The sequence below is a fragment of the Mustela lutreola genome, chromosome 9 (assembly GCF_030435805.1).
Source record: "Mustela lutreola isolate mMusLut2 chromosome 9, mMusLut2.pri, whole genome shotgun sequence".
NCBI classification, from domain to species: Eukaryota; Metazoa; Chordata; class Mammalia; order Carnivora; family Mustelidae; genus Mustela; species Mustela lutreola.
This window is the reverse complement of record NC_081298.1, coordinates 133,404,053-133,548,231: the sequence shown is the minus strand read 5'-3', so window position 1 is coordinate 133,548,231 and position 144,179 is coordinate 133,404,053. Positions and strand designations below refer to the sequence as shown.

Here is a 144,179-nt window from a genome sequence, read left to right as displayed (position 1 = left end):
TATATATAACAATGTGAATGTACTTAATGCCACTGAACTACATACGTAAAAATCATTAAAATGGTAAATTTGTATTGAGTATGTTTTACTGCATTAAAAAACCACTATAACCTCCTTTTTAGTAATTTGTTTATATTAAATGGACTTCCATGGGACCTGGCAGAGTATATTACACAAGTGAAAATAAATTGACCCAAACATGTATAGTGTTTAACTTGTTCCTTATAAAGAAGGTAACTTGAAAAGTAAATATTCAAAACATATGATAGACTTCAGTGCATAAAGATAAGTATTCCTCATCCCATACCTCGTAGGTGAGATCTCTTAAGGCTTGAGACCCTATCAGTAATCTTTTTACTTACAGCTATAAGGGATGAGAAACCCCTTCTGAAATATTAATAATAGTTACTAGTAATTATTTGCTTGTTATGTAATGGGAGCTATGGTAGACATTTCATATATAGTATCTCTAACATTAGTCCCATGCAAAGCAATGAAATAACCCCTACTCCACTCTCCAAGTCCTCATAATCATAAGCAAACACTGGAGTTATTGAAACTCTTTTTCAAATTTAGTTATGGAAAATATGTCACATCCATAGGACTGTCTTCATGGCAGTCTTCAGAAAATCCAAGCAACCATTTTTAAAAAGGTCCATCCTTTATTATTGATATAGAATAATAATTAATTTAAGGGAGAGTTCCTTATAAATTAGGCCCAAGACATTCTGTGGGTAGATTCTCTTTTTTAAAAAATGCCTGCTCCATAGGATGATGAGTAACATGCTCTGAGCTTTATAACCGAGAGAATTCACAGAAATAAGATCATTTGTTCGGTTGCAGACTCACAATATGCTCTCAATAAGTATAAATTGAGGGCATAAATAAATGAATAAATGAATGCATTCGGAAACAGATAATATTCTTCATATTTGAGATGTATGAAAGATAATGGGGCACGTGGGTGGCTCAGTCAGTTAAGCATCTGACTTGGGCTAAGGTTGTGATCCCAGGGTCCTGGGATGGAGTCCACCCTTGGGCGCTGTGCTCAGCAGGGAGTCTGTTTCTCCCTCTTCCTCTGCCCTCCTCCCACTTGTGCTCTCTCTCTCAAATAAATAAATAAATTATTTTAAAAATGATAACAACTACTCTAATCTTTATTCTTTTTATATCATCCTTTAATAGCAAATAAAAATGCTAAAATATCTAAAAATATTTCACATTCTTTGTTTTTTACACTTAATGCCTTTCTTTCTTTATAGTTCTCCTTTTATTTCTAATGAACAACCCACAGTGTATTTCATTTGCAAAACAACAGAATATCAGAAGTTATTTTGGTGATTACAATAAAAGCCAAATGAGGAAACATCTGAAAGCCAAATGCAGCTATATGACATATTCAAGATCATGCTGAGAGAGTCAGAACAAAATCTCAAGTCTCCTAACTATTCTTTTAGTTCTTTAGTGGGTTTTGCCTCTTAGATTTTGCCAACTAAATTTATATACTCTCTAAATCAGAAACCATGATTTATATATGCATATTCCATATAGCACTTGATAAAGTGCTAGAAAATTACTGAGTCTAAATACATACTTGATGATTATTAACAGTCAAGTAGCCACAGAATGGGAACTACTAATAGTATTCTGATGTCCATGCAGCACATCACAGGGCCTTCATTATACAAGATATCACAAAGAGTAACACATTAAAATATTCCCTTATATTGGCTAGTGCTTTTGATTTCCACTTCTAGAAATTTTCCAAGCCTAGCATAGACTTTTACAGCACCATCTTAATGTTGACCATTTAGTCTCTGGTGCATTTTGGCTCCTAAGTGCAGCTTTTGCTAACAAAATAAAAGATAAAACCTTCTTTGGAACCATTTTATCATGGCTTAAAATGCTTTGAAATGTCTCTGTTCAAAGAGAAGCTTTTGTTAATGTTGACAGTGTAGCTCCTTTGAAGACTCCCCATAAGGAAAATCTATGAGAAAAACTTTCAGAAGTTGATAGGTGGACCGAGCCACAGTTTTACCTGATTTATAATTTCTGCCTTTTTCCCTGAAAGAAAATGGAATGATAGAAGGGAAGGCCTAAAGCATTTGGGACTTTAAGTCTTTTCCTAGAAAAATACCTTTTGCTAGAAAAGTTAAGATCATAGGAATCTTAAATGCATATCGCCATGTGAAAGAAACCAGTCTACATAATAAATAATTCCAGCTATATGGTATTTTGGAAAAGGCAAAACTAAATATAGTAAAAATATGAGTGGTTCCCTGAATTTCAGGAAGAGGGAGGGGTAAAGAGAGATGAATGGGTAGAGCAGAGAGAATTTTAGGACAGTGAAACGATTCTGTATGTTACTGTAAAAGTGGATATGTGGCATCACGCATCTGAAAAAACTCAAAACTGTACAACACAAAGAGTGAACTTTCATGTAAACTGAACTTTAGGAAATAATAATGTATCAAGGGTTGCCTGGGTGGCTCAGTTGGTTAAGTGCCCATCTTCAGGTCAGGTCATGACCTCAGGGTCCTGGGATTAAGTCCTTGGGCTCACTGCTCAGCGGGGAGTCTGCTTCTCCCTTTGCCCCTTTCACTGCTCCTGCTCTCTCTCTCTCTCTCTCTCTCTCAAATAAGTAAAAAAATTCATCTAAAAATAAATAAAAATGATAATGTATCAATATTGGTTCAACAATTGTAACATATGTACAACACCAATGCAAAACGTTAACAATAGAAGAAATTGAGGAGATGGAGGGAGCAGTATAGGGGAACTCTCTACGTTCTATTCCATTTTTCTGTAAATGTAAAACTTCTCTAAGTTCTTCAAGTCAGTACTATAAAAATCTTAATGATTTATGAAACTCTGCTTTCTCATTTCTTTTTTTTTTTTTAAGATTTTATTTGTTTATTTGACAGAGATTACAAGTAGGCAGAGAGGCAGGTGGTGGGGGCGGAGGAGGGAAGCAGACTCCCTGCTGAGCAGAGAGCGGATGTGGGGCTCGATCCCAGGACCCCAGGACCCCAGAACCCCAGGACCATGACCCGAGCCAAAGGCAGAGGCTTTAACCCACTGAGCCACCCAGGCGCCCCTGATTTCTCATTTCTTCATTAATTAATTTTTTTATAAACATATATTTTTATCCCCAGGGGTACAGATGTGTGAATCACCAGGTTTACACACTTCTTAACAGGGGTTTTAATCTAGCATGAGAGCATTAATATCTCTTTAGATAAATGTATTTTCAGCATTGATGTATCATTGGAGCTGTTGAAGCGTTTGTGCTGTTACATCTTATTTCTTTGTAACCACTTCCAAACTGCTCTTTGTAAAGAGCACCTGTGAAAATGTTCCTAGATCCAACTCCAACTCTGCAACATTCTAATCAAAATACATATACTCTAAGAAATTTCTTCAGTATGTACCTCAAAATTACACATTGAGTTAATTTATATATTACTCTGTCACATTCAAATTAAAACTTTCTGTCAATAAGTTTGTGGTTTGTCATATCCAAAAAAGGAGACTTGAGATGTGCAGAGAAATTTCATGAACGTACATAAAATATTTAAACAACATGCTACTAAAGTAATTAGAAAATGAAGCACCAGCTCTAAGACTCTGACCCACCCAGCAGGCTATAAAAGAACTATTTGTTTGCTCCACTGCAAATAAACCACCTCCAAATTTTGATTATTGACACTAAGTCCATATGTCCCAAGTTGTCCTACTCATAAAGACCCTTGATGGCTAACAATTATGATGATAATAATGATGAGGATAATCATTCCAAGTATAGTATTTAGAATAGCAGTAGATTTGTGAGGTACTATTTTGTGAAGCAAACTTTCAAAGACAAGGAAAAAAGAAATTTGTACAACATTCATTTTTGCTTAGAGCTGAAAGCACACATAAACAATTTTGTAAAGTTTTATTGAAAATCAGTATTATCAAGAAAAAAATGAGTGTGTAAATCAATTTAAGTAGGTGTTAGTCATATTAAAAGGTATTTATAAAAGCATTGTGAGGAAGGGTTGGGTTCTACTTTGAAGCTGGTCTCAATATTGAGGGGAAGTATAAATAAGAAAGATCCAAAGATGAAAATATATCAAAAAGCCCCACTGGATTTATTATATTTTCTTCTGCAAACAAACAAAGAAAAAAAGCTATAAACTTAGTAGATGTGCCAATAAAAACATAAAACCAAACATAAGAAATCATGAAATAAATGTTGTATTAATATTTTACATATAAGTAATAAACCACATTTAATACAAAACACTGATCAAATGCTTTAGAGACTGACTATAAAGAATTTTCTAAGATGATGCTTATGCAGAAGCTTAGAAAAGTAAGGGGATAAATAATATGGATAGTTGTATAATAAGTGTTTTTTAAGTGAACTTTAAAAGAATGCCCTATTGTTATTCATAAGACATAAGATGTTCCAGTTGTTGGTGGAAACATTATAGAGGCTGTAGTTTAAGGATAGGTAAGACTTAAATAGGTATAAAAGGAGAGCACCTTAGAAGAGGAAAGACTATGAACAGAATAGAAAATATTAATTGGTAGAAAGTGAAGCATTAATAGAATAGTTAAGTTATAGGGAAATCGTGGGGTGGTCATCTGAAAAGATCACATTACGAAGGCTCAAATGAATGGAAAAGTATGAATAGGTCGGAAAACTCCTAAGGAGAAGGAAGCAACAGGTTTGATAATGGGAAGGTGGGGTTGAGTGGCTCAGTCAGTTAAGTGTCTTGATTCTTGATTTCAGCTCAAGTCATGATCTCAGGGTCATGAAATCCAGGCATCTGTTGGGTTCTGCACCAACAGGGAGTCTGCTTAAGATTCTCTCTCCCCCTCTCCCTCTCCCTCTACCCTTCTTCTTTCTCTCCCATGCCCCCCCCCCACACACACACTTTGCTCAAATGTGCATTCACATGCACTCTCTCTCTCTCCCTCAAAAAAAGAAAAAAAGGATTTGATAACAGGGAATAAATGTCAGGTAAGAGAGTGAATGAATGAGGACTCATAAGACTTTAGATATACTGAGTTAAAGTTATTGACCCATAGAAATATGGAAATTAGAGCAGTATACTGTAACAGTTAAGGGCTTTGGCCTTGAGGCAGACTGCCTGGGTTTGAATTCTGATTCTGTGAGTTAATACTTTATGACCATAGACAAGTTGTTTAAATTCACAGTGTAAAAGAATGATGAAATAGTATTTTACTATGAGGTTATTTAAGGATTGAATGATTTAAAATAGATAAAGAGCATAGACTATCTTCTGACTTGAGGCACGTGACTAGTGCAATAGGTTAAGGACAGACTCTTAGTTTTGGCCCAGGTCATGATCTCAGGGCCATGAGGTCATGCACTGAGTAGTGCTCCACACTCAGAGTGGAGTCTGCTTGAGATTTCTCCCTGTACCCTTACTGCTCTACATGTGTCATCTCTCTCTCTCTCTCAAATAAATAAATAAATCTTTTAAAAAAATAGAAAAAAGACTATGTCCTGACTTATACCATGCACTTAGTGAATATTAAGGTTTTTTTTAAATTATTGTTATACAATTGAAATTTGAATTTAAGAAAGACATTATTTGGTACCAAAACCATAGATTTGATATGCTAGATGATGCCATGAAAATTGAAGAGGTTTCTAAGGAATATAAAGCAGAAGAAAGGAGCAAAGGGCCATAGACTAAACTGTGCTGTTTGTTTCTATCTCAGAATCAGAAAAGAAAAGAACTAGTATGGTCAGAGAAGTTAGGAGTGGTGTATCATCACAGAGTGAAGGTTTCAAGGATGGAAGGCTGCCAACAATTAAAAAAAATGCAAACTGAAAAATTGTCAAAATCCTCAGTGACTCTTAAGAGTGTCCTTTCTGGGGGTGTCTGGGTGGCTCAGTCGGTTAAGCATCTGACTTCAACTCCTGTCATTATTTTGGGGTCCTGAGATTGACCCCCACCCACCATCAGGCTCCCCACTCAACAGGGAGTCTACTTGTCCCTCTGCCTGTCCCCCTGTTAATGCTCTCTTGCTCTCTCTCTCAAATAAATAGATAAAATCTTTAAAAAAGAAAAGAGAATAGCATTCTTTCTGGTGAAAGGAAGCAGGGCAGGGTAAAGAAAGATAAAGACTCTGAGGAGAGAAGAAAGGGATTGTGTATAAACATACAATTAGAAGCATACAAAAGAAATGAGTAGAAATTAAGCTACTGGATGTAAAGCAGTGAAATAAAGGAGAATTTGGAATGGCAAATAGATGGGCAGCAGAATCAATCACAAAGATTTTTTTAAACTATTTTATTTTACTTTATTTTAAGATTTTATTTATTTATTTGACAGAGAGAGACAGAGTGAGAAAGAGAACAAAAGAAGGGGGAGTGGGATAGGGAGAAGCAGGCCTCCTGCTGAACAGGGAGCCCAATATGGGGTTGATCACAGGACCCTGGGATCATGACCTGAGCCAAAGGCAGACACTTAATGACCTAGCCACCCAGGTGTCCCAATCACAAAGATTATCAATTATATGATTAAGCATGCTATAAAACTATATTTACTAAAATATAAACCTAAGTGTTATGTTAGAGTAGTATTAAGAACTTTTTAAAAAGTCAGAATTTCTAAAAATACTTTAAAATTACCATAAATTTCATCAAAATGTCTAATTCATTAAATGCATTTGACTTCTTTTCAAGTTTCAGTTTCTTTAGCATTAAAATGTTTTTCTCCTTTTAATCTTAATTTTTTTTTTAAAAAAGTTGTATTTATTTGAGACAGAGAGGGGAAAACAAAACAAAACAAAACACAAGCAGGAGTGAGAGGAAAGGGGGGAGGGGAAAAGCAGACTCCCCACTGAGCAGGGAGCCCAACATGGGGCTCCATCCCAGGACCCTGAGATGGCCTGAGCCAAAGGCAGTGGCCTAACCAACTTGAGCCACCCAGGTGCCCATAAATCTTACATTTTTAACATGCTGAAATTTATAAATTACTGAATTTATTAAGTATGCTGTAAAAAAATGGGTATAAAAAAACAACTAAAAATACTTTATATGCTTATTAATAATAACATATTATTCTTTCATGGAAATATATAGGGGAAATGAATTGTTAACCATTATTTCCTCTGTGGAGGAAGACTAGATAGCTAAGTGGCAAAAGGGGTGGGAGTACTTATATTCATTGTTTCTTTTTTTATTTTTCATCCTTTGCATTTAGTACCATGTCTAGATATTAACTTTTTAAAAATAAATATTGTTTCAAAAAAATAAAGCTTAAGAGATTGTTTAAAGGGCAAATATAAAAGTAAAAGGACAAAAATAAATAAAAATAATACTTCTTTTCTACTAACACAAAAGAATAAGTAAATAGGAAATTTTTATTTATTATACTGACTTTATTTATAAAGATCTTAAATGGGATCAGAGATAAAATTGAATTTTGAGAAGTATTTTTATAATCTAGTTTTCTAGATTATACATCCATGTTTTAGCTTTAACTGATTTTTCTCTTCATTTAAATTTAAAGAGAAAAACGTTTAAAATTCTGACAAGTTAATGTCTAATTTCTGAAGAAAGATACATAGTTACTGTTCTAGATCCAAGCTTTGTATTCACATACTTGGATCTAGTAGACATTGCAACAAAGAATACCAAAGAGACCTTTGGTATTCTAGGAGGACAAACAGTTATATGCCTCAAGAAGAAAAGTTTGCAGAGCAATGTGTTTAAGACAAACTTACTCTTGTTGGCATTGTTCACTCTTGTTTTCAACTAACATTTATTATGTCAAGCACCTAGGCACTGGGGATACAGTAATAAAATAGGAAACGCTTTTGCCCTCAAAGAGTTTAAAATCCAGTGGGAAAGACAGCAGTAAATAAAATAAATATGTAACAGACAGAGAATGTTGATAGCAAAGTATTAAGGAGGAAAATATACAAGCAGGGAAGGGGCATATGAATGTTAGCAGGAAGAAAAAGCACACTAACAAGGTGACATTTAAGTGAAGTTCAAGGAAGGGAGTACAGAACAAGCTATACAGATAACTTATGAACATTTCAGAAAAGGCAAGTAAAAAGTCCCTGAGGCAGGAATATTCCTAATGTATCCAAGAAGCAGCAAAGTCAGTGTGGTTTCAGCAGAATGAACAAAGGGAAAATAGCAGAGAGGGCTTTAGGGAAGTAAGAGAGATCACTGTCAGATGATGACATATAAAAGTAAGTAAGATTTTTTTTTTTTCCTCTGAGTAAGATGGAAAGCCCGTAGAAGGTTTTGAACAGAGCTGTGATATGTTATGACATATTTTAAAGAATCATTCTGGCTAATGTGTTCAGAATAGACTGAAGGGCAGCAGGTACTAAAGCAGAGAGACCTATTAGGACTCTACTGTAATCATTCTGGCAAGAGAAGCTAATGCCAATAGAGTTTGTTCATGGGTCAGCAACAGGTTATGAGAAAATAAGAAGTGGCAAGGATTACTCCAAGATTTCTAAGCTGAGAAACTGAATGAATGGAGTGACCATTCACTGAAATGAAAGACCTGGAGGAAGAGTTAGGGGGAAATAGCAGAAGCTCAGTTTGGGGCATCTTAAGTTTGAGAAACTTGTTAGACATCACAATAGAGAGGCTGAATAGACAGTTATGAGTCAAGTTCAGGGAAGAAGTCCCAATATGTCCCTTTAAAAAAAAAAAAAAACTGATTTTGTTTGTTTGTTTATGTAAGAGAGACAGAGAGCATGAGCAGTGGGAGGGGTGTAGGGAGAGACTCTCAAGTAGACTCTGGGCTGAGCACAGAGCCCAACTCGGGGCTCAACCCCATGACCCTGAGATGGTGACCTGAGACAAACCCCAGGAGTCACTCACTCTGAGTCATCCTGGCATCCCATCTGGATATTTCCATTAAAAAAAAAATACACATAGCCCAAAACTGTAAACATTTATAAAATTACAGAAATATTATAATCATAGAGACTTTAGATCATGAGTTTATTCTTCTGCCCATAGCCTGGATAGGTGCAGTAATTGAGTTACCATTTCTTCTGAATTTGCTGTTATAGCACATGCCTGTGCTTTAAAAAACAAACAAACAAAAAAAAACCCACCACCATCACCAACAACAAAACACATGAAATAGGAACATCCTGGCAAGGATAGTCTGAAACAATGACATATTTTACAACAAAGTGAAGTAACTATGATTTGGAACCCTTCTGACATCTTTATATCTTAGTCCTCTCAGCCCAAAAGATACCTTTTTTAGTAGTATACACTAACTGGTAGTAGTATACATTAAGTCATGAACTATTACATGCCTGTGAAAGTGTGTGATGTCTGTGTTATTAAAAAAAAATTCCAAAATGATGGCTGGCTCTATAAATATTCTTTTATGTGGCAATGTAGATGGAACTAAAAATCAACTTCTCTACATATTTTGTTTCACATTTTGCTTAAGTAAACAAGGTTAAATAGATATTAACTCGGGGTTTATGTTTATACTTCAGGTACTATCAACATAACTTCTGCAAGTTGTATTAATAGAATGCTCCTCTTCTTTTCTCACGCTCACAGTTATGCCTCCATAAGCTTGTTAATTTAAACTGAAGTAGCACAGAGATTTATTCTAAGGTTAAATAAAAGCAAGTATTTTTAAGTGGTTTTTTCATCCTTTGACTATTTTTCTTCTGGTCTGTAAGCATTCAACTTTTACATTTTAGGAATAAAGATGAAGGGAACAGGTGGAAGGAGAATGGATTTCAATTTAAAATATCTTCTACCATAGCCATTGGTGCAGCCTCTTCAAACCTGGCTATCAAGACACAAAAACGTAAGAGCTAAAATGTTACCTCCCTCCTATCCTCCAGATTTCTAATTCCAAAGGCAAAAACTCACAGAAGTAGGGAGAGAGGGTAAGGTGATACCTGTTTGTGTGTGCCTGTATGTGTGTTTGGATAGGAAGTACTGGGAGAAAGGGTCTTTAATAAAACTAGCAAGAGAGAGTTTTGCATTTTGCACTTTGTTTTTTACATAGGGGTGAGGAGTTTAAACTTACACGTAGTTTGGCATATGAGAGAACCAGCAGTGGTTGTACACTTTGTAAAACTGAATAAAGGAAACTTCATTTAAAATAGAGTCAGTGGAGTGCCTTGTAGCTCAGTCAGTTAAGTGTATGACTTCCTGGGTTATGGGATCCAGTCCTGCAGCAGGCTCCACACTCAGCAGAGAGTCTGCTTGAGATCTCTCCACCTGCACCCCCATAAAATAAATAAAGAAATCTTTAAAAAAAAATTGAGAGTCAGGATGCCAGAAGGGAAAGATCTTTTATGCCCTATCCTTGGTTGTCAATTGCAGACCTCAAGAGAAAGAGCATTATCTTGCATTCTCAATCAAAGAACCCTGTACTTTACTAGCCCTGTAGGAGGAAGAAAGGTTTTCTCCTTGCCTGGCAACAGCCCAGCCAAGAGACATCCACAGCTTGCCCATGAAAAGCCACTCCACTTTGAACTCCCAGTAATTTCAATTTTTTTTTAATAACAGCCCCTTCCAACTCCTCTCTTTCCTCTATAAGTGTTTCTTATCTTTGTTCTCCAGACTGGACTATAATTTTGTCATAACATGCATATCTTGGAATGCAATTCTCTGCTAGTCCCCAAAAAAACCATTTTGTTGTTATCAGTTTCTATATCATTTATTTTTGTTTTTTTAATATTTTATTTATTTATTTGACACAGAGAGATCACAAGTAGGAAGAGAGGCAGGCAGAGAGAGAGAGGAGGAAGCAGGCTCCCTGTCGAACAGAGAGAGCCTGATGCGGGACTCAATCCCAGGACCCTGAGCCCAAGGCAGAGGCTTAACCCACTGAGCCACCCAGGGGCCTTGAGACAAATCTTGATTGTGATGAGGTTTGCCTTGTATAAAGATAAAAGGAAAAAATCCAAATGAGCCTTATAATAATAAGAAGAAGAAAAAAAAGAGATATATGAGGACTCTTTTAGAAAAAAAAGTAAAAGGAATAGGCATATTCCTGGAAACACTCTAAATCATGATCCCCCCCAAAAAAAATTTTTTCAAGAAAAAGTCAACCATTCTAATGATTATTAATTATTGAGTAGTTACTATGTATCAGCATGTTGGTGTTCATTATTGAGAAGTTATTATATATCAGAGCTATTATCAATACATAACATATACTAGCTCATTTAAACTTTGTAATGATCCCATGAGCTATTGTTATACTGCTTTTAGAAATAAGGACTTGCCCAAAGTCATAAGCTATTAAGAATTCAAAAAGGGGCACCTGGATGGCTCAGGTCGTGATCTCAGGGTTCTGGGATTGAGCCCTGCATTGGGCTCCTTCCCACTCAGCAGCGAGTCTGTTTCTCCCTCTGTCCATGCTTGTGCTTTCTCTCAGATAAATACAAAAGAAGAAGAATTTTAAAAGACATAGGAATTATGAGCAGGTGTAGAAATTCTTTCATTCATTCACTATTTTATGGGTACTTACAAAGGTCAGATACTATTCTAGGCACTTGGGCTATACTAGTTTGTGGAGAAGAAAGAATCTTGCCTTCAAGGAACTTGCATTCATTCTAACAAGATGTTTATAGTGTTTAAGAATGTGGTGAGTTCTGCCCGGGAAAAAGAAATCAGAACAAGATATTGAAGTTGGAAAGTACATGGCTGGGGGATGGTAGTTAAAGACTATAGCTGAATTTGAGATGTTTTTAGTGTGTTTCAGAATCCTAGCTTGTAATAGGATAATTTAATCCATCCAGTCACATATGTTTTGTGAATTGGTACCTTTAGTCTTCCTTCTGTATTGTATGCATCCTGTTTTTTAATGTTTTCTTGATGCCTCCTTCCCTTACTTTTTGTTACTTAGCCTATTTTATCCTTACTTCTTTGTATAGTGTTTTGAAAAGAATTATTCTACTGATGGCTACCTTTAAATTATGTATAATCTACATTTCTTTACCTCTACATTTCTTTTCTCAAGCAGAGAAAATTAGTTCCATAAAGCAGGCTCTTTACATATCTTCTTCGGTATTCTATCTCTGAATTTAACACAATGGTAGTATTAAAATGTATCTGTTTTATGAATGAATAAATTATTAGGTATTAACTACATGATCATAATTCTGCTCTGGGGTCAAAGATAGACTCTGGGGAATGAAATAAAAATTATAAAATGAATGCAAAGAAAAGTAGGAAAGAATTCTTCAGAGAGTGCCTCTATCCCAATCCAGACACTAATTCTGTGTTCTTAAAAACGTACCCATCCTCTTTGCACCTCTGTTTTTCACTTGATAAATTAAGGAAAGTGGATTGAAACGGTGTTTTGTTTTTTCTTTTCTTTTTTTTTACCTTTTTTATGAATTACAGATCCTTTTGAGAAACCTATAAAGGCTATATCACTCTTCTCCATAAAAGCTTTATACACATACATATCATGAAATATAAGTTGACATGTTTTATGAGATCATGAAAAGATTTTAATGTACATATTATAATAATATGAAAACAGGAATGAAATTTTTTTAAACATTTAAAGGCAATTATCTAATTCACACAAAAAAACACACACACACTAAATCCTCTGCATACTTCATAATAAATAAAGCTCAAAACTCTCAACCAGGAGAAAGCATTTAACCAAAGTAAGAGACAAAAGATTTATAAATGTGAAATGTTTTGAAATATTAAAGTCCAGTGCCTTCTTTTAAGTTCTCATAACATTTACTTCAAATAAGGATGAAGTTGTTTAAGCTTAGCTTTTCTTGACAAACCAATTCTTATTGGTCGACTGCAGGTCTTAAGAGGTAGTACTCTTGAAATTCCATGTGAAAAATTACTACCTAAAATATAAGACAATAAAAGTGCATGAGGGAATAAAAATTACTTGTAGTTTCTAAGCTTAAAAAATTCTACTTCTCATCAACATCTAGCAATATTTTCTGAGTCACTGAGCTAAGTGCTTTAAATGCATCAGTTTGCTTATCCTATCTCCATTTTTAAAATGTGAAAACCTCAGCACAACAGAAGTTAAGTAACTTGCCCACATAAGATAGCAACTAAATAAAATCAACATTCCAGTCTGGCAGTTTGACTTAACAACAGCAAAACTATACAGTTAACTTGATGTTGTGGCTTTAGAAACCAAGTCATTTCTCTACTAGAAGCTTAACTGTAGGTTATACTATGAATGATTTCATTTGGCTTCTAATGGAGATTATTATCAACGATACTGCACCAAATACATTTCACTATTATATATAAATGGAGGGCTCTAATTTTGAAATTTTTATATAACATCATACAGTCATATTCAAAGTTCAAAGCATTTCATGGACAACGAACGGTTGACCAGACAGGTAGGATCAACATTCTTGATAATGAAACACAAAAATATCTTTAATTTTCCAAATGCTTCTTTAAAAAAAATAAACAGTGGGGTACATATGTAAAGCTAAAAATGTATCAAACTTTAAGCCAGCTTCAATCAAGTAGTATGATCTTAATATAATAGCATATTTTACTAAAAATGGTGTAATCAACTTAATAATACTTTTAACAAAAGATAAACGGCATGATTTCTACTAAGCTGAACCAAGTAGAAACTGTGTGTTTATCTATGTAAACATTAATGAAATAAAATACAAAGTTTAACTATATATAAACAGGGAGAAAGAACTTAACCACAAAAATAGTTATAAATCAGTTTATGATACTTTGTTCAACATTAAAAGTATAAAGTTAATTATAAAAGTAAGAGAAAAAGCATATTACTAGTTTTTTTTCAGTTTTTACAGAAAAAGGGATTGTCCAAATAAAACAAAATTGTTGGATCATTTCTGATACACTGGATTTGTTTATAAATTAGATAATTTCAGAAATTTATGCTAAGTGAACTTCTTCATTATGAGATTATGATTTCAGAACAAAGCAAGAATTAGTCTACTTGATTACTTTTTCAAAGAATAGCTTTCCTCTTTCGTAGTCTAATATAAAAGATACTTCTGGTAATTTTGCAATGGGTAGGAAATCACCAAACCACTTTGTATCAACAGCAGGCTCTTTGCAAAGCATATGCCCTTAAAGAGTCATCAAGCTGTGGCTATGAGGATATGCTTCTTTGTTTCCTTGGATTTCCTCCTTTTATATTATAAGTAATTTTATTATTTTATTATTACTTTTATTATTATTGTCCACCAGATTAATTTATTGCTTTGTACTATTTAACAATTCTAAACATTCAAGCATTAAATTATTTATGTTAAAATTCAGTGTTAACTGAACTTAAATAAGTTAAAAAAGCAGTGTTTAAAAAAATCCATAAAATGGATTAGTAATCTTTTAGAGATAATATTAACTCAAATGTTTTCTAAATTGTTGCAAGTCAAAATACAGTCCACAGGCTAGCAGTATCTACATATGCTAGGAGCTTGTTGGGCATACAGAATCTTGGGGCCTACCGCACAAAAGAATCAGAATCATTGAACAGGACACCCAGGTGATTTGTATATACCTTCAGGTTAGGGAAGTTTGGGTGCTAAATGATATATAAAGCACCATGTGCACTGACTGGCTGTCATATTTCACATGTTCAAAATAATTTCAAACTACTTTCATTTTCTAAACCACAGAGAAAGGAGAGAGAAACAGAGTGAATCCGGATGCACTGGAAATATCAGAGGTAGATTTAACTGGAGGCATCATGATGACAACTGAATAAATATAAAAAACATTTCAGCATCACTGTGAAGCCAACCATTTCCCAATGCCTTTAAGACCACACTGCATAAGCAGTCACCCACTCTACCGAGGCAGAATTAGTCCTTGTTTGCTAGCTCTGCTTCACACCATTTCCCAACTTTTTCCTTACACTATGGATTTTAACAAGTCTCAGGAAAATCACTCCTTTTTTATGCACTTCGAATGTAAATCCAAGAGGACAGTCTTAACATAGTACTAAATAACTCTGACTGTCCATATGATTTTTCATGTTTCATGACAAGGCTCTTTTTCTTGTAAAAGCGCACTAGAGTATTATGGGTTCAGATATTCCCAACAAATGTAACATTTCTTTTCCAATTTGTGTACATACTTCAATTTTCCTCATATATCCATTCCATTGTTACAATTATGACCATGATGACAATAGGAGTATGAGCTACCTACTCTTCTTCCTTTCTATCTCAAAATACTTGCCTAAACCCAATCTCTTCCTGTTTGTCCTAGAAGAAACAACCTATTTCCTTTCCAGGCTAATGCTACCACTTTGTTTTGAATCTCAGTGTATCGTTCTCTCAATTATTCCCTTTATTCAAAGGAGAAGAGACTACCTAGGGGCTCTTGACCTTCCAAGGAATGGGATTAATTTTTAAGATTATCTCATTGTAAACTAAGAAGAGAGAAACAGGTACAGTTTTCAAGTGACTGAATAAAGTTATCAAGGATACATCCTACAGATGACGAAAGTTCAGGAAAAATATTTTGAGGAATAATGCATGACTAAAGATGTTTTGGTTAATATGTTCACCTATATCATTACTTTTTCTAGATCTAGTCTTGTGGTGTAATGCCAGCAATTTCTGACCATATGAAAAAGTCATTTAGAAAACAATTTCCTAATTTCAACCCTACCTCTACCTCACTCCCATTGGTATCACAAGTTAAAGTGGATATTAGGTTGGGTGAGCCTGGTGGTGGGTATTAAGGAGGGCACGTATTGCATGGAACACTGGGTGTGGTACATAAACAATGAATTATGGTACACTGAAAAGAAATTTTTAAAATAAATTTAAAAATTTTAAAAATTGAATATTAAACTTAGCGTGTTTTATTCAGGTGTTGTAGACCTTTTAGGCAATGGATAAAGTTAGTTGTTTAACTTCTCTTTAGTTTTATTCTTTAGTACTAATCAAATTTTAAATGTCATAGTCCTAGATCATGTTAACATATCTAAGCGATAATAACTTTTTAATTATTAAATAAAGTATCCATATATAAATCCCCATAATAAGGAACATAGACAAAAAAATATGTAATTGGGAATAACATCTCATCAATGAAAATCCAACTTAGATAAATGCCTCTTTTGGTTTTGCCAATTAATGTTACATACATTAGATGTGTATATTAGCCAAAAAACAAACAAACAAAACAAACATACAAACAACAACAAAAAAAAACCCCACACACTTCATCACCTAGTTATTGCAATGCATCACTGCAAATACAGAACTATGGTTTTGTAGAGCACATTTCCCAGCAATATTCTAAGTGGCATTTTAATTTTTAACTGATTTATAACTACTGGAATGTGCATCAGTAAAATTTAATGGTTACAAAAGTGATAAATCTTTGTATTTATCTTCTCACAACCTGAGGATATTCTCCTCATGCTAAAAAATACAAAATGCAAAAATCATCTCTGAAGGTATTCTAGAAAATAACCAAAAATCTTACCTCCCTTCAGTAAATAAGTAGATTTTCCCTCAAGTTCATCAGAGAAATAAGCAGGCCTTTTAGGTGAAGGTTTTTCACAGTCTGCAAATAAAAATCAATATGTTACAGCAAAAAGTAACTTTTACACAAAATGTTAATACTATAAATAAATTAATTTCTCAAAAATGTTTCCTCCTAGGGGCGCCTGGGTGGCTCAGTGGGTTAAGCCGCTGCCTTCGGCTCAGGTCATGATCTCAGGGTCCTGGGATCGAGTCCCGCATCGGGCTCTCTGCTCAGCAGGGAGCCTGCTTCCTCCTCTCTCTCTCTCTGCCAGCCTCTCTGCCTACTTGTGATCTCTCTCTGTCAAATAAATAAATAAAATCTTTAAAAAAAAAAATGTTTCCTCCTATTGGCTTCTAATATTAAATAAATGAAGCAGAAGCAGGTCTCACCAAGGCTCCTTTTAAAAAAATTCATCACTTGTGTCCTTCAACTTCAGGGTATTATTTAGTGTTTGACCAGCCAGGCTTTCATAGGAAAATAATGTGCATCTGTAAATATTGTCTTACTCTTTACCTCGCTCTCCTTTTTTCAAAAAATTATGTATTTGGCCTACACAGATAAAAGGCAACAATTGTTTTCAATCATGAGAAAAAACGTTTTAACACTAATTTCATACCTTCCTTGGACGTAGAATAAAATTCCTCTTCCAGGGTTCTTGGACAGCTATATTCATTTGGAACTTCCTGTTCTCCACGATCGGGTATTGTTTTCCATTTAAATAAACTTCGGTGTCTTTTAGGCATGTTAGGACATGTTCTAGCATCACAGAGCAAGGAAGACTCACATACTTTGTTGACTGTAACCATTTTCAAATCTTTTTTTATCTCCATTTTTACCTCTTCAATATCATTCTTTTCTCTAAAGTAATTTTCTTGCCCATTGTTTGTTTCCACAGCACTTGGAATTTTGTTTTCCTTACTAATTTCGTGAAACATATGAAGTTCTTCAAGTACTAAATCAAATTTACTCTTCATCTCACAATCATTCACTATTGTCAGAGCTTCTGTTGATAAACACTCAGCAGTTAAGTCCTGAAAACATTCATTGTTCCCTAGACTCAAATCAGTTTCAAATTGATGATTAACACATTCTGTAGAATCATTCTTTGGATGAAAATGCTTTGAAGTAGCCAACTCACTGTCTTGCAAAACACTCTCATATTCATTTCTGTCAGCCACATTATTTTGATTAACATATTTCGTTTCTTCCAGATTTACTTTTTTACTCATTAAGGAAACTGGTTGCATAGAAAACATGCCATCCACTGAATAGAAATTACTTTTCTCTTCCTTTTCTATCTTAATATCTTTGTTAACTTGACAACTGTTGGGTAAACTTTGTGCCATGACTTTTACTTCTGCCTTCAAAATTAAGTCATGTTTTTTTCCTTTGATTTCACTTAGCAAGTTCATAACATTTTGCACTTCGATTAGAGTCCTAGGATTGGTTTGTTCACTATGTTTTAAGTCGGGGTTTGTTGGTATGGCCAGTTGCCTAATAGTGAAGAAATCTTCAAATATGCACTTTAAATTAAAGCTACTAATCTTAGCACACTCCTGTTTTCTTTCAGTGTCTAAATCTGGGTTGTACGTATTTATTTCATAAAATTTTTCACTAACGTGTCTACGGCCTTTCTGTATAAATGGAGAGCCAGACTTAACATGTGTTGTAACAGTATTAGGACTACAGTGAACCCAATTTTCCTCATTTATGAATTGTTCAGGAAAACTCTTATTCTTGTAAATTTCTTTTGTCAAAGAAATTTCCTCCTCATCATCAAAATCCATTAAAAGAGGAATTTTTTCGTATGTTTCAAAAATTGGAATATGTTTGTTTTTAGTTGTCAGACAAAAGGAATTGATGGTTTTTTTCTTAGACTCCTCAAAATCTTGATCAGTTTTAAATAACTTTTTTTCTAACATAGGTTTCATATCTTCTAATAGTCTTGAAAAAGTTGAAATCCTTGCTAGCTTTACAATATGATTTTCCTCTATGTTTTTTGAAAAATGCAAATGCACTAACCATTTGACAATGCATCGCTCCTCTAACTTAGAATCATTTTCAATTCTCATTAAAGATTCACAGTTACTGAGCAAAGACGTTATGTTGTTTTTCAATATGCTATTTAAAGGTTCTGAAGCACTAGTTTGTAAATACATGCATAACATATTCTTTCTAATGACATTCATATTCTTAGTTATTAGATTTTGAAGATCAGTTTCCTTTTTATCCTTGAAATTTTCACACCAGATTAAAATATTATCATCTTTTTGATTTCCTGAAATATTTTCATGAAAATAAAAAATTGCCATAATGAAACTTCTAAAAATATTGTTTAAATGAAAGTCTTTTTGTGTAGTATATTTTAACTCTAGCATATTACCATTTTCTCCCTTACCATTTAACCAAAATAAAATTACTAAAGCCTTTTGGCTACCAAGTGTTCCTACCATGAGCGGTTTGGGTTGTTTTTCATGTGTTTTCATGGCTTTTGGATAGTGATAATCTTCTTTGCTTAAATTATCTATTTCTAATAATTGTAGAAAATTCATTTTTTCTCCAGTTGTCTTAGTATTTTCACTTTGAGTCTTGTAATTATCCATAATCCAACAACTTGCCCCCTTTTTTCCCAAAACATGTCTAATGTTACAGTCCTGGCTTTGAGAGTTTTCTGATCCGGTAAAAATGTAAATGTCCAGGCATGTTTCTACTTCTCCCAAGTTTGCATTCCTTAGTATTATAGTGAAATCCTTTTCAGAGTCTGTTACATCAGATATGATACTACTGTGGTTATAGTAGTTTAAACTGATCAAGTCTTTTTTTCTCACACAAATATTTTGGTTGCTGAGTGACTGGTGGTTACTTTCATAGCATGCAGAAAAAATATTTTCTGCATCGGCTTCCACAATGTTTTTATCATCCTGTAACTTTTGCTTCTTAACATCAGGTCTATTTTTGGACCAGTAAATGTTTGTGAAATCCCTAACATATGCCTCGTTTTTGTCATTCTTTTTCTTTGCTATTTCCTTTAAATAGACGGAGGACATTTTGCTATTTAAATCAGTTGGAAACTCAGGGATACTTATTGTGCTGCTATCTCTAAAATAGCTGGCTTTGGCGATTTCTATGCTGGGCTGGTTTTGAGATTTTGAGATATTTAGTGTTGATGCTGAAATGTTATTTTCTTTTTTATTTGATGGCCTAACACTGTCAACTTTACACCTGTTCTTAATATCATGAAATGTTGATTTGGTTTCCTTGGGAAAGGTGACATCCCTAAATAGGTTTTCTGTCTGTTTTACACAACAGTGGTCTTCCTGAATATTGTCTCTCCCTTGGACTAAATACTGGTTTCCGTCCGCGTCCTCAACTCCAGGTAAATCGTGTAGAGAGGCGTTGGGCAGAAGCGAACCGGCCTGGGCTTCAGCGCCATCGCCGCAGTGCGCCCTGAAAACCTCGTTGTCACACAGCCCTGCTTCAGGGGACCTTCCAGAAGCCCTCAAGCCAGAATCAAAACTTTGTGAGGGGAGAGACTGCAAACAACCACTCATCTCCGATTTGCCATTTTGGCATCGCAGATTAGCTATCTGCTCCCCACTGACGGGTTTCCCCGCAGACGAGTCTGTGGAGTGACCAAAAATCACGTTAGTTGAAACAAAGGGCGCCCTGACGGGTCTGGGCGGCAACTGCCAGACTTTTTCCACCTCAGACAAGCGAGGCACCAAAGGGAGCCTCCACTGCGCCTCAGAGGCACTGCCCGGTTCCGTTAGACGTGGCCGCTTACTACTAGGGGGTTGGGAATCAGGGTCCTCGACAGGCGGTAAAAAGCAGAGAGGTTCCCTGAACTCCGCACCCCGCGCGCTGCAGTGCGTGAGCGACATGACTGCGAACCGAGACGTTCTGAGGTGCCTGCGGGCTGGTCTTCGAAGTAGGCTCCAGGCGACTCCGCCTCGCCCCAGCCCTCGACGCCCTGGTCACGCCCCTGACACGCCCCTTGAGGCTGTTTTGACCCCAGACTCCGAAAAAGTCCCGCCCGTGACACGCCCCTGACACGCCCCACGAATAGGCCCCGCCCCCACTCTGCCTTGAGCCGGGGAGCTCCTGGTCTTTCCCTCAAAGTACAGCTCACCTAGGGCGGTTACGTTGTCTATTTTTAGCGCCTCTTCTGGTGCCTGGACCGTAGCGGCTCTAAATATTTTCTTCCCTTTGGTAGAATTAAGGGGAAAGTCAGGATCTCTCTCTCTCTCTTTCTTTTTCCCTCTTCTCAAGTTTGAAAACAGAAACTTTATTTTAAAAATTCTAAAATTCTGTTTACCTCAGAAGCGGCTTCTCCACAGTTGCTCTAGAGCGTCTTCTCCAGTTAAAAAAAAAAAAAGTGTAGTTTTGTGAGCGCCGGTCCCAACCGCTCCGTGTCAGGAGTAATTTTTTAAAAAGACTCTTAATCACCCCAGTAGCATTTAAAATCAGATTTCCACCTCACTAATAAAGTGTTGTTTAGGGGAAAGAAGGCACTGATATTTAACAATCAGAATATTTTAGGGGAAAAATGTGTGGAAATAATTACGCAGATAATTATTAATCTTCACATTACAACAGTAGAAAAATCGTTTTCATATGTGCTGTGGGATTTCCTTCCCCAACATTGTGGATAAAAGAACTTAAAGATAAAAACTGTGGTTCAACTACTCCAGTTACTGTAAGCATAAATAATGATACAGTCTCGACTCCTTACCTAATAAATTGTGCGGACATTATTTTTCTTTTTCCTCTGTTTTGAGAATAATTTATTTATTATTTCAAGTCAGCTCTGATTTTTTTGTCAATTTCGAAGAAGAAAGTGATTTTCAAAAATGTTTATTATTATTATTATTATTGTTATGTACATATTTATTAAGAAATACATGATTACTGTTCATTCATCAAAAACCTCAGTCCCCTTAATGGTCTTTTCAAAGTTGGTCAGTTTTATGTACCCTGGTAAAATTTATAAGAACCACAAAAATGTGCCTGAGGGATCCTAATTTTGGAACCCATGGGAGCATATATGGCAAAATATGACTAGCATACTATTTTACGTAATAAGATGTTCATCAGTCTTGTGAATACTCTTAGATATTGTGATTTCAATTCTGGGTATCTGCTATTACTTTGGCTTGTTAATTCCTCAAGAGAAATGTTTGCTTGGATTTGTAGAAAGCCTTGCAGTATAAGCACTTCATCAACATTAAGAACGTGGCAATTGCTTAAATTATACATCAGTGAGTTCTCAAAGTGCTGCTTCTATGTATCTTGAATTCCATTCCTTTTTTTACCACAGACTTGCCACAATTCTACATTCCATACAAATGCAGTCTGTTCTATGCTTGTGATCAGCCCATAAGGACTGACTTGCTTGGCTAACAGTGCACTAACATAATATTAGGAACAAGCTTTCTTTTCTTTCTTTCTTCCTTCCTTCCTTTCTTTTTTTCTTTCTTTCTTTTTAACCTCTATCCTCAATGTGGGGCTCCAACTCATGACCCTGAGACCAAGAGTTACATGTTCTACTTACTGAGCCAGGGAGGTATCCCAAGAACAAGCTTTCTATTAAATGCCATAGTTTTGTGATTCTAGATTGATTTGTAACTTGGTATCTGTTTCTTCATCTTACTAGTTTTCCAAGAACATACTCTTTTTTTAGATTGCCATGATACTATTATTTAAAAACTATGGATTGTTGGGGTGGGGGGTGGGAGGTTGGGGGAACCAGGTGGTGGGTATTAGAGAGGGCACAGATTGCATGGAGCACGGGTGTGGTGCAAAAACAATGAATACTGTTATGCTGAAAAGAAATAAAAATAAAAAACAAACAAACAAACAAAACCCCTATGGATTGTTTAAGGACTAGAATTCAAATAAAACCCAAAAGAATTATTTGAATTCAACAATTGTTTGAGAATTGGGTCTAAGACCCTGTTAGGTGTACAAAAATGTACAGGGTTTGTAGGTTTGTTTGTTTTTTCCTACCCCAAAGAAACTTCTAGCAATGAAGACAGAAACAAGAAGTCTTTTTTTGCACATACTTATTTAAACATTACATTAATGACCACTGTCATTTCAGTCAATGCCCGTTCAAACTATTATGTGTTTTTTTGCTTTATTTTTTAAATGTTATCTTGAAAATACACTAGTTATAAGTGAGAAAGGCAAAAAGTTGCATCTTCAACTCATCAGAATCAAAAATACAAATGAGACTTGTTCAAATCTTATCGACCCTTCCAACCCCATTCCAAATGTCACATAATGACCTTACATGCCTTTTCTTTGAAAGCTCCTACCTCCTTAACAGCAGTAACCTGAGCTTTGAGGGCAGCACCTGCCCTTCCTTTCGGTTTGCTGTCTTATTATAGTCCAGATCTGAATGAACGAGAGCATGAAGTAAACCCATACAGAAAATACAACACAGGCTCCCCTTAGAGTTAAGTCATCAGTTCACTCAGTACCTTAGAATGTTTAGTCTTAATGTCCTTAGCATGGCATGCCAGATCTTCACAACTAGGTCCTACCTTGTGTTTTTTGGCTTCATTTTTCTTTCTTTCTTTTTCTCTTCTTTTTTTTTTTTTTTTTTTTTTTTTTTTACAATTTGCACTGTGTTGCCAATACCAGGCCTTAAATGGTTGGACTCAAAAGTGACTTAAACTGTGAAAGCTTTACCTCCTCCCTGCTCTGTTGGATCCCTGGGCAGAATGACTTGCACCCTTACCTGTATAAATAAAGTTCCTATCGAACTTTATTTTTAACTGAATTATAACCCTTAAAGCATCTTACTCTATGGAGTTGTTTACATCCTCTCCAGCAGATTTTATGTTAACAGGCCAAAGATTTATTCACTTTTAAATTCCCAATGCCTCACACTGAATACTTCAGTTAAGGAGGGAAAAAAAAAGAAACAACAGAATATTATTGTTACTCTACCTTTACCAATCCAAATGAGGGTTAGTGGTGTCTTGAGAGTATCTTAAGTTTCCTGTTTCGGTTTTGGTTTTATATGTTAAAAATGGAGACTTGCTTGAGACTAAACCACCATCAGGGCCAAAAACTGACTTTTTTTTTTTTTTTTTTTTGTCAGAGAGACTGAGCACAGGCAGACAGAGAGGCAGGCAGAGGCAGAGGGAGAAGCAGGCTTCCTGCTGAGCAAGGAGCCCAATGTGGGACTCGATCCCAGAATGCTGGGATCATGACCTGAGCCAAAGGCAGCCACTTAACCAACTGAGCCACCCAGGCGACTTTGAATAGTACTGATTTTAATATCATTTAAGGTTTTGTTTTGTTTTTAAGATTTTATTTATTTATTTGAGAGAGAGAGAGAGAGAATGAGTGGTAGGGAGGTGCAGAGGGAGAAGCAGACTCCCTGCTGAACAGGAAGCCCAAAATAGGGCTTGATCTGAGGGCCCAGAGATCATGACCTGAGCCAAAGGCTGGTGCTTAACTAAGTGAATCACCCAGGTGCCCAGCACTATTTAAATTTAATGGTAGGACGAGATACTTGATATGGCAGTTTTTCTCTTTTATGTCTCCAGTAAATTTTATACATGGTGAATAAATATACTAGACCTAAAACTTTTAGACTGACAAGATAACAAATAACTTTTCAAGACTTAATAAGAACCACTAACAAAAAAAAATGTAAACCAAATACAGGGGCTAAAGAGGAAAATATCATCACTGCTAAAAATATTTAAAACAAATATGGCTGGATGTAATATAAATAGCACATTTTCAAGTCACTAATAAGCACTAGGTGGGAAAATATTTCGGAAAACCATGATGGCGTGTATATCTTCATGAGCAATTAAGCGTTCAGAAGAGCTCTAATGGTAATTTATAACATAAATATAATCTTAAATGAGACAATGTGTGTGCAAATACTTTACACTATAAATCATCACACTATTCTCAATTTTCACTAATGACATCATTATCTCCCCCAGTTTCCTACCCTAGAAACTTTCAGTGTTCTTAACTTTTTCTCTCTTTCACTCTTTACCCCAAATCCAACTCCTATGTAGACATTCATTAAATCATGTTAATTTTACATCAAACATGACCCTGAAACTAATTCTTATTCTTTATCCATATTATCTCAGCTTTATTCTAGGCTGTCATCATCTCTGGGAATATTGTAGTAAACTAAATTTTTTATTAGTCCCCCTCAACTTCTACTCAACACTACTTACTATAAGACTTTTTTTTCTTAAAATATTCATCACGTTATTACTTCGTTAAGAATATCTTTTGATTTTTTGATACTTAAAGAATAAAATACACACTCTTCAGTTGGGCATACAACATTCTTCATAGTTTATCTCCGAACTGTTTTTTCAGCTCTTCTGTCTACTTCCAAAACAACTCTCTTTCCTGCAGTTCTAAACCTCTCACCTTTCCTTAAATATATAAGGCAATTTCACAATTTCAGTCTTGGGCATATACTGGTTCATTTACCTTAGGTGGAGTGGCAGGCCTTACTCGAAGTCTTCTGAAGTGAGTCCAAAGTTTACAGCTACAGTTTTATCTGCAATCCCTTCTTTTTCATTTTAAAATCTTACCTTATTAATGTACTATTATATTTACTGCATGTTTAGCTAGTCAAAAATAACTTTTCTCTTGAAACCTCAGTGTTAGAAAACCAGGTGGGAATGTTCAGCTATTTACAACCTCCATTTGATGTTCTAATAAATTTCAGCATCAATTAAAAGATTCTTTGCTGCTGAAATAAAAGTAAGAGTCTGTATTATTTCTGGAATTCATGCAATTGTAAATAACAGCTTTTTAAAAAATTAATTGTGAATTCTTTTTAATTAACTTTCCCCAAGAAATCTTTTTAAGATTTTGAGATGGTAAAATGTCTATCATTTTTTTTCATTATACAAACTTATAATTACATAGATTGCTTTCTCTCTTTGTACAGTTTTTCCACTGAGACAAATCACTTTGTTTTGGTTGGTTGCACAATAAATAATTAGCTGGACATGGCAAATTCATAGAACTACCATTTACCTCCACTTTTTAAGGAATTATACATTTGCATTAAATGTAAAATATATTTAATATGAAAACTATGTTAACCATAATTTAATTTTTTTATCCTGAAAGAAATACAGAATAGTGTTTAGGTGATTAGGCTTTGGCATCAAATTATCTGTGTGTGAATCTATGCTCCACCTCCTCTTATCTGTGTAACGTGAACAAATTGCTTAACCTTTTGGAAATACAGATTCAAATAAGTGGAAATTATAAAATAGAACATACTTCATAGGTTATTGTGTAAATTAAATGCAATACACCAGTTAGATGAGTGATCGACATGTAAGTAGGTGTGCACTAAATTTTTAAAAAATTACGGTAGTTATTATTAACATCAAATTTGCTATGTGCTGGGCTAGCTCCTACAGGTTCAGATGAACTGACAGTCATCATCTCTTCCTAACCATACACTTCAGAAATTTTATGTGAGTACCTTGGATTTGGACCATGACAGAAGTACTTACATCACCGAAACCAGCAAATACCACAAATCAGGGTTTGCTTGTTTCTTCCTTTCTAGAAAGCCCATTGTTAAATCATTACCAGTGTAATTCTGAATCAGATTCTATCTTCCAGTAGTTCAGATACATTACTATGCCATCAATTCTCACAACAGGATTGGAGCTGTAGCCAGCCAGGTAGTTTTTTGTATCTTGTCTGGTTGAGGTCAAAAACAACTTGACAACTTTATATTGATGCCAGCACATACTGTAAAAACCTTATGTAAAAAAAATTTTAAAAATGAAAAACAAAACAAAACTGTATTAGTTTGTTTTAATCTCATTTGATACTTATTAGGAGTGGAGAATCCAGAATTTGCCACAAAAAAAGAAAGTATCTACTTCAATATTTTAAGTTGGTTCAGAGTTCTACGATTTCAAGATGGAAATAGGTTTGGTTCACGGAAGAATAATGGATAAAAAGAATGTTTCTTCCATCATTCTCTAGAGTAGAGTGTAATCACTCTTTACTATCAATAAATAATCATAGACAATGGAATAATAGCATAGTTTTTAAAGTACTTTTAGTGGATGCTTTCACTTTTAGTGATTTAACTCCCCTTTGGTTTGCTGAACATTTATTACGTGCAAGGAAGTATGCCTGATACTGAAGTAAATATTATGGCATATAAAATACAATCCTTGTCTCTAAAGAATGTATTCTAGCAAGAAATATGCATATAAAAAGGATAATAAAACATACATGGCCCACTATATAGGCTAATCAGCCATTCACAACTTTGTCCTAAACTACCTTCCAGCCTGATCTCCAGCCTCGCCATTTCCCTCTCCAGTATCTATCACCTCTACCACAAAAAAGTGCTTGCAAATCCCAACTCATTTTGTTGTTATTGATTTCAGAAGACATAAAAGTATTTTTGTTAAGTATTAGGTATTGAAAAATTTAGTATTGTTGAAGAACAAGCACAATCTTTTTTTCAAGGAATTTGTAGCATAGCAGAAGAGACAGACATACAGGGTTTATTATAGTATAATACATATGTGCCACGGTAGAGCTATACCCAGGCATTGAAGAGAAGGAATCAAATCTAGTCTGGGAGCTTAGAGAAGGGGCCCAGAAAGAAACAGTGCCCTCAAACTGATTCTTGAAGAATACATTCTTTTATTCTATCTCTCTGAGCTTATAATTTTCTATAAAACTCCCTTTCCTGGGGCACCTGGGTGGCTCAGTCATTTAAGCAGCTGCCTTCATCTTGGGTCATGATCCCCAGGGTCCTGGGATTGAGCTTCCCATCATGTTCCCTCTGAGTGGGGAGGGGAGTCTGCTTTTCCCTCTGCCACTTCCCACTGCTCGTGCTCTCTCTCTCAAACAAAAACAAAAAAAAAAAGAAAAAATAAACCAAAACTTTTACAAACAAAATAAAAATTCTCCCTAACCATAATAGTTATTTTTTCATACACATATCTATAGCATTTCAGACATCTATTGTAATACTTACAAAATCACACAATGGTCAGTTGTATATATATTATCTTCTCCAACAAATTATTATTTCCCTGACAGTTGGAGCAATTACATTATTTACTTTTGTATTCCTGAAGTATAACATGGGTTCTACCATATGATAGATAATTTTTTTTTAGTTGTTGGGTTGAATATATATCAAGTGAGTAATATATAAAATAAGTATATTAAGAAATAAATAATATAAGGAATTTCAAGAATCATGAAATCAGTTCTAGATAGGGTAGGCAAGAAAGTATCACCAGAGGACAGAATTGAACTTGGTCTTAAAAAATGGGATTTGGTGGACTCAGAGCAATAGTTTCAAGTAGGAGACAAAAATTGACCTAAGGTCCAGAAAAACAGAGCTCTGTTTTCTCAGAGCAAAGAAGTAGAGAAATAGCCTTAGCACTAGACTGAGCAGTAGGAATAAAGAATAAAGATGAATTAATCAGGAAAGTCATTGACCCAAGGGATCTGGCTACAGGAAGAACTAGCCAGTCAGGATGTAAAAAAAAACTACACAGGATAAGGGTTACTTGGTTACAATGTCATCTTTAAGAAATTATTGAAAGAAGGCTAGCTGGGAATATAATATGTAGCTAACAGGGACAGAACCACAGTAATCATGGTTGAGATGAAGGTCCTCTTTCTGGTATGTGAAAAACTGAAAGATAAGAAGGAGAAGCAGAAGCGCCGTGACCATGCATTTCCAAGTTGTACTAACTGAAATTTAAAGGAAAAATAAGTAGGTACATTCTCCAGTATAAAAATGATAAAATAATCAAAGGATTATAAATAAAATCTTAGTTTAATATGCTGTATGACCATCCAATTTCTATATCAAAAAATAAAGTCTAAAAAGGCAGAGAGGTTTTCTCCTTGGCTTTTGCTTATGAACCTCTGGAGGGTGGAAACAAAAATATTTCAGTTCAAAGAATATTTTGTACAGAATATGTGCTCAATATCAGACTGGGTGCCATGCTCTTCCAAAAAAGTATAGGCTTATAGTCATGAACACTTAAATATGAATGTGTCTTCCTACTAAATAGCCCTCTTCTTGCATGGTAATATAATAGCAATATCTTTTCCACTTTTGCTCTTCAAACTCCTCTCTGGTTGAATAACTTCTTTTAAAAAGGCCAAGTATTTCAATATCTACATGCCACCGAAGAAAAGACTGCTTCCATTAGGTTTGATTTATAAACTAATTGTCTCAAACTGTAATTACCCATCCTTGAAGTACTGATATAAGGTCAAACTTTGTCGGGAACTTTAATATGGAAACAAAATAGCCAGTTTAAACTCCAAATAGTAGTCGGTGTGTCTGCAGGACAGCTTGGTGGTGGAGGCTGGCAAACAGAGGGCTAGAAATTAAACTATGGCATCCTTCACCATGAGCCCTTCCTGTAACATTTCTTCCCCAGTACTGATCTACAAGACCGTAAGGATTTGCATGTGGCCAAAACTGCTTAACTACTCTGTCAAGAAATGTACTTTTACTGACTTTGCCAAAGGAATTGTAGAATTACAAAACTACTTTTGTCTTTTTAAATAATTAAAAGAAGGAAAGAAAAGTACTTCAACTGTCAAAAAAAACAACAAAATTTAGGCTTTTTTTTTTCTTTCCTTCTTGTTTTATTCCCTGATATGGATTTTTGGGAATGAATGCTATATATTTGAATCAGTTTAAACTGAAATCATAGTAAGAACTTGAAGGTGGTGAGAAATGTGCAGAAATCCACCAAGAGACCATGCAGAAAGAGGTTAAGAACTAAGACTATGAATTCTGTACTTCAGAAGTCCGATTCACGCTTCAGTCCTCTTTACTTGGGTGGTGTATTCATCTCGTGATATATTTCATTGTGTTGTAAGTTCAAGAATGCTATCTGTTTCTGTATCTATCTTTTATACCCATGGAAGGAAGGAAGGAAAGAAGGAAGGGGAAGAAAGGAAGGCATTGATTCTGAAACTAAACTAGTTTAAGATTTGAATCCTGATTCCATAGCTTCCTATCTATATGACTTTGGATAAATTCCTTAACCCTCTGTTAGAGGGTTACTCTTCTATTAAGTCTGTTTTTTAAAGTATTATACATATTTATTCATTAATCCTCATTTGATAATAGTTAACCTATTTTTGTGACTATATATCCTAATTCTTTTCTGCATCAGTTGTCTTCACTAAGTTTTTTCTTTTTTTTTTTAATATTTTTATTAAAAGATTTTATTTATTTATTTGACAGACAAAAATCACAAGTAGGCAGGGAGACAGGCACAGAGAGAGGGGGAGGTAGGCTCCCTGTCCAGCAGAGAGCCTGATGTGGGGCTCGATCCCAGGACTCTAGGATCATGACCTGTGCCATGAGGCAGAGGCTTTAACCCACTGAGCCACCCGGACACCCCTATCACTAAGTTTTTTAATGGTGCTGCTAAGTATAGCCAAATAAGGCCCTCATTACTGAGGACTCAAAGATGTTTACTCTGGGAGCCAGTTCTTTTTTTTTTTTTTCCCCTCAAGATTTTATTTATTTACTTGACAGACATAGATCATAAGTAAGCAGAGAGGCAGGCAGAGGAGGAGAGGGAAGCAGGCTCCCCACCAAGCAGAGAGCCCAGTGCAGGGCTCTTTCCTTGGACCCTGGGATCATGACCTGAGCCGCAGGCAGAGGCTTTAACCCACTAAGTCACCCAGGCACCCCTGGGAGCCAGTTTTAATCAATGAAACAATCATTAAGTACTAATATTTATTATTTATTCAATATTGTGTCAGACATCATACCAAGAGTTATGACACAGAGCCAAGGTATTAACAATAAGAACCTTAATAACAATATAAAAGTTTTTTAAAACCTCGTATGTCATTTTCAATAGATTATGTAAATGATACCTATACATGTGGTTCAGAAGACTTGAGTCCTTAAGGATTGGAGTATATCTAAAGGGATCACAAAGAATATTTATGATTTGGATATAAGAAGAATAGTTGATATATTCCAGATAAGAACGAAAAAGAGCATGACTAAAGGTATAGACAAAAGTGTAAGGTATGTTTGGGGAATAGTGAGTAAGCAAGTGCATTTGAGAGAGAATATTTTTATTTTTATAAGGAGGTAAAAGAAGATAGACAGAAAAAAAGAACTGATTTTAGGGTATTCAGAACCTTGAATTCCAACCTTAAAAAAAAAGTGTGGACTTTATGCTATAGGAAAGATTATATCTGTGGGTGTGCTTCAGGAGAAAGACGCATTTAAATAGAATTTGGGGGCCACCTGGGTGGCTCAATGGATTAAGCCTCTGCCTTCAGCTCAGGTCATGATCCCAGGTCCTGGGATGGAGGCCTGCATCAGGCTCTCTGCTCAGCAGGGTGCCTGCTTCCCCCTCTCTCTCTGCCTGCCTCTCTGCCTACTTGTGATCTCTGTCTCTCTCTCTCTCTCTCTGTCAAATAAATAAATAAAATCTTAAAAAAATAAAATAACATTTTAGAAAAATTCACCTAGCAGCCACTTTTGGGATGAATTGGAAACAAGTGGAAGAGCATGATCTCTAGCAAAATTAGGATCCATTGCCATAGAATCAGAAATATTAAGGACCTGTATTTGAGCATAAACCATAGAAATGGAAAGGAAAATACAAATGGGAGTGATATTTTTAGAAATTTTTAAGAAGTTTTTAGAATTTGATACTGCTGTGCTGTCATGTGGGTAAGGAATCACCAATGATTTTTAGGATTAAAGCCTAAATGATTAGGAAAGTCAATAGAGATACCATTGATAGAAAAGGCAAATGGAGAGGTTATATTCATTTAAGAGTATACCATAGAAGAAAGGTGAGAAGTTTGGGTTTAGCTATATTGCACTGAAGAAATTGCTAGACTTTTTCTAGTTGGAAAAGCAGAAACAGAGCTCAACAGCAGGCAAGACTATAAGTGCAAAAGATTTTGTGTCAGTATGTGTATTAAAATGCATCAGCATGTTTGTAAAGGGCAAAAATATCAGAACTGATGCTCCCTGCAACTTTTTATTGCTGTTATTATGTTCTAACTATACATGGCAATGAGCAAAAGGATATAATTTATATTCTGTGCTACTTATATATACAATCACATCACATCCATAAACTGTGTGGGCATAAAAACCTCTTAACTCTTGATGGAAATTAAACCTCATTGCTTTTTACTGGCATGGTTAGCTTGGTTTTAAAACATGATTGCAAAGTGTGATCCTTGCTTTAATGTAGTCAGATTTTGACTGTTTTGTAAGCTGGCAGAATTTTTACTGGGGGATGATATCATCATCAAAAGGCTTTTAAGCAATAGCTCGTTGAAGATATTTCACTTATTGTTTAATATGGTAAGTTTTAATGTTTGAATTTTGGAATTTATTTCACAAAAATTAGCTTGAGTGAGTGGCAAAGAATCTTCACATCTGTAGCATGTGGATTTCAGTGTTCCCTAACATATTGACAATTTCTCTCAAAATATAAAAATAAATAACATTTCCCTTAGAAAATATAAAAGAAAAAACTACTCAAAGTTTATGAAGGCCTTGAAAAGCTATCTCCATGTCCAAGAGAGCTACCAAACAGCGGGGGGAAAAAAATTAAATCTAGAACAGCCTTCATTTCTCAATGGGAAAAAAAGAGAGAGAAAAGGAAAAAAAAAAAAGGAAAAGACAAGAACAGGACAAATACATAGGGTAGAACAGTAGAAAAAAAAACACATTCTTTGTGTTGGAAATTATTGCAACACTTGCCAAAAGGTAGTTCAGTTGCAGTGTCTAATGCCAATTGTAAACACTGTTGCCCAAATAAGCCTAGAAACTCCTTCTGTCAAGTCTAACTTCCTCTTCCTTTCATAAATCATATGGTGTTCATGGAAATTAACTCAAGCACTAAGTTATCTCTAAATGCTTTTTTAAGATATTCCGCTCTATCTGGCACAAACCTGCCAGATAATGAGAATAATAAAGATAATGAGAATAAAAATAGGGTTAGTATATTTTTTCCTCTCCACCGAAGTGGCAAGTCATTCACACAGCTTTTTGGATAGAAAGAGCATAAACATAAATAATACCATTCTCTTAGATTAATATGTTTATTAGCTCCTAAGAAAGAGTTTCTCTCTATTTAGAAGTATTTAGAAAGAACTACTTGTAAACATGCATGTGGAATTCCTAAAGACGAGTAAATTTTAGCTTTTTCAAAACTGAGCCTGGAGCTGAGGGAAACTGGAAGGGGAGATGAACCATGAGAGACTATGGACTCTGAAAAACAATCTGAGGGTTTTGAAGGGGCGGGGGGTGGGGGTGGGAGGTTGGGGGAGTCAGGTGTGGGTGTTATGGAGGGCACGTATGGCATGGAGCACTGGGTTTGGTGCATAAACAGTGAATTCTGTTATGCTGAAAAGAAATTTAAAAAACAAAAAACAAAAAAAAACCCAAAAACCTGAGCCTGGATGGCTCAGTTGGTCATGCAACTGCCTACAGCTCAGATCATGATCCTAGAGTCCTGGAATCCAGCCCAACATTGGTCTTCCTGCTCAGCAGGAGTCTGCTTCTTCCTCTGACCTCTCCCCTCTCCTGCGCTCGCTCTTTCTCTCTCTCTCTCTCTCTCTCTCTCAAATAAATAAATAAAACCTTAAAAAAAACCAAAAAACCCAAAACTGACCTTCATTCATTGGATTCAAATTGCTTTCAAAAGAACCATAATTCCAAGTTTCAGTTACTTATTTTTCAAGGAATAGATCTATGTATGAAAATTATAATGATTACAGGTAGCAGAATTTCAATAGCATGTGGCCTTTATAGATTAAATACTTGGGTTGTATCTATTTGTGAATGATCTTAAAGATTATGATGACAGTAATATACCATTTTGCTAAAGCACAATGTGAATCTTATGCAACCATAAAGATGGCACTTGTAACTGATAACCAAATTGGTAAATCTAGGCCACGGGTTATCCTGTGTCTGCAGTTCAATGTAGCCTTGTTGTTCTTATTTAATTTATTGTCTCACTTCATACTCTATAAGGAGGCAATATTATATGGCCACTTTACCAGGAAAGCAATTTTATAGTGGATATTCATATATTGGAGAGTCAAGAGTGTCTTAAGACATAGCCCTCATAAATACCAGGGCCTACAATATATTAAAGAAGGAATACAGTTAACCTTTCATTTAGTCTTATTTTTCATCCAATCCACAATCAAAATGCTTGAATTTCTAATACTATGCTACAATCTCCATAATTGAAATTGCTAAGATCTATGATCACTGAATGTTTCTGAAAACATTGTCTGTGCTGCAAACCTAAAATTTGTCTAACTAGTACAGCCAAATTTAAAAAATCATTACATTGACAAAGTGTTAAATAAGTCTAATTTTAAAATATTGTTTAACATTTCAATGTTACTAATACTCAATTTTATTGGGCCATCTATAAACCAGTCTGGGAAATCTTAAAAGGAATTTAGATTACTTCTAGCAATGGTACTGTGATCAATGTACCTAATCTGATTTTTTATGAAAAAACAATATGAAAGGTCTCTAAGGAAATTATTCATAAAATAAACTCAAAACCCAAACCCATTTATTTAATTTACAGGCATGCATACTGGAGACATTGTGGGTTCAGTTCCAGACCACTACAATAAAGGGAATATTGAAATAAAGTCAAATGAAATCCTTTGGTATCCTAGTGTTATAAAAATTTTATTTAATTTTACTGTAGTCTATTAAGTATGCAATAGCATGATGTAAAAAATTTCACATACCTTAACTTTAAAAATCCTTTATTGCTAAAAAATGCTAACCATCTTCCAAGCTTTCAGTGAGTGATAATCTTTTTGCTGGTGGAGGGTCCTCCCTTGATAATGTTTACTGATCAGGTTGCTGAAGGTTGAGGTAGCAATGGCAATTCCTTAATATACCGCAACAGTGAAGTTTACCAAATCCATTGACTTTTTCCTGTCATGAATGATTTCTCTATAGCCTGGGATGCTGCTTGATACCATTTTACCCACAGTAGAACTTTTTTCAAAATCAGAGTCAGTCCTCTCAAACCCTGCTACTGCTTTGTCAACTAAGCTTATGTAATACTCAAAATCCTTTGCTGTCATTTCAACAATCTTCACAGCATCTTTAGCAGGAGTAGACTCCATCTCAAGAAACCATATTCTTTGTTCATCCATAAGAAATAATTCTCCATTCATCAAAGTTTTATCATGAGATATAGCAATTCAAATATAATAATATTCAAAAGTTTAAAATATTACAAGAATTACCAAATATGACACAAAGACACAAAATGGCATGTGCTTTTGGAAAAAATGACAAATAGACTTGCTCAATGCAGGGTTCCTACAAACCTTCAATTTGTGAAGAATGCAATATTTGCAAATCACAATAAAGCAAGGCACAATAAAATGAGGTGTGCCTGTAGTTTTCAGTTAGAAGAAAATTACTCAATATGATCTTGGATGTAAATTAGCACTATTCCTTTACTATTCAAAATTTTGTGGATGCCCAATATCTTGAGTTTTAGAACTGTGGAGACCCACTTTTTTTTTTTTTTAAGATTTTATTTATTTATTTGACAGAGAAAGATCACAAGTAGACGGAGAGGCAGGCAGAGAGAGAGAGGGAAGCAGGCTCCCTGCTGAACAGAGAGCCCAGTGAGGGACTCAATCCCAGGACCCTGAGATCATGACCTGAACCGAATGCAGTGGTTTAACCCACTGAGCCACCTAGGCACCCCATGGAGACCCACTTTTTTTTTTTTTTTTAAGATTTTATTTATTTGACAGACAGAGACCACAAGTAGGCAGAGAGGCAGGCAGAGAGAGAGAGAGAGAGAGAGAAGCAGACTTCCTGCGGAGCAGGGAGCCCGATGCGGGGCTCGATCCCAGGACCCTGAGATCATGACCCGAGCCAAAGGCAGCAGCCCAAACCACTGAGCCACCCAGGCGCCCCTGAAGACCCACTTTTAAGTAGAGTTTTAAATCTTTCCAAATTTATAAGTAAGGAAATCAAGTCATGGAGGGAATTTAGGTGATTTGCCCAAGACTGCATCTAATATATAGTAGAGCTGGTTCTTGAATCCAACTCTTAACTCAAAGTCCACTGGTTCTCATGGAGGGGGTAGGAGGGGGTATATCTATTTGTAGAAAACTTTATCTTTCTATTATTTCACTGGCAGAATATTCTTGATTGTAAACCTAAGTGTCAAATGCAGAATTTAAATGCACTTCTCTCCTCTATAATTCACAGGGCTTCTGTAACAAGATACGATAGAATGGGTATCTTAGAACAATGAAAATTAATGCTATGACTGTTCTGGAAGCCAGAAATCTGGAATCAAGGTGTCACTATGGTCTGGGGGCTCTGAAGAAGAATCTGTTCCGTGCCTCTCTTCCAGCTTCTAGTGGTTGTTGAAAATCCCTGACATTCTTTGGCCTCTGCATAACTCCAATCTCTGTCTCCAAAATACACCAAATCAGTCTAAAATAATAAACTGTATTTCAATCACCAAATTTCAGTGGATCACCAAATTTTCAGTGGAAAACTATGGACAATTAACCAATGAAATATTTCCATTTCCATTATATTACAAGTAATTTGAATAAAAGCGAATCCTTTGATAGCACTGAGATTGGGGCAAAATGTAAAAATAAGAAATGTTTTAATAAATAAATAATTTGCAGTTTTAGTGTAAAAAGTTCCCTGTGGACTGTGGACTGCTAACAGATGCCCAGCCCCTTTGTCTTTGGGTTTGTAATGAACTGTGATTTCTTAAATCAAGGAAAACAAAGTGAGGCAAAAATGTGTTTTTTAACTTTAGTAGTGCAAGCAATAGTAATTCACCTTCTTCCTAGATTATAGTCTACTACTTCATGTTCTTGTCATACCAAGCAAGAACCTGAAACTGAAAAGATGGTAACTAGTGGAACATTTGCCAGTATCAGAGAGTAGTTACTTTAATAGAAATGAATTACTGAATTGCACCTATTTCTACCACACTATAACCACATAACTTCTAGAAAGCATTACAATTTGGACTTTTTAAAGAGTTGATCATCTCATATATAAAATGAGGATGGGGCACCTGGGGTCTCAGTCATCTGAGCGTCGGACTCTGGGTTTTGGTTTAGGTCATGATCTCAGGGTTATGAGACTGAGCTCTGTGTTGGGCTCTGCACTCAGCATGGAGTCTGCTTGGAATGCTCTCTCCCTCTCCCTCTCCCTCTCCCTCTGCCTCTCCCTCTCTCTTTCTCAACCTCTCTCTCTCTCAAATAAATAAATGAATCTTTTAAAATAAATAAATTAATTAAATAAAATGAGGATAATGATTTCTAGGGATTGTATAATGTAAGGATGGTACAATCATTTAAAACCTGAAAAGTATAGGGTATTTTATTATAGTTCCATGCTTACAATTTATGCCTAATGTCCAGAAAAGCAAACAAAAAAGAACAATAGAATAAAAAACTGTGAAAATCAGTTGGTTTATAAGTGTTTCTAATTATGGCAAATGTGGATTATCTGTGTGATAGTAGTTCAACCAAGGTGTAAGACATACATACATAAATGTTACACATCTCCTTATAGCAGCCACTAACTCTAAATTCAATCAAGGACCATACATTAGTTAAAACAATTCAAGAGTTTTGTTTTTACACCAATATCATATATCCATTTTACCTTTTGAAATGAAAAGGAGAGCTGCCTGGGTGGCCCAGTCCATTAAATGGTCCATTCTTGGTTTTAGCGCAGGTCATGATCTCAGTGTCATGAAATCAACCCCAACTGGTGGGATTCCACTTGAAGCCTGGAGTCAACTTGAAATTCTCTCTCTCCTTCTGCCCCTCCCCATCCCACACTTGCACTCACTTTCTCTCTCTAAAATAAATAAATAAATAACTCGTACAAAAAAAAGACAACATACCTAATGGTAAATTGGACAATTTACCATTACATCCTATCTTATGTTTAAATACAGTCTCATAGTTTGAAATATTCTCCTATATACAATTTTAGTTAATCTGGACAGCAACTTTGCAAACTGTCTTCTAAGAGTTAGTAGGAAAACAATTCCTCTATTAAGAAATAATATTTTAGCTGAACTTGAAGTATTAATAGATATGTTCCAGGCAAGGCAAAGTTTCCCAGGAAGAGAAAAAGACTAGACTAAAGAGAAGGAAAAAAAAAAGACAAGACTAGAGAGAAGTAGAAGTACAGTTCTGCAGTGTGCTGGAGCATAGAACACTAAGGAGATGTAGCAGGAGATGGCGGGGGGGATACGCAAGAGCCAGAATATAAGGAGTCTTGTATGGTGTGCTAAGAAATTTTTATTTTTCTCATTTAAAGTGAGAAACTACTCAATATCTTTGTTCAAAGAAGCGATGTGATTTTATGTGAAATTTTGCACTCGACATGAGAATAAAAAAGAACAAGTCCAGCAGGGAGATGATGAAAGTCTGAGTGAACAATCATGGTGGCAAGGAGGAGTAGATTTGACAGACATCCTGAAAATGGAGTTCACAGGATTTCAGAGACAATTTGACAGGGAAGGAGAGATAGAAGAGCTAAAGGTGATGCCCCAGGTTCTGATTTAGAGCAGTGGGTTGATAATGGACACCTTCAAAATGCTAGGGAGCACAGGCAGATTGGTGGAAATGGGGGGCAGAGGAGATCATTATTTTGTAGATACTGAGTTTAAGGTATCTCTGGTAAATTCCCATGTAGATATCATGTAGGTGTTCTGTAGGCAATCATAAATAAGAAACTGGAGAGCAAGGGAAGCCTGGGTGGCTCAGCCAGTTAAGCATCAGACTCTTGATCTCAGTTCAGTTCTTGATCTCAGGGTCATGAGTTCAAGCCCCATGCTGGGCTCCCTCTGGTCATGGAGCCTGCTTAGTGAGAAAGAAAAGAAGAAAGAAAAAAAAAAAAGAAAAAGAAAGAAAAGAAACTAAAGAGCAAGAGAACAGTTTGAATTTAAGATCACCAATAGTCATTCTTTCTCTTCTGGAATATTCCTTTAGGAAGGCATATTGAACTTAAAGGAGAAATATAGTAAGAACAACAACAACTAAAAAAAACAACAATAACAAAAAGAGGGAGCCTTCAGTTTCTCTTCTCTTTCATGCAATAGATAAAAATGCAGGAACTCTGGGAAAGATGGACTCTTTTTTCTGGGCCTGTTTCCTCCCTCTCCCCCTTCCCAAATTTGATGCTCTACAATTAAGGCAGGCAAGTAGTCGTCTGCCACATGGTGGAAGATTCTGAATATATGACTTAGGGTTTGAAGTTTTCTCAGGAGGCAATGGGAGACTACTGAAGAAAAATAAGATGATCACAGTATTCACAATATTCAGCTTGCATAGGTATATAGATGGATAAAAAAAGGTAGTAATATGTAGAGGGAGTATCATAACTTTAATTGGAATGGGATGGAGAAAGAGAAACCGACCTAACCGAAGAAGGCATGTGGAGATATTACTAATACATACGTTACCTCAGCTCCCTCTTCATCTGTAAAATGGGTTATAATAGTGCCTATGGATAAACAAAGTCATTGTGGAATGGAATATGGCATATAAAGTGCCTGACACAAAGAAGGTACTCACTCGGTGTCTGATAAATGAATGAGGGAGATCAAAAAGAACTCAACCTGTAGCCACTACCAAACACCACCATTAGTTACTCAAACATTTTTTTTTTTCCTTTTTAAAAAATCAATACAGTCCACTCTCTTGGAGACTGTAGTACGGGTACTAAACCTACATTCTGGAAGAAAAACAAGAATCATTGACAATCACTCTCTCTTCCTAAACCTCCTTAGGTGGGTCAAATGAACTTTAAAGGAGAAATATGATAAGAACACTAAAAAATGAGAGAGTCCTTTCCTCCATCAAGCAGTAGGTAAAAATATAAACTCCACTGTGAAAATCATTTGGTAAAAGAGTTTGTTTTTGTCGGTAGTCTCAAAAGGAGTGAAGGATTCATTATTTTTATTTTCCTTTATATGTTATGCTAACATTCTCTGTTGAGTTTAAGAGTATCATTAAAAGGAACTATATTAAGGAATATAAAGACTGAAAGTAGAAACAAATTAGTAAAATCTGTTTTAAGCAAGAAGGGCTTTTGAAGAGCCTTTGTCATTAGGTGGTTTTCAAAGTATGGAAGCTCCAGAATATGCATCCATGATTATATTTGCAGTGGGTGGCTATTCACACAACTAAAAAAGAGCAAAGCCTAGTGTATAAGACCACCTAAAGACTCACTGAAGAAAAAAAATAGAAATCAGATTTAGCACACTTCTGCTATCACCCTTTCTTTGGTGTGGTGAAAACACAACAATAATGGTGAAAATTTCCAACTTAAAAACTCTGCTGGGAATCTATAGATTAGGCCCAAATGTGGAAGGTAAAATGGAATAAAGCCTTTCTATTCTTAAGGCTGCAGAGCACCTGCATTTACCATTCCTAAGATTCCTTAAGAAAATTCCAGGAAACTCAAAGGTTTGACAATATTCATTCAGCAGGGTTTTAAGGAACTTTTATTGTGGATTGTTCAATTTTTAAGGGAAATTGGTTGCACAGCTAAGAATAATCTTTCAGAATTAATTTAGATTTAGTAATGGTTTAGAGAACCACGGGTCACTGGGATAAATGATCAATGGAGTTCATTAATACCAAAACTATCAATCTCTCATCCTCATAGAGACCTGGAACTCACCTTCTAACCTCATGGAAATCACTCCTCCTGGTCATGCATTTTCCCACGTATTCTAGAAAAACATGTAGAAGGAATACAAACATATAGAATTAAACCCTTTCTGTTAAAAATGTTACTGTATAGTTTTATTCTAGATAATAATTTGCTGTTGACCTCAGGAAGTTATTTTATTTCGTTCATCTATCCGTGTATTGTTTAAAATAAGATAAATAAAACAGAATAAACATAATTTTCTTAGGTAATGCATCTTTGTAAGGATTAATACCCATAGCTTTCTGAAACAAAGACAATTTACCTACACAAGAAAATTACTATCATTATTCTGCATGAATTTAAATGAGTTTAAATCCATTTTTCCAATTCTTGTCTCTTTTCATTTCCTAATGTTGACTTTCAAACACTTCATTTTCCTTCCAATTTCGTAAATGCCCCATGCCTTAAAGTCCGCCCTTCTTGGCTCATATATTTTACACACAGCATTTCTAACAAATAATATTACCATGAGCTCAGAGCACCACAAGCTCAGACCTGTTAGCCCCCTGGCGTTTTGTAGTATCATTTTCCGTGTTCTAATTGTCTGTCTCCATTAAAGCGGATGCCAGTATTACATGAGGTTGTGTACACCTAAAAAGTCGCTCTTAGTTTCATTTTGTTTGTTTGAATCTGGGAAAGAGTGAGGTGGGGAAGGAAAGGCTACCTCGGAAAACAAATAGTGAGGAAAGGAAAATGGCTCCCCAGGAATTTCTGAGCCAGTGAGGATTCTACTAAGTAGCCCCCCCCCCCAAAATCCCAAACTAAGAATCCCAAACTTCTCTACAGCACCTTCCTCTCCCCCCCCCCCAAAAAAACCTCCAGAGTATGAAAGCTGACAGTGTTATATCCCTCCACCGTGCTGGGGACGCGGTTTTAAGTTCAGAAACTACTGCTACAGCTCGATGGCATTCTGCACTCAGCAGGGTGCGGTGTTACTGTCCCTGGACTCCAGGGCTCAGAGCGCTGGACTGAGCGCCTCTGCTCTTGTGGGATTACCAGTGACATCTGCAAATGCGTAAAGAAGGAAAGAAACAGAGGGTTTCCCTCATCGTTTAGTGTCTACCACATTCCTCCTTTCCAGTTCATTCTGTCATCCCAAAGAGGGGAACTGCTTTCTGTAATTTAAACGATAATATTCCTTTGGTGTCTTTTAGAATTAGCTTCCCTCCCTAATTAGCTGATTTCAGGCAGCACAGGAAAACTCGACCAAAAGGCATCTGGGCTGGGGGCGGGGGGTGCGGAATTGACAGCAAAACATTAGGGCTTAAGAAGATAAAGTTGCATAATGGCTGGAAGTTAAAAATTAAAATACCGCAGTAAGGACGCCGAACAATGCTTCAGTGCAAACGAAACTTTTTAAACATCGTCTGCCCGCTGAGACAAAGCTGCTTCACAAAAGCGCACGCATCTAAATCAAATCTCCCCCACCAGAGAACACGGTTTAAAGTATCAGTGTTCGTTTTTTTCCTCAACACAAGTTGAAAGTAAGTTATGTAAACCCGAACATCCGCACGAAAGAGACCGCCAGGGCGCAATCAGTAGGCACGTCTCTCCCACGCGGAGAAATGGCACTGTGACCCTTTCCTTCAGCTGATGCAGCTTGCCATGCGGAGGCTGTTCTCTAGAGAGAAACCAGACAGTCCAGCGTAAAATGCTTTAGGAGGGGAAATGGACAAAAGACGAGAAATTACTTTGAAAGCTTTGGAAGCCGTTTCCACGGCCATCCAGAACTGACTTCTGACCCCACCCCATCCCAAGAAACAGAACGAATCCGCCGACCAGCCCCGCTGCGCACTGCGCACTGCGGCCCGGGAGCGCGGAGCTGGCGCCCGCCAGACTCTCACTGTGCTCGGCTTGCCGCAGCGCGCCCGGGCGCGCGCCCTGTTCCGCGCGAGTCCGCGCTCCGGGTTTCCGAGGTCGCCAGCACCCCGCGAAAGAGCCCCGCCGGGAGGGGACTTCTGCGAGCTCGGTCCCGGGAGTCCCGAGAGCGCTTCCCCGCTCTGCGCCACCTTCCCGAGGCGTCTGTTCGGGAAAGCACGTTCCTGGGCTCCGGGCCGACCAGGTTAGCTTTGAGCGTCAGGCTGCGGCTTCGGTGTCACTCCGGGGGTCTTCACCGAACATAAGCATTTTCCAGTGCCAGAGACTGGTGGGGTGGAGGTTCTCCTGGTGTTGGTTAAAGTATCCTCAAGTTCTTCCAACCTGGACTCCCCGACTTGGTAGGTAGGAGTAGCTCCCTCCTGGCAACGGAGATTTGTCCGTCTGGAGACCTTCTGCCATGGGAGATGCTCTTGGTGTCCTCAGAACCAGAAAGGTTTATTAACACTGCAGTTCTCCTGAACGTGCTAGGGTGTGCGGAATTGTAAAGGTGTCTACTTAAAGAGAACCTAGACCTTCACTGTGCCCCCCACCCCAGAACTCCTCTCCCTAGAAAATAGAACTCCCATCTGAATGAAATCTGAGGGTGGGCTTTTGTTCACTGAATTTATACCCCAAATAGTGGCTAATAGTAAGTAGTTGGTTAATGCATAATTGTTGAATGAATGAATGTGCAAACATACACACTTGAAGAAGCTGATTGGGTTGGGAACATCTGGGAATTCTTGTTTTCCTGGTAGGGAAGCGACCAAACATTTACTGGGCACTACTCCTTGCCAAGTCTTCTAGGCTTTGGCAGGACAGTGGGGAGAGGGGGAGGGCTAGCAAACACAGGCGTCCTTAACCGACACAAAAGGGGGCTTTATAATATCACGTAGTCCAAGCTCTCAACCCTGTATTCCAAGGATGGGTTGTTTCCTCTCATCCATCTCCTACCCCCTCACCCTGCGGAGAGTATTAAAATATGTATGTGTGTGTGTATGTGTATATATATATATATATATATATATATATATATGGAGTTCCCGCGGGAACTGCGAGCCCCTCCAACAGAGCATATATACACACACACACATATATATATAAATAATATATTATATATTGATTGATTGATTTTATATATTTATTTATTGATATTATTATAAATATAAAAAATTAAATATTTATTATATATATTTATTTACTAACTGCACACTGCAGGCGCTGGTTAAATGTTCCTTGATGGTTAGCATGATTTGCCCAAGGTCACACAGGGCAAGAAACTTCGGACCCAGCTTCCTTCCAACATACATTTCTCCAGCCTCTCTGGACAGGACGGTCCTGGGCACTGGGGTACGAGAAGGCCCGTCTCCCCCTACTCCCAGGTTAAGACCCTTGGATGAAATGGCCCAAGAGAAGTGGCCTCCATAACCACTCCTTCACAGGGAGCCGGGTACATATGCTCAGAGCTAGCTGGGGATACAATTTCATCTAGAGAATAGGATTTCTGCAGTTTTCTCCGTCACCTTCCAACCTGACAAGAGGTGGGCCGAGGGCCCTCTAGGGCTGGGAGCCCTGGGAATAGAAGGCTCCAAGTGTCCCATCTCTGGCCTTCGCCTTCCTCATCAGACTTCACAAGGGCGGGGTGTGGTGAGCCCAACGGGCTCTCCCTACCGCCTGCCCAGGTGCGGGCTGCTCCGGTAGTCTGGCTCTCTTTTCCTATGTACTTTCCTTTTGAGTTTCTGCTAAAATCTGGAGACATGGAATCCACCCGCGGGAACTCCGAGCCCCTCCAACTGAGCATGCGCCAATGCCAGGCTGCTTTTGGTCACCGACTCCAGAGCTCTCCAAGCTGGGGCTGCGGAGCTGGAGGAGGAGGGAGGAGGGAGGAGGGGAAGGGGAGGGGGTGCCTCGAGACTCGGCGGCTCGCGCGCCTGCGCATCCAGCTCCAGGGACCCTAGGTTTTCTATGGGATTCCCAATCTGCAGCAGAGACTTACCCGAGCTTGTTGCGGCGGCGGCTGGGCTTGCGAGGCGCGATCCAAGAGGGATTTAAGCAGCCTAGAGCTCCAGAGCCAAAAAGAAAAAAGAAAAAAAGCGCGAGAGAACCGCGCAGAGAGACGGCTTAACCGTTTACCTGAATTATACATATATATAAAGAACTGTTGAGTTTTATCATTTTCGTTAAGTGACCGTGCGCAGCGCTATAACTGTAAGTGGAAAATGCAATCTTCGTTGCTTTTCTGCATGTGTAGTACAGCCAATTGTCTGAGAGATGCTTTGGCTATTGTCACATACTTTGCATAGATGCCTCTGAATGCATGGTGGCGATTGCTTTGGTTAATGCTGGCCATCTGAATGTGTTGCCTGTCTACGGGGGGATCTTTTGGGATAATGGGGGTGGGGGAAGGGGGAGTGTTTATATGCGGCGTGTCTGGGGGACTATCTTAGACTGGATTTAAGATAGGTGAAACAGAGGTGGTTTTTTAGTGTAAGCCTAAACAGATTTCCTTACACGGATTTAAGTAGCTAATTGAGCGATTGTGAAGTTTTCCGGTTGCTGATAAAACTATTGAGCGGTTGCAGTCAAGTACCAACCTGTCATCCGTGGGGCTGGGGCACCATTTTTCTCACCGTGGAAGAGCAGTGAAGGTGTTTGCTAAGTGAAACTGAGTAGACGAGATGCGGTGTGGAAATCAGCGTTGGTTTCCGAGCGGGATGTTCGTGTTCAGAACCACGGAGCGAGGCGCAAAAGAAGCACATTTCCTAGTATTTATTTAGAAACGAGAAGATAATTTTTCGGTTTTGATTTTTCGTCATGACGGTGAATGGGCAAAAAGGGAAGGATGTACAATCACATAGTCAGCCGTTTTCGACAGAGCCTGAGTCTCAGAGCCTCTGAATGGGAACTGTCAGAGCCAAACTAGTTACCTGCCTTTTCATCCCGTGTTCACATTCTGGTATACAGGGTTGAGAAATGTAAGTCCAGATGTGTTAAATTTGGTAGTGTTTCTTTAAAGGAGAAAAGGTCGTTTTGTGTTTTGAGTTAGAATGGGTTGTTCCTTGCCCAGAAGCTGAAGCGGGGTCTTTGCAAGGTCAAACCCCCTTTGGAAACCAGGGGCACTGGTGAATGTGGCTGAGGGTTGGAGGAAATGGTGAGGCTGGGTACTAGTGCTGAGCACTGCACAGATCAGTGCTCTGTGAGATGGGGGAGTGGGAATCCATTTTTCTAGAGTTGTGCTCCTGCCCATATTTTGGAGACTAAAATGAAATGGAAATGCTAGTGGGTGTAGAAAACACAAGTGGATACTATCTGTGTGTCACCTCTCACTTGAAGACAAGAGGAGGGAAGGAATTATATCTCTACATATTAATTTTTTTAAAAAATTAAAGGGATTTCAGGTTGAGGCAAATTAAAAAGGAAACTCTTGTGAAAACATATTTTATCCCCACTATCATCTGAACTGCTTACATGTGTGTGGTAGTGGGGGGGGGGGTGTCCTGTATCACTGTATACTTGACGCGTAAGTGCACTCTCATGAAGCTGGGGTGTTTAATAACTCCAGAAAATGCTGCACTGAAGCAGTTGGCAGAATGGCATGAGGTAGGCAGACAAGAGAAGAGCATGGCCAGTGTGAGTTGGATATCCATGGAAAAAGCAGATTCAATTTCTGTAATGACATACATTTTCCTTTAAATAAGGCAGTTCATTTTTTAGCCCTTTGGCCCTTTCGGCACTCCAAATATTTCCAACACCTCAAAGGGATTTGTAATTTACAATGGATAAAATTTGAAATAAAAAATTCGAGAATGTTCTCTCCTTGGAAACCCAAAATGTAAATACTGGTTCTTCCTTTCCTTACTTAGGGCAGAAGGATCAATCTCTTGTCATAATTGAGCCATTCTCCTGGTCATCACTGAGAGTTGGGATCTGCTTCATGAATGGTGCAGGTGTTGTTACACTGCATTGATAAATGGGTAGTGCAGGAGGAATGGGGAATCTGGCACTAAAACTGAGAGATGTTTAGTATCAGATACCCTGGCTTGTAGGCTGACAGAGTCACATCAGGCAGAGACCTTCAAAAGCATCTAGTCCAGACCCCTTATTTTACAGATGGGGAAACTGAGACCCCGCACCACGGAGCTTAGAAGAATCAATTAACTTCTAGTCTATGAAATAAACAATTACAGAGTAATGGGGATAGAAATGTTCCCTTCTCCCTACACTTTGAGCATCCTCAGTGACATTGCTGAAGTCTTTAAATAAACAATTGTCTGGTCCCCAGCACATCTTTCAAGAGAATCCCAGGGATTCCTTTTCACACTATATCATTTCTCCTTTCTTGTAAGGTTGCTTTCTATCTCTTTCCTATTGTCCCTCCCCTCCAACATACCCACCTTATTCAATGTTTAATGTGGCCTTCCTGGCCTCCTCTGCAAGTCAGTAAATTTGTTTGGAATCCTTGGATTTTTTTTTTTTTTTTTTTTTTTTTTTGAGAGAACTGAGCTGTTTGAGCATTGGCCGGCCCCTCTCCATCTCCTCCATGCTCTCATCCTTAATGGACTCCAGCCCTCTAAGACACTGCAGGCACCATCCTCACTCCTCGGTCCATCCTGCATCTTCCAAAACTGCTGCAGCTGCAGGGCCTGCGACCTACCAGAGTGAGGCAGCTGCAGTGTGAACACACAATGGGTTCTGCCAGCTCTCCTCTGGCTCCTAGAAGGCAGAAGCCAAATCCAAGATGCCTAACGCTCCCCAGCCTTCATGGAAATCCTCCAGATGCAGCCACCTGCAGAGAAGGGGAGGGGTGGGGGGCAGGAAGACGGAAGGAAGAAGGCCGCAGCAGCTCAGCCTGAAGTGGGCGCTAGAGAGGACAGCAGTGTCGCTTGCAAAGGCTTTAGGGCTCGGAAAGTACTTGCACAGCTTCCTTCTCTGTTTTGCGGCACTGAGACTGCAAAGCAAGCAATCCTACCTGCCTACCTCGGCCTTCTTCTCGTTCCTTCTTTTTATTTTTATTTTTTTTTCCCTCTCAATCTTTCGGCTTCTCCCTCATTTTCTCTCCCGAATGCCAAGACAGTAAAGCTCTAGGCCTTTTAAAGATAATCCAAGCCCTCCTGTTCCTTTTGAAACATGTAATCTCCCACACTCTCAGAAAGATAGCACAACCACCACAGATGGCCCCTTCAGGGGAATGCCAGGAATTTCTACCTGTGAAAAGCTGAAGCATTAGGGAAGGCTTGAGGAAGACAGTCTGAGTCTTTTTTCATTTGAAAGAGGAGTTAAATACTCTTGGAAGTTTTTGAGGTAGCATGGAGGTGATTTCCTCAACATTCAAAAATTTACAAGTGTTTAAAAATTTTATTTATTTTAAGTAATTTCTACCTCCAGCATGGGGCTTGAACCTAGGACCCTGAGATCTAGAGTCACATGCTCTACTGACTGAGCCAGCCAGGGACCCCACCAATTAATAATTTAATTTAGCCCTTCCCTTCATGGTAAACCTTTGCCAAATTGGGTTGAGCTTTGTCTTGGGTAGAGTCTGTCTCTAACAAATGTCACCTGGTCTTACTATCCCATTCTGAAAATAGTCATGGCCAGACTGTTCTGAACACCAGGTAGCCTAGGCAGAGACTCGCAGTTGCTAAGTGCCCAGCTTTCATTTGCTATGCGGTGAATTTCATCTGTAATGGGATAACACGATGAGAAATGTTGTCCTGTGCAAGCTATAGATTTTCTGTCGGGGTTGCATATAGGTTTGGATTCCAAACATTGCTGAGGAGCTCCTTGGGGAGTTTCATAAAATGACAGTATAATGTCAATATCAAACAAGTAACCTAATTCAGGAGAGTAATACCTTTTAATGTCATTCTGGAGGTCTTTTTCGTTGTATTGAGTGTTACCTGTGCTCCTTAGATTAGTAAATATTTAGGAACATTGGACGGTTTTCTTAAAAAATGGGTCACATTCAGTTTAGTCTAAGGTTGAAATTAACAGTGTCCATCTCAATTACATTTAGTAGGTATAGATGTATCAATTTTCCAAAAGTATCAAATGGTACACAAATAAGTTAACAAATGGTATTTCTACTGTCCCAGTGGTTAATTCACGTAACTAATGGAGTAAAGGAATTGGATGGGATCCATATAAATTACTTAATCCATCCCTCCAACACATAAAAAGTGCAGTATATCAAGGAGCATTTTCATCTCAAAGACATATCTACAATATGATAGCACAGCCCACAAGGGCAGAGATTTCAATAACCCTTTTCATATTTCCATAAAATTTGTACAATGTCTTTTTTTTTAATTTATTGGACAGAGAGAGATCACAAGTAGGCAGAGAGAGAGGAGGAAGCAGGTTCCCCACTGAGCAGAAAGCCCGATGCGGGGCTCCATCCCAGCACCCCAGGATCATGACCGGAGCCGAAGACAGAGGCTTAACCCACTCAGCCACCCAGGCACCCCTATACAATGTCTTTTATAGTAGATATTCTATAGTAGATATTAACATATGTCAAAGATATTTAATATTTATTCCAAGAATCAATTGAATGCACCTTGTTAATTACATCAAGAAATTAAATTTTTTTGACTAAAAATAGGCACAATTTACATTACTTTCAATATTATTATGTTACTAAAAGGAAAAGTAGATTAAAGGTTATTATATAATTTATTCTCACTAAAAATATAAAAGCTCTATAATAACATCTTTAAGAGTTCATTTTAATCCATGAATATTTTTCTGTTTATCTCTCTCTTTTTTAAAAAGATTTATTTATTTATTTATTTGAGAGAGAGAGAGAGAGAGAGAGCACTCAAGTGGGTGGAGGGGCAGAGGGTGAGAGAGAATCCCAACCAGACTCCCCTTTGAGTGTGGAGTCCAACTATGTGTGTGTCTCTATCTTGTGGCTAGATCTCAGGACTCATAAAACCACTACCTGAACTAAAACCCCAAGTCAGATACCCAACTGACTGAGCCACACAGGCACTCCTCCTTCTATATCTTAATAAGTCAAAATATAAGTTATTTTTACCTAGTTACAAGAACTGATATTAACAGGTCAAGAAGGAAATCTAAACCTAGACTATGGTAGCTATGTGTACCATAGTATCTTGCACTATGGAATTATGGGTCTCCTGTGCTATGGAATTAGGTTAACATGTTCACACTATGAAGGGACCACAACGGTAGTCCTCATTTACAGTTTGTTTCTAAAGATAATTTATGCTCCCTTAAGTGAGTCAAAATAGTTTGAGTTTCTCCCAGCCTGGTTCATTGAGAACTTCTCAAATGGGGCTCCTGGGGGTGCTTCAGAAACTACTTAATGAATGAAACAGAAATGGAATAGCAAATTAGTCAGGAATCCTCACAGAGGTTTGACACTTTAATAATAAGGTGCCTGTGAATACATTAAGGAGATGTTCTATACCCTTACCAGCTAACTTAAAGCAAACAAGTTGGGTAATTTGTCATGATTCTTATGCTTTCTCTGGATTTCTCCACTGCCTTACTTCACTGTGCTTCTGGCACAGATGACCTGCTAGGTAACCACCAACTGTTTATTTTTTTTAAGACAATGCACTGCATTTATAACCATTTGTTGGATTATCTTCAGGTCAACAATCTATTTCCTTTTGTTCTAAATTACCCTTAAGACTTGGAGCACTCTCATTCACCAACTGGCCTTCAAGCTCAATATGTGTGATACAATAATTGCCGAACTTTTTATAGAAAGTAGGGCTCTCTTAATTAAAATGATTTCATTTTTATGAAGTATTACTCATAAAAGGCAAAGTGTTAACATATTGGTTAAATGTACTTGCAGTTATTACAGATCTATAGAGTGAATTTGGTTTTTCTTTATTCTTGCTCATATAAGGACTTTTCTGAAAATGGAAATCTTTCAGTTTAAATTTTTTTTTCTCTCCTTTGTTTGGATTTTATTTATTATCTCTGAGACTCTGAAAGACAATGAGCTTTTGAGGAGCTGAATGTAAATAGATTTTTGCAAATGATTAACATGTTAAATGTGCTTTGGAGCCAGGGTGGATTTTTTTTCTAACCCAAATAAATAGACCCTAATATTTTTGTTGTTTCATATTTTATTGCAATAGGAGATTCTTAAAATAGTAGACTGTGGTGTTACAGGAGTCCTTGGTATTTTATATTTTGTGTTGGTTTTATTAATTTGTGATTAATGTGTTTATTTCTGATTTTTTGAAACCCAATCCTAAATTATGAGTGAAATGTCTTATTGAAGGCTTATTAAGCATTACCAATAAAGTTAACATGCTTATTAATATATTTTATTTTAATGTACCAAATAGTGCCATGCAAGTGTGACTTTCAGTTAACAATTTCCATTTGTTGGAATCCTTTGGCAATTGGTGTTATGAGTTAATGGAAGACCATCAGTTTTGTTTATTCCAGAAATTCAAGAGTTTTGAAATTTATACTGAAGGCATTTGATGTTTATTTTCTTGCTAATATAGGAAATTCTATACAAAATAAAAATGAACTTGTGAAATCAGTTTAAATTCTATACAAAATTTTAGCTTTTCTTTTAAATGTTTATAAAGGTAATCTTTCCTCAAAGAGATGAAAATCATCCATTTAATCTTTACTCATTCTTAGTTTGTGAATGGGAGAATTCCTCAGCCCTCTCCAAGGTTTTAACTGGCTCAAAAGAAAGTAGGGTAGGAAATGTGTATCAGAGTTTTCAAGCTTGATACCCTTAGTTAAAACCCCAGTTCCACAGATTATTAGTTCAATGACCTTGTATAAGTGATTCAAACTCTCAGCCTCACTTTCCATTTAAAATAGTAATTCGCAGGATTCTTGAACAGAAAATGAAAGACTACATATATAAAGACATAATGTTTATTTGTAAAAATGCAGTAAATGATAGTTACTATCATTCCTTTCCTCAGAGATCAAGTGTTCTGAAACCATTTAATTCTCTGGAGTTATAGTAGAACCCACATTCGCCATGAAACCTCTAAGGGAGGTGTCGAGCTATGGAAAGCAGTGAACATTCGACAGTGGCAGCCTACCTTGTAAACAAGTGTCTAGGGAGTGAATGTGCCAAGCACAGTGTTGTCACTGTGCAATCTACATTAAATAATGTAGCCTTGATGGAATTGAAGCCTAGGAAAACAGATAAAAGCAATTCACTAAGTCAAGTGAAATAGAAAGGTGACCCGGATGCATAGAAAAGAGTTTCTGGAAGAAAAGCCTACACCGACACCTCAGACTAACGTTTTTCTCATTCTTTCTTTCAGTCCACCTCCTTGCCATTAGACCTTTTCTTTACTATCACCCCCCTGCCGTGTAATACCAGCATATAATTGGACCCAACAGAATAGGGAACTAAGAGCACATTTTTACATTTGTTAACTTATTGAATCTATTTTAAGTCCCTCTATTATTTTTCAAGGTACACTTGTCTCCCCTTATCTGTAGTTTCGCTCTACACAGGTACAGTTACCCCTGGTCAGCCCAGGTCTAGAAGCCGATGATCCTCCTGATAATTGGTCAGAAGACCAACAGTCAGCTAATGCTAAGTCACATGCCTTCAACAGTTACCCCCCTTCATCTCATTATGTAAGCATTTTATCACCTCCATCATCACAAGAAGAAGGATCCATACAGTACCATGAGATATTTTGAGAGAAAGGGAAACCACATTCACATAACTTTTATGACAGTATATTGTTATAACTACTCTATTTTATTATTACTTACCCTTGTTAATCTCTTACTATGCCTAACTGATAAATGAAATTTCATTATGGGTATGTATGTATAGGAAAAACCATAGTATGTATAAGGTTCAGTCCTATCTGAAGTTTCAGGCATTCATTGGTGGTCTTGGAATGTATCTTTTGGGGATACAGGGAGTGCTACTGTAACTGAACAATGTGACCCTTGTCTTCCACTCAAGCCTCCAACGAATCATAGGATTTGAACAAAAACATTTCAAGAGCGTCCCTCCTTTTGATTTAAATATCATACTATCACACTTCTATTCTCTATTACCTTCCAAAAAAGGAATTTCTAATACTCTCCCCTCACCTCCCTTATAATTCAAACTAATTTCATGACTTACCTTTCAATGTCTGTCTGTGGGAGGACTTTTATGTGATCTATTCTTTCATTCTTTCCTCCCAGGGATGATAAGGAAGGTATATCTCCCAACCCTTCTTAACTACTGAGCTGAAAACTTGATTCCAACCCTTCTGGTGCGCGCACACACACACACACACACACACACACACACACCCAAAATGGCCTTCTTTTCTTTAGCTCTTCTAAGACCCATTTTTCTTCTCCTCAGCTTTTTCTCTCCTCTCCCCATATTTCCTGCTTCATTTACTAGGGAATTTCAGATAGATTTCTAACCTGTGGTTACAAAAGAACATCCTTTTCTCCCTTTGAAATCTATAAAAGTTATTCATACATTCTGAGGCTCTTTTGTGTAGTAAGAGTCTTGGATGATTCATAGAACTAGGTAGGAATTTTGGTCCTAATTAATTTGGGGGGGCTCATTTTCTCACTTGTGAAATGGGAATATATTTGCTTTATAGGGTTGTTGAAGACCATATATATGTGTATAGACAGGTATGCATACACACACACACACATACATATATATACATGCGCACATACCACCTAAAAGAGCTTAGCACAGAGTAGGTCACTCTCCTCCCACTCTGGACCTCTACCTCTCCTCCTGCCATTCTCCTCAGTCTGCATTTCATCGTTTATCTTAGTCTCCTGTTCTATGCTCTGCTCTTTCTAAGTGTATGTGTTCTCATTTGCTGGTAGTTAAATAGTAGCTAATACCCACATATCCCAGGGAGCCTGGTGAGTATGGTCCTAGAAAAAGTTTCCTGACTGAGTCAGCGTACTAGCTTAGACCTGTGTTCTGCATCTGTTTGGGAAACTCTTCCATTTATTTCAGACATGCCTCCTACTAAAGCTCCCCCAGCTTCCAATGACTAATGTTCAGTTAATGAACAACCCTTCCCTCGCCAATGACTTATGGCATGCTTCATAAATAATGTCAGAGGACGTCTGCCAGTGTTTAATTGTCTCCTGCCCTTAATCCTCTCTTTCCTTCACCTTTTGCTCTGAGGTGCCTCCAGCACCTGTGACACATTCCCATGACAGCCTTACTTCACTTCTTTGGCCGAGTCTAATATTATCACTTAGTCCATCTTTTGTCCGTCAAATAAATGTCCATCAAATAACACCCAGTATATGGCAGAAGGGGAAGTGTTAGTGGCACATGCAATAAAGGTTGCAGAATACGTTGGAATCAGGATTAGCCTATCAGAGCCTTCATTGGTTGGGTGTCTGTGGAAGAGCACACTAATCACTGAAGCACATTGGCTAAGAGCAGAGAATGGTTCTCAAAGCAGAGATGAGGGAGTACTGCACACACACACACACACACATACATACGTGTACAATAAGCTCAAGTACTGTCATCGATCGTTTCACATTTTTAAGCAAGATATTTAAGAGCAAATGGTTTTAGAACAAATCAGTACTTAGGAAAAGGTATTAAAAGAAAGGCCTATTGAAAGTTTGCTCATTCTCAAGGAGGTGGCAGAGTTGAAAGGGAAAGTGGTTTAAATTTGTAGTAAGGACATTTTCAACTTTGTCTCTTTAAAGAAATATTTCAATGACCCTGATAGTTATTGCCCCTCGGAGAGTTTTGTGGAAACTTTTTTTGAGGGACATAATGCTCCCTCCATCCCACTTTCAGATATTCCTCGTGCACGTGCGAATTGAGTTTAGTGTTTCTCTTGTAGAGACTCTGGTAGCCGTTGAGATTTGTTTGGCCTTGTTTCCAAACTTTGCTCAGGAACTTTTGTTATATTATGCTGGTTACCGTCTCAGTGTCTTCTGAGGAACCCAGCTGGTAGAGCTGCTTTAGAAGGACATGAGTGGAACTACGTAATGGAATGCCTGTAAAACTGGGAGGCAGGGGTGCCTGGGTGGCTCAGTGGCTTAAAGCCTCTGCCTTCAGCTCAGGTCATGATCCCAGGGTCCTGGGATCCAGCCCTGCATAGGGCTCTCTGCTCAGCCGGGAGCCTACTTCTCCTCTCTCTCTGCCTGCCTCTCTACCTACTTGTGATCTCTGTCTGTCAAATAAATAAATAAATAAATCTTAAAAAAAAAAAACAAAACAAAACTAGGAGGCATCACAGGTTATAGTCATCATTTATGTGAATTCCTAGAAAAATTACTTAAACTTTCCTGAGTTTTCATTTCTTCATGTGAAAATAAATATGGGTGTCCCTTTCTTAGGGTATAAAACACAAGCTATGAACAACATACTCTATACCTTATGATATTCAGGGGCTTTGCAACTCCTCACAGTGAATCCAGCAAGGAAAGGTAAAGAGGAGATGCTTTCTGAGGGGTGCAGTGTTTGGAAACATGCGTGGCACATTCCATCTCTCTGTGTGAAGGGCTCTGCCATGTTCTTTGTTTTACTTGTGTATTAACCCGTTCATTTTCACAACAATCCAATGAGATAGCTCCACTTTAGACCAGGAAATTGGCTCAAGGATTAGAGAATTTGCCTAAAGTCATGAGGTTTGTAAGGGATAGCTCTAAGATCAAAAACAGATCTGTGCCCTTTCTGCGTGCTTTACACTGTTGTTTTTGTATTCACTGTGTTGCTACTATCTATGTTATCAATGCATTCATTCTTTCAACAAATACCTGTTGCATATCTGTCATTTGCCTTGTACTCGCTATATGAGGTAAACTAAAATGGCCATAATCCCTGCACTCATTGAGCTCAGAGTACAGCTAGAGAAACATATATTAAACAAATAACCACAAAATAGCACAAAATTACAAATAAGATTGGGTACAATGGAAGAAAATACATGACACTATAAGAAAATGTGACAGGAAGACCCTATTTTGAGCTGTTGAAATAGATTCCAGGGAAATCCAGTGAGATCTAGATTTCTAACTCAACCTCCTGGGATTGCTACTAAGATGTGGTTATAGCTGCTGGGCCTTGAGAAGGAGATGACTACTGCATTTCTCTTTGAGAACAGGATGCTTAAACCTTGTTCCCAGGTTTAAGCATCTCCTACTTTATCCATGACTCACAAGGTCCCCAATAATGAGGACAACAACAAAGCTTTTGATGGCAGTACATCTCCAAGAGAACCATGCTGTGATGCATTGTTCACTAGGACAGTTTCCAGGCAGAGAAATCTGCAAGCACCTGTGTGTCCAGTGCTTTTGCCAAACCCTTGGCTGCTTTCAAGTGGTGTACATATTTGGGTCTTTAAACATGCTTAAATGTCTCTATAATTCCATTAAGTTAAACGTGGTTTTCATTTATTCAACAGGTGTTTATTGAACACTTACTATGTACCTTGAGGATATAAGACATTGTTTGTGCTCTCTCGGCACTCACATTTCAACAGTGGAGACCAATAATTGATGGTCTGATAAGAATCATCATGGGGGGGGGGGGCGTCTGGGTGGCTCAGTGGGTTAAAGCCTCTGCCTTCAGCTCAGGTCATGATTCCAGGGTCCTGGGATCGAGCCCCGCATCGGGCTCTCTGCTAAGCAGGGAGCCTGCTTCCTCCTCTCTCTCTGCCTGCCTCTTTATCTACTTGTGATCTGTCTGTCAAATAAATAAACAAAATCTTGAAAAAAAAAAATCATCATGGGAGGAGCATAGAGAACTATGGTCGCACTTCTGGGGTACACAGAACCCAAATCTCCATATGGTGAGGGTTGGAGATAGGCTAATTTCAGAGCTGTCAAGAGTAGGAATTAGCTAGATGATGAGCAAAGGGGAGCAGGGATGCTATTATTGATAGAGGAAGCAGGAAACAAAGTATGCGGTACTGGCAGGCCAAACTTTCAAGTTCATGTGTCTGACATAATGTTTTAAAAGGTTATAGAATCTTGATCAAATAAGATTAGCCTGATGTTATGAAAAGAAATATGGATTTTGTAATCAGACTGTGTCACAAATTATTCTGAATTATATGAATCATTTTCTCTATGACATTTAGATAATGATACCTATGTGGCAGTATTATCCTACTGATTAAATTATAAATATTGCCACATAGTTATCATTTGATGGATTTTAGAGGTGAGTAGTAATGGTGTTTTTAATCAATAATACTACATACGGTTAAGTTATATTGACTTAATTACATGCATGTATTCATCTGATGCTCACAACTCATGCTAAGAATTTTTTCAAAAAGATTTTATTTATTTGAGAGAGTGAGCCCATATATGGGATGGAGCAGAAGGAGAGAGAGAAGCAGGCTCCCATTGAGTGGGGAGCCCAATTTAGGGCTCAATCCCAGGACCCTGAGATCATAACCTGAGATGAAGTCAGACACTTAAACAACTGAGCCACCCAGGTGCCCCTTTGCTAAGAATTTTTATTGTCCCCATTATAGAGATGAGGCAATGGAGACTTAGAAACAGCAAGTGACAAGCCCACAATCACATAACAATAAGTGCCAACAGCAGAGACTGACATTAGAGCTCTTTTCCTGATTGCTTCCCACTGTCTCCTTGCAGTACTCAATACACAGCTATTATTATTATTATCATTATTATTATGATAATTATTTTAAATTTAAAGCTCTTGAGACCATAATCAGAATCCTTTTTTTTTTTTTTTAAGATTTTATTTATTTGAGAGAGAGAGAGAGAGAGAGAGAGAAGAGACCATGCGCAGAGGAGGGGCAGAGGAGGGGAGTGGGGAGCCTGAGGATGCCAGGCTCTATCCCAGGACTCTGGGATCACGACCTGAACTAGATGCAGACACCTAACACTCTGAGCCACCCAGGCAGCCCGATATTCAGAATTCTGATATCAAACATCTGTTATGCTTTGTTTCTTTTCTTCTTTGTTCTTTGAGCCAGAACTTAGAGATCATCTTTAAGATATTGCATTGACACTTTTGTTGTTCTACCTTATAATTTACTTTACAGTTAGTATTAGATCCAGCTTAAAATGATAGAAAATCCCAAATAACGAGGGCTTAAATAAGAGAACTTACTTCTCACCCATATAAACAAATCCACAAATAAGCAGTCCAGGGCTGATAAGGGGCTTCACAAAATCTCAAGGACTTAGACTCCTTCTACCTTTACCCCTGCCTTTTTTAGCGTGTGGCTTCCATCATGCTCCAATATGGTTGCAGCCTCCATCAACTGGAAGTAGGAAGGGGTGATGAAGAACATACCCCTTCCCTTTGAAGAACTTCCCTGTGCCATACCCAAAATTGATATACGTGCCATTGACCAGAGTTTAGTCACATTCAGCAAAACTACTGCTAAAAATAGGGGTTTTATCACTGGGGTAAAAGAAGGAAATGAATCTTGAAGCAAACTGGAAACTAACTGTAACAAAAATTTAAAGTTTTAATAAATATTTTAATTTAGAGGACGCCTGGATGGCTCAGTTGGTTAGGTGACTGACTTCGGCTCAGGCCATGATCATGGAGTCCCAGGATTGAATCCCATCTTGGGCTCCCTGCTCAGCAGCAAGTCTGCTTCTCCTTCTGACCCTCCCCCTTCTCATGCTCTTTCTCTTTCTCTCTCAAATAAATAAAAATCTTGAAAAATTTTTTAATTTAGAGTTTTAAATTGTTCTTTAGTTATAGTTGTAATATGAAAACAATATAACAGAATATTAAAAATCAGCACAAAAATAATAATGTCTTAAATTCATGTTTACGGTTCTAATCACCAAGACTTTTACAAAGAACATTGTCTCAGGGACCAAAAAATCTTTATATTCTTGCCTGAGCTTTACTTCTAGGTTTTCATCTTGATCAAGTCACTTTCTCTTGGTGGGCATTGGTTTCCTTATAGGTAAAAAGAGTAGGATCAGGCTAGAATGTCTCTAGTATCCTTCCAGCTCGGTCTACTAGTACTGAATCTCATAGGGAAATCTTTTACATTTTCAGAATTTTAAAGACATTCTGTACAGCAAAAATCTATCAAGGAGTTAATTTCTCAGGAATAGATGCAGATTTGTGTCTATCTGTTTATATCTTACCTTGTCTCAGAAAAGGTTAAATACTTCTATTTTTTATTTATGCAAAAGCAATATGATAAGAAAATGAAATAAGCTGAATAAATATTGGAAAAATTAAATTATTGTTTTTTGTTGACTATATATAGAGAAAATTAGAAGACTGAAATAAAAATTAAAAATAGTGAATATTTGATAAGGAGTTTGGATGGGAATTAAATTACAAAAACAGTCTTTTCTTTTAGTCCATCGAAAAAATTCAGAAATGAAAAGTGGAAAAAAAAATTCTATATATAATAGCAACCAAGGTGATAAAATATTTAAGATTAAAAATGATAAGAAAGGCAAAGTGCCTTGTGGAGCATAACTAAAAAATCTTACTGAAGAATAGAAAATATGATAATAACAAATGAAAAGATAATATGGACACATCATATTTATGTAATATATAATAATTATAATGACATGGGTTTTTCTTTTTTTTGTTTTTTTTTTTTTTACTGTAGTCATCATTTATATTGTTTAACCTGGTTTTAAAGTTTATCTGGAACACTACATTCTCAAAATCGAATAGTCATGAAAAGTATTAAAATGAATAGTCAGTGTAGTCTTGCATTACCAGATGTTAGAACATACAAACATTATAGTCAAATTAATATGGAATCGGCATAGGAACAGGCAAACAGACCAGTGGAACAAAGTAAAAATTCTACAAAGATAACTCACTTTTTATGAGATGTCTTCAATTACCAACAAAAGTGCCATTTTAACTTAATGGGAAGAGTGTAGTTTATTTTATAAATGGCACTGGCACAACTTAGAAACACAGAAATTTGGATCCCTATCTCACACTATATAAAATGTATTCCAGATATAGTAAAGACTTCAATTTTTTTTTGGTTTAGAGGAAAGGTTTAGAGGAAAATCCAGGTGATGCATTTGTAACCTAGAGATAATGAGAAATAAGCAATCAAGAAACTATAAAAGAGTAGGCATATTTGATTGCATAAAAGATGTCATTATGTTAAAAGATGTCATTAACATGGAAACATACAGTATATTTTAGTAAACTTCAGAAGACAAGTTTCTGTATCTGGATCATGATACCTGGTTCATAGCTGAGTTTTAGATTAAAATATGCCAGTAGAATGGGATACTTCACTACAAGAAGTATAGATAATTACTAAGAAAATATGAACGTGGAAGAGCAAACTTGTTTTCAATAGGTTTCTGAGGTTGTCTCTTTGGGGCTCGAAATTTCTTTGTAAGAATATGACAGTTAAAATCCAGCTCAAAAATCCTGAACTGATTAAACAAGTTTAACAGACTTTGAGTGCTTATTATGGGCCAAGCCCTGTCCTGGAAATATTTAGAAGCAAAAAGACTCTCTTATGGAGCTTATGGTATGGAAAGACAGGGCAAACAGGTGATTAAAAACTGATCAGCCTGGAAAAAAGGAAGATTATGCTCCTTTGGGCATGCATAACAAAGAGACTTAGTCCAGGGAATCCAGGACAGAGTCAAATGAGATTTATGCTCGGATCCTAAGTGGGAGTGGAGGTTAGCCAGGTGAAGAGAGGCTCACAGAAAGAGGGCTCCACTCATGGGTCATATCACGTGCATGAATTTGACAGTGAACCCGGTGAGAAACTGACGAGTGGCATTAGATGAGGCTGCAGAATTAGTAGCAAGCAGCCAGGTTCCAGGTTGCCATGAATCTTACAAGGAATGTTAGGGTTTCTTTTTTTTTTTCTTCTTCTTGTTACTGCATCCTAAGAGCAGTGAGAAGCTATTGAAGATTTTTAAAAGGGAGTGGCTTGATCGGACTTGAATTGTCAAATGATCTTCCTGGAGAATGAATTAGGAAACCAGTTTGGAAACAGTTGTAATACCCAGGTGAGGAGTGATAGGTGATATTGGCTTGTTCTAAAATGGTGCAGCATGGATTCTGGAAGATGTTTAGCAGGTGATTCATACAGGAACATGACTATATTTGTGAAGACAAGGAGAGAACTGTGTTCGTGAGCAAATAGGTTGATAACAGTACAAATCTTCAGATAGAAAACCTATGCCAAGTAGGGAGAGGGTGGTTGGGTTATGGACATTGGGGAAGGTATGTGCTATGGTGAGTGCTATGAAGTATGTAAACCTGGAGATTCACAGACCTGTACCCCTGGGGCTAATAATACATTATATGTTAATAAAAAATTTTAAAAAAAAGAAAACCAATGCCAAGTATCTATTCTTTTTTGTGACTCTTAAGAATGCAGTTTGGGGGCGCCTGGGTGGCTCAGTGGGTTAAGCTGCTGCCTTCGGCTCAGGTCATGATCTCAGAGTCCTGCGATCGAGTCCCCGCATCGTATCGTGCTCTCTGCTCAGCAGGGAGCCTGCTTCCCCCTCTCTCTCTGCCTGCCTCTCTGTCTACTTGTGATCTCTCTCTGTCAAATAAAAAAAAGAAAGAAAGAAAGAAAGAATGCAGACTGGAAGTTAATCAAGAAAATGACACCCCCTTTACCTTGTTCTAAATAGGTATACTCATCAGAATAAAACAAACCCTCTCACCCAGTCATTGGGGTCTGCAATACGCTCAGCTTATGGAATTACTATTGGAGTCTGTTGTGTTTCATTTCAAACCTATTGAGGTTTTCTCCAGTCTATACAGGTTGTATTAGGTGTCCTAATCTTTTCCACCACCATTTATAATTCTGGGACTTTTCTTCAATGCCAACAACTTTTTCAAGATCCCAAAGTTAGTAAGTTTAATTTCATTCTTAGCTGCTTTGAAAGAACCCATTGCAATAAATAACTACTTTGAATTCAACAATGTCTAAAATTCACATTTAAAGTTTACATTATTGATAGCAATAGCATTGACACACATTTGAAAAATAATGCAATGATACAGGAAAGATACACTATTGAGTTTTCAAGGCTGGTATTCATACCCACTCACAGACCCTTTTGAATAGCTAAGTGAATTCTCCCACCTCCAGACTTCACTTTTTAAAGCCATAGACCAAATTTAATCTTTCAGATGACCATAAACTTTTTTTTTTAATTTCAAGTAAGAAACAAAGCTAATGTTAACATGGACTCTTTGAGAATTGCACAGTCTTTAGAAAACAAAGAATAAATCTTTGCTCCCCTGTGATGGCATTTAGACAGGATATTGGGATTGTGTAAACAGGTATTCTGTCTGTTCTCGCTTATACTGGGCCCTAGGTGTAGAACCTAGAGTCTGTCTCCAGTCAGGGCATACACTGCATTAAAGCAGTTTTATCTTCCTCTGAATAATATTATACAAAGGAGGCTTATTTTCCGGATAAACATGAGAACAAGACCTACAGAGCCTCCAGGAACCAGCATAACTCTAGGGATTTGTCGCTACTTCCTTTTCTTGATCTGTGGGATCCAAGATGCTCTTCTCTCTATGTATAGCACATCAGCTTCTCTCTGCAGTCTAGCTCTGCATTCACTACTGATGAAGGGTCTGGTACCATCTCTCTTCCATTCCAACTCTGTGAAAGAGCAGGTCTGGTTACTTCCATCTCTGTTTGCAAGCCCTTCCCGCCATCCGGCTTCATCAGCTGGCCTGGGTTGTGCCTCTCTTGGGTCAGTGACCCAGCTTTGATTGGACTTGTAGGCCATTTCTGCCTAAAAACAACTTAACTCTACTTGCCTGAATATGAAGTATGGATAGGGCCACTGCAGCTAAAAGAAGAGATGGGACAGATGAATAACTGATGCATTTAGTATGTCGGGCAACGTATAACCAAGAAAATGGGATGAAGGGAGAAGGGAATTATTTCATGACAAAAACAATTCTGGTACCTCATCTACATGTGTTACACAATACACTGTCTTCAGGGCAACATAAGAGACTGTTACAGTACAAAGACATAAAAATCATCCTCCTAATATTCAAAGCTGATGTAATTATTTGGCACATTTCTTTCTGGCCTCTTTTTTATTTGCCTATTTTTTACATAGTTGTCATGTTAATATAGGTAAGATTTACCCTCTTTTAAGTCTTCTGTTTTCAAACCAATTCAATTTCTTTAATTACATCAAGTGTTTTTTCCAGAGTCCCGCCCGCTCTTCTCCGTTTCCTTTTATCTAGTTGTCTTCCTTGCTTCAGAGAGGATTTCAGTTAGGTCTGGAAAATGTATCTCATACAGTCAAATTTTAAAAATGAATTTTTAAAAAATGAATTGGAAAAGAGAGGTTTCAAAAAAGGAAAACAAGGGTTTTCTTCGGATTTGTTCTGTCGCACACTTCTGGTTGTTCAACAGAATTTTGCTTATGTGGTTTGGCAGTGTGCTCTGTATCTCCTCTGAGTCTCTCTGACCTAAAATACGCTTTGGAGCCTATAAGCCGAAATAAACTCTGTAGTTGGCCAAAGATCTTATTCCGTTTTGGCAAAGAAACGGGTATTTATCATTAAGTGGACTTTATTACACCACCTCATGAGGCAGTTCAGAGAGGCCTTTAAGAAATTATTCCAGGGGCACCTGGGTGGCTCAGTGTGTTAAGCCTCTGCCTTCAGCTCAGGTCATGGTCTCAGGGTCCTGGGATTGATCCCCTCATCAGCAGGGAGCCTGCTTCCTCCCCTCTCTCTCTGCCTGCCTCTCTGCCTACTTATGATCTCTCTCTCTCCGTCAAATGAATAAATAAAATCATTCCAATACTCATGCTTAGGCTTCTGGAGAAACAAGAACAGCAACTACAAGCCATTACAGACTCATTTTGTGTTTTAATCCAATGGCAAGAAACCAGGTGACTCAAAGAGTCGCTCTCATGCCAACTCGGAGTCTCTCGGAACCTCTCAAGATGCCTTGCAAATGTTGTTAAACAGCTGTGTCTAAATATGCCTATTCAGGATGAAAACTGAAGTTGTATTAAGTCATTTTTAAAAACACTGAGTGCCCATGTGGTGTAGGCATAGATGAGGAAGATGGGGTCCCCCTTTTCTAAGTGTTCCAAGAGTCTAGTGGAACCGGCAAATAAACAACACATAAAAAATGATCTTGTAGCTAAAGCATCAGGTGCTGCCCTAGATGTATGCCTTGTATGTATTTATGGTAGCACTGATCAGAGAAGTGTTTTTTCCTAAACTGAAAATGGGCTACTTTAAGTAAGTAAAAGTCTTAGAGGATGGCAAAATTTTCTCTTCGGCTTTCTGCTACATTTCCTTTGAAATGTACATAACTGCTCTTTAGGATAAGAACTGGAGGAAAATATCATTACCCCGAATCAAAAATGATACTCAAGCCATATGACTCATGAATCTTCAATGATGTAGAGTACTTCGGAAAAAGCCAGAATTAGAGAGAACTATGAATTCCAAATGCTTTAAAAGAAAACATTAATTTTCTATTGTGAACAATTTCAAATATACATTAAAGTTCAGATAATAACGTAGTAAGTATGCACTATCCTACCACCGAGAATTCTCAGATATGAACGTGTCCTTATCTTTTGAAATTATGTTCATTTCTCTTCTCAGCTCCACTCACTTCTCTTTTTCTTCAGAAACATTCTATTGAACTTAGCAGGCATTTTTTTTTCATGAACATGTTTATTCTTTTTACTAAATACATATGTCTCTACAGTATCATTTTGGCTCTTTGATATTTAAACAGATGACATCATACTTGTCTCATTCTCTGACTTGTCCTCTCAAAAAATATTTTAGATCGCAATTTTTATTCATTTAATATCATTTATTCGATTTAGTATCATTTCCTCAAGTGACTCTACCTTAAACTACTTATCCCTTCCCTATTTGATGATCATTTAGGTTGCTGTGACTTCTTCTTAGTGTTTGCAATTTCAAACCTGCAGTGTACATCTTTTTCGTATACCCCTTTGGATATCTGTGTGTTTCTCTAGGGTATATGTGTAGAAATAGAACTGCTAGAACATGTTCCATATACACCTTCTGCTGTATTACAGTTTGCCAAATTGTTGTCCAAAGAAGATGTACCAGTTAATATTCCCCATCAGTAATATATTAGAAAGAATTCATATTTCTCTACATCTTTGTAAACACTTGGTATCAGCATATTTAAAAAAATATTTTTTATCAAACTAATTGGAGAAAATTGTCCCTTGTTAGTTTCCATTTCTTTACTCTTTCTTGGCCATGTAGGATTTCTTCTCTGTAAATTATCCATTCTTATGCTATTGTTAATGGGATTGCTTGTGTTTTTCTCATACATTATTTGGAATATTTCTTTATTTTGAATATAAGTCCTTTGTCATATACATTGCAGATACCTTCCCCTTGCCTGTTACTTATTCAACTTTATTCACGTTAATTTTCTCTAAAAAATAGTTTTTAATTTTGAGGGGGTTTATCAATTCTTTACCATGATCTGTGCATATTGTGTTCTTTGGGTTTTAATCCATCAGAATAAATTTTTGTTATCAGTGTGACACTGGCATCAAATTTCATTTTTGTCCAAATCTTTGAGCATATAACTGATAACTTTCCTTAAGTTAAATTCCTGGGATGAAGAGTATTAACAATTCAGGGGTCTTGATGCCTATTACCAAAGATTCTATTTTTTTCTTTGCTAATCATTAACAATTAATACGCTAGAAAGTTGAGATACCAAGTATAAAGTTTAAAATACCTTTAAACTTTCATTTCTTTTTGCTCCCTTACTTATAGTCAGAGATAAGATTGCATCAGTAGGGTGACATATAGGCGGATCTTTGAGAGAATTCCCATATTCTTTCTTTGGGGTTTGAGAAGAGGGTCTTTTCTCAGTCTCGGTTACCTGGCAGAGTGAAGGGTTACACCGCAAAGTCTTGGCAGATCTCTAACGTGAGTATCCCTGTTCCATATAATTTTCCTTATGAAATATAGAGAGGTGATTGCCCTTCTCGCTTTGTCTTCACTCCCCTCACCAGCAAAGCAGGCATGATTTTTAAGAAGACACTTCTCACAAAGAAACATGGTTTTTTAGTTTTTGCTTTTTTTTTTTTTTTTTAAATCATGTAAGAGAGATCCTCCCTACATGTGGAGGAATGAATATCAACAAAACAGCACTGAGATGTAGATACTTGGAAGAATCACTCCTACACACCAGCCCTGCACCAAGAATGTCTGAAGTACATGATCCAAAACACTTATAAATTGCTTCATTTCATGGGTCCATGATACAATAATCAGACTTTGAAATGTTAAATCTATTAACACCAATGGTTTACTATATTTGGCATCAGAATTTTTTTAATGAATCAATCTGTGGATTATTACAGAACCTTTTCTGAATGTCAGTGGAATATACTGATCAATACCACATGGTAAGGTAAGCCATAAAAGTAGATACTCTTTGTTGAGCATCTACTATAACAGACACTGTGTTAGGTTTTTAACTTATGTTAGCTCTCATTTTACGAAAGCCTTTGAGTCAGGTGGTATTATCACAAGTTTACAGATGAGGAAGCTGAGTGTCAGAAATGTCAGTTAATTGCCCAAAATGTAAGACTAATATAATCTAAATTCAAAACCAGTCACCTTTCCATTGTTCATTCTTGCTTTGAAGACCTCCAAAAGCACTCTAGAACAGCAGAAAAAAAAAAAATGATGTGTAACTTAAAAATATCCAGAATTCCAAGAGCCGATAGTTTAGCTATGGCTTGTGTCAGGTAACTTCCCTGGTTTATAACTCACACTTTTCTCTAGATCCTAGGATACTATCTGGGTCAAACCTAACACAATTAATAACTTTTTTTTTTTTTTAACTGTAGCCTCTAATCTGACTTAAACCTGTTTATTTCAGTTTTTCTCTGAAGTTGGCAATAATGAAGAACTCTAGTGTGTTGCATATCCCTATTGAGTTCATAAGCAGGGAGATAGGGGAACTTAAATGTGATCTTTCCTTCAAGTAATTTGGCATACAACATCTTTGCACTGATATATGAAAGAACACATTCATAAGGTAACTATCAATCACTGTCACTATCAAGAAAGGAAGCTTATGCTTAAACATTACATTGGGCTAAGATATTCATTTTATGACTATTAAATACCTACTCAGTATCAGGGATGAGTCTAGAGAGAAAGAGTGGTACATAAAACAGGCCAGATTCCTGCCTTCTTGGTACTAACATTCTATCGTGAAAGAGGAACACAATAGATAATCGTAAATTAATAAGTACATTTGCTAAGGTCAGATAGTCTTAAGGGCTACAAAGAATATAAAACAAGATAATGAGATCGTCATTGGAGAAGAACTAGTTTTAATAGTTTAAATAGAAAAATCCAAAAAGTGGTATTTGACCAGTGACTTGGTGAGAAGTCAGCCATGAAAGATCTTTGAAGTAGAGAATTCTAAGGAGAGAGAAAAAGTAATGCAAAAGGCCTAATGTGACAATAAATCCGGTGCATCAGAGAGAAGACACAGTCTGTAAAGCCACAGCGTAAGAAATAAGGGAGATTGATAGGAGATAAAGTTGGAGAGGTAATGTGATGATACAACCCAATTTGCTTATAAAAGTCCTGAATAATACCTCTTGTCCTGTAGAAGAACAAGACCCTCTCTGAGTGTGCTCTTTGGACAAAACACTATAGGATATCCCTAGTGAAAGTTAAGTAGGGGACAGATTATTTGGTTATAGACAACAAATGAGCAAAAAATTTAGGCGCTCCTGGGTGGCTCAGTGGGTTAAAGCCTCTGCCTTTGGCTCAGGTCATGATCCCAAGGTCCTGGGATCGAGCCCCATATGGCCTGTCTGCTTCACAGGGAGCCTGCTTCCTCCTCTCCGCCTGCCTCTGCCTATTTGTGATCTCTCTCTCTCTCTGTCAAATAAATAAAATCTTAAAAAAAAAAAAAATAGAAAGAAAGAAAGAAAAAAATTTTAGAGACTAGCTAATAATTGAATTCCTTCTTGTTCCATTGGCCCTTCCTATTTTAATCTGAGTTGGGGTCAAAACATTTTATTTTGATTTAGTGTGATATATGCAGTAGGATAAGCGAGACCTACAGATAAGAGCTGGTTGGAGAGGTTTTTAGATTTAGATCTGAAAGAGGCCCTTAGTCTTGCCTAGTGACTAAAGCAGTCCAAGATACTGGTGTCAAACCAAAGAATTAACATAATGAGGAAGAAGAGGGGGAAAAAAAAAGGAGAGGAAGACAGATCTCCTATCCAAGCTATTCAATGTTCAGTGTCTTATATGATCTCATCTTTAATTTTCACCGTTTTAAGATGACATGGAAGCTATAAGAGTTTTAATAGCTTGATTGGGGTCAGACAAATAGTGAGAATTACCTCTGGGATTTGAAGCTAACTGTCTAATACTTTCCTTTCACAAAGGGTTCCAGCTGTATTCTAGTATTTCTTGATCCCTGCAAATGCCGTGTTCTTTGGTACCTCATTGTGTCTGTAATTTCTACCTGACAATCCCTATTCATACATTGCAAATGTTGCTTCTCACGTGAAACTCTCCTTAATTCCCAGAAATATGGTTGTTTCCTCTGGCCTTCGAACACAGCCATACCCGTCTCTGTTACACAGTTTTATTCATCCATCTATGCATTTACTCAGCTGTGAAATAGTGGACATACAACAGTGAGCAAAACAAACACAGCACCCAAATTCATTGAGCTTATGGTTGGAGAGGATTAATTAGCCAAAATATCAATGCCATTAAGAAATGTCTTTATTAGATTTCCTTTATCTCATTTGTTCATTCGTCTGTTCAGCAAGTGCCTCCTATGCTAATAGAGACATGATAAAATATTGACACATTTTTGAAAATACGAATTCAGTGTGAGTCTGAGTCTGGAAGTATGAGACAGGAGTAGTAAGAGATAAAACTGAAGGAAAGGTACTGGCAAGATCATGGCGGCCCCTATGGGTATTTTAAAGGAACTTAGACTTTGTTTTTAGGCAACAAAGAGGCACTGAATGCCTGAAATGATCAGATATTTATCCTAGTAAAATCAACATGGCAGCAGTGTCAAGAAAAAATTTGAAGGATTGAGTCTGCATATAGAAAGACTAATCAGATAGTTGTTGCAAAAAAGGTAGTGTATGAAGTAAGATAGAATTAGTCAAGGCAGAATTTCTGACTAGTTAGAATTAGGGTACATGGAACAGAGAAAGCCAACTCCTGTTTGACCTGGACTTGCACACTCATGTCTCTTCCCTAAATTATTGAGACAGAGATGAGGTCCTGCCCACTGTATCCTCCATTGCCCTTACACATTTTTAGAAGATAAGTAGCCTGTTTCTTCGGTCATCTTCTGTTTTGGTTGATGCACTCCCGGTGAAAGCCACATTTGAAGAGAACACTGGACTTGTGATTAGGAAACGTGGCTCTGGAACCAGATCTTCTTCTGTTTTTTTTAGATCTTCTACAGATATTCTCTACACTCTCAGAAAAATCTTGTGTTTTCTCTAGGTATCGGGTTTCCATCTGGAAAAGGAAAGCGTTGATCTAGGTTCTATGTATTTACTCTCTGAATCTCAGCCTTCTCAGCTTTATAATAAGAAAGATTAATTAAATTTTACAAAATCTCTTTTAGATTTACAAAGATCTTTTCAAGTTCTCATATTTTAATGTAAGTTAATATGGTAATGTATAAGAGATCTTTACCCCCTAACATGTGTTACCATAAAATCTTGTACATTGTAGGAATGTCCTTATGTCTCCTTATTATATATTGTAGATAAATGTTTGCATATTATTTGTCTCTCCCATTGGGTCACTGGTCTCTATGGGAAATAAGCAGCTTTTTATTTATCTCCATTCCCTGTTACATAACATGATTTCTGCACATAGTGTGCACTTCTTATTGATTTGCAAGGAGGAAGAGAGGAAAAAACAGAGTACATTTTTTTTGCAAGAAATAGTTGTAATTACCTTGTGTATTCAATATTGTATGTCTGCTTTTTCCACTTAGCATATCATAAGTGATTTGCCATGTTTCAAAACTGTACTCACAATTTTATATTCCCTTGAGTTAATACACTATAATTTACTACCCATTTCCCTAATGAGGAATGGTCACAGTTCTAGAGTTTTTACCTTATTAAATAAGGCTGTAATAAATATATTCCTTTGTATAACTTTTTTCTCTCAGATTTTTTTTTAAGATGGTTTCCCCTGGAATCAAAAGCATTGATATTTAATACTTCTTGATTTCTAGTATTTTTTAGTGGGTTACACAAACTTGTAATTTTACCATGTTTGATTATTTGTAGGCTTGAACTTGGCCATTGATATTTCACCTCTGTTCATATTCTGTTCATGCTGGTTGTCCAACTTTTTATCAAATTCTCTTCCCATTAATTTTTAAGCACCTTTAATGTTTAAAAGATATTTATATTGCCTATTTTTTCCACTTTGATATTTGCCCTCTTTTCAGGAGTTTTTAGACTCCCTAAACATTGAATTTATGTAGTTATATGTATCAACCTTATCTTTTATAATTTCTGCCATTGCTTTTATGTTTAGAAAGTCCAACTTAAGCTTAGTAAATAGGTTGAACATGTTTCTCTGGGTTCATTTATCATTTGTGTTTATGCTGATACAAATTTTCTATTTACACTCTATCGCTTCCGATTCTAATGATTCCCTTAATAACTGAAATTTGCTTTATATATAAAGCTATGGATAAGTGTATATATATATATATATATATATATATATACACATAGCTATTAACATTTCATCTAGCATACTTTCAGTTTCTATTAGTTTTCTTTGACATATTTTTATATTAAACTGTTTATTTCCAAATGTCAATGATTTTTTTTTTAAAGATGGTACATATTGTGGTTCTGACTTAATATTTTCCCACCAAATTGCTATCAAATGATGATGGCATCACTTATACAATTATATTTCCTTTTCCTCTTGTTCTGAAAAGCTTCCTTGATCATACATTAAGTAATTATGTGTAGCCGAGTCTATTTCTAGACTCTCCATTCTGTTATGCTGATCTATAGGTCTATTTTTGTGCCAGTAAATCCTTCACTTGTTCAAGGAGAGCTCAAATTTCCTTTTTTGAGTCCTTGCTTCTCCAGCTTAAGCATCCTCAGTTCCTTCCATTGCTGCTCTTGTATTTGGCATCTAAGACCTACCCCAGTCCCCTTGGGGCCCAAAGCAAGCAGTTGGGAGAGAACAACCAAAGCTTAGTACCTGAAATTGTCTTACTTGGGTAAAGAAATGCACGGATCAGGGCAACACGCAGGCAAGAAAAAAGAATGATAAACTTTAGATTGAAGTAACAGTCCTGAAAAGTACTTTCTTCTCTCTCATCTCCTTTAATAGAGCAGAATAGTGAATGGTAGATCAGAGCCTTCCAGGGTTCAAGTGCCAGCTCCACCATTTTTTTTCTGTGTGGTCTTGATCACGTTTCTTAAATTCTCTAAGTCTCATTTGCCTTGATTGTAAATGGAGACATCGTGGTATCTACTTTATTAAATTATTATAAAGATGAAGTAATAATCCATGAACAAAATCCAGTTCATAATCCATGAACATGTAGGTAGTAGGATGATGTAAACTATGGTGATTACTGCTAAAATATCATATAAATTTATTGTTTCACTTAAGTTTTCAAGAAATTGCTTATTGCTGTAGAGTTGACCTATGAAATTGGATTAGTTTCAGGTGTACAACACAGTGATTTGACAATTCCATACATTATAAATGTTCAGCATGATGAATGTAGGTACCATCTGTCACCATACAAAGTTATTACAATGTTATGGACTACACTTCCTATGCAGTACTTTTCATCTTAATGACTTACTTATTTTATAATTGGAGGTTTATACCTCTTCATCTCCCTTCACCTATTTCACCATCCTCCCCATCTTCCCCTCTGGCAATCATCAGTTTATTCTTTGTATTCATAAGTCAGCTTCTGTTTTGTGTTTGTTTGCTTGTTTGTATGTTTCATTCAACCTTTTGAGGCACTTATTAGCATAGTCATTTAAAGTTGAATGAACAAAATGAACTTTCCCCAAAGCACCAGCTAATGGAAGCCTAGCTTGGGATCTCCCTCTTTCTAGCTTCTAGGCCTATGCTCTTCCTTGTAGATGGCATCACTACACAGCATGACGTAAGGTACTTGTAGCTGGTTCTCTGGGTTCTGTGGTGATTATGTAGCAGTTAAATTCTTAGGTGAAGGTAAGTATAAATAAATAAATAAGTAAATAAAGGTAAATAAAATGTTCAAATGTGTGATACGATATATAGGTCTTACGATTTCCTTTGGGTTTCAACACGGAAGGGCATTCGATTAGGCTTAATCTTAATATGCAAATCGGCTGATGGGGAAGCATAGCCCTTCAAGTGATTACTCAACATACTGCTCCAAGTGGCAGTGACACAGCCCAGCAGCATTTGTCATCCCCACGGGGTGCCAGAGGAAGAAGCACTTCCTCTCCCTCAGCACAGGTTACCTGTGCTCTCAGAAGGCACACGGTGGCCGGGAGGGAGGCGAGTGGAGGATGCCACGTTGGCAGCCTGTGTGCACAACTGCCAAGTCAAACAGCACTGGAAGGTCTAATTTTAGCCCACTCAGCCTTGGCATTGTCCCTTTTAGCCAAGATATTTTTCAAGCACCACAATAAAGTGCTTTGTTCCAGCCTTGCTGGATACTTCACAAAGGCTCAGCAAGGACAGGGCAAGCATAATTCAGACCTGGAAACATATCAAAGACAAGGAACCTCCCTGGAGAGGGTCAGCACTCCTCCGGCAACCTTTAGTAAATATACCCTTTCCGTCCACCTCCCAAAGCTACAAGTGGCCCATGGTCGTGTCGTCTTCCCACAGCTTCTTTGTCAGCCTTCTGTGAGCTGCTTATTAGCAGGTATCTTTGCTCTTTCATGCTGGGATTCGCAATTTACTCCTTCTCTTTTTTTTTCCTGCCTAACAAACCCACTTCTTTCCATATATCTGGGTCTAGTTTCCTTTCCTGATGTGTCTAGAAGGTGCCCAAGATTAAGAGCTAGGAACAGTTTTACCACTTACAAATGACCTCTGAGGTCTGTCCCTTACAATGACCTGGTGAATTAGGTGAGGTAGAAACTTCCCTAGAACTTTTGACGAAAATTGAAGCTCAGAATAGAAGCTGACCTTGGTTAAGGTCACACAGGAAAACACTGATGGATGTGGGACTGGAACCAAGGTTGGTGCTTTAGGGAAAGGTATGGTCAACGAACCTGTCAAAGCAGGGACCCTGAAAACTTTTTTCTGCACTTGATCTTAGCCAAAAGGCCGAGAAGCGATGAAAACTTTTTTCTGAAAGTATCAATTGGCGTCATAGCCAGCAGTTCCAGACTGAGGACTGAGAATGGTGGCTTCCTTCAATAAGGAAATCATCACTTCCTTATTTCCTGGAAAGAAGGTAGGGAAGATTGATCCACAGACACAACTGGTGACACTACTGTTTCCAAAGTCTTTGGGGGAGAAAAAAATAATTTCCCCTCAACCCTTCTAGGTTCTTGGCTAAGATTCCTGCCCCTGACCCCCATAATTAAAAAACAGGCTAACAGGAGAAAAAGAAACATAAGCGTAATAACATGTATACCTCCTAAATACAAGGGAGATACCCAGGAAAACTGAAGAACTCACTGAAATGGCCCAAGCGATCACTTTAAAGACTATCTCCAGCTAAACACAAAAGGGGATCATGGGGGAGGGGAACCAGTCTGGGAGTACTGTCAAGCAAAGCACAGGAAACATGTGCTTTTACATGTTTAAGTCATGTAAGTCAGTGGCCTTCCCCACTGGCAAAAGTTTCTAGGGATTTAACCTTCTCCCCCTTCATGCTGCAGAGGGAGACACCCTTACAAATGGAGATTTCCCTTATAAATGTAAATGTCTCTTCCTACTCATATTTTAGAGATTCTCCTATATCTGCTGTTGCTTAAAAATAATCACCCTGAAAGGATCCTATGCCAGAGAGACATATATTGGGGTAGCAAATTCTGCTCCCCTTCACCTTCTTGGATCTTTTCTTTGACCTTGGAGTAGATCTCTCTGGACCTCATTAGACAATCCTAATCTGGCCTTAGGTCACCAGCAACGATGATCTATGGGATCATCATTTCTATCTTTGAATTTTCTATCTTTTGAATTTGAATTTCAGTCATTATAATGAACACTGGATAGTGCTTTAGCATTTATAAAACTCTCTCCTAACACATTTAAACCATGTGCTAACACACCAAGATGGATATTGTTATCATCAATCTCATACATGGTTGCACTGAGCCTCAGAGTGGTTTCCTGACGTGGCAGCTCCGGAGAGTCAGGGACTCTGACCTGGACATCTCCCCACACTGACAGATCCAGGGTCCTTCTGAGCCGCTCTTGATATTCACTTCTTCACCTAGAGCAACCCAGGATGGTCGTCAGAGCTAACGGTCTTTGGTCTGCAAGTGAACCCTGACCTATTGCTGTGAATTAATTGTTGGAAAAGGGAGTGGCTTAACTGAAAGCACCGTGAAAGTACTTTCAGGACTCCCAAGACTGAAGATTTTATGAACAAAAGCCATTTTGTTTGTTGGTTAGAATTACTTATGTATAGGGGCCCCTGAGTGGCTCAGTGGGTTAAGCCTCTGCCTTCAGCTCAGGTCATGATCTCAGGGGCCTGGGATCAAGTCCCACATCGGGCTCTCTGCTCGGCAGGGAGCCTGCTTCCTCCTCTCTCTCTCTCTCTCTCTCCTTGCGTCTCTGCCTACTTGTGATCTCTCTCTGTCAAATAAATAAAATCTTTAAAAAAAAAAGAATTACTTATGTATATATTTCTGATTATAAATGTTATGTGCATTCATTATAAAAAGTTTAGAAACGTAATGAAAAGTGAAATATTATCACCTACCAGCAGTTAGAATCACTTAGGATTTTGATGTAAATTGTGTCCTGCCCAAACATTGTATACACACAAGTTGAGCATGTGTATGTATAAAGCAAAGGCAAGGTGATACTGCACATACTGTTTTGTGACTCCTTTTTTTAACTCTAACAGCATATTGCAATATCTTCTCTCCTTTTTTCTTTCTTTTCTTGGACCTCAAGTGCACATTTATGTTCATCATACTCCTCTGTCCGTGGCACACTATCATCACTGCCTATCTAAGCCCCTCCTGTGTTTTATTCTATATTTTTTCATCTTCTGTACTTATTCCCATTTCCTCCTTCCATTCTATTGTGTTTAATACATGTCCTTGGTTAAGTGTTTAATCCTTGAAAACACATAGTTGTTTTGTATATTTCCATGTTAATTTGAATAAATGACATTGAATCAATACCAGTCTATGTCATTAAGTGTAGATCTGTATTACCACTTTTAATGGCTTTGTAATTACCTCTGTGTGATTCTTTTTTTAAAAGATTTTATTTATTTATTTGACAGACAGAGATCACAAGTAGGCAGAGAGGCAGGCAGAGAGAGAGGAGGAGGCAGGTTTCCCACCAAGGAGAGAGCCCGATGCGGGGCTCGATCCCAGGACCTTGGGATCATGACCTGAGCCGAAGGCAGAAGCTTTAACCCACTGAGCCACCCAGGCGCCCCACCTCTGTGTCATTCTAATGAAATCAATTTAACTAGTTTTCTATGATGGACATTTAAGTTGTTTTTTGAAAAGGTGCGGTGTTTTAAAAATGGTTTTAAACAATGCTGGATGTAACGACCTGGTATCTACATCTCTGTGGATTTGTGCGATTGCTTCCTTGAGATAATTTTGAAGGGCCACCTTGCAAATAATTCTTCACCCAATTTTTCAGCCCCTAAAGTAATTTGGTTACGGATTCCTTGGGGTTCCCTCTCACACCCTCCTCTTTCTCTGTTCCCCCCTCTCCATCTCTACTTTGTGCATGTCTCCCTAATGGCACTTAGCACATTCATCTTTGATCTCTGTTTCATATGTTCTCTCTTATCGCTCAGCTGATAAGCTCCAGCTAGTTGTTGACAGAGACCACACAGTAATTAATTGATTCAACAACATTTCCTGGGCACCTGTTCAGTGTAGTCTGAGGTGAACCTGACAATCACTCTGCCCTTGGGGAAGCCCGTGTCTAGTGAGGTGGCAGACGTGCCTAAGGCAACCAGATGTGCTGTAGGGTAACCACACCCCAGCATGCACAGATGTCAGGGTGTGAAAGAGGAAGCCAGACAGCAAAGTCACCCAGACGAGGTGCCTCATCTATGTCTGGTACATGATTTGGAATTTACTAGAAGGCTAAAGGGGAGCGAATGGCAACTTCCCTCAAAGCAAGAGGAACAGTCGGTACACACCAGAGGTTTGAGATAATATAGCAAGTTGGAGCCTAAGGTGGGATCATACACAGGGATGAGACCAAAGAGCTCTTGCATGTGGGGCAGGGGAGGCCCAGGTGAGCAGGCCTGGAAAGCCTCACTGAGGGTTGGATTCAGAGTGAGGCCAATGAAAGGATTCCACAGGACAATGGCATGATGGATTTGGTGTTTTGGAAAGGTCATTTGGAAGAAAGGTCGAGTGGAAGATGGGTTTCAGAAGAGCAAACTGAAACCTGGAGAAGCAAGTTTGGATAATGATAAAAGTGGGAGACGATGGCAGCCTCAGCTGAGGTAGTGCTGAGAGAAAAGTCGGTGGATTTAGAGGGAGAGTTGGGAAGTAGGGTCTACAAACTACTTCACTTGACTGGTGCTGTGAGGAGAGACAGAGTCCTGCATAACCCCCAGGCTCTGAATGGGAATCTGGGCAGATGGCAGGGCCATTTCCCCAGAGAAGAGCACAGGAAGAGATGTTGACTTTGGTATGGTTGTAGGATTCCACGGTGGAGAGGCCCAGCAGGCAGAGGGAGAGATTGTCTAGCATCCAGGAAAGGCTTACGCTGGAGATTAGATTGGGGAACCATACTTATCTTTGTAATATAGAGTAATATTGAGTAAAAGATTGTTGAATAACTGAATAACAATTATTGAATTAATTTCTCACGTCATACTTCCTTCAAATAGAACATTTTACTCTCATCAAGGCACCTCGACACGAGAATTTCAAAGTTCTCTGTATTTAACATGAGTGAAACTATTTTTTAGAATTTTTGTAGAGATAATTTAGGAAGATGGTAAATGCAAACAGCTCTGAGAAAGGAAAGAGCACCAGCCTAACAGTCAAGAGACCTCCGTGATTCTGCTACTATGGACAGACACTTGGATATTTCACTGGCCCCTCAGGAGAGCTAAGTCCTTAACTCTGAGATCAAGGAGAGGGCAGGCATGGCTGAGGTCCAAGGATGCTCCTAGCCCTGGGACTGGGGATGTGCTGGTGACATGGGCGCCCCTGCTCTGTACTTCTCTCCCGCAGCTCCCTGCTGATCGGAGATAAGGACCACGGTCCTTCCCCACTGGGACTTGGCAGCACAACCTAGCACACAATCTGTTGGACAGAAGGCTGTGATTATTAATGAAAGCATTTCCTCTGTTACCTCACAGAACTCAGTGAGGTTCTGACACTGCTAGAGACGACCGTTTCCTTTCATAGAAATTGATGCTCAGACACACAGAGAAGAGTTGGAGAAAGACGCACAGGGGTGTAAAAATAAGATGCGGAAAAGTGGGCGGCTGCTTGAAACCCTCCCAGAGGAAACGCTACCAGCTATTAATCAGCTACACTTCTGTTCAGTGGGTGAGCGGGGAATTAGATGGAAACTTCACTCAATAGTTGATGCTTTAGGCCTCCAGGGTCCTCGGATGACTTTCCTCTGTCAGGCTGGACAAGAAACACTTCAACTTGACAGTGAAGAAGCAGGACCACAGCAAAATCCCCTAGGTGTCACCATTTGTGTACTTCTGTTTACACGTACCGGGTGTGGCAAGCGGTGTCAAGGTTAAGGTGACGCCTAGATATATGGGCCTGGATCTTGAGATGTTTGCCTCCCCATCGTCTGGAGCAGCCCAGTTTGCTGGGTCCGATGATGAGGCTAATAATAGCTACTGTTTGTTGAACACCTGCTACTTGGAAGGCACCGTGGGTAGGAATTCAGTGTGTTATCTCATTGATTCTCGTAACAGCCCTGTGCGCAAATCTCATTGTTTCCATCTGACAAATGAGGAAACTGAGCCTCCAGTGTGCCAAGTAGCTGCTCATAAGTCACATACCGTGTGCGCGGCGGGAACATCATTTGACCCCGGGTCTGCCTCCAGCCCACTTTTTTGTCCCACTCAACTAAATCCAGTAAAAAATGAAAGAGACACTGTGACCAAACAGAAAGGGGAAGGGAACCCACCAGATGGACTGAGTCAGAGTAGAAACTTTCCCCAAGTCCTAGCTTAACACCCTGGCACCAAGGTGGCTTCGGGCTTAGCCGTGCTTCCCAGGTGCTTGAGTGATGTTCTTTGTGCCTGACTAAGGAGGACGAAGGCGGCGGAGTCTGACCCCCTGGGCTGGTCGGGCCACTTGACCCCCTTATAGATCAGAGTTCCTGAGCACCTGCCACCTGGTTACCAGGCGAGTTTTAGTTTAGAACCACTTAGTCAGTGCTTGCTTTGGCAGCACATGTACTAAAATTGGAACAATACAGAGAAGATTAGCATGGCTCCTGCGCAAGGATGACACGCAAATTTGTGAAGCGTTTCATCTTTAAAAAAGAACCGCTTAGTCAGATCCAAGAGCTAATGTCCACCAGCAGCTGCCATCTTGGGTCAGGGCTGTACCCAGGCAATGCCTTCAGACTCCACACCTGAGCTGCAGAGGGAGCACTCGGGTGGGAACTTTCTGGAAGCAGTTGGGGCAGGCCTAAGGAAGACCACCATTCTTCACAGCCCGGTCACAGGGAACTGGTGTGGCTCATTCTGGTCCTGCAGAGCCTAGGACCCTCAGCCCATGTCAGTGCCCAAGAGTCACAAGCCTGGGCATCATGGCAGCCACCGTGTCGTCCTGCCGAGGCTAACTAGTCAGGGCGCTGCTAGCTAGGCCCTGTTATGGACTTGCCCTATTCCCTCACACAAGTTTCCTAACCTTCCTGGGACGCTTCTAGAAAATGAAGGGGTTAGAGCAGATGATTTTTTGCTCCCTGGAGCCCACTTTGCTTTCACCTTCAGGTATTTATTGTTCTTTCTGGGTTGGAACTCTTGTCACTTGCCCTGACAGGACCTTTGCCACTGCCATCAAAACGTTTTCCCGTTGCAGATCAGATAAGGACTCTGGCCTTGAGTCCCCAGGGATGCAGTCTGCGCCCTCCTAACCTCCCTCCTGTGTTATGCTTGTGAGCCACACCTCGGCAGTCCCACGAGGTTTAGGGCTTGAGGTAAAGTCATCAGAGAATGCCGTAAGAAAGGATTTCTCGCCTTTTCTGAAGCTTCTCTGGTCCCCAGAGATGGAAAGGCCAGCCAGGGATCCACACTCTGCCTTTAGAGAGATGCTGCTGGGGCCTTGGGAGGAGCCAGACTGGAGGGGTAGATAGAGCCATCGTGTAGATAATTGTCCTTATTAGAAAAGAAACCCCCACACAGAGCACTTGGCAACTTCGAGGCCTGGTTTTCAGGGTGGTTTTAACAGTCTCTGGAAACTAGCAACCTAGTTTCATTTGTTTATAGGATCAAGGGAGGTGGTGATGGAGATTGTTTCAACATCCCTGCTCAGAGATAAACATGTGTCCTGGCTCCTAGGCTTTGGGTGTTTGGTATGGGGACAGCTCGCTGCCGGGGTAGGAGGCTGAGAGCACCCAGCTGGGGTCGGGAGACCAGGGTTCTCATGCCTACTCTGCCATTGGGGTGCCCACGTGATCTTGGAGAGCCTCAAACTCTCTCGCCTAAAATCAAGGGAATTAAAGCAAAAGAGCCCTAAGGCAAATCTTTTCAAGCTTTGGTCTTCTCTAGCTGAGAGATTTTTAATTTTTTTTTTTTTTTTAAGGGTGGGTAGGGTCAGAAGGAGGGGTAGAGAGAAAATTAAGCAGACACCGTGCACAGCGTGGAGCCCAACACGGGCTCAATGTCATGACCCTGAGATCAGAACCTGAGCTGAAATCAAGAGTCAGAAGCTTAACTGACTGGGCCACCCAGGTGCCCCTTAAATTCCTAATGTTAGTCCTCAATACAGGATCTTGAAACAACATCAGAGGTGTCAGGCAGAGGGAGCGAGGCATCAGCGAGAACTGGGTTATGTCTGCGCTTCTTAGAATGCTTCCTCCTCAGACCGTCTACTTTGATTTGTGTTCATGGTTTTCATCAGTGCTCCCCCAATGGACCTGAGTCGCTTGCTGAAAGTATAGATTTTCTTCTGAGGGAAGGTCTCGTGATGCTGCATTTTTAACAACAGTAGCACTGTCGCACTGTAGCACTGTTCCCCAGGCAAGCTTGGGGAACACCAACTTAGAGCTCTCACCTGGGGACCAGTCAGGTGAACTTGCCTGACCTGGTGGTCCGTTGTCGCTCTGTCCCTTGTGCTCTGTGTCCCTCTGATCTGAGCACCCATCTCATTGTACCCCACATTCCCATGGGCAGGAATGTCTCCTGCCCTCATTTCTGAGCTTTTCAAGAACCACGTCTTTCTCCCACCGTGCCTAGCACAGAACCTTTCTCGTAGACAACACCTGCAAATGTCTGCCAAGTTGAGTTGCCCAGAGCTAACTGGGCCGTGGGTCATTATTGATGCAAACCGTTCCATCAAGAAGGAGAAGAGGGGCTGGTAAGAGCTTGTGGAGAAGTGTCACAGAGAAGACAGCGTTGGAACCCAGCCTGGCTGTTTGGACAAGTGGGAAGGAAAAGAAGGAGTCCTCTAGGCGGGAGACTAAGCATGACAAGGCCTGTCTCTTCCAGTTATTTCCGTGTACAAGTGAGGAGCCCAGGGCTGAGAGAGAGCACCCGCTGTATTCAGGGCTGGCCCCGTAATCTGACACTACAGCCGGCTCTGCTCTGCCTGGCTCTGTACTCGCTCAGCCTCCACCTGAGCCCCGGAAGTCCTCCCTGCCTCCCCTCGAGCTGTACCTCCAGGCCTGTTTCCGCACTGCTGTACTTAGCCTGTTGTGTATCCGCATGAGTGCCTGGGCCTCTCCATCTCGACCCCCAGGCTCTGCATGAATCTCGCCAAGGTTCAGCCAGGCTCATGGCCGGATTACCTGGAAGAAACCAGGCCTGCTGGTCTGTGCACCTCCTCGCACTCAGCGGGCCCTGCTGTGTTCGGGGAGGCCGGCCTTTGATACCGGAGCGGGTAAAGGACAAGCTTGGGCCGGCACACACATGCACATACACAGGTGCTCCTTGAATTCTCTCTCTCTGAGACACAAAGGGTTTGTGGAGGAACGAAGCGCATGGGCGCCCATTGCCTCCCCTGGCCGGCCTTTCCCTCCTACAGGAAGTCTCCCAGATCTGTGCTACGCGCGCTCATTCACGCCCTGGTTCCTCGGCTCTGCAGTTCTGCTATTGAGACTAGGTAGGAAGTGGAAGAGAGAGGCAGGCAAGACTCAAGGCAGGCAGGCCGGTGAGAAAGTGTTTACAGAATCCATGCAGGAGAAGATGGTGGCCTGTGTTAGGAAACCAGTGGGGTTCTGGAGAACGACTGTGTTTTTTTGGTTTTTTTAAGATTTTGTTTATTTGTTTGACAGAGAGAGAAATCACAAGTAGGCAGAGAGGCAGGCAGAGAGAGAGGGGAAGCAGGTTACCTGCTGAGCATAGAGCCTGATGCGGGGCTCCATCCCAGGACCCTGAGATCATGACCTGAGCGGAAGGCAGAGGCTTAACCCACTGAGCCACCCAGGCACCCCTGAAGAATGACTTCTGTTCTGTAGGAAGCTTTCTCTGCTGGTTGAGCTAAGACAGAGTACCCATTCCTCTGAGCTTCAAAGCCCTCATCAGTAAAGAGGGGGTGGTAATAACCTCTTTCTTACTGGACATGGGTCCAGTTACATGGATAACTGTTGTTGCACGGAGCCTTTTGTAAACTATTGAGTATAAAAATGTGGTCTTGGGGTGCCTGGGTGGCTCAGTGGGTTAAAGCCTCTGCCTTTGGCTCAGGTCATGATCTCAGGGTCCTGGGATCGAGTCCCACATCGGGCTCCCTGCTCAGCGGGGAGCCTGCTTCCTCCTCTCTCTCTCTCTCTCTCTCTCTCTCTCTCTCTCTCTGCCTGCTTGTGATCTCTGTCAAATAAATACATTAAAAAAAATCTTAAAAAATATGGTCTTTTCTGGGTATCCTTGGGAAGTTGGTGCTAGGCTTTCCTCACCCATGGGCTCATTTCTGCTTCTTTTGCCCACACCAGATCTCCCCCATCAGGCCTGTTCCTTGGCTAACACTGAGTCTCTCTAATGCCATGCAAACCATGAGAAATCATTTGGGTTGGGGCTTGGCAGGTTTTTATCTTATAACCCGGAATGCTAGCTTTAAAATCATACACCCCCATGTCTGTCCCCTCCCTTCTTAGGAAACAACTATTCAAGCACTGACGGGTACCCAGGTGAAAAACCCACAGAGCCAACATGTGTATACTCTTTCGAGACAAGCCACTTTGAAGTCTGTGACTCATCTTTTCAGCTTTACAGAACTTCAGCTGCTGATCAGTGAACAGTGCGGTTGGAAGGGCTTAAAGGTCATTTGGTCCAACTGACTTGTTTTTCAAATGGGGAAACTGAGCAACGGAGGAGGAAAGGATCTGGCCCAAGATCACAGAATGAACTAGAAACAGAACAGGAATTACCTGCCCCCCTTCTACACACACACACACACACACACACACACACACACACATATGGATTCTTTTATTTTACTTTATGTGTGTCATGAGATCTTTTTATTGGAATGCGATAAGTTTTATGGTCATGTTTCCCCTTTCTGTTGTCCTGGGCCCATAATGAGAGATACCGTGGGCCTCTCTCACGGTAGTTCCAGGACAGAGGGGGCAGAGGTAGGGCATCTTAACCTATCCCTGCTTTCCTTCATGCATCCGACTTCACTAAGCACCACCTTTATGCCGAATCCTGAGGATATTGGCTTTAAGATGTTCAAAATTTAGTGATGAAGGCAACAACAAAAAAACAGTCTCCGGGTGGGCAGGCGATTTTCCGTACGGCGAAATGAAAGATCCCTCCCATCTGTTGCCTGAGTGTTATATTTATACGCATGATGGCACTGACTCTTCTCCTATACAGATTACTATGAGACTGATTCTCCCAGAAAGGAACGTACTCAATACCACAACTTGATGAAGACCAGTGCCAAGGTCCTTGAGTCCCTACCTCACAGTGGTTCGGGGCCCTTCATTCATTCTTTTCCTCAAAAAATACTCGTCGAGCACCTAGTCTGAGGTAGCAGGAATGCAAACAAATAAAAGACAATCCTCTCCTCAAGAAACTAACAATCCAGTAGAGAAATAAATAATGACCAGGGAAGCTTTTACCAGGGAGTGGAGATTCCTTGGAGAAAGGACGCCTCCATCAGCCTTGGAAAGTCCGCAGAGGTTTCTCAGAGGGGGCGGTGTGTGAGCTGAGGCTACGTAAAGAAAGAGGAGAAGCCTGCTGAACAAGTGGAAAGACAGATGGGCAGCAAATGAGGATGTGAGTAGGCAGGACAAGCGCCAGGCGAGGGAGAAGGGGCCACATCCTGCAGACAATGAGAAGTGTTGACAGTTTTAGGGAGAGGCTCAGATGGTAACAACAAAAAGATGGTAAGGTTTGTATTTGAGAAATTCTTTCAGGCAGCCATGCAGAAGGTGGGCTGGAGTCAATCAATCCAAACAGGGTCTGGCCAGAACTTGATTTTCCCCGTGATTCATCTCACTGCCAGGCACACCTGGCTGATAGTGGCTGACCATGACCCGTGACCGGGAAGCACGATGTGAGGCCTGTGAGTCTCCAAAACTGTGATTCATGGTCCTCACCGTGTTCCCTGTGTGAGGCCAGCCTCTTTTTTTTTTTTTTCTTTTCTTTTCTTTTTTTTTTTTTTTAAGATTTCTTATTGGAGGGTGCATAGGTGGGTCAGAGGGAGAAGGAGAGAGAGAATCTAAGCAGACTCCACGCTGAGCACAGAGCCTGTTGCGGGGCTTGATCTCGCAACCCTAAGATCAGGACTTGAGTCAAAACCAAGAGTCAGGGGCTCAACTGACTGCACCACCCATGCGTCCTCATGCTGTTGACTTTCTAAAGGCATTTGGGAGAGGCAGTTTTTAATAACACTTAATCCACTTTCCCATCACGAATACAAACTCACTCTAGCTTATGGTTTTAGTTAACTCCAACAGTCTTTTCCAAAATAGGGCCTGGCAAAGTGACGGGTCCTCCTCTCTTCTCTTCTTTCATTGCCAAGAGGCACTGATTCAGCCTCACAAACCTTCCTGCATTTGCTCCTCCCGTTCCTCCTCAGATGCCTTCCATCCACCAGTCTTGATTGTGTACTGGAGTCTTACTAATCCAGGTTCAAGTTCTGGTTCTGCCACACACTACTTGCATGGTCCTGTACAAGAGAGCTGCCCTAATCCTCATTGCTGAGCTGTCATAGGGTTAAAGATTGAGGGCATAAAGTTCTCAACACAGTGCCTGTCCCACAGCCAACACTCAGCATTCAGCAGCTGTTATTGTTAGGGGAGATTCTGGTTCAATAATGAAAATTTGTAATTCTCGACTGTAGACGACAGAGAAGTCTGGTAATACACCCTTTGATTAGCAGGATAACCACGGATTACAGTTTTCTCACCCAGATTAATTAAACTTGACACCTGAGTACCCAACTTGATTTCCATATCCAGCTGGGGGATCCCACAGTACCTATAATCAAGAGACAGTTGCTAATAAGAGACATGGAGCTTGAAATTAAGAGCAAAAATAAGTAGAGATGCTCCACGATAAAGGGCATAGTTGCTGATCCTCGGGTCCCTTGCTCAAACAGAAGAGCTTGGAAGACAAATGGGCATTTTAATTATATCCTCTCATTGTGTTAGATTGCGATGATGCGATGAGATAGCTTTCCTTGGAAGTAGCAAGAGTGGTTTGGTTTCATCACAGTGAAAGAATTGTTCAATGTTAGGGAAGGTCACTGACAATGGGTGTGGAATGTGTTATGGAAGAAGGAAGAAAATTAAAAACAACAAAGTATGGGATGATCCCCTTCTGGGATGATTGCAACTGTAGACCTGCCTAGAGCCGAGGACAGAATTGGTCTCAAACATGTTGAAGGCCTGGATGCACGTGGGTAAGATTTCAAAGCCCAATTCAATTCTAGTATCAGGATTTTGAAGATCTTGTGACACTTTCCTTATTCTGGTGATCCTTCAGATTTTCACTTTTAAATTAACTTATTTCTTGAAAGATTTATTTATTTTTTGAAAGGGAGAGAGAGAAGGCAGGAGGGAGGGACAGAGGGGGAGAATCTCAAGCAGACTCCGCACTGAGTGGGGAGCCCGATGGGGGTTCGATCTCACAACCCTGAGATCCGGACCTGAGATATAACCAAGAGTCAGACAATTGACTGTGCCAACCAGGTGCCCCTTGATTTGAATTTTTAAATCAATCTGTGGTTAATTTGTTTAGTTTTCACTTTTTTTTTTTAATTGTAACACCACAACATTAAAGCGAAACTTTAAAGAATCCTCTTTAATTTTTCTGCACTAATACAAAAACTATTTTAATTTTAGAATATTGTTTATCGTTGTGTACCTATTTCTTAATTAGTCCTCACAGTGAATCTGAGAAGAGTTTTGTTATTATATACATTTTATTAAGGAAGGAATTTCAGTGGCTTTTAAGGACTGGGTGGCTCAGTCGGTGAAGGTCTGCCTTCAGCTCACCATGATCCCAGGGTCCTGGGTTGAGCCCCACATTGGGCTGTCTGTTCAGCAGGGCAGTCTGCTTCTCAGTCTCCTTCTAACCCTCCCGCTGCTCATGTTCTCTCTTGTTAAGTTTCTCTCTCTCAAATAAAATCTTTAAAAAAAAAAAAAAAAAGGAAGGAATTTAAGATAAAGCTGTTGGTTTACATATTTTTAAAAGATTTTATTTATTTATTTGAAAGAGAGAGAGAGACAGTGAGAGCAGGAACACAAGCATGGGGAGTGTGAAAGGGAGAAGCAGACTGCCTGCTGAGCAGGAAACCTGATGTGGGGCTCGATGCCAGTGTCCTGGACACTGGGATCGTGACCTGAGCCGAAGGCAGATTCTTCATGACTGAGCCACCCAAGCATCCAGCAGTTAATTAATATTGCTCTAAGTAACACACATGGTATACAGTCAATAACCTGGCACATAACGGGTATAGGTAACATTATTTTATACAGTTATATTTTTACCTACCAGCAGCAATAATATCAGAATGGAATTAGGTCAACTGGAATTCACCACTCAATCTCTCTTAAAAGCCACCAAGTTTGTCAACATTGACAGCAACGTCATAGGAAACCTCTGAAGAGCAGAGAAAGAGAATTAATTTGACTAATAAAAATAAGCTGTTTCCAGTAAAAAAGAAAAAAAAAGCTGCAACGTTAGAACTAAACCAGCTGAGATTTCCTGCCATCGCCGATCAGATTTCCCCAGTCTGCTTATAATCATTTGCCTGTAAAGCCCTCTCATTGCGTGTGTCAATAATCCCACTTAATATCCTTATAAACTAAATGTGGAATTAGATACCCAGGCAGCAAATGCTGATGCCCTTTAGTTCATATCAGGAGAATATCAACAGTGCCCGTGCACTTTACACGAGCAGCACGAACAAGGACAACTGCCTCTCCGCGGGGTGGTCGACGCTGTGTGTTCGGGGACGCGTGATGCGTGATGGATGGGAATGAGCCCTACAGCCTTTCGAGCTGCTCGAAGGGTCTTTCTCGCTCATCTCCTTTCTCGAATGCCAGAGAGAAGGAGGCCGACCTGGGTGGGGGCGGGGGGACTTGATATGACACGCTAGAGGCTGCTCAGACCTCGGACTTGGCTCTTAATCAAGTTTGAAATGATCGCGGCTAATTGCATTCATTTGCTTTTCTCCAGGCAGAATGGGGAAACAGAACAGCAAACTGGCCCCTGAAGTGATGGAGGACCTGGTGAAGAGCACAGAGTTTAACGAGCATGAGCTCAAGCAGTGGTACAAAGGTTTCCTCAAGGACTGTCCGAGTGGGAGGCTGAACCTCGAGGAATTTCAGCAGCTCTATGTGAAGGTAAGTGGTTTTCAGTCTCTGGTTCTCTTCAGACCACGAAGCGCTGTCTTCGAGAAACGTCAGAACTCCGAGGAGCCTGTTCGTTTCAGCCTGATGGTTTTCCAACCAAAAGGGAAAATGGACGTTTTTAAAAAGGCACAGAGATGTGTTTTGTTCCAGGCTTAAGTAAAGCAGGTTCTGAATAAGAAGAGCAAGTGTTCAATCAAAACACTGACTAGAGTTCAGATGCTGGCACTGGGTGAAACCACAGTGGGAGTCTCAGACAATAGTGTTTGCGGATGGTTATTGACGCGCCTGCTAATTCCACTATTGCTTGGCTTGTTAAAGGTATCTGCGCCTCTCTCCATTAAAGAGAAAGTGCACGGGACGCTTTTTCACCAGGAAATGGCCTCCTATTTGCAGATAAGAAAAAAAAAAAAACTTAGATTCCCACCACAGCACATTTGGAAGGGGGTGGGAAGGTCTAGTGCATATCTGGGCATCAAGGTCTTCAACATGGACTCTTAACTCAGCATTTTGTACTGTGTACAGGTTAATCTTACCCTGGGCATTAGCTAAAACCATTCATTGAAAGTATAATCTCTATTGTTGTGGCATTATTTTGGTTCTTCTGAGTTTATCAGTTGGACTGGTTCTAGATTTGGTAAGATCTAAGACATTCCATTTCGTGTCTGCTTGTAGAATATCAGGCTTGTAGAAGAAGGGCATTGTTTTACTTTGAACTTTTTCTGACTAAAATACCAAATAGTAAATATTACTTTCATCCTTTAAATGTAGCAACTGTCAGGGGCACCTGGGTGGCTCAGTGGGTTAAGCCTCTGCCTTCGGCTCAGGTCATGATCTTAGGGTCCTGGGATCGAGCCCCTCATTGGGCTCTCTGCTCGGTGGGAAGCCTGCTTCCCCCTCTTTCTCTCTCTGCCTGCCTCTCTGCCTACTTGTGATCTCTCTCTGTCAAATAAATAAATAAAATCTTTTAAAATAAATAAATAAATAAATAAATAAATAAATAAATGTAGCGACCGTCAGTTTGAGGAACATGAACTATCCACCCACATCTCTGTGCGGGGCATGATTGTACCAAGTACTAACACTGCTTTTCCCCTCCCAAAGTTGAGTGCTTCACCCTGCCTGTGCCCCAGCAGTTCCGTCCTCACACGTGTACAAGCAGCGGCACGTATAAGAAAGCTCACAGCTGCACTGTTCGCAGTAGCAAAGCTGGGAAGCAGCCCAAATGCCCATCAGAGGCTGAGTGGAAAGTGAATTACGATCTGTTCACATAGCAAAGCATTTGAACTGTAGCGTCGCAGAAACATCAAGCCCAAAAAGCAAGTCTTAAAATATTTTAAATTAAACACAAATCAGATTTTAAAATATTTTATAGGACGTAATAAAATTGTATTGGAAAGGAAAGCAAGACTGATGGACACCGGATCCAGACTGATGGCTACGTCCAGTGGAGAGGAGGCGATGGATGGAAGGGGGTAGGACCCCATCATTGGATATAGATTGATCTCAGTGGTAGCTGTGGTTTTGGGGGTGAGTTTGCAGATGGGAGCTTACTGCATTATTAAAAGCTCAGAAACCCCATAAGGACCACTGATGAGTGTCAGGGACCCAGAATTATGGTTAAGCCAAAGCTGAGCAGCCAAGGGCCCCAAGTACATACAAAACTACCTCCTTAAATGTATGTAGAAAGATATGCTTAGAGTGGCAGGTATAGTATATACATATATATATAGTATAAGACATAGAGTATATACGTATAGATAGTATAAGATCACTTGCCATTTCTAAGACCTAAAACATGAGTTTTCATCACATGGAGCTTTTTCATGTAGAAGTGCTGAGAAATGCTTTTATTATCCAATGGCTATAAATTGCTTTTGCCGACAAGCAGGATGATATGCATTTTCCCTCTATTGTTCAACCACTCTCTTCAGTTTTCAAAGTCACATCTTCTCACATTTTGTCACCCAGGAGTGAGCCTAGCTTCACCACTGTCTTCACTCTCAGCCCCAAGGAAAGTACAGACAAATGAGATTTGTCAAAGCTTCTTTCGTATCACTGGAGGTCATACAAGCTGTCACTCTGTATTTAAGAAAGCTCTGTGTGCCGCATTCCCCACAAGTCTTTTAAAATGAGAGAGACTCGCCTTTGGAGAAGTAGTTGACATGCAGGAAATGAGGTATTTCCTTTACGTGCTGGAGGTACTCAGCACTGGGACAGCACCAGCCTCAAAATGGAGTTGGGGGTGCTGTAAACGTTAGAGAGGGTCAGCATCTTGGGGTACAGCTGATGTATATATACCAATAGCATCTTCCTCCTCCACCTCTCCCGCCCAGCCCAGAGTGGATTTTTTTATTCCAAGAAGAGAGTATCTAACTTTCTGGGTGGAGTTTAGATTCTTGGCAGGCTCTTAACATCCGTGTTCAAACTCAGCCTGTGTTCTTGTGTCGAATCATCAGAAAGCAGGCAAAACCCCCTTTTTTTTTTTTTTAAGATTTTATTTATTTATTTATTTGAGAGAGAGAAAGCACCAGCAAAGAGAGGGGCAGAGGCAGAGGGAGAAGCAGACTCCGCACTGAGCAGGGAGCTGGACTCGGGGCTCAATCCCAAAACCCTGAGATCATGACCTGAGCTACCCAGGCGCCCCTGAAAACTGGCACAGTCTTCTCCTTCCAGAGTTGTCCAAGGACAGACATAATACAAAGGAGAACTGCAGAGGAAATATGTCACGTATACAGAGAGTAAAGAAAAGACAGCTCTGGTAAGCGAGAAGGAAGAAGCCCAGAGAAAGATGTAGATTATGTAATAAGGCTCAAGAGAAGGGCTGACCAGAAAAGACTGCCTTTAATGCTACTGCAAACTGCAAATATTCAGCTAGGCATCGTCCTTATCCTGGTGAGTAGGCACTTTTCAGTGGCTCCTTCTCTATCAGTGTGGACATGGAGACATTCTAGAATTGAGCCGAGTGAACAAAACTGCCTGTGGCCTCTGCCCACCGTCTGTGTCGTCAGCCTGGTGTGTGTACTCTTACCAACCTGACCCACCGCAGGCTCCAGGAGAGACACTTCGCTGCTATAGAACCCTGTTCTTGGGAGGAGTAGGTTAAAGAAAGAGACCCCTCTGCATGGTCAGGAACATAAACTGTCAACTTTAGAAGGCTTTGTATCCCAAATAGAAAAGAACCCCTTCCTTAGGTCTACGTTTAAAAATGTTTCAAACTGAGGTTCAGAAAAATGAGGCTTAGTATCACAGAAAGAGCGAAGGTAGGACGCAAAGTGAAGATGGGCGTGGCGCTCTCACTGCAGAACACGGCCCTGCCTTGCAACCGGGGTCCACGGAAGCCCCCCATCAGTCCCCTCCAGCCCCTCCAACACACAGCTGCTGGGGCGAGCTTCACGGAACACGGGTCTGGGCACCAGCCTTCCTAGATCAGGTCATTCTTTCGTCCTGTAGACCCTAGTCACCTCCTTTCAAATAACGTAAGACACAGTAGTGAGCACAGAGCCTGACACAGCCTGCCACCAGTAAGTGTTTGTTGAATGAATTATAGATAAAATTATATTCTGGCAGTGTACCTCCTTCTCAGGGAGCCTCATAGTGGAGACATATAGAAGTGACTGAAAGATGGGTCCTGCCTACTCTCCGGGATCTCACAGGCTAATCGAGAAGGCACAGTTAACCCCCATGGAAGGCACAATGACATAAATGCTTGTTGGTGGGGCAAGAGGAGAAAGAAAGGTTCATTTCAAAAGGAATATTAAATAAGAAGATAATGAATGCAGTGATGAAAGGCAAACTTCCTTTTCTCTTCGCCTTTTAGAAGATAAAACGTCTCTGAGTAGAGAGTTTTTACCTTTTCCAAGCTCAGTATCATGTTTACTTTACAAAAATATATTGGCGGAATTCCATTCAATAAGAAATTTTCTAGGTCTGAAGCTTTGGAAATATAGGTCTGCTCACTAAAACTGTTTGTTTTTTTAAAGATATTTATTTATTAGAGAGAGCATGAACAGGGGCAAATGGGAGAGGGAGATGGACAAGAAGGCTCCCCACTGAGCTCAATCCCAGGTCCCCTGGGTCATGAGCGAGCCCAAGGCAGATACTTAACCGACTAAGCCACCGAGATGCCTCTCCCCGAAACTCTATTGACACAGCTACTCAGAGACAAGTATGAAAACAAATAAAAATAAATGATACCATAAAATTTGCAGTGCCTGAACATTTTATGATAAAGATATTTTAATAGAATAAGAAAGATTTTCTAGTTAATAAAGTATCACAACCATATTCTATAAATCTCTATAGAGTTTTAGAATTTTACTCACAAATTATGCTCTTATGCTTAAAAACCAGTATTGAGGCACCTGGGTGGCTCAGATGGTTAAGCGTCTGCTTCAGTTCAGGACATGATCTTTAGGTCCTGGGATCGAGCCCCATGTTGGGCTCCCAGCTCAGCTGGAAGTCTGCTTCTCCCTCTCCCTCTACTTGTTCTCCCTCTGTCTCTGTCTCGGTAGCTCTCTCAAATGAATTTAAAAAAAAAAAAAAAAAAGAGGGAAAAAAACCTTTTTAAAAAAAAACAAAATATTGAAAAAAAAATAATAAAAACTAGTGTCAGGAGTAAAGGTATGCTTCCTGAAATTTAGATGCAAACATATAATAAGTTTAGGATTTTAGGCATGTAATCTTTGTTTTATAGAATATAACATAAAACATTTGCATCTCATTTTGCCCTATTTAAGATGTGACTTTGATCTAGTGACTTTGCAAATGAAAAGGTCGATCTACATCAATGGCCAATTCAAACTTGAATGTGTCTCAAAATCACTGGGGCTGATTATTTAATTGCCAGATTGCTGGGCCCCTTCCTTAGGGCTGCTGTTTCACTGGGCCGAGGACAGAGCCCCAGCAAATGGATTCCAAGGAAGACCCCATAGATCGTTCTAATGGAGAAAATCCATGAATGACATTTTGGGAAGTCTAGAGTTTAACCGGGAGTATCCTTGAGTAGGCTCCCAGAATTCTGTATACACTGAGATGGTGTGTGAAAGTTTGTACCTATGCTCTCTTGGGATAGCTTTAGTCAGGTGTTCCATATGGTGATTTTCCATAAGAAAAGTTAGGAACCACTAAAGATGTTTCTAACCATGGGCAGGCTTAACATTCTAATTCCCAAGACAGCAGAGCCAGTGGGTCTTAACTGACACCAAGACAAATGAAGAAATATCCCCTTTTAAACTACAGGAAATAAGAATGATAATTTCTTCCCTGTACCCTGTTAAACTTGTTTCCAGTTTGCAAGAGATGTTTTCCTGATTTGGGGCCAATAATTAAATTGTGTTTTGTCCAGAGCCCCATGAAAATGAAAATGGGAAGGCCCCAGTGGGATAAAATGCAATCCCGGTTCGCCATCCACTCTCCTGAGCACATCTGTGGACCGGGTTCTCTGGAGGCCCTGAGCCAGTCGAGAACGTCAGGGTTCCTTTCCTTGGCCCACGGTGGTCTGGTCTGCCGTCGAGCAGCCAGCGGTCAAGTGCAGGCTCACAATGTCCATCTACCTGCACCTGTGATGAGGCCCACAAAAGACAAGGATGGGCCTCTGGGCCCGCAGAGGGCTGGAGGGGAAGGTCATATTGAAACTGATCCTCAAAGGAAGTGTGATTTGGACATAAGAAGCTGTGGTTCTGTCTGGACTCTCGAAAGTGTCACTGACTAGAATCCCAAAGGTGGGAATAAAAAATGATTGTGTTTGAGAGCCGCTTCTTACGGCCTTGGCAGGAGGCCCACAGACAGAGCATATTAGGCTGAAACAAAACATAACAAAATGAAACACACAAGGACCCCTTGGCCATCCGGCTGAGAGAAGGTGAAAACCACCTGTGGAAGAAAAAGCTGTACACAGCAGGGGCTCTGACCACGGTCCTCCTTTCTTGTTTCTCCCTCCCTCCCTCTCTGCTCTCCTTTGTCTAAGTCCCTTACCTTTGTTGGCACTCTCACTGGTTCTCTCTGACGGTCCGCTCACTTGGCTCTCACCTCGACCTCCCGTGGAAGGAGCCTCTGGAGTAGAGTTCCCTCACTTCAGGGCTTAGTGGCTGGAAAGTCAGGAGACTTGCTCAGGGCTCAAGAGAGAGCAGCACAAATGAGGACTGTCACCCCCTTGCAAGCAGCATTCTCTCCACCTTGCTGTGCGTCCTGGGTCCTCTTGGCTACATTTAGGAGCAAGCATCTGGAAGCTTCTCTAGTCTACTTTGTTGCGAAGCAGAATGCCTCCAGTGCTCCCTTGTCGCTCCATCCTAGCCATGCTTCCGGGACTAGCTCAGAAGCTTCTCCCAGGAGAGCTGTCCTTGGTCCCTCCATTCTCAAAGCAGGAAGAGTCTCTTCCTCCCCTGCAGCTCAGTGACTTCGGTCCCCCGCCTCCTTCTACAAGGATATTATGTCTTTACAACACAATTATGCAAGCTTTTCTCACCCTGTCACTAGTTAGAGCCCTTCTCCACTCCCCAGAGCCTACACTGCTCTTGTGTTTTGCCTGAGTACACATAAATCCGGTGGGTTTCACCGGAAGGCTGAATGTGTACCTGCCGCTTCCGCATACTAGCCATGTGACCTTGGGGAAGCCCTGTGCTTAAGCATTTGTTAAATAAATCAACAAACCACTCTAGCTCTCAGCTTCCTAATCTGTCCAACGGGGAGACTCTAGTGAGCCAGAAATAGCGAGTCATCTTGCCCAGGAAAGGCTCATTAGTGGCTTGACCTTCGGCACCTGGGCACGGGAGCGCTTCCAGATGCCAGCCTACCCAGAGACGGCTACCGTGGCTTCTCAACATCGGATTCCAATCAATTTTGGAAAATAAAACTCTTGGCTCAAAACAGATTTTTGGATGATCAGTTTTCAGGGACTCAGACTCTGCTCGTTCCTAAGAGGTAATGAGGAGTAGACCTTACTAAAAATTTGTTAGGCAGAACTATATACAGAAACATCTTAATTCCCTCGGGAAACAGATATTACATAAGACAGAAAATGTCATCCAGATTGGGCTGGTGGGGACGTTGCAATTTTTAGTGAGAACCTGGGAATTCATTTCCATTTGGAATGTTTGCCAACATGATCGAGGGTGCACTTCAACTTGAATTAATGTGCAAAACAAGAGCTAAGGGCTGAAATCTCGAGGAAGAGATGACAATGAAGTTATAGTTCTGGGAAAACAAAGTCCCATGGGAGGCTCCGAAGGCATTTTATTATGGCGAGATTGTCTCAGGGAATAGCTAGCTACCGGCACATCTTGCATTAGAGAGAGCATTTATCCCAGAGGGGTGGCAATGATAACCTTCTCCTGCCTCACAGGCTGTGAAGTTATTTTGGATGGCTTCCACACCTTGGGATTTTGCTTTCCGGTGATAGGGCAGGTGTCAGTTCGAGAGATATCAATGGTCCTTGCGGCCATGATATCCGAAGGAATGCTCTTAGATGATACCTCAACTCCTCTGCCCTCAGGATAAGGTCGGAAAGAGCTCTTTCAGTCTCTCAGTCCGCCCACCCCCTATCTCCCTCCATTTTACACAGGAGGAAACCGAAGCCCTTGGGAGTCAGGGGTCAGTCCAAGGCTGAGCTGCTTCTTCATTGCTTCACACGCCCGAAAGGATGTGTCTCAACTCCAGCCCGATTATAGCAGTTTCAAGCCAGAAGGACGTACTCTCCCTTTAGCTATTCTCTGCAGCTAATTGTTAAAGGACAATCCGTTTCTTGTTGGAAACAGAGCCAGAGAGGCAGAAATAGCCCATTTTTATTACAGAATTGGACTTGAAGACACAAAATCTGTCTGGACCTCTCATTATAAAAGCTGCTTTACATTACTGGATTTTTCTGACCTTTGAGAGGACCGCGGGGGTTTGGATCCAGTACTGTGGACTCACCTTGGTGGGGATCATTTCCTCCCTCCTTCCGTTCGGCCCACAGAGCACTTGCTGGAAACATGCTCTCTGTCATTGATTATTCGTTCTCCTGGCTCCACTGGGAATGGGTCTTGAACCGCAGATGTTTCCTTCTGAGGGTAGTTACGGAGCTTGGGGTTCCATCCTTGTGACCTCCTGATGTTGCTGTCCTGTCACCTGTCCTGAGCTCTAAGTCACTTCTCCCCTCTCAGTTGAAATGCAGTCCAAATGGGGGAGATATTGGGGGGTGGGGAGTCAAGAGCAAAATAGGGCTAAATCCAACTACAAAATGTCCAAGGGCCTCCTTAGGTCCAGTGGAGGAGACTCCCTCTGTAGATGGTAATTCAGAGAAGCTGTTAGAAGTCAACCATCTTCAACAAGCACTTTGAGCAATATCTATAACAAATCTGTAACCAAGAGCCAATGGGGGATGAAGAATTCAAGCCAGACTGCCTCCCTCATTTAAAGGGCTAACAGCCTACTCGAACAGTCCATGTAGAGAGCCAAAAGACCACAGAGAAAAATGGCATTTGTGCCAAAGCTGGTGCAGGTACTCCAGCCTAGCAAATGTCCGTGATGTCCGTGTAACTATCTTCACTGAAGATTTCAAGATACCTTGAAATGCAGATAGGATCTGTAGCTTTGAGGATTTCCTTAAGAGGAGGGAAAACCTAAGCAAGGGCACAGGGGCAGGGAGACCGTTGGGTGGTAAGGGGGAATAGCCAGCCGCTGTTGTCGAGTGACCACCCAGGTATCAGGGGACAAGTGAGGTTGCAGATGTGAGTGGGGCTCAATCACAGAGGCCATCAGGTGCCAGAAAAGCCCTAAAGTTCTGAATCTTGGGGACCAGGTGAACAGGTGCTTTCCTACCAAGAGGTGTTAGACGACCGCAGACGTTCTGATGACATGGCATTGTCTGCTTCTTAAGACACCGTAACGAAGGTCCCGGGCATGAGCCGTTAACTTTCATTTCCCTCGTAAGCATTCTCGGTGACTCAGTGAGGGAAGCTGCAGGAGCTTGCCGTGTGCCCTCCCGTGAATGGCTTAGGAAAGGTTGGCTGAGTTATTCATTGACCATTGTCTGTACCTTGCGTGTGCAGGACAGGACTAAAGACAGAGAGAACCAACAGGTAGGACACCCACGCAAGTCCCCCGCCATCTAGGGAGAGAGATGCCTCGCAAGCAGACAAACGCAGAGAGCTAAGTGAGGATGTGGGTCCTCCAGAGCTTTGGGAGCTCAGGGGAGGGGAAGGAAGACGGAGGGTCCGGCAAGGCTTCCCAGGCAGTGGGGCAGGGGGCTGTGATCCTGGGGTGAACTTAGACAAAATGAACGCACTCCCTCCACAGGGCAGGTGGTAAGCAGGAGGTGGACAGGGCCCAGATCTCGGAATGACTGGGACCCTGTTCAGGGGCATTAACTGTCCTTTACATCGCCTGTCTGCCCAGGCTGCCACCCCACCTGTTCTTCTCAGTGGCAGAGGCTCACCCGAGCCCACAGGGCTACTCCAGTTCTCATCCTGGTCCCGGCCCCAGCAGAACGGCTGGCTGGGAGCCCTTCACTCCCTTCGGGAGCAGGACTTCCCTGGGCCTTTGTTTCTGTTATGGTGAGGAGCTGGTGGTGACTTGCTGAGAAGAAGGTGAATTCATTAAATCTCTTGGGGTGACATCAATGACATTGGGTGTGCCGCGAAGCCTCTGGATCTGGCTATGACAAGCAGCACCCCTTCCATCAGGCCCCCTGCCCATCTCCTCTGTAGATGAAATTCCTTCTCTCTCAGCTAAAAAGCAAACTCAACATGTTTGGGCTTGAAATTATAGACAAGCTAGGTTGTCTTATCAGTGTGACTTAACATTGTTTTCAGGGAAAATGGAAGATGTATTTTTGTGATTATATATTACACTAAATGACCAAAGGATGAGGGTCAGATCAGGCATGTTATCATTTTGGGCTTGGATGCCTCTTTCAGAGACCCAGAGGGTGGCTTAGAATTGTGTGAGGTGTTTGAAAAGGCAACTTCTTTTGTGGGAAGACCAGCCTGACAAAGCATTTTTGGGAGGGGGGCTTTGACACCTCTGAGGTGTCAGAGCTGCGAATTCTTGCCCAGGGCCCTCCACTTCCCTCCACTTCCCATGTCTTTAGCTTCCAGAGCCATCGAATGATTCTCTGTATGTACCTTGCAAGGGCTTGATATTAAAGGTGCTCAGTGAATGCTCAAGGTCACTGTTATGATTACTGGAGCCTTGGGGACTGGTGACAGGAGCCCAGAGGTGAGGACTCTGGCCTCAATGTGTGCTTGTGCAGGAGAAATCTTTCATGGTCTGTTTGGCTCTGTGTGGCCTCAAGTGGCCATCTGCTCCGGGGGACTGTCCCTCCCTTTGGAGAGGCCCGCCTTGGCTTATAGTCATGAACACCAGGCTTGGCCCCATTTCTCTGCAAGCCCCCCAGGCTGGCCCAGCCACCACTGCTCCTGTGTGGGAGGAGGGGAAGAGAGGAAAAGAAGAGCCTGCTCCAGGCACAGGTGCCGGAGGGAATGCTCCCAGCAGCGGCTCAGCGGCTCACCGGCTCACCGCTCACCGCTCACCGCAGAGAGGAGGGGCTCCCCCTCCCCCCCCCTGCACTTCTCTGCAGCAGACATTAACAGCTCAGAGCAGTTACATTAACTCCAGAGGAAGGCTATGGGAGAACAGGACTTCATCTGAACAAGGCGCTCAGGCAGGGTCCCTGGGGCAAGCACACAGGCCCCACCGAGGGCTGACCCAGAGGGACAGGATCCCATTTGAGGCAAAACATCCCAACACTAGATATTGAGGCAGGAGGCCTCAATATCTGTTATCCTTTGCGATCAAGTTTACTGTCTGTGCCAGGGGGCTGTCTCCCCATCTCACACACACACAGTTATCCGGCCAGTCAGGGTGGGGCCCCTGGTTGGCTTTACAACATTAAACACCATAGAAACTAGGCACACCTAAGGTCCTTTCTAGAATAAATCAAAGGATGGCAAGATGCAGAGATGAATAATAAATAGGTAATAATAGCCCGCATTAATTGAATGCTTATTGAGTGTCAGGCCTTGTTCCAAGCACAGCACTCTGCATATATTATTCATTTGTTCCTCACAAGGGTGTATGAGGAAGGTATCATTATTTCCTCCATTTTACAAATGAGGTAACTGAGGCACAAAGTGGTTAATAACTTCCCCAAGGTCATAAACACCAATGCAGGCGGTTGGACCTGACTGCCGGTGCTCTTTCCTAGGTAGGTGGGTCCTGGATGGAAATCTCAGGGGGTCTGAGCCCTGCTCATAAGGATGGTCTCTGTGGTTTATCTAACCATGGTCTTTAATTAAAAACACCCAAGAGGAGGCGCCTGGGTGGCTCAGTGGGTTAAAGCCTTTGCCTTCGGCTCGGGTCATGGTCTCAGGGTCCTGGGATCGAGCCCCGCATCAGGGTCTCTGCTCAGTGGGGAGCCTGCTTCTCCCTCTTTCTCTGCCGGCCTCTCTGCTTACTTGTGATCTGTCAAATAAATAAATAAAATCTTAAAAAAAAAAAAAAAAAAAAAACACCCAATAGATGAGCAGTGTGGTTCTAGATGACTTATGGTTGGAATGTGGCAGGGGGAAGGAGTGGGAAGTGTGGCCTCACAGCCAATTCCGTGTCCTGGCCCCTCTGCTGCACTGGGCAGTGGGCAATCCTTCATGCTCCCAAGTCCACAGTTTCCCATCAGAAAACAGAAAACCTGCCTTTCCTGCCCCTCAGCGTACACATGTGGGCCAAAGAGACAGAGTCTGACAGCATGAGAGCTCCTTGTTGGCTGTGCTGGAGTTGGGTCAGTGGAAAACCCAGTGGGTTGACTGTCTCCATGAGGTTGGAGAAGCCCACCCACCACGAGGAACTGCAGCATCCTTCTTAAGGACATTTAATGTCCACACATTATGGGATCATGCCCGTAATGGCTGGCACTGACCCAAGGAGACACGAAGGGGGGGCTTGATTAATTGAGGAGTCAGACACAGTTGGTTACCTACCCAGCGGCCATCTCCCTCTCCCCTCGCCTTCTTCTCTGATTGTGGCCAACCTCCCACTGCAGAAGCGAATGACCCACAGACACACTTTCCTGGTCTGCTTTGCATCTAGGATGTGGGCATGTTAACCGATCCTAGTTGAAAGGGATCTGAGGAAAGATCTGCTGGCGGGGGCGGGGAGGGTTGAGGGAAAGGTTTTCTTCTCACTCATAGAAAGACTGGCATGCTGATATTTGTGGTGTCTGTGTATGACCCCGGGATAGCTGTAGTGGTGAGAGATGTCACTTCCAAGCTGAACGTGGACAGAAAGAAGCTGGACGCTTCGTGATATCCCAGATCTGTCGGGTCAGTCCCGAAACTGTATCTGGACCATCTGTTGGGTGGGATCATTAACCTTTTATGGTTTAGGCCACCTTTAGTTGGCCTTTCTTTCTCATAGGAGAAAGTATCCTGAATACAAAGTGGAATGGGAATGAGAGGCAGAAATCCCAGTCGTCGTCAGGATGCTGCTGCGGACAAGCTGTGTGATTCTGGGCCAGTTAATAACCTCTCTGAGTCATAGACTCTCAGTTTATTGAAAAGCCTGGTAATTCCTGCCCTAGCTCCCTCAGAACATGTGTGGGACCACATGAAACATTTTTTTGGACTCCCACCAGCTGCTTTGTTCTGGAGATCTAGAAATGAATAAAATACAGCACAAAGGCAGATATGGGAGTGTACTCTGTGTTCGACAGACAGAAGGTCAACATAGCTGAGCAGAAGAGATTGAGGAGCTGAGAGGTAGAAGGTGAGAGGCAGGCACAGCCTCAGTTTCTTCCTCTGTAAAATGAGGGAGAGAACCACATGACCTCTTAAGTTCACATCTAATGCCAGGATTCTAGAAGTCAAGTGGAGCTGTCACTGTTAGATCTCTGCTGAACATGAGTGTCCCTGTACCGTAGGTCACTTGGCATCATAGCAGTTTCCCTGTCCTACAACCCACAGGGACAGAGACTGTATCTTACCCATCTCTGTATCCCCGGCACTCAGTAAGAAAAATCAGTTGGTTGATAGAACAAATTAATAAGTACATAAAGGAATTTCCTTTATAGGTTAACCAAAATGCGATTTGAAGAATAAACGAAGAGTAAAACATTTTATAATGTGTTATCCAGAATAATAAACCACAGAGGGTCATAATGAACCATTTTGATATAGGAAGTTTAAATAAGCAGAATGGAACCTAACAGGATCGCAACGCATCCATTCTCAGACTCAAGCGGTTAGCTGATTTTCTTACGAGGATGCGAGGCACTTGCCAACGAAACAGAGCAGCCAATGAACTTCCTTAAATGTTATTTTCCCAAAGAGGAAATGAAAGGCTAAAATGGAAAACTAGAGACGTCTAGTATCAAAAAGCTAGCTGATGACTTGGAAATTAGGCTGCTTACGTTGGAGTTTGTAGTGAGATTGATTGTCAGAGAAAAGTGTGAAAACTGAAAGAGTTTTAGGAAAAATACAAGGGAGATAAAAGACATAGATGGTCTCGGAAAATAAATAGCCGTGTGCTTTCTAAGTAAATCTCACTGCATAGTCAAGGTAGGACTTATCTTTATCTGTATTCTTTTAAAAAAGATTGTGACATGCCTACCAGGAGGACGATGAATGATGACATCTTGTTAGAGCTAATATATTGTGGCTTTATGGCTTGGCCTCAGTCAAATCTCTTGCAGACTCAGAAGCCGGTGCCTGGAGACATCTTTCAAGATGACACAGCTGGGTTGCCAGGGTAACTTGCTGGTTGAGGATCTAGCCAGCATTGGGAGAGCTTACATAAGACAAAACCAGCGGATGTCCTGGAGCTAAGGGATGACAGGAGTTGGGACCATTGTCCATTTAGCTTTCAGGATGATGACAAGGGGGGGACTTTGGAAGTTGCATTAGCCACCTGAATCAGCTACCTGAATGGAAAAGTTTTAGTGTCCAGACTGATGAGGAATGCCTTGGGTAACTGAGGATCCTGGTTGATAGAGAATTAACATGATATATATCAAGCAAGGATGACTTTTCACAAGAATCAGTCTCACCATTTCCTTATAAAGTTTCAAAGATATTGAAGATGCCCTATTACTTTGTGTTAGAGACACATGTTAATACGCATTTATTGTTCAAATGGATGAATGATTTCCTTGAAGGACCAAAACTCAATTGAATTAATAACTGTCAAGAGGAGAAAATGAAGATCCTGCTGAGTGCGTATGTGTGAGAGAAATTTTATATGTATACACAAAAACACACATACATATTCAATTCATTTACAGACTCATGTGGTTTCAACATGACTGAAGATTGTTTTTCTCTCACAGAAAGTCTAAGCTAGCCTAGCGGCGCTGCTCTACAAGCCACCCAGAACTCATTCCCTTTTCTACTGGTTTCCTTTCCTAGGCTGTTTCTCTGATTCACATGACCCCAAGGGACTCCTCACAGTGTCACCTTCTAGGTAGTGGGAAGGACAAGCTAGAAGGGATGGGAGAATATGCCCTCCTCTTAAGGGCAAGACCCAGAAATTACACACATCATCTCAGCCATATCCAGAACTTAGTGTCATGGCCACACCCAGCTGCAAGGGACACTAGGAAAGGAGCCTCAGTTTTGGATGACCGTGTGCCTAGCTAAGAAGTCAATTACCCTGGAAGGAGAAAAGACTAGATGGGGGACAGGTAGCAATCTCTGCATAGAAGGTACGTTCCTGGAAGGCTTCCGTCCACCAGTAGCCTCTCTTCTAAAGGTCAGGTGCGAGATGGACAGCAGGGTTGGCATTTGAGCTTCTTTGTGGATGAGACTTGCGGCCAGGACAAGCAGAAATGGGCTCACTCTGTGTGTGCTTCTTCTTTGCCAAGAGTAGATGGTGCCAAGATACTCTGTTCTGCAGCCTGAGCTGGGCCTGACAACCTCCCCAGGGCTTCGATCTGTTTGATACAGTGGGGCCTGATGGAAGCTTCACCCAAATAGAGAGTTAAATTGGAGCCGTAAAGTTCCCAACAATTGGTCACAACTGGGGTTTGTTTTTTAAACATGAGAATCTGTTGTCTATAATTTGCTAATATAAGAATGCCCTGTACCTCTGCTTTCTTCTCGCACCTGGTGCTCGAATCTTGACCCTCACTGGGGTGCCTCTGCGGGGCGCACGTTGGACTAGTGGAACGTGTTTAAAGGTTTGCATTTCTCTCCTGGTGTCTTTTTGACAGTAGAGGCTTTTATTTGCCCACATGACTTGAACATCATGTGAAAAGCAGGTCTGTGGTGGCATTCGGCAAATGTAATGTCACATGAGGGACAAATACCTAACAATGGGTGAGAGAAGCTAAGACATAGGACCTGTAGTCATGCTTGTAGTAAGATTTACCAGTGCAGAATATCTGCTTGGCCTTTGTATTTCATCCATCCATCCACCCTTCCTTCCATCCATCCATCCACCCATCCACCCATCCATCCGTCCATTCAACGATCCATCCATTTATTCATTAAACTTATGGGGCATCTCCTCTACACACTCTCAAATTAAGAGCTGGGGTCACTGAAATGAACCAACAATGGCTACTGTACTCAGGCTGCTCAGCTGACGGGGGAGCCTGTCAAGGAAATTGGCAATGGTAATACAAGGAGGTAAATGTTGTGCCAGATGCATTGGAAAATGGGTAGTGCTTGGAAGAGGATCTAGGGGAACTTCCCAGAAGAAATCATTCTTGAGCCCCATCTTAACATAATGAGCCAGTGGCAATGAAAAGATGGGAGTTCTCAACAGCTGCAAACATTTGCAATCTTTTTTTTTTTTCTTTTTTTTTCTTTTTTTTTTTTTTTTCTGGGATTCTTTTCCTGGTCCTAGTCTATAAAAGCATCTTACAGGTCAAGATCCTAGCTACTTCTAAGCCACACTAAAAATACATCCATAATCTAATGGAAACAAGCACATTGGCAAAACTTTCCTCTTCCTGCCCATTAGACAGCCTTTTATCAGAACAGGCCTGTCGAGGACCGAGAACATGACATTGGATTGCAACATGTCAGTGATATGGGGCTGGAAGCATCTGATGACAGGGCCTTGGCTCTCTGTCTCTACTGTGTGTTTCCAAGGAATCTTCCTCTGAACTCTCGCCAGGCCAGGGCCACAGCTCAAGGCCCTGAACCGTGCTTGCTTTGATCCAGTGGTGCCAGGTTTGGCCGCTTTTCCCAGGGAATATGAAAATCTTTTTTCCATAAAACAAGTGGTTGTGACATTTCTCTGATCCTGATGGCAATTTTCAGAAAGACAAAGGAAAGGGAGCTAATATTGACTGAGTTCCTGCTGTGTGTCCTGTAGATGCTACAACAGAAACAGAGGCTATAGGACCCTTTGGAAGCGATTTTGAGTAGTAACAATAGGAAGATCAATAATAATAGCAAACACTTTTGGGTGCTCACTAAGCGTCAGGCACTATTCCGTGTATGTTGTGTGTATTGATCCTTTTAATTCACACGGCAGCCTTTTGCACTGGGTACCATTACTGTCCCCATTTTACAGATGAGACAACTGAACACGAAGAATAGTAACAAGTCTAAGGTCACTCACTGATGAATGGCTGAGCTATGTATTGGCTTTAATTTTGGATCTCCCAGCTCTGACCTTTACTGTGTGATCTTGAACAGATTATATAAACTTCAGTTTCTTCCTCGATGCCATTGAGATAGCAGTGTCTCACACACAGCTCTAGCGCAGGGATTCCAACTATATTGAGAGCCCACGCGTGCACAGAGGTAAAATGAGGGGTGATCGCGCCATATAAAAAATATGCTTTTACACTCTCGTACGGCTGCTTTGGGGCAGGCTTCCTCTAGGAAGTGAGGTTTGAGCTCAACCGAAAGGTAGACTTCTTACCATCTAGGATGAGGTTTGGAGGATAATTCTGAGGAGGACAGTGGTGGCTCCAAGCGTGAAATGAGCCAACTCCGTTTTCCTGTGCCTTATTCTCTGCGCCATAGATCGCTACCCTGTGCTGTCCTCCACCACCCGTGGCCTCCCCTCACCCAAAGGTTTCTAATTAATTTATTTATACTAACGTACCAGTGACTGATTAGACTTAATATGTACACCATGCTAAGGGATTCATAATTTCTCAGAAAAGCCAAAGTAATAAAGGTGAGATTTCAAGGCCTGGTGCTAAAATTCACATAACCTCCTCCTATGGGTAGACAGTGCAGGGCAAGACTTCGCCAGTCATGAAGGGTGAGGATTGGACAAACCATGTTCTTCCTTCCAGGTGGATGTGTGAATGTGTGTCAAGGGCGTGGGAGGAATGGGTGTGCTTGAAAGTTTTTGCCTTCCTTGACTTTGGCTCCTTCAGCAAAATGATCTCCTTGCAATGTAGTCCTTTGCTGGGCGGAAGCTCTCATTCGGCAAATGTAATGTCACATAAGGGACAAACACTTATGTTTAGGAGGGAAGCAGGGGGTGGCTCCAGAGTGTGCCTGACACCGGGTAATCCCTGTGGCTTGTGAGGGGCTACTGACCAGCAAGGAAATCCCATTCCAGAATGATTCTGCAGTCTAAAAGCCCCCTTTCCTGTCCTTGAACCTCCCATCAGTCCTTCATCAGAGACCCCTGGGGTTGGGGTAAGGATGAATGTAAAAAGTCCAAGTAGACAGTCAATCCTACAAACCTTACCAAATAGATCACCCCAGATATGACAGAGGCCATGACAAGGCCATCTCCAGAAGAGGCCAGGGAAGGTGGAAGAATCTAAGAGTCATTCCTAACCCCAGGGGTATGAATTCTTGATTTCCACATGCCTGATGGGGCCCACCCCTCCCTTTTCTGATTCAATATAAAGGAGGTGAGAGCAACATCTATACTTGAAAAAGTTCCAGGATAACTCTGAAATGCATCCCAAGGTACCATTGGGCTTTAGCATGATGCTAAATGGGGGCTGATGATTCTGGAGGACAGTGGTCATTTCATTTCCCAGAGAGTAGATTTTCCCATTCTACATTCATTCATTCACTCAACAAAGAGTTCCTAAGCCCATCATGAAGCCAGACCCAGGCTCAGTTCTCAGTGCTGAGGGACACAGCCACATAAGACACATAATCTTGCCTCAAGTGATCACAGTCCCATGATGGCATTTCTTCTCCCACACCCTGTCTTCCCACTTCCTTCCCTTTACTCCCTAGGCTCTCCCAAGTCCAATACCCTCATAGTTCCATCTGCCTCTCTCTTCTTTTACCTTTGGGAGCTTATACTGCATAGTGCATCACCCTTCCCCCGTAATCCATGTGCTCCCCCGATGGCCAAGAAGGCCAACCTAAGTAGAACAAGAAAGAACATGGCTATGTGCAAGGTGCACGAGTGACCTCTCGAATCTTCAACAGGGGGTTACTAATGAGTGCCCAGAAAACCTCAAGTGAGGTGGAAAATAGGGATCACATGAAACAGGAAATGAAATGGGTTGACAAGTAAAGTAAAATTCTTGGAAAACATTTGATGAATTATACACATGTCTACATTCCTAATCCAAATGGTGACCACAGGCAGGATAGCCAACAAGCAGCCAACAAGCCAAGTGAGCTGTGGGCTAGACGTTAGCAGAGGGGGGTTCTAGTTCCGGCCCCACCACTGACACCCTGAGCCTTGAGACACTTCTGTTCTCTCACCACGAAACACATCAGGACTAAACTATTTTTAAGGACCTTTCTTCCTGGGGTAGTCACCCCAATGTTTCCCTCATGGTAAGCAGTCTTCACTCACAGTAGCCCCCAGGCTTCTTTTCCCAGAAGTAAGACCCTGTGCAGGAGGGTGCTCACTTTTCCCCTGACTTGGACACAGCTCCTTGTCCACAGTTCATTCACTCGCCTTCTCACTTTCCATCCCATGGCCCAGAAGCAAAGGATACATGTCTCCCTGACCAGTTCATTCACTCATTTATTCATTCATTCGTTTCATAAAAATGTAAGTAGCTCCTGACATTTAAATGACTTTCAGAGTCATCAAGACCTAGAAATCAGATAAGATCTTGCCTCCAAAGAGCTCCCAGTCTAAGGGGCAGGACACAAATGGTTAATGCCATAAGGGAAAATATGCTTAGCTCTCTTCAGAAGGTAAGTCACAAAACGTTAGGGAAATGGCATGGGAGGTGGGAAACAGGCATGGGGAGGGGCTATCAGAAGAGACTTCCGGAAGAGGTCGAATTAGAACTGGTCTCTAAACTGGGGTGGGATTTCCCAGGAGTGCTGGGGAGAGCATGACATTGGGAGAGCCTTTCCTATGGGCAAAGCCCCTTGGGGTGTAGCTGAGTGCTGGAGAAGACTCAATGGTCTCCATCTCCACCTCCGCTATTGTGGCAGCATGAGAGGGGGATTGAAGCTGCAACTTCCTGTTGTCAGACTTCCAGTTGGGGGAAACATTGGCTTAACAACGTTCTGCAAATTGCATATTCACAATGAATCCCATTGGCAGATCTTCACAGCCCTGAGCACCAGAGATGCCTCTAACAGCATAATTACCCCTCACTGTAAGTTTTGCCAGTTGTCATTTTCCCAAGAGCTTCACTTAACAGTAGGCAAGGAAGCCAGCCTGTTGGGCTCCACACGGCACTTCCTTTGGTTTTCTCGTCCTTTCTCCCTTTGCCTCCAAACCCATGTGAGGGTGTCGCTGCCTCATTAGCTTTGGCCAGCACCAAAGTGGCATCCATCCTTCAGAATCGGGTCCATGGCATTTTGCCTTTTTAGAAGGACTCACTAGCAAGATGATTTCTGGGCCCCTAAACGTGATTGGGGGGGCTATTACAACAGACCACCCATAGAAAAATGCAAACCTGCGTGTTGGGGAAACAGGGTCTTTGGGGTCAGAAAGAACTGGCTTCTGATTCTGAGTGAGCCTCTATAAAATGGGAGTGATCTTCCAGAGGAGCTGGATAGGATGAAAATGCCTGGCATAGTGCCTACATTTAGGCACATTTAGTTACCAGTAGATCTCAGTTTCCTCTTTTCATAGGAAAGGTTTTGTCTGATTTATACATTAATGATTCCATATCCAATTTACCTTCCTTAAGTACAGCTCCCACAATAGCCTATCTCCTCAAAACCCTCCTGGATCTATGCTACCTCACTGAATGAAAAAGGCCAGTTGCAAAACACTTTATAGAGAGACATAGAGCATGATCCCACTTTTGCAAAATATACATACATGTCTCACCACATCCCTCCTTTTTCATAGTGTTTAACTTCTAGAAGTTCTGATGAGAGAGGGCCCTTCACTCCTTACTTTATATACTTCTTAATTGCTTGAAGTTTTCATTACATACATGTATGAACTTCATTCTTAAACTAACCTTAGAAGCAATAATAAAGGCTCTTCTATGGGTCTCTTTGCCTACTGGAAAAAGAATGAGTTCCATTTCCTCACACTGGACCTATGTCACTTCCTTGGCTACCAATAACCAGAAATCCAATAAGCAGTGGCTTATATACAAGAGTTTCTTTTTCTCATATATTAAAAAAAAAAAGAAGAAGAAGTTTGAAGGGCCACCTCAGTGGCTTAGTCGGTTGAGTGTCTGATTCTTGATATCAGCTTCAGTCTTGATCTCGGGGTCATGAGTTCGAGTCCCACTCCGAGCTCCATGTTGGGCGTGGAGCCTACTTTAAAAACAACAACAACAATAGCAACAAAATTTTAAAAAAATTTTGGAGATGGATGGAGATGGAGTTTGGAAACTTAAAAACTTAAAAAAAAAAAAAAAAACCTTAAAAAACTTAAAAAAAAAAAACTTAAAAAAAAAGTGTGGAGATGGACATGTGTTTGGTAGTAGATCATGACTTCTGAACATCCCTGGGACTCTCCTGGCCTTACCTTCAAGGATGCAAGCTGGTTGTTTCCATCCTGGTCTCCATGTCACCACCAGAGTTTGCCAGGGAAGGAGTCAGGAGGCCAGCAGCCGCAGCCCCTTTCTATCAGGAAATAAAAACATCTCCAAGAAGTGCTTCCATCCCAGTCACCTTCACCAGACTTAACTCTTCGGTCGCTTTGGCCTAAACTATATTACTTGCCAAAAAAAAAGAAAAGAAAAAAAAGAAAAAAAGCAAAGAACAGGATTACTATTATTAGTTTTAGTCCAATCATTACCTTTTGCCTCAGGCTGGGAACACTGATGCCTTGAACAAAAGCCAAGTGAAAAATCAGGGAAGGGACAGTAAGCAGGTGACAGACAACCTGCCAGAGGGCCCGTAGCCTCACTGCTCCAGTCCACACGCTAACTAACACGGGCTGCCTGCAGCCGCCACACACTCTCCCGTAAGTCACCTTTAGCCCGATACTCACGCTGTTCCCTAGGCCCAGGACATGCTCCGCTGGGAGGTCGTGGCAAAGGGAACAAGGCGCACACATACTGCGAACATCTTCCCAGAGCGCGCCCAGCAAGCCTCACACTGTCACTCGACTCCAGGAGTCCCTGCGGCCAGGCCGGCTCCCGCCGTGCTCTCATGTTTAATGGATGAACTCCAGCTTAGTTATCACGAAGGGCTGTGAAATGGTGCCCCATCACTGCGACTAGCTCTTCCTTCTGCAGTGTTGTGGCTAAGTCCCGCAAGGGTGGCGGAGGACAGAACTTCTCCAAATATCCCACTGCTGACTAGTGGCACCGGGGTGGGGGCATGAGCCGATGGAGCAAAGTGAATTTGCTTTCTAAACCTAGACTTGACCGAGGGTCCATGTAGACCCTAGATTGCAGTGACCTGGGGGGTCGGTCTCAACTTTCCTGCTGGACTAAAGCTCCTGGAGGCCAGGCGTTAGTTGAACGTCCTTAGAAAAGCAGATGGGTTAACTAGATTGGCTTGAGGAGTGCCTCCTGCTTTGTGTGATCTGGACCCCAGAGTCCATCCTGGCCAGCGGCAGGGCTTAAGAGCTATGCTAGGTCCACGAGGAATAATAAAGGAAGCGACTCAGAGCTCAGCATGGACCATGGCCCGTTCTCCTACTTCATTCACTGTGAACTGGGACACCCCTCTGACAGTGACTAACACAGAGTACAGCTTCCTTCCACCCGGCTGCTCCTGGGGTCTTTCCTTCCGGTGGAGAAGGCTGGGTTTCAGGAACACGGAGAAATAGCCATCAGCCTGATGGTCATTCCTTAACTCCACGCTCTTCCTCGGTCTAAGTTTAGCACCTCCCCATGAACTTAATCTCACAGCTATTAGAGGGACTCCCAGGGCTCATCCTGGCCAGTCCCTCTCTTCTTCGCACAAAAGAGGAAAATGGGTTCAGAGGAGGGAAAGGACACGAACAAGAAGATCTTGAATCCAGTGCTGTGTCTTCTGTATCCTGCAGCCTCCCATCCCTGTCTTCATACCCTTTTCCTGCCTCTCCGAGTCCGTGAAGTTACTGTTGAAAGAGGGAAAAGAGCAGAAGTGCTCCGGGCTTAGGTCTGCCAGACCCTGGCAGGGTGCTGAGCGGCTGAGCACTGGGTGCTAACTGGATTGCCCATGGGCAGAGCTGTGCTAAGGAGGCTGAGAGCAAAAGCCAAGGGATGCTGTTTCCATGGCAACTGCCATTCATCCTGGCTTGCCGGGCTGGGCGTCCTGAGTTGAGCAGGGCTGAATTATTGTCCCTATTGTATGACACTCTTTTTAGTGTTGAGATCCCTTCCTCTACACACATACATGCATACACATTTCCCTCTACTTTAGCACAGGAAAGAAGAGGTGTGGTTCCCAGCGGCACATTTCAGACATAGTAGGGTCTTCTCAGCCCCTGACAGTATCATTAACCTGATAAAGGACTACGGCGGGGGGCGGGTGGGTATGAGAGAAGTGTGGGGGAGGCAGCTATTGTCATAGTACCTAGTGATCAAAGGAGTCCAGTGGTCCTATCGGTGTTCAAGAATGTAGTCTCCCGGAGCCTGTTTCCTGCAGCTACCCTAACTAATTAGGACAAACCAAGTGGCTTAAAACACAAATGTATAATCTAACAGTTCTAGAGGTCAGAAGTCTAAAATGGGTTTCACTGGGCTGACATCAGGGGGCTGGCAGGATTGCTTTCCCTCTGGGAGCTGTAGGGAGAAAGTGGTTTCTTGCCTTTTCCACCATCCAGGTTTTGACTTATGGCCCCTCCTCCATCTTTGAATGCAGCTTCTCCAGATCTCTCCTTTTGCTTATGTTTTCATATCTCCTTCTCTCACTCTTTTAAGGACACTTGTGATTACACTGGGTTCATCTGTATGATCCAGAAAGAGTTTCCCCATCTTAAAGTCCTAAACTTCATCACATCTGTGAAGTCCCTTTTGCCACATAAAGGAACTTATTAATAGTATTCAAGAATCCGAATGTAGTCATCTTTGGGAATAGCATCATCCTACCTTTTCCATCCAGGTTCTATGAATGTGGGTCCTTAATAACCTTTTTTTTTTTTTTTTTGAGAGTCATAAATTTCCCACACCTCATATGTGATCAGCACCTCTAAATTCTTACACATGTTAGCTCATTTAATCCTCGCTAAAGCTCTGCAAGGTTGGTATGATTATCTTAATTTACACGTGAGGAAATTGCATATGAGAAGTTCAGTGAATTGGCTCATTGAGTTTAGGTTAAGGAGGAAGAGGAAGGAATGGCCTCAAGTGTCTGTGAATGCCTTCCATTATGCCACTGCCACCCCCAAATTCTCCCAGCACCTTAGACCAACTTTGCTGGTCAGTGTTGTCTCATTTCTAAACACATTGGAGGTGGAAGTGGATGGGAGAGGCTATAGAGAGCGCATGATGGTGGGGCTGAGGACACTGGACCTCCACCATGTGGGTACACTCTGCTGGTGACCATGCAGGCCTTTCCACTGATGGAACAGTGCCATCACCCCAACCTTGGAGTCGACCATGGTGCCCAGAAGGGTTAAGTAACGTACTTAAAATAACACAATTACTAAGTCGTAGAACCTGAATTGGATCTGGGCTTCTCTGAGTCCAGGACCCATATCTCTCCTCTTCTTTCATTGTATCTGACTAGTTTTCTATAGGGTAGCGAGCTGGGCATAGGCAGAAGGTAACTAGAATCTATTTTCTCAGAATGCTTAATTTACTTGAAGACTGATAGAGTAAGTTAACTGTAAATTAATTGTAAACATGTTTTAAAATTTTCCAGCTTTATTAAGGCTAATTGGCATTAAAAAAAAACCCACCCATTTCATGTATATAAGGTCTAGAGTTTGATGAGTTTGGGCATACGCATACATCCATCACCATAGTCAAGGTAGCAAACATATCAATCACCTCTGAAATTTCCTTGTGTCCCTTTGTTTTTGTTTGTGTTTGTGTGTGTGTAACAGGGCATGTGCCCACCTTAACAAGCATTCAAGCTCACAATACCATATTGTTCACTATAAGGGCTGTGTTGTGAGCACATTTCTAGAACTGATTTATCTTGAATAGCGGTAACTTTATGCTCATTGAACAGCAACTCCCATTACTCCTTCTCCCATTCCCTAGCAACCACTCTTCTATTTTCTTCTTTTAGATGTTTGACTGTTCTGGGTGCCTCATATAAGTGGAATGATGCAGTGTTTGTCCTTTCGTGACTGACTGATTTCACTTAGCCTAATGTCCTTCAGGTCTCTCCACATCGTCACATAGGGTAGAATTTCCGTCTTTGGGGTGAGGGGTGAATAACTTTCCACGGCAGGTATAGACCACATTTTCTTTATCCATTCATCTGTCGATGGACACTGGGTTTGCATGTTTCAATTTGTAAAAAAAAGACATTTTAGGGAGCATAATGCAAATTTCAAGTAAATGTCAAGTAAAATGTAAAACTTACAGGTCAGCAGCTCTAAGCACACTGAAGCCCCAGAGGTATTCTCCAGTCTTGGGGCTACTGCTGGAAGCATCTGGGCATGGACCTCAACATGTTCAATCAGGCCAACTTTCTCACATGGATCTTTTTAGACAAGGCCCCTTCTTGGTAGAGAAGTAGAATAACCAAGTCAAAAATAATACTCCAGCACCCTGACCCGACTCCCACCTGGGGGTCTTTTTACTGCATTCTTGGCCTCTCTGAGTGTTTGTCCCCTCGATAAATGAAGTAACACATTCGTTCACAGAATAAAGGTTTACTGATACCTACTATGACCAAAAACTATACTAGACATCAGGGATTTAAAGTTGGATTAGTTTCAGGGCACCTGGGTGGCTCAGTTGGTTAAGCCTCTGCCTTCAGCCCAGGTCATGATCCCAAGGTCCTGGGATCGAGTCCCTCATCGGGTTTCCTGCCCGCTTCTCCCTCTCCACATTTGTGCTCTCTCACAGTCTCTCATTCTCTCTCAAATAAATAAATAAATAAAATCTTTCCAGAAAAAGATGATTAGTTTCAATCTGAAAAAAAACTAATGCAGTCCCTATCCTCAAGGGCCCCCAGAGATGTTGCAGATCCATCTTAAGTGATCACAATAGCAGGGGTAGGTGCCCTGTTGGGAGTCACACTCAGGCTGTTAACAGCATGGAGGAAGGGCACTCAACTTAGGTTTGAATTCAAGCTTCTTTCTTGAACTAAATCCCAGAGGATATGTAGGAAAATGCCATTTTATTTTATTTTATTATTTTAGAGAGAGCGGGCATTCGAGCATGGGAGTGGGAGAGGGGAGTGCAGAGGGAGAAGGGGAGAGAAAATCCCAAGCAGGTTCCATGACCAACACAAATAGGAGGCTCAATCCCAGGACCCTGAGATCGTGACCTGAGCTGAAATTAAAAATCAGATGCTTAATGACTGAGCCACCCAGGCGACCTGGAAAAGGCCATTCTAGAAAGTATGAGAGTGCCACATTTCTGTGTCATGGGGAAAAGATGGGGGTAAGAAACTACCCACCCCACACGCCAGACAGGAGGTACATTAGGAAGCACAAAAGTTCATTTTGCAGGAGCGTCAAGTGTTGCGATCCAGCCAGGGGGGTACCCCTGTATGAATGGGCTACACCCTGGAGAAGTGACCAGGGCTTCACTCCCAGAGGTTCTACAATTCAGAAAGTGACGAAAAACCCATGAAGTAGGATGGGTCACGCTCTCAGGGTCCTGGGATTGAGCCTCCTATTTGTGTTGGTCATGACATTTTTATTTTTAAGTAGCTTGTTCTGGCAGCAGTGTGGACAGTGGACTGGCCTGGAGAGGAGCAGGCTAGAGGCAGGAAGGCTGGCTAGCAGGTGCTGCTAAGGGATCCAGCTGGGATTTGAGAGCAACTGCTTCCCTTCCCTTGGGAAGATGGGAAGCTTTGTCTTTTCTGGAAGGTTTTTCTGGGTGGGGGACTGTCACTGGCTCTGGTGTAGGATACCTCTCCACAGATCAAGGTTCTAATTAAAACTGAGGGCCCACTGAAGAATGTAGTCTTCTCTGCTCCCCTGGGAAAAGGGGTGGGTAGGTGAGCAGTACGTTACTTGTGATATTATCTTTCGAGAAAAAAAGAATTCACACCCACCACTGTCTTTTATCTAGTGACATTACAAATAGGTTCCAAGCCTCAGCAATCAAAGAGGGTGTATAGTAAAAAATAGCAAAGTTCACACACTCTTGACTCGCTTGTGTAAAAAAAGCACAGAGAGTAACCCCTAATAAATTTAGAAAAAAAAAGAGTAGAGTGAAACCTCTCAATTTAAACTCAGAGGGGAAGGCTTATTTGAATTTCACATCATTTCTAAGGAATGCGATTATAAAATCTCACATCTAAGCATAATAAAACCATAAGAGAATATTTGTGTAATCAAAGCTAATAAGTAGAATAAGGTAATAATAAATTCATAAGAGTCTTGTCTTACATCATGGTGAGTCACAAGCATTTTGGTCATTTGGTACCTGAAAATGAAGCTGATGAAGGAGACAGCCTTCTTAAAACAATGTCCAGCATTTCGCTTTACAGAGAATCTCACTGAACAGGCAGTCCTATAAAAATCAGCAGTTTCTGGGGGTGGGGGGCTACTGGTTTTTAGATTGGATTCTTCTGGAGAGCCGGGAAGACTCTGAAAAGTCATAACAGGAGAGAGTAATTCAAGTAGGTGAGGTTTGTGTCGTGTCCGTTCTGCTCCATTCTTCCTTCTCACTCGTGTCAGAAGCCAGACCCAGAGGCATCCCAAAGCACTCAGCCTGCTCCTTCTTCATCTCTTAATCTAGCACCAGTCTTACCTCTACATATCAAAAAATTGTCAATGAATCCTAGTAATCCATATTTAATGCATATTAAAACAATCATTCACCACAATCAAGGAAGACCCCCTCCCCAAGAGTTTAAGGACAGTTTAGCATTAGAAAAACTATAAATACTTTATAATATAATTACACCAATCTTTTTTAAATTTATTTTTTATTTTTTATTTTTTTATCCCCAGGGGTACAGGTCTGTGAATCGCCAAGTTTACATACTTCACAGCACTCACCAAAGCACATACCCTCCCCAATGTCCATAACCCCACCCCCTTCTCCCAACCCCCCTCCCCCCACACCAATATTTCTCAAGCATGCAATCATTTGGATAAATGCATTTTAAAATGGCAGCATCCTCTAAAAGAAAAGAAAAACCTTTAATATCTAATAACAAAAGGAAATTCTTTAATTTGAGGAAGGATTTCTATGTTAAACCTACACTGGCATCACCATCCTTAAAACAAACATCCATTCAAACCAATACAAAGAAAAGGACACTCTTGGTCTTTTACCACTGTTACTTAATTCTGTTAAAGAAATTCTCCTCCAACCCCTAAGGTAGGAAATTAGCACGTAGTATCAAAAATTAAGAGATTTTGTTATCATTATGGAGGAACCACGTATGCTCCCCCAAATCTATGAGAACCAACATAAAAAAATGGGTTAATAATGATTGATTTTTATTTCTATTTTTTGATAGAGTGAGCATGCACACACAGATGGGCAGAAGGAAAGGGAGAGAGAAAAGCTCAAGCAGATTCCATGCCCATTGTGGACCCTATCTCAGGGATCCCTCTTAGGACCCCCAGATCATGACCTGAGCCAAAACCAAGAGTCAGATGCTTAACCAGTTGAGTCACTACGTGCCCCAATAATGACTGATTTTAAATGGCTAGATATAAGTTAAAGATACAAGTCATTGCATTTCATATATAGCATCAATAATCAATCAGAAAACATATGAGGAAAAGATAACACTTATAATAGCAATAAAGTAAAAGCCTAGAAGTAGCCTTTAGGAAAAAAAAGTGTGGGGCTTATACAAAGAAAATTTTATTGAGGAATGTAAAAGAAGGCATAAGTAAATGGAACGCCAATGTTCCTGGATTACAAAATTACATATTATAACTATACCAAGTATTCTGTAATTAAATATCAATTTCAAGTTATTCTGAATAAATAAGAATAAATACTTGAGAACATCATATTTGCTCTGTTCAATGTGAAAACGGGTTTTTTAGCTACAGGAATTAAAACAGGATGGCCCTAGTGCCGGGGCGACTGTAAGGAAATGGCACGAACAATTAGGTCCAAGCCCTCCGCACCCCCAGCATTTATAAGAACGCAGTATGTGATCAGACGCCTTCATTGACTGATGACTGTGGGCACAGCCAGTTGTTTCCTCCCCTTCCACCAGACACTACATAAATTCCAGATACATTTAAGGAGGTGCTTGTTTAAGTTAAGTAGTAAAGAAATTCTGAGGAAAGAGAAGTGGCTGTTAATTCATCGTCTGTGAGTGGGTGATTTCTAAGTGTGAAAGTGATAGGAAATGTCTCTTCGATCTGTAGTCTCACCACACAGAAAGGGAAGGTCATGTAGGTCCAAACATCGTGCTAAAGATGGACTTTGTGGTGAATTAGCACCAGGATGGAAGGAGCTAGTTGGAAACACCAATTTCTGCAAGGCACCCCCTGGGAAAGGAAGAGCTCACCCCTTCCCAACTTGTTTCTTGGTTACGGCCAGGGTGGATGTTGGCTGATCAACGTCAGACCAGGTGCTAGGGAGCGCAGGCTCTGTGTCTCTCCAGATGTGCCCAGGACATGACTAGACACTGGTCTGCTGCTTAAACCTGGGTAAACTTGGATTGGTCACTTGGCCTTTCTGTGGGAGGCAGAATAACGTCTTTCCCCAAAGACATCCGCATCCTAATGCCTAGAGCCTGTGAAAATGCTACCTTTTGTGGATTTGGCAAAGGGGAACTGAAGTTGCAGATGGCACTAAGGTTACTAACATGGGGATCAACCCTGGGTTATCCAGATAGGCCCAGTGTAATCACAGGCAGCCTCAGAAGAGGAAGAGGAGGTCCTAGAGATGCAACGAGAGAGGGGCTCCACCGGCCATTGCTGGCTTTGAAGATGGCGGAAGAGGAAGCCAAGCCAAGGAATGTCGTCCTGCCAACACACTGATGTCATGAAGTCGGAGACCCATGTCTGACTTTAGGCCTCTCAAAGTGTAAGACAATAGTACATTCGTACTGTAGCAAGCCAACCAAACTGAGGTAATTTCGTACATACCACAGATAATATTCAAATGTATGGCTAAGGTTATTAAACGAGAGCAAAATGTGAAATGTCTACTCTGCTGGCTGCCACCCAAGGGCTCAGTTCAAAGGACTCTGGCTACCAGAAGAGTAGTAGCTCTAATGTCGCTCAGTATGGGAAAGCAGATTTCCAGAAAAGTCTCCATGCGTTGACATATAAACACAAAGGGATTTTTTAAAAATTTATTCACTGTAACTGTACTTGGCAACCAAGCTGGGGTGAACTACTCTGATGTGTGTCGTGGTTACTTTGGTGGCATCTTGGCAAGATTCCTTCAGTCTGCCGTCACTTTCTGTAATTACAACAGGCCCATATCAGGTAATTAGAATTCAGTCCTATTCATCTAACAAAATTGTGTCTCCACCTCAAGTCAGAGCCCCCGTTGCCTCCTCCAGCACAGGCCGACTTCTCTGTGGCCGAGGCTTCTAGGGATGGCAGTGGAGGGATCAAGGACCGGGTCTTGCACCCCTCCCCCACCATCCTTCGTCTGCTCCTGGCCAGCTCCTCCTGTGCGGAGCCAGGGAGTAAGTACGAAAAGGGAGTGATTGTCTCCTTATTGAACTAGGAAAGCTACGATCCTCTCCTTGTTGAACTAGGAAAGCTACGATCCTCTCCTTGGAGGACCGTCTGATTAGCTCACCGTCTCAGGGCTCCCACAGGCTGGATTCCAGTGCGCTCCACCTACAAGAAGGAGGCTTCTAGCCATGTCATCTGAGCATCAGCTGCCCCCTGGGAGCTGGGGATTTTATGCTGCATTCCAGGGAGGACCCAGGGTGTCCCCCTCCAGCGTGGACTTGAGCACATGCAGGACCCATCGTCCACCCTGCTTAGGGACTTGGAAGTAGAAGCGTCACTGGAATGGGAGCATCCCGCGTAGCCATAGTTCCCCACATCTCGTCTGCCTCCAGCTCTCTTCCCCAGTCAGAACACACAGGGGCCCACGCAGCAGCCATCTGTGGAACAGAAGACCAGTCTTTCCCTCATACAGAAGCCACCATTTCCTGGTACTAACTCCCTTGGAGACACCCCTTTGTCTGTGAGGAGGGGAAGCACTCACCCGCCCACTTCCTGCGCAGGAGGGAGAACAGATTTTCTCAGCTGACTGGAGACCCCGCTTGGACACGGGACGGGTTCTTGAATTAGCACCTTGTAATCAATCCTATCCGCGTATGGCTGACCCCAACTGTGAAGTTAAAATGAGGGGTACTGAACGCCTGTGATTCCCAGTTTGGGGCATTTGCCACCATTTGAGGACACCAGGAAAAATCTGTCACAGGCCTGAAGCTTCACGAGGATTCTTAGAAGAGGCTTTGGAAAGAGTCATGCATTTATTCTCATGAGGAAGAATTACAGCACTCGTAAGCCAACCTCACTTCCGAGTGAGTTTGACTGTTGCCAGGACCCGCCAGGTCCAGCACGCCTACTGCGCGGACCCAGGATGGGGGAAGGCCTGAGAAGGGTTTTTAGCAGTAATTAAAGCAATACAGGACTGTGTCGTCCAAGGCCTGCTGTTCTTGGCCAACCTCAGCAGTTCCACCCTCATTTCAGCAATGCTGCATCCTAACAGCCTCGTGGGCAGCAGGCAAACCCAGGCCCACGTGACCCCACACTTGGCCCCTTCACTGCACCGTGGCTATGCGGCTGCCTCAGGGCGGCCCGAGAAGGTTAGATGAGCAAACCCCAAACGCTGACACATATGTACATGCAGACAGACCTGCCTTTGCCTCAAGAGCCCATGGGGTTATTCACTCTTTCGAGAAGGCACCTGTCGTGTTCCCGGCTCTGTGCTTTGAGAGATACAAAGGTAGGCAAGAGATGGCCTTTCTCCTTGGTGCTGTACCCTAATCTCACAGGACAGACACAGACACAGAGCTTGAAAACTAGACACAGGGGGGCCAATGCCCTAAGAGTAGTGTAAGTAGAAGGTTAAGAAAGCACAGATCCAGGAGACAGACTGTAGCCTGTACAGCAATGTACTCTTGACATCATCGAGAGTGAGCGCTTGAGGAAGCAGCCGCGTCTTATCTCTGTGTTAATCAGGGTCTGGCCCCATGTCTGACATATGTCAGATGTCTAACCCTGGTGTATCCATTGAGCACTGGAGGCATGAAGATGTGAATAAAAACAAAAAAAATTCGGAGCGCCTGCGGGGCTCAGTGGGTTAAGGCCTCTGCCTTCGGCTCGGGTCATGATCCCGGGGCTCTGGGATCGAGCCCCACATCGGGCTCTCTGCTCAGCGGGGAGCCTGCTTCCTCCTCTCTCTCTTTGCCTGCCTCTCTGCCTACTTGCGATCTCTCTGTGTCAAATAAATAAATAAAATCTTAAAAAAAAAAAAATCAAGATGTCTGGTGTACAGCACAGGGCGGTGGGGGTTGTGACGAGAGGTCAGCCGCCATTTTGAAGGCCTGGAATGCCCAGCGCAGGCGTCTACACTGTTGCCTGCGGAGAAGAAGGGGCAGGAAAGGTATTAAAGAGAAAAATGATGTGTAACACGTGTTTTAGAGAATTTGCCATCCATGCCATCAGTGAAAGGCAGGGGTGTGGGAGTCGTTTTGTTTCAGGGGGAGAAGAGATTTGGGAGGACTATGGTCCTCTGGGTGTTCAGATATGGTTTTGGTTTGTTATGATACCTTCTTTAAAAGGACGTTAAAAGAGAAATTCGGAGTCGCGTAGCCTGTACCGCAGGCTCTGTGATGCGAGTGAGATCTTACCCCTCCACCGGAGGTTGGCGAGTTTACAAGGGTCCAGCAGGGAAGGCATGTTTAGGACACGGGGAGGAGTATAAATAAGACATATATGCAATATTTGTTTTATTTGTTTTTGTTCTTTCTTAAGATTTTATTTTTTTTATTTATTTGAGAGAGAGTGAGAGAGAGATCATGGGCAGGGGCAAGGGGCAGAGGGAGAAGCAGACTCCCCGCTAAGCAGGGAGCCCGATGCAGGACTCGATCCCAGGACCCTGGAACCATGACCTGAGCCGAAGGTGGACATTTCACCGACTGAGCTACCCAGGCACCTGATACTTCTTTTAAAAGTGGTTTTTACACCAGCTGTCTGTCCAGAGAGGTCCCTGCTGGTGGATGCAGTTCTGTGGACCCCAGCAGTGGAATTCATCAATAATGGAGGCTCCTGGGTGGCTCAGACGGTTAGGTTTGCCTTGGGCTCAGGTCATGATCTTCAGGTCTGGGAATCGAGTCCCGCATCGGGCTCCTCATTCAGTAGGGAGTCTGCTTCTTCCTCTCCCTCTGCCTCTCCCCCGGCTTAGGCTCTGTCTTTGACTCTCTCTCAAATGAATAAATAGAATCTTTAAAAAAAAAAAAAAAACTGTCAACAACTGAAAGCAGCTGGATTAAGGCCCCGCAAGGCAGCAGACTGGTAAGCAGGCAAACACATCTCTAAGAAGATGTGTCAGCGGCTGGAGAGCTGAAGATCGTTTCTATATAATGTACAGCCTTCAGACATTTTAAAACAGAGTTTCAAGGGCAGGCCGGCCCCTGACCTGACAGGAGGCTTGGCCTCCTGCCTGGTGCTCGGCCCCGCCAGCCTCGTTAAGGATCCAGGGCTCCGGAGCTGACTGTCCCTGCCGCCTGCTTTCAGGCCTTGTCTGGCGCCCTCATTCTGTCCCCTGCCCGCCCACCTGTGTTCATCCCTGCCACCCCCATGGCCATAGAGCCTCGCCGCTTTCTTGTCTATATTTCAAAACTCCTGGTTCCCACTAGATGAAAATAATACTTGCATTCAGCACAGGGCTCAGAGCCGGGGGAAGCTCGGTTGACCCCGGACCATCTCCTGTCCCTACAATTCCTTTGGGTCTCCGCATCCCCCCACTGCGCCTCTCCCGGGCACCCGGCCTGTATCCCTGCTTGAGTCTTCAACCCCTCCCAGGCTGGGTTTTTAGGCTGTTACTAAGTTCCTTATGGTCAGGTTGTTTCAGTGAAAGACTCAGAGATGGACAAATCTAGGACCCAATCCCGGAGCATTAGCTACCGGCCTCGGGCAGGTCAGCGAGCCTCCTGGGCTCCTTCCGTGATATGGGGCAACACCACCCACCTCCAGAGTCAGCCAGAAGATGCCGTGAGATGCTCACACAAAGCGTCTGCCAGACAGACCGGCACTCTGACCTGCTCTTGCAGCGTCGCTGGGCACTCTGCATCAAAATTCAAAATTTGGGTACTTTTCCCCCAACGATCTATTTTGGAAGATAACCAGAACAATTTTATGAATAAAAAAGTGTCACTCCAGTACTGATAACAATGACGTTTGTAACAATTGCCTAAGAGTTAAGATCTGGTGAAATAAATTATGAAATGTACCAGCCATAAAAAAGAGTATCATACGTGCAAAGCCAGGGGCATAAAAAGATTTTCACAAAGTAGCAGTCAATGAGCAAATCTAGTTAAAAACAACAAATATGTGTGTGTGTGTGTGTGTGTGTGTGTGTGTGTGTACACAGAACTCTACAGAGGCGCTTACATAAACAAGGACCCGAGGGAAGAAAAGGCTTTTTGTGGGTATGATTCACTGCGGTATCCTGAATGCATGAGACATAGCCATTGTTCAAAAAACACTTGTTGAATCTGTGAAAGGATGTCTAGAACAATGTTTGCTGTTAAGAATAACTCTGAGTGGTAGGTTTTTGGATAATAATTCTTTATTGTTATGTTTTAATTTTTTTAGAGATGTGTTTTATTTTTGAAGTCAGAAAAAGTGGTAATTTTTATTAAGTGAAAATAAAAATAGTTTAAGAAATATCAACAGTGAAACTGCATTATACACTGAACAGATCACTCATTAGAGAAGAATTAAGAGAACAATGTGGAAATAAGCACGTAAAATATAACTCTTAGTTAATTTAACAGTAAGGTAAGAAAAGAACTGTATATGAGAGATTTCACAGGGGGCTACCTTCACCCATTGTTAGTCAAGAGCTGTTTATTGAGTACCCCCTTATTCCAGGCATTAGGGATTCATAAATGAGTTAGGACTGACCCTTCTCTCAAGGATCTCGTAGCAGAGTGGGGAACAGGTGTATTAACAGATCATTACAATGATGAGTAGTGAGTGTCCTGAACACATCGATACAGGCAGGGCTTAGGTATGGGAGCGTGTGGGTTTAAAAGGCAAGAACAGTCTAGGAGGCCAGCTCAGAGGAGGTGACGCATGAGCTGAGTGACAAAGGCCTAGTGGGAACGAGCAAGAAATGAGAAAGAAAAACAATATTCCTGGCTGAGAGGAAAGTGGGCAAAGCATGCAAGAGAACTTCGGAAGGATTCCAGCGGCTCAGCATGGGCCTAGAGTGCCCGAGGTGTGGGCTGGGAAATGAAGCTGGAGAGATTCTCGGGTCCCGGGTGGTCCAGAAGGGCTTCCTGTGACTGGCTAGCCCTGTGCTTGGTTCAGAGCTTGGCTGTTGTCGTCTGGAAATTCGTCATAATTTTTTAAACAAGGGGTCCACATTACCATTTGGCACCGGGCCCCCCAAATGATGGAAGGAGTCCTGGCAAGATGAGAGGCTGGCTCCTTACTGCCGGTGACCAGGCAGGAGGACAGCTGTCCTCCTCTGCCTCCGACAGCCTTTGTGTTTAGGCGTCTTCTCAACACGTTGTCCCGGGAAGGAGCAACAAATAAAATGCCAGCGTGTGGCAGTGGCCAGGCCAGGGAAGGGGTCCCGCAATGTGTGAGTGGGAAAAATGAGTCGAGGACAAAGACTTCCCAAGGCCTCCGGTCCCTCCCCCACACCCGCATTTCGCTTCTGTTTAGAAATTAGGATTAGCCGAGCAGAAGAGCAAGGTTGTCCAGTAGGAGCTGGGAAAGGAGCAGGACAGCTGTTTTGTGCAGTTATTTTTCTCTCGCCGCCGGGAGCACAGCTACTGAAAAAGAGAAGATGGGGGGGCTCCCTACTGGAGAGCACTTGCCCCAGGCCCCCGCTATGTACCCTCGGCTGCTCCCACACCCTCTTGGGCTCCAGCTGCAGGGAGTTGCGGCTTTGGTTGGATCCTACACCCCCCTGCCCCCCCACACGCATACGTGCGTGCACCTCTGGGCACATGAGGGTTTGTTTGTGTCACATGAGGGTTTCCTTCCACACATTTCAGTGTGCACAGCTGCTTAGCAACAGGCTGTAGAGCAGAGCTGGGAATTAAAGTGCCCCTTTGGTGCTTCAACCTCGGTTGTCCCTTGGGAGGGGAAGGGTCCACGGGAGCGGCTTGAGCTGGAAAACAAGGGTGTGCGGCCCCCAGAAGACACTTCAGAGATGGTGCAGTCAGGGCCCCGGGGCTGTGCCAGGAATCTCAGAGACTTGCTGGGAACAATGCTCCAGAAAATAGAATCACAACGCAAAGTGCAGGGAAGCTGCAGGGTTGGCTGGAAACAGGTGGCAGACGAAATGTAAGAATCCAGAAGTATCTATGGAGATGGAGAGGGTTTGCTTTGATGGGATCTGGGTTCAGGTCATCATTACGGCTGCCCTAAAAGCTTCTGCCCTGGTTTGGGGTTCCTGCCTTTAGAACTCAAGTTCAAATCCCCTCCCCGTGGAGTCCTGCCCCTGGTAGAGCAGCAAAGCAAAAGAGATCTGCACCAGGGCTCTGCAGGTGGATCTCCTAGGTTCGCGTCTCAGCCCTGCCATTTACTGTGTGACCTTTAGAAAGTTACTTAACGTCTCTGTGCCCCCGTTTCCTCATCTATGAGCCCTGTATCTTAGGAGTGTCTCGAGGGTTAAGTTAAAACAGTTAAAAGGCCTTGAAACAGTGTCTAAACACGTGGGTGTGAGCCAACGCGTGTCAATTACACCTCTCCGGGATAAGAGTTCTTTGTCAGAGACGGCACAGAAGGTAGACTCCCAAACATAGAAATCCGTGGTTCCGAGAGCAGAAAGAGATGTAAACTACCCTTTCTTTCTTCCTTCCTTTCTTCCTTCCTTCCTTCCTTCCTTCCTTTTCTTTCTTTCTCTCTCTCTCTCTCTCTCTCTCTCTCTCTTTCTTTCTTTCTGTGTCTTCTAGGCACCTGGTATTATACAAATCGCTTTACATAAGCTATTGCCTCTATAGTACCTGGGTATGATTTGGTCTTTCATACCTGTGGGTTTGGTCTTTTCATACTCTTGGGAACCGAGATTCAGAAACAAAGGGCCCTGCTCAGGGCCCCATGGCACTCCAGTAGTAGAGATGGGGTTCGACACAGTCATCAGCTCCAGGGCCCTCACTCATTCCTTTAAGCCAAATTGTCTTCCCTATTGCTTCTCAGAGAAGTATAAAAAAAATTTGTTTTCTTTCGGAGAGTCAGGACTTACTAGAGAGAGCTCCTCCCCAGAATAGTGTTCCAGAAGTAGTGTATGACATTGGTGTGATGGCCCTGAGTCCTTGGGGCATGGAACCCGAGATGGGGAAATACTAGCCAGGGTTCTAGAAGCCTAGATGATGTTATCAAGATACGAAGACGTTAGACACATGGATGAGGAATGAGAACATGAGTTTGTGCAACCATTCCAAGCCCCGCACCCAAGCAGGAGACCACACTGGCCTCTCACTGGCCTTCAAGCCTGATGGGCCCAAGAGCAGGAAGAGAAACTGGGGTCTGGGCCTGAGAGGTTAGAGGCTCATGGCTTTCCTGATGAACACACAAACCCCTGCTTCCCTGACCAAGTGGATGCTTGCTCTGGGATGCGTATGTATTCCTCAACTTCGTTTATAGCAAGATCCTGAACACATTTGTTTGCCTTGTCCGTGTTTCCAGGCTGCAGGTCTCCATAACGCAGCCCTGAGCTCGAGCACCCCGAATGTGGCGAGTGGGAAAGGAGATGCGCCCTACATAGGCCACACACACACTGAATTCAAAGACGTGGTCCCCCCCCCAAATGCGAACTATTTCATTAATACAGTTAATGTTGATTACGTGTTTAAATGATATCATTTGATGTGTTTGAATATAGTGAGGTAAATAAAATATGTTGTTAGAGTTAATTTTACTTGTCTTTTTTCTTAACTTTTTAAGTAGTTACAGAAAATTTCAGATAATGGCTGTGGCTCAGAGCCTCTTTCTGTTGGACAAGGCTCCTCTCCAGGGTATTCATAACAGGCCTTTAACTTGGCAAATACTTTAGTGATCCTAAAACCTCAGCCCTATTCTATGGTAGAGTCACAGAGAGTCAGGCCCGGAACCTGGAGCCCCGAGCCATTTGGCTCACTGATGTACAGGCACAGAAACTGAGGCACTCAGAGGAGAAAGGCCTGTGGTGCTCCAGGGAGAACCCCAGCCGCCACCCCCCCCCCCACCCCTGCACTCCCACACCCCAGCCACGGAGGGCTGCTCCACTCTGCTTCAGCACCTCCTGCCCTGCCTCCTCCTCCCCAGCTCCCCTGCTGTGCTCTGGGGGTGGGGGGAGCTGGGAGGACTCTCCTGGGAGAGTCTCGGGCATCTTTATTCATGAGCCTGGTGGAGGGCAGCCCCGGAGCCTTTCGGAAGACTGCTCCCTGCTTTCCCTGCAGAGATAAATATGGAAATGAGGGAGGAGAGCTTCCCTGTCAGGAACCAGGACTGCTGCCTCATCCGATGCCGACAACTAACTAGGCCTGCAGGAGGAGGCTCCTCGAGGCTGAAACCAGCTGAGTCCCCTCCGACAGGCTTGTGCCCCCTCCAGCCTCCCGCCCCTCACTGGGCAGAGCTACTCCAGGCAGGCGTGGCAGACCCAGCGGGTACCTCCCCACACGGATTCTCGGTTTCTGTTCCCTGCAGCACCCCCCAACAGTGGGTGCCCTCAATACCCCCAAATGCCCTTGGGCCTCCTTACCTCCTGCCAACCTCAGAACCCCACTCAAGCCCCCCAGCATGCCCCTCCCCTGACCTCCCCAGGCCGTCTGGGCTTCCTTCTTCAAATCTCGGATGCTGGGTGTCTACATTCTGCTTCGTGTGGCTCGTGGATCAGCAGTTTCTGGAGCCCCGGGGGACAGTGTTAGATACACAGACACTGCCTGCTGAATCAGAGCCTGCATTTACACAAGACTGCCAGGAAACCCACGAGTAGGGGAGCAGAGCTGTGGCTCCCACCAGCAAGAGCAGGACGCTGTCAGGTTAGCAGGGTACCCAGCACGGCGCTGAGCTCACAGGGGACACCGCGCACAGAACGAACACCAAGCGGCATTGTCTCAGGTGCCATTCACATACTCACCCACTGCTCTGGACAGTGCTGAGCAGTTAAGTCAAGAACCCTTGGCTCTGGCCAAAGCCCATGACCCCTAAGCAATCTCTGAGCCACTTGGCCCAACGGGGGTTGCCAAAGAACAGCTGACCTCACCTGCCCTGGGTCTTTTTTTTTTTTTTTTTAAGATTTTATTTATTTATTTGACAGAGAGGGATCACAAGTAGGCAGAGAGAGAGGGGAAAGCAGGCTCCCTGCTGAGCAAAGAGTCCGATGTGGGGCTCGATCCCAGGACCCTGAGATTAGGACCTGAGCCGAAGGCAGAGGCTTAACTGACTGAGCCACCCAGGTTGCCCCCCCACCCTTTTAAAAGATGTTATTTATTTATTGGTCAGAGAGAGGGAACACAGGCAGGGGCAGCAGTGAGGCAGAGGGAGAAGCAGGCTCCCTGCTGAGCAAGGAGTAGATAGAGGACTTGATCCCAAAGCCCTAGGATCGTGAACAACCAAAGGCAGATGTGTAACTGAGTGAGCCACCCAGGCGCCCCACTGGTCTAGCGTCTTGGCTGCATCTGTCTGGCTTGGCGGGTGCAGGTGGTCTGCTACGGCTTTGTGGTGAGGGGTCAGAGGCACAACTGGGGATTTGCCCTTTTTGGTGTCTGTGTTCCTGGATTCCTTAGACCAGAGGCTTGTAACTCAGAGCCTGTGTAGAGCCTCCTGAGCCAGATGAGTTCAAATTCTGCCGCTAGAGGTATGTGATCTAGCCCTGGGCTTCTGTTTGCTCATCTGTGTAATGGGACCAGCAGTGACACCTACATCAGGGGTGTTGGAGGATGACATTGTTAAATATTGACAATGTGCTTAAACCACGCCTGGCACAGAGTGCTATAAAAGTTTAATTAAATCAGCAGCTTTTGTCAAGGATAATATTGACAGTGTGCAGGTTTAGAATCATAATAGCAGACAGAACCCCTTGGGCTCATAGAGAACCTACTCATTCATTTTACACAAGAGGATCCAGGCCCAGATGGTCATATCCCTCTCCCGACGTAGCCCAGCCAATAAGCATCACAGTGGGGACTCGGACTCTGACTCTCTTCTGCTGGGGGCCACACCCTGCAGGACATGATTGAAAAGAAGACCGGCTCCGGCCTCTGTTCTTGTTAGGGGGGAGAATTCCAGCAGCAGCCACTTCTGGCAGTCCCTCCAGAGACTTCCCTGTGCCCTGAAATCTTATCTTTGAATCAGTCCTTTTAGACCACAGATTAAGGAGTCAGATTAAGGCGTTTGCTGGGGGCACACTCTGGGGAACCAGCAGCCTGCCTGTGGGAGGAGCGGCACCCAAGGAGGGCTTTTCCCAGGGAAGGCTGGCTCGCTCCTTATTCTGAGGGTCTGCACGGATGCTAAGGAATGGTGGGGTCAGGTGGGCACTCCTTTGTGGGTTTTTTGTTCCTGCTCTGTGTGCCCCTGAGTTCTGGCTCTTGGCGCATCTCTGGGTCTTTCCAAATGAACCCTTGTCTGCCCCCAGCAGGCTGTAACCTCTAGCGTGTCAAGATACACAGGGATCCCTCCTGGAATCTGCCTCTGGGGCCCAGCAAGACTGGACAGTAGAGAGTGACAGTTTTCTGCGTGGATCTGCTGCGACGGTCTGGTCTTTCCACTCTTCTGTCACAGGGCTGCCCTGCCAGGGTACCCTGCCCTGCTGTTTGGAGGGGAGGGACTACCCGAACCCCTCAGTATTTCTTATGTTACAAGATTCTTTGCCTCAGCTGGATTTCTGGTTTTGAGCAAATCTGGGCTCTGGTTGACATGGGTTTTGCATGGGCTTGAAGGTAATAAAAGGAAGATCTAGATACGGCAGGATGTATCCTCATTCTGCAAGGCGGGACCAACAGTCCCAGCCCTGGCTGGTGGTGGCTCCCTGGGCTGCCTTGCATCACTCATGAACCTTGGGCATGCCTCTGTGTCTGCCACCCTAAACCGGAGGAAATCTCAAGCTACATTTTACACTTTTCTGCATCCTTTTCAACACCTAGCCCAGCACCTGGCACATAGTGGGTGCACACAATAGGTGATTATTGACTAATCAATCAATATATTTTTCCCATGAAAGAATAAAAGAAAATAATTTCCTTCAAATGAATTTTTTTAAAGATTTTATTTATTTATTTGACAGACAGAGATCACAAGTAGGCAGAGAGGCAGGCAGAGAGAGAGGGGGAAGCATTCTCCCTGCTGAGCAGAGAGCCCGATGCGGGGCTCCATCCCCGGACTCTGGGATCATGACCTGAGCCGAAGGCAGAGGCTTTAACCCATTGAGCCACCCAGGCGCCCCAAAATCATTTCCTTTACTTGCATGTTTATACATGTTTATAGTGTCCCTCAGTCTTCATCGTCTTGGTGCGCGGAGAACACAGGCTGGCCACAACACAAGATAGTAATAGCAGTAATAATACGGCATCTTTCATTAGCTGAGAGCCCACTATGTGCAGGAGTTATTATACACATATCATCTTAATCCTAGAGCATCATTCCTGGGTCCATCCAGAGAGAGAGTGCCCGCTGCTCCCAGAGGCTCCTCTCCTCTTTGGCGGAACTGGTAGCCAGTCGTGGGCATGCTGGACAGCCTTTGCAGCCCAGCAACCATGCTCACCTCCAGCTCATTTATCATATGAATAAACTAAGGCTTTGAAAAGGATTACAAGCCGTCCCGCATCTAGTCAACTGCAGAAGTGGTCTTCGATCCCAGGCCCTCCCACCCCAAGCACAATCTCACACACCAGCACGGCCCCCACACTTCCCTACACGATGTACTTCCTCTCTGTTTGAGCCGTGCACCCACACCTTTCCCTGTACCTCCAGTGGCAGAGATGGGGGTACATGGAACTGGCATAATTGGGAAGCAGTTATAGATACGGCAGTCCTGGGGGACAGTAACGAATTTGGGGAACCATCTTGTAATAAGTTGACAGATCTCTCCTTTCCAGGAAATGGAGGGCGCATCTTCTGAGGCAGTGGCCCAGAATGTGTTCATTTCTTACCAACTCCCGCTCCTGCAGATAGAGTGCACCCCCTGCTCAGGCTGCTGTTGCTGCCGCTCCCTGGGCTGTGGACGGTAGGGTTCTTATTAAGACACAGCCTGGCTGAGCATTCTCGTCATCACCACAACATTGCGAAGCGAGTTGGGTGGAGGGTAAAATGGGAATTGATCTTGAACAGAGCACTTCATTCTGGGAGGAGTGGGAGAGATGAAACATCCAGTTTCATGACCAGTTGCAAAGTCTGCTCTACTCACGTTAGTTGGAGTCATTGAAGGGATACCAGGCCAGGGGTGTCTTTCCAGTTTTCCCCCATACCAACCAGCCTTCCACCAAGCACCTGCAAAGATCCTCACCACCTTGTCTGGTTTCAGAAATGAGCTCCTTTTTAAATTGATAAGTCTTTGCTCTAATCAAACGGATTGCCTTTAAATGGAAATTCATGACCATTCCCAGAGTGTAATTTACTATTGGTGACCTCCTATTTTGTAACACACGTTAATGGTGGACTGATTTATGGTGGTGGCTCAAGATTAATCAGCCAATGAAGTGCTGGAGGGAATCCCCTGTCCCGAATCAAGATGTCATTGATCCAGTTTGTCATGTGAATTGGGTATTGGACAGAAATAAAGAGCTCATTTGATTTTTTTAAAGTCTGAGTAACCAATGAGCATCTGTAAGGCTCTGTGAAACTTGCAATAGGAATAGAGATAGAGATATGATAAAGGGATAGAAATGGAGATAAATACAGAGATAAGGAGACAGAGCTGCAGTGACTGAGATAGGGAGAGATGTTATAGAAATGTAGGTTACCTATAGATATAGAGACAGAGACAAGGAGCTAGTGATACAGATACATAGATATTCCTACTGATGCATACATATGTAGATGGAGATAATACTCGCCCTTCAAAGTCTAATCCTGTAATTAAGACATACCGACACAAGGGGGCGATAGGATGGGCTCTTTAGTTGATAAATGAATGTCGAATAATGCAAGGATCATCCACTCATCCAGTTCATTATTAATTAATTCTTCTTCTTCTCTCTCTCTTTTTTTTTTTTTTTTGAGATTTCACTTTCAGAATCAGAAAAATAAATAAAGTAGTATAGCTAAAAAGAATTTTGAAGCTCATCTGATTTGTGCCCTCATTTTACATCATTTAGAGGAAAATGAAAGTCTTAAGAGGCAAAAGGGCTTGACTTTAGTCACACACAGACACCTTGTCATTCAATCCAGCACGTTGCTTCCTTTATCCATCAAAGCATTTATAGAGCACCTACAGTATTCCAGATCCTAATTTGATATAATGAAATGCAAAGCATATTTCCCTTAAAGTAGAAGTGATATGGGCTGTTTTCTTGGTGATAATTCTAAAATAAAAGAGACCTAAAGATGAGTGAGGAGTCTGGATTTCTGCTGCCTGAGTGATGTTTTTCTATATATATATATAAAAAAAGTAACAGAACTTCTCTAGGAGCTCATGACCTTCTTGTGGCCGTGTAACAAGGTCAGAATGCACACAGAGAGAGGTCTAGGACATAAGCAAAAATCGCTTTCCCTACCCCAAGAGGCAGAAACCCCCTTCTCTAGAAATTTAGTTCAGGACAAATTTTCTTCTCAAATAGCTGTAGTTCTACAAGAACCAGGAGTTAATAGTGGTTGCCTTGTAGGAAAGTCTAGAGCCCCCGAGGGAGAGAGCCAGGGGTGCAGAAAATTGATGTTGTTTCCCAACAGCTAGTGAAGAGTCAGCTCTGAGGGGGGCAGGGGGCACGGGGTGGGTGTGTTTGAGCCCCCCCCAACCCCAAGAGAGCCCTCATGTGGAAGGCAGCTCCAGCTCTGGGACAGAGACCAGCTCTTCGGTTTCACTCCGATTTTTTGTTACCTCTCCTCACCCTCCCTCCTGCCCCTCGGAGCTCAGCATAGAGCCTGACACCAGCTAGGCTTTTGTGAGTATCTGTTCAATGAAGACGTTAGCAGAAAACAGCTTTTGGACTCCCCATTTCTAATTAAGAGGAAGCATCTCTCTCCTCTTCCTGTGCACGTGGCAGGTACGTGCCCAGCTCCGGGATGATTCACACCGTCATGAATCAGCAGCTAAAGTCTTAATGGCAGCGACAGGCCTTAAGGCCAAACAGCGAGCCTCCTTTAGCACAGCTGACTTCAGACAATCTTCAGAACACATTTCAGTCCTCTGACCGGTCACCGTGTGTGTTCGCTACTCTCCTCTGGCTTGAAAGACGCCTGCTGTGCTGAGTTGCTTGGTCGTCCGACAGACCTTTAATGAGCACCTCTGGTGTGCCTGGCCCCATACGAGGCACCAGGGGTTTCAGTGGTGGGGAAAAGCAGGCCATTCCCTGCCCTGGTTAGCTTACAGTCCACAAGGGGAGAAAGGCATCAACCAAGCAGTCCCATGAACACAGAAGGATGGTCACCAAGGGCGGGACTCAGTGCTGTGCACGCCTGTAAGGGAGGGCTCCGACCTAGGCTCAGAGAAGGCTTTCCTGAGGAAGCAAAGACTGAATCGAGGTCTGAGAAGCAACAAGGGTTGACTGGGCGGGGCAGGAAAGGAGCATTCCGGACGAAGGGAGTACGGGGACTGCGGCCAGAGGGCACAGCAAGGCCCCAGGCAGAGGAAGGGTCAGGGAGCAGAGGACTGGACTGCACCTGGGAAAGCTCCGAGGCCTGCGGAGAATTTTGTTCCTTCTGAGAGCGGTTAGACAGGACTGGCGGGTACGGGAAGTGGACACGAAGAAGCGGGCCAGAGAGGTTCCCTCTGGAACTATGGGGAGGGGGGACCGCAGAGCCCTGAGGGTGGGTGTGGGGGTCAGAGAACGTGGGCCAGTGAGGAAACGGGCATCCTATTCCTGGTGAGGTCGCACGGCTGTGAAGAGTCTGAGGCTGAAACCAAGTACCACGTGAATCCTCAGGAGCCCCTCTTGGCCTACAGCCCGGGGTGTGTGTGCTGCAGCCTGGGGGCAGGGGGTGCTGTACGTCCGGGCTATGAGAGGCATCATGGCAGCCTTGGGTCGGGGGGAGGAGGGAGCCTCCAACACCCAGTGTCCCAACCGCATGCGGCCTCAGGTGCCTTCCACATCTGTCATCTCCAGTAAATCTCACAACAGTCCTTCCCACTTGGAATTAACCCCTGTTGCCCCATTTGGTGGATGAGGAAACTAAGGCTCAGATGAGTTAACAGATTCAGCCACCACACAGGGTTTGCATCCTGCCTCTGCCTCTCATTAGCCTCGGGGGGTGTCCTTTCTTTCAGGGACCAAGTGGAGGTCCAGGAGGCTTAATGGAAATCTTCGGGCTTGGCTGGCACCTCTCTATCCCTCCCTCCACAGCAGCACCCACCACAGAACCAGGCCCACAGCCCCCATCGGCCTGTCCTGGGTGTGGCTCTGGTGAGCCGAGCAATCCCACCAGGGATCCCCATGCTGGGAAGGCGGGGACGAGTGTGGACCTGTGTGAAGGCCCTGGTGGGGGTTCCACTTCCCACGGGCCTGCTGCGGCCCAGCCCGGCTGAGGAGAACGGAGATGGGAAGGCCTGGCTCCTGTGAACACAGCGCAAGGCAGGAGGAGCACTGTGTGGGGAGGAAGGGCCCACTTGACCCGTGAGGAGTCCTCAGACAGAGCCTGTTTGCCTGGCCTGTCGCAGCCCCCCGCCCTTAGTGGTTTAACCTTATGCAGTTAGTGAACTCAGAGTAATGACCCTCAACTTGTTGAAAAAGCCACTGAGGGAGCACTGACAAAAGACCTTTTTCAGGCTTTACTCCCTGATAGGCACTCATGAAGCGGGAGCTGTGGCATTAGTGGCAGGGCCTGTAGAGGGAGCCACTGAGCCAGGGATCCACAGGAGGCTAGAAGCTTCTGGCCAGTTCCAGCAGAGGTGAGAGCAGAGAATCCCTGAGGTACAGTAGCCCTATTTTGGATGCCGGGGTAGGGGGGAGATGAAGAAGACGCCATGCTTGAGGAGGGGATTGTGTTTGTGGGTTTATTAGCCAAAGAACATAGGCTTAACATTTGAGAACAAAAGTAAACAGAATTGACGTGAGTCAGGACTTTTTAAAGGGACAGTGTTCTGTGAGGGATTGGATGGCAGACTTCTCCAAGCCTGTGAGCCATGGAGCATCCAAGAATACTCTTCTGTTCTTTGATCCCATCATGAGCTCTATTTCAGGCAGACTAATGGGCACAAATCTATTCTGAGTTCTGAGGGCTGCTCCGCATCAGCCGGGAGCTGGGCCTTGGGCAAAGTGCTGGAGAGCATCTGTCCTCCGCGGCGGCCTTGCTGTCACCCCTCGTGACCCAGCCCATCAGCTGTCATGGTGGGCCAAGGCCCTGCTGTGCAAACCTCCCTCAACCGGAAGGTCGGTTGGGGCAACCGCTAGGAGACCTGCAGCCTCCATTAACTTGAGGCAGGCCCCAGTGGCTGAGGGAAGAGGGAGAGGTTCTCATGGGAAATGTTAGAATGTTTTCTCTGCACTTGGTACAACTTCTGGAAGGATGACACGTACAGGCAGCAAGATAGTGCAAAGGGCTGGAGCGGGAGGCGCAGAGGGAGGATTACACGAAGAGATGGAAGCACTGTGTCTTCTGGCCATTTCTTAACACAGCCACTGAACCACCGAACAGCCTTCTCTGCCAGGTGGGGTCCCGGGCTTGCAGAAGCCAATGACACCATGCCGCATCAACATGAGGTGTCTGGGGTTTATTCACCACATATTAAAAAAAAAAAAAATAGTCGCAACTGAACAGGTTATTGAAAAGATGGAAACACAGAGCTTCAGCCCTCTATCTGTAATGTAGGGAAAAGCTCCCGGTAGCTTTGGAACAAGCTGGTATATTGGTGCAAAGTCTATTGTCTTCCTGAGGAGAGACCAAGTCCTCAAGCTTTTCCTGGGGTTTTCTCTTGCATGTTGGATGGTTCAGAGTAGGGATGGGTGGTGCAGTTGGATACAGTCTAGGTGAAATCCCAGCAAGTTTCGGTCTCTGAGACCGTTCCTGAGCTATGATGAACAACAATGTATTGACAGGAGACTGCATATTAGGGTGCAGGGAGAGGAACACGGAAAATTTCTGTTTAAGTTTCAAGCTCATAAGATCATCCCCATCACTCATTTGATACATAGTAACTGCTCAATAAACGTTGAGTTAAAGAATGAATGAGTCATTTAAAAAAAAATCCTTTTTAGCAATTTTTATGTAGTGCATACATGCTGCCAGAAGGTGGCGATAAATGCCCACCACGGAAGACAGCGGACCTTGGAAGGTAGCAAAGAATTACATAACGTAACAAATACGTTCACTTCATCAAATGTAGATTTAGGTTTATTGACTCAGTTTGACAAAGAGAAACAATGGGATGAAGCAGAAATGACCAGACAGATCTGTATGCAAACCCTACCTCTGTCACATTCTGCCAGGAACCTGGGGCAAATGCCTGGACATTTCAAGCTCACTTCCTTGACCACAGTGCGTGGTTTAGGGTGGCCGGTGTAGCTATAAGAACTGAATGAATTAACTCACATGAGAAGTACTAGGACCGAGCCCATTCCAGTGCTGTGTGATAATCATCAAAGTGTTCCAACAAATGCTGAAACAGATGAAAATCTGTCCCTAACTTTCTGCCTTCTGTTTTGTATGTTCGTATCCTGAAAAGGAGTGTCCATTTCTCACTGCTCGTCTGCATAACCTTGCAGCAGACTGACACAGTGGGAAGAGAATTAACTTAAGGGTTTGCTGGACCTTTCCAAGTGCACATTTCCTTGTCTGTGAAATGGAGCTGAGGATGCCTGCTTGACACGGGTATTGTGAGAACTAACGACTGTAGCATAGATCATAGAACTCCATACAGAAGCTGGTGGGTGCACGCGGTTTTCTAAATTGACAGGTTAATTAAACGCTATTACAACATTCAGTTCTCTGGTTATACCGGTAACATTTCAAGGGTTACTTTCCTCACTGTCCTCAATGCTGTGTCTTTTAAAAATTTTATTCCCAGCACCTATGTCAGTGATACCTACCTATAGTAGGTACCACTTTGAACAGGGCAGTTATTGAGTATCTTTATAATCATGAGAAGTTCTGGTGGACAGAGCTGGTTAGATTACGATACAGGTCCAATGAGTGGGGTCTGTTTTCAGCAGCAGTGTTTGATCACCTCGTCACTCTGAAGTTGGCACTGCAAGTGTCTCTCTCATGTGCTCACTCAACACGGTCATGTTTAGTCCCCGCCATCTGAGACCTGTGCTCTGTGTTATGGAAGCAACGGTAGCAAACAAGGCTTTGCCTTCCAGGAATTTACAGTTCAATAACTGATGTTAAATAAATAATCCCCCTAAGAAATAGGAATGACAGATGGTGCTGAACCTCTGCCCTAAAAACCCGCCTCTCTATCACCAAGTCAAAGTGAAAGAGAACCAAACCATCCCTTTGGGCTGTTCTGGGTATTCTAGGAGACCGTGAATGCATAGTCAGTAGTAACTGTGAGGTACAGTTATTAGAAGGACAGTGTTGAAAGAAATCGGTTTACTCGTTCATTCGCTAAGTCATTCCAAAGTGCTTGCTATGTCGAGATTCGGTCAGAAACCAAATAGTGTAGCCGCCAAATAGTGTAGCCGCCATTACATCATAGAGCTTACATTTCTCATAGAGGAAGAAAGAAGATGAATAAATAATTGAAATAAGGTGGATGGTCATCTGCTTTTTGGAGAAAAGTGAAGCAGTGAAGGGGACAGGGAATTCTGGGAAAAGGAGAGCTGACATTTTAATGAGTCGGGTGTCATGGTTTTCGTCACTGTTGAGTTGTGGAAACCCCTCTTTTCTCCTGGGTGCATGAAAGCATTTAGTTAATGCAGCAGCCCCATTCCTCAGATGGAAGAGGAACATAAGGACAAATCCACAGATGGGGGAGACCACAGACCCTGTGCTCGCTGGAGCCCTGCAGCTCCTCCTCGGGAGACGCTAAGCATAACTGTGGGGTGCAGGGTGAGCAGACCGTCCCTGCCCTCACAGAACTCTCCTGCCAGGAGGGACACAGCAGGAACAGACTGACTGTGGTCGAAGGCAGACACCCCTGGGAGCGCAGTCGGGGCATAGAGGCAGAAAGCAAAGGAATGAGAGGATGCGTGTGCAGGTTGGGGCATTCACGAAGGGCCACGGACAGCAGGGTGAGAAGCTCAGACTTCAGCTTCACAAGCCTCTGGAGAGCTGGGCCCCAAGCAGGACACGAGTACCGAAGGCAGGTAGTGGGTCAGATACGGAAGCTCTCAAAGAGCAAGCGAAGGAGTTCAGGTTTGATTCCACTGGGTGTTTCTGTAAGAGAAAAGCACAGTCTGAGCCATGTTAGGGGAAAGTCAGAGCTGCTCTGGGTACTGGACCCAGAGGAGACCCGAGGCAGGAGGGAATTAGGGGACTGTAGCCAGAATCCCGTGGGAGACGATCGGCCTCCGGCTGAGGCGGAAGAGAGAGAAGGGTAAGCTATATTTAATCCTCCCAAAGGAAAGTCGACTGGGGAGATCACGGGGGAGAGAAGCAGAGGTGGTCTTGACCCACTGGACTTCACGGAAGGGCCACCACTGTGAGAGAAGGAGATGTCGTCTGGGCCCGCTCTCCATGGTGCTGGACGGGTTCCCGGGAGCTTCTCCGTGACACAGCTCTGAAGACAGACAGCCTTGCTGTCTCTGTGGCGCCCACCTGACGGGGCTCTGCTGAAAGCCCGAGGGAGGGGTCTGGTCTCCCCCCGCAGACCCTCAGGAAAAAGATGCAGCCCTTTGTTGCAGCAGGTCCCCACAATGTGATGGCCAGTACAATGGCAGTCCTTGTTCCCGGGCTTCCCGGGAGGGAGAGTCAATAGGAAAGAAGATGTGCGGCCCAGAAAACCTATCTCAGGAGCTTCCAGAAATCAGTGCAGGTGAATTCCATGGGGGTAGATACATGCTTCTCCTGCTTGTCGTTCAGCAGGAAGGGAGAGGAATGGGGAGATTCTCCTGTGGGTCTCGTGCTACACTCGGTGGGCCGGATGCTCCCCCCACCGCAGGTCAGCAACATGGACAGCCCGTGTTCTCAGGACACAGCTGGGGCAAAGGATTGTCCCTATGATAAGGTATGGACAGATCAGGGTGTAGTCTTGAGGTCATAGTCTCACCAGCAGGTCAGAAGTAGCCAGGGGCAGAAGGCCCTTCCTGCCCCCACCTTCTGTCAGTCGCCCACTCCTAAGTTGGAGGCCCAAGTGTCAGAGCAAAAGGGCCACGGGCCAACACAGGGGGAGTCCTGGACCTGAGGAAGGAGACTCCAGAGAGCCCTGAAGAAACTGTCTCTGGTGAACCATCCCCAACCCGGGAACCTGGGGGACCAGCCTAGTCATCTCCACCAAGAGATGACTTGTCCAACTGGGGCTGATGGTGCCATTGTTACCCTTAGACTTGAGTCTAGGGTTCTGTTGGCCAGCCCCTGCAGCAGACTCTGCTCAACCCCCAAACCCTGCCTCTGAAGCGGAGACTTCTCCTAGCCACCCTCAGGAAGGCAGGCTCCCCTGAGGTGCCAAACCAGACAGGTGTGGCCTCCAAGAGCCACCCGACCCGGATGCCACCACTGCCAGAAGGACCTAGTACCTGGATTCAGTCAGCTGACCGTCTGCAGCTGCTGGGCACAGAGTCTGCTTAAGATCCTAGGGTTCTAAACTGAGGGTTGCTGGGGGGAGGGGGGTTGAGAGAAGGGGGGTGGGATTATGGACATTGGGGAGGGTATGTGCTTTGGTGAGTGCTGTGAAGTGTGTAAACCTGGTGATTCACAGACCTGTACCCCTGGGGATAAAAACATATGTTTATAAAAAATTAAAAATTAAAAAAAAAAAGATCCTAGGTTTCTCTCCCCCTCTCTGTCTGACCTACCCCCCCCCCAAAAAAAAGAAGGAATAAGGGACCCCATAGTTTCCTTGCTTTCTATGAGGGCAAAGCAAGAATTTAGCAGTGTGCAACCCGAAAGAGGGCCTTCACCAGAGACTGCCCTCGCTGATACCGTGATCCTGGATTCCATCCTCCAGAACTGTGGAAATAAACTTCTGTTTATAAACCGCCCAGTCTGGGACACTTTGTTACAGCAGGCTGGACGGACTAAGACACAAGTGGAATTATAGATCATATATTGTATGTTATGTATTATGCATTATATATTTTATATACACACACATAAATATATAGATAGGACTTTTCAACCTCAAAGTTTTTTTATTATATAGACTTGCAGATTATTAGTGCCACTGAGAATTATTTCCACATCAGCATGTAATACAGTTATTCAAGCAACATACATTGATTTAAAAAATAAAACAGTATACATTTCAACTAACAATACACAAAAAATACTTGTACTTCTCAGGGACTATCATGGTCCAGAAGTGAGTAAGAGCTCAAGATCCTGATTTCTTCCAGAAGACACTGAAGAGTGTCGTTTCATTTTTCTGTGATGATCCACCCAGAGGTGAATCATTTCATCAAAAGAAGGGGCACTCCCCTGATTAGAAAAGCTCCTAGCTCTCAGAACATGACAGGGTGAGTTTTCTAAAGGGAACAAATCATACCGTCCCCCCATATGTGAGGGCTCTCAAGCACACGCTCAGTTCTTCTGAGGTAAACATGTTGCCTATAAAAGTCAGTCAATAGCCCTTCTACAGGGCACATGTAACTTTTATAGCTCAATCGATTTCTTCCTCAAGAATTTTCAGATTTCCATTAATTTTTAATATACTGGCCTAAAGTTCCCTGCTATTTTTAGATGAAACTATCTGACATCCCTTCCCTTTAAAGCTCCCTACGAGAAATAAAGCAGTTAAAGCAGTTCACAGCCAGAGACCCACCCAGATGGAGAAAAACACCCAGTGGTCTCAAGTCACTGTCTAGAGCAAGCTTGGTGGACACACGGCACTGAGGGACGGGAAGCTGCCGAGGGCTCCCTGTGCTGCGCTCGGAGGCCATTTCCCTGGGACCAGCTCCGCCCGAGACTCCTGACCAGGGGGCAGAGGGCCACATCCGCAGAGAGGAGAAAGGGGTGAAGGACATTTGTGCACAAGGCACTTGTGATGTGGTGATATAGTAAGAAATAAATACTTGGTCTCAGCTCCCAGTTCCTGACACTGGAGCTTCTAAGACGCTTGGACTTTCTGGAAGGATAACAGTGCCTTCTGTATGCTAATGAGATGTCCAGTGGCCGGGGCCCCTTTGGTAGCTTCTGGATGGGAGCTGGTCAGAAGATAGAAGGAGGCATGGTGAGAGGACTGGAACTTGTGGCTCCACCCCCTGGCCTCTGGGGAGCGGAGAAGGGCTGGAGATGGAATTAAATCATCATTAGCCAGTGATTTCATCAACCATGGGTAAGTAATGAGGCTTCTGATAAAACCCTTCAACTACAGGTTTGAGGAGCTCCCCAGTTGCGGGGAGGGGGGCACACTGAGGTGCTGTTAGGGTGGTGAGCCCAGAGAGGGCTCTGTGCACCCTCGCTGCGCCTTCCCCTGCACCCCGCCCTATCCGTCTTTTCCAACAGGCTGTTCTTGAGTTGTGTCCTTTAAAATAAACCGGTAATAGTAAGTACATTGTCTTCCTTAATTCTGTGAGTTCTTCTAGCAAATTACTGAAGGAGGGCTTTGTGGGTCCCCCCCGACTTTCTATCAGGTCTCTCAGAAATATCCAGGACTGGCCACTGGCATCTGAAGTGGGGGGCAGTCTTGTGGGACTGAGCCCTTTCCCTGTAGGCGTCTGCATGGACTCCCCCCAGTCAGAGTCACAATGGAACTGAATTCAGTTGGACCAGGTTAATGCCCAGAAAATCGGAGTTGTTAGTAAGGAATAATCAAAAACCAAACCCAATCAAAACAAACCCCACACATTTGGTGTCAGAAGTAGCGTAAGTTTAAAAACGTTCAGGGTACATGTGAATCAAACTTACCTCTTCAGAAACTGTCAAGGTCAAAACTGTGCAGTTCAAACCTCAGTGCCTGGTAGCCTGTCCTCAGGTACCCAAGGTTCTAATGGCATTCCGGTGGGGGGCGGGGGGGACAGGCTGAGCCGGCAGGAGAGGACGGAGCCTTTCCCTCCTAATGTTCCACTTTGAAACCAATCCCGTAGTCTTGAAGGGTGGGAATGTCTTGTCCCCTCCGCCGTCTTAATTCTCATCAGTTCTGCCTTGGGTTCCCCCAATAACTCTGAATTCCTGGAGCCTGGGGACCGTGAGGTGTTGATCTCTGGTTTCCCAGTACCGAAGACGGGGCCTGGCCCCAAAAAGTCCTCAGTGGCTTTTGACGAATCATGAAAAATGAAGGATAGAAGTTAACATGTTCAGGGGATGAGGGAAGCAAGGAGAAACTTGTCCCCCCCCCCCCCAGCCTCAGCAAAATGTCGTCCAGTTGAAAGAGAAGTGGTTGTCAAATCCTTCTTTTCTGAGATTAGTGGAATAATTGTTGTCTCAAGTTACTCCGTTTTGGCGGGATTTTTTTTTAACCAGCAACAGTAAGCACGACAGATCTTGGGGTCCAGAAGTGGGTGTTACTGAGATGCGGACCTCGGTCTGCTCCTCCCACTGCACGGCTTGTCCCTTCTCTGGCTCCCACTATGGGATCCGCAGGTGGAAACACGCATTTCATTTCTGCACGGAAATGTTCCACCTTCCATGGAGCTTCTAAGTATGGGAGGTGTGGGCGGCAAGGCCCAGGACAGGAGGCACAGAGAGAAACGTGCGTGCGCTGAGGGCCCCCAGAGGGAGCGAGCCCCAGGTGGGCACGAAGCAGGCCCACTGTAGGGAGGCTGGCTGGCCTGTCCCAGCAGCCAGCGACAAAACTTGGGAAGGAGCAGGGATACCCGTCACATCCTCAGACACCTGCTTTGGTCTTTGTATTTGTCCGATGGATTCTTCCAGAAACCTGTTCCTCCCCTCTCTGCCTTAAAACAGCACATGGTTTGTTTTTGCTTCTGGTTTGGGGTTTGAGGCTTGTTCGTTTTCTCCCCTCTACCTAAAGAATGTCCTTTAGCTTCTCTGGGGCAGCCGGAGGGGCAGGTGTCAGAAACACCTGCTGTGTGTGACCGGCCCAGACTCCTGTCCGCAGGCAGAGCCACCGCCTCATTCTCTGCGGTCTCCTCCTCTAGGGTCTGCTCTTCCTTTTCCTCCCGTGTCCATTCTTTGTCTCCAGCAGCACTCTGGCCAACTGTTGGCTCTGAAAAGAAACCTCTTTATAGCTCTCAGAAATAAACCCAGTCATGTTCTATTTTTAATGGGTTTTAAATGTCTCTTCTACAAAAGAAAAGTCCTTGTAGAAAAGAAGCCAGCCGCTGGAGCCTCACCCGAGGAGAGGAGTGTGGGCGGGCCATGGGGAGCCGGGGGCAGAGAAAAGCAGGTCTGGGCAACCTTGCTCTGGCCCCACAGGGCAGCGAACCTAGAGGTCCCCGGGGAGGCAGAGGAAACTCATGGAGCACCACCCTGCCTGGGGATGGAAGCCGGCTACCTGCCTCAGTCCCTGTCCTTGTGGGAGAGGGGGCAGGCAAGCCACGGATGAGGGACCCTGGCTGTGAGCTTGAGGGCCCTGCCAACGCGAAGGCCACATGTCCCCAGCCTCCTCCACAGGAAATAACCTGATGGACGCCTGCCCTCGGCCTTGAGCACCGGCCAACCCGCTGTCCGGGCGGGAGGCCTGCGGGCCACACCTGCTTCCCCAGCGGCCCGGCTCCGCGGCACGGCGCAGAGGCCGTCCAGGCTTTCCCGGACCCCATCGGGCCCTGAGGTTTGGGGCCTCCCATGCCCTGAACCTGTGCCTTCTGCTTACAGTTCTTCCCTTACGGGGACGCCTCCAAGTTCGCCCAGCACGCCTTCCGCACCTTCGACAAGAACGGCGACGGCACCATCGACTTCCGAGAGTTCATCTGCGCCCTGTCCATCACCTCGCGGGGCAGCTTCGAGCAGAAGCTCAACTGGGCCTTCAACATGTACGACCTGGACGGCGACGGCAAGATCACGCGGGTGGAGATGCTGGAGATCATAGAGGTGCGGGGGGGAGGGCCTCGGCGGGGCGGTGGGGACCCCGGGAGGCAGGGCCGGCCCAGGACCCTGGAAGCTGGGGTTGAGGGGTGGGGACAAGGGTGGGAGGCCTGGGCAGGGCAGAGAGGAGGGGGTCGGTGGGGTGATCGTGGGGGAACCTGGGTGGCAGGGGCGGGAAGGGGGGAGCCTTGGGGCGGGGCCGGGCCGACGGGGCTTCAGTGGACCTCGTGGTGTTGCTGGACTTCGGGACCAGGACGGGACAGTTCGGGCTGGGACCAGGGCCGCAGGGCACAGAAGACAGACCCCCAGGAGGAAGCTGGGGCGGGCCTTAGGCTGCGGCGACTTCTTTTCGTCCCTGCCTAGAGCCCAGGTAGTTGCGTGCCAGGCCCTGATTCCAACCTGACCCCGGTCCCGTGCCTCAGCGCCGCGCTGGGAAAAGTCACAGATCCAAGCCGCGGGGCGCAGAGGATATTAGCGGACTCAGTTCTTCTGCCCTCAACTTAGATCCGCTCTGCTGGGTGTTCCCCTCTTCCTCAAACCAGCTTTCCTTCCCCTAGTGGGCATCTTGGCTCCTCTAACAGGCATCTTAAAAAGCTTTATTGAGTTATAATTTGCAGACCATAAATTCACCCGATTTAATTGTAAAACTAAATGATTTTTAGTAAATTTACCAAAGTATGCAGTTATCACCATAGTCCAATTCTGGAACATTTTCACTCCCCCAGGAAGGCCCCTCCTGCCACGTGCCAGCTCCTATTACAGACTCAGAAGACTCCACTCTGTCTGTAGGGGTGTGTGTCTCTGGACATATCATATAAACACAACCATACAGTGTAAATATATGGTCTTTTCGTCCAGCTTTTTTTTTTTTTTTAATTTTAGGATTTATCAGTATTTCATTCCTTTTATTCCCCTAAAATAGTATTCAGTTGCGCAGATATGGCTTATTGTTCACCTGCCTACCAGGTGGCGAGTGCTGGTGTTGCTTCCACTCCGTGGCGTTCTTAATAATGGTGCTAGGAACGTTCTCCTGCAGGTCTTGGTAGGGGTGGGCAATAGAAAGTTGTTTCTATTTAGGAAATTCCCACGTTGAGAATTACTTGTTTATGGTTAATTGAACTGAATAGACAAATTCTTTAACTTACGAAAGAAGAGAGTCCCTGATCCACAGATCTGCCCTCACCATCTTCTTTCTGGGCTAAGTGTTACTGGTCCACCTTGGTTGATTGTCTTAGCCAACTGTAAGTTCATTATGACAGTTGGGACCCCATTTTCTGTTTTCCTAAGTCCGCAAGGACCAGTGCACTTCAGACCCAGAATGTTTAAAACTGAGCTCATCATTTTCCTCCTGAATCTTCTCATCTATTACTCTTGCTCCTCCCACTTTTCTCCCCACTCCCTCCAGTCAGAAATTGGGAGTCGGATGAAATTCTTTTATACCCTATTAGTCACAAGACTCACACATATTTGATCATATCAGCATCTTATTTAAAATGATTTTGGAGTCCTTTGAAGTAAATTTAAATTCTTTATCAGATCGTGGGAGACCTTTACGCTCTGTTTCTGGTTTTCCCAAGGCTATCTATAAGATGGTAGGCACCGTGATCATGATGAAAATGAATGAGGACGGCCTCACCCCTGAGCAGCGAGTAGACAAGATTTTCAGCAAGATGGATAAGAACAAAGATGACCAGATTACACTGGATGAATTCAAAGAAGCTGCAAAGAGCGACCCTTCCATTGTATTACTTCTGCAGTGCGACATTCAGAAATGAGCTGAGATCAATGCTATGGACTGCACAGAAGTCTCAATGTTCCATTCAGTCTGCAGCTATACACACACACACACACACACACACACACACACACACACGCACACAGATATTGCTTGGACTACCTATCAATGGACTTGCTTCTTGTGTTTGAAACACTTGTGTGCATGAGAATGTCATTTGCTAATGAATTTTAAAAGCATATATTATAAAACAACCTGCCACAATGTGATATGTGTAACATCATTTCCTAAAACCCCTTCTCCCCTCAAGCCTGGGCAGAAATGTGCTGCAAAGAGTTCTATGGTTTCTTGTTCATGTTTTGCTAATGCTCGTGTCTCCCTGATTACATGTTAGTAGCACTGAGCCCCCCATGGTAATGTAACTTAATATAGGCTGTGTCTCCATTCTCCTGTAAAATAATACTGGACAGGCCCATGGCAGGGCCTCGGCTCCTCTAGGTGGTCCACACTCAAGAGCCTGTGTTACCAGTGAACATAAATGTGCTACATTTGCATGCCTTTTAGGTTTGCCTTAATTCTTACCTCATTTGCATTCTATCAATCTGGAAAGAGCTATGTTGGAATTAATGCAGTATAAAACTTAAAAATCCTGCTAACTGACTCATTAATTAAGTATATCTATCTCTATATACATATACACAAAGATATTATTTATTGAAAGTAAAAAAAAAAAAAAAAAGCTGGAAGTGTATTGATTTCTGCTTGGATTTTCAAAGGCTTCCAAAGAGGTGGCAATAGATGTCCCAAATAAATTTATAACATTTGAATTTTTTCTTCAATTCTTATTTCATAAGAACATCTGAAAGGGATGTTCATAATTATCAAGGGTCAGCTAGCAACAACTTACCAAATTTACCTTGAAATACACGTCTTTGGAATTCAGAGAATTAACCACAAAAGGGGGAAAAAAATACAGCTTTCCAACTCTTCATCCTGGCCCTCAAAAGAGGGACAATTAACGTGGTATGTAAAGTTTCAATAAAACATAAAACTTGTTTGTTCTCAAAAAATGCTCATCGTATAAAATTCAGTTTCATCTTGATGTGCCTGGGTGCTAGAAACATGTCACCTTCTTCAGGTGCTGTGGAGGACATGCCGCCAGCTGAGATGTGTCCTCCCAAAGCACCTGTGGGAAGGAACACTTCTGTCTTCCCAAGTCAAAAGTATACTAGTTATTTTAATTTTTTTTCTTTTTTTTTTTTAGAGAGAGGGTGGAGGAGGGGCTGAGGGAGAGAGAGAATCTAAAGCAGACTCCATGCTGAGTCCCGAGCCCAACATGGGGATTGATCTCATAACCCTGAGATCATGACCTGAGCAGAAACCAAGAGTTGGGACACTTAACTGACTGAGCCACCCGGGCATCCTGCTAATTGTTATTTGTAATGATTGGACAAAATTCTGACTCTTTTAAGTCTGAGGAAGG

At 42.3% G+C, this 144,179-nt stretch overlaps 2 protein-coding genes, 1 long non-coding RNA gene and 1 other non-coding gene across 4 annotated transcripts; 2 read left to right on the top strand and 2 right to left on the bottom strand.

Annotated features, from left to right (window-relative positions):
* Nucleotides 1-12,475: 12,475 nt before the first annotated feature.
* On the bottom strand, nt 12,476-20,400 carry RAD51AP2 (RAD51 associated protein 2). Its single transcript, XM_059134222.1, has 3 exons — nt 17,136-20,400; nt 16,478-16,558; nt 12,476-12,864 (listed from the first exon to the last, which is right to left on the bottom strand). The coding sequence occupies exons 1-3, from the start codon at nt 20,398-20,400 to the stop codon at nt 12,746-12,748; spliced, it is 3,465 nt and encodes a 1,154-aa protein (XP_058990205.1). The 3' UTR covers nt 12,476-12,745.
* A 23,784-nt stretch (nt 20,401-44,184) lies between these two features.
* Nucleotides 44,185-92,941, bottom strand: LOC131807350 (uncharacterized). The gene is made up of 2 exons (XR_009344413.1): nt 92,296-92,941; nt 44,185-44,935 (listed from the first exon to the last, which is right to left on the bottom strand). It is a non-coding gene; the product is annotated as an uncharacterized LOC131807350 (long non-coding RNA).
* On the top strand, nt 44,243-143,523 carry VSNL1 (visinin like 1). Its single transcript, XM_059132599.1, has 4 exons — nt 44,243-44,381; nt 86,147-86,313; nt 140,752-140,967; nt 142,539-143,523. The coding sequence occupies exons 2-4, from the start codon at nt 86,152-86,154 to the stop codon at nt 142,734-142,736; spliced, it is 576 nt and encodes a 191-aa protein (XP_058988582.1). The 5' UTR covers nt 44,243-44,381; nt 86,147-86,151; the 3' UTR covers nt 142,737-143,523.
* LOC131808653 (U6 spliceosomal RNA) lies at nt 77,726-77,832 on the top strand. Its single transcript, XR_009344863.1, has one exon. It is a non-coding gene; the product is annotated as a U6 spliceosomal RNA (small nuclear RNA).
* Nucleotides 143,524-144,179: the final 656 nt, after the last annotated feature.

Coding starts and splice junctions, on each gene's coding strand:
- RAD51AP2 (XM_059134222.1), bottom strand. CDS start 20,400: ATGTCGCTCACGCACTGCAGCGCGCGGGGTGCGGAGTTCAGGGAACCT. Junction 16,559..17,135: donor TTATTCTACGTCCAAGGAAG/GTATGAAATTAG, acceptor TTTTATTTGCAG/ACTGTGAAAAACCTTCACCT. Junction 12,865..16,477: donor TACTTATTTACTGAAGGGAG/GTAAGATTTTTG, acceptor CTTATATTTTAG/GTAGTAATTTTTCACATGGA.
- VSNL1 (XM_059132599.1), top strand. CDS start 86,152: ATGGGGAAACAGAACAGCAAACTGGCCCCTGAAGTGATGGAGGACCTG. Junction 86,314..140,751: donor TTCAGCAGCTCTATGTGAAG/GTAAGTGGTTTT, acceptor TTCTGCTTACAG/TTCTTCCCTTACGGGGACGC. Junction 140,968..142,538: donor AGATGCTGGAGATCATAGAG/GTGCGGGGGGGA, acceptor GGTTTTCCCAAG/GCTATCTATAAGATGGTAGG.